The sequence below is a fragment of the Eurosta solidaginis genome, chromosome 2 (assembly GCF_040869045.1).
Source record: "Eurosta solidaginis isolate ZX-2024a chromosome 2, ASM4086904v1, whole genome shotgun sequence".
Taxonomy (NCBI): Eukaryota; Metazoa; Arthropoda; class Insecta; order Diptera; family Tephritidae; genus Eurosta; species Eurosta solidaginis.
In genome coordinates this window covers 38,312,992-38,421,509 of record NC_090320.1, presented here as the reverse complement: position 1 = coordinate 38,421,509, position 108,518 = coordinate 38,312,992, and the positions used below count along the sequence as shown (strand labels likewise).

The 108,518-nt window shown below is 38.5% G+C and overlaps 4 protein-coding genes and 1 pseudogene across 7 annotated transcripts; 1 reads left to right on the top strand and 4 right to left on the bottom strand.

The window, feature by feature from the left end:
* Positions 1 to 9,281: 9,281 nt before the first annotated feature.
* On the top strand, positions 9,282 to 69,290 carry lt (vacuolar protein sorting-associated protein light). 3 transcript variants are annotated; one of them, XM_067765040.1, is made up of 17 exons: positions 9,282 to 9,346; positions 10,505 to 10,629; positions 32,365 to 32,399; positions 32,461 to 32,583; positions 32,640 to 32,816; positions 32,889 to 33,009; positions 33,290 to 33,488; positions 33,559 to 33,713; positions 33,770 to 33,956; positions 34,825 to 34,965; positions 58,060 to 58,128; positions 58,194 to 58,595; positions 59,857 to 60,043; positions 60,101 to 60,334; positions 60,396 to 60,522; positions 65,590 to 65,693; positions 65,754 to 69,290. In XM_067765040.1, exons 3-17 carry the CDS (start codon positions 32,367 to 32,369, stop codon positions 66,060 to 66,062), a joined length of 2,568 nt encoding a protein of 855 aa, XP_067621141.1. In that variant the 5' UTR covers positions 9,282 to 9,346; positions 10,505 to 10,629; positions 32,365 to 32,366; the 3' UTR covers positions 66,063 to 69,290. The 3 variants fall into 3 exon arrangements, with proteins under 3 accessions (XP_067621141.1, XP_067621140.1, XP_067621142.1); XM_067765039.1 differs by lacking the exons at positions 9,282 to 9,346; positions 10,505 to 10,629 and having other exon boundaries at positions 32,201 to 32,399; XM_067765041.1 differs by lacking the exons at positions 9,282 to 9,346; positions 10,505 to 10,629; positions 32,365 to 32,399; positions 32,461 to 32,583; positions 32,640 to 32,816 and having other exon boundaries at positions 32,899 to 33,005; positions 33,357 to 33,488.
* LOC137241494 (beta-1,3-galactosyltransferase 6-like) lies at positions 11,651 to 13,262 on the bottom strand (annotated as a pseudogene).
* Positions 34,958 to 38,008, bottom strand: beta3GalTII (beta-1,3-galactosyltransferase 6). 2 transcript variants are annotated; one of them, XM_067765042.1, is made up of 2 exons: positions 37,873 to 38,008; positions 34,958 to 37,813 (listed from the first exon to the last, which is right to left on the bottom strand). In XM_067765042.1, exon 2 carries the CDS (start codon positions 37,595 to 37,597, stop codon positions 36,437 to 36,439), a length of 1,161 nt encoding a protein of 386 aa, XP_067621143.1. In that variant the 5' UTR covers positions 37,598 to 37,813; positions 37,873 to 38,008; the 3' UTR covers positions 34,958 to 36,436. The 2 variants fall into 2 exon arrangements, with proteins under 2 accessions (XP_067621143.1, XP_067621144.1); XM_067765043.1 differs by having other exon boundaries at positions 37,869 to 37,990.
* A 5,618-nt stretch (positions 69,291 to 74,908) lies between the features above and the next one.
* Positions 74,909 to 77,530, bottom strand: RpL5 (ribosomal protein L5). The gene is made up of 4 exons (XM_067769444.1): positions 77,392 to 77,530; positions 76,943 to 77,206; positions 76,410 to 76,847; positions 74,909 to 75,208 (listed from the first exon to the last, which is right to left on the bottom strand). Exons 1-4 carry the CDS (start codon positions 77,392 to 77,394, stop codon positions 75,017 to 75,019), a joined length of 897 nt encoding a protein of 298 aa, XP_067625545.1. The 5' UTR covers positions 77,395 to 77,530; the 3' UTR covers positions 74,909 to 75,016.
* A 9,654-nt stretch (positions 77,531 to 87,184) lies between these two features.
* Positions 87,185 to 99,193, bottom strand: KFase (kynurenine formamidase). The gene is made up of 4 exons (XM_067765038.1): positions 98,975 to 99,193; positions 92,334 to 92,462; positions 91,544 to 91,757; positions 87,185 to 87,662 (listed from the first exon to the last, which is right to left on the bottom strand). The coding sequence occupies exons 1-4, from the start codon at positions 99,108 to 99,110 to the stop codon at positions 87,200 to 87,202; spliced, it is 942 nt and encodes a 313-aa protein (XP_067621139.1). The 5' UTR covers positions 99,111 to 99,193; the 3' UTR covers positions 87,185 to 87,199.
* Between the last annotated feature and the right edge of the window lie 9,325 nt (positions 99,194 to 108,518).

The window sequence follows — 108,518 nt, the reverse complement described above, 5'->3', positions numbered from 1 at the left end:
GCAGCAGTGAACAACTGGAATGTGGAAGATAAAGTTGCAGCTCTGTTCGTGGCATTGAAAGGGCCAGCAGCCGAAATCCTACAGACGATTCCCGAAGGAGAGCGGAACAACTATGAAGCATTGATGGCTGCTGTAGAACGACGTTATGGAAGCGAGCATAGAAAACAGATATTCCAAATTGAGTTGCAAAACCGCTACCAAAAAGCAAATGAGACATTGCAGGAGTTTGCTTCAGATGTTGAAAGGTTGGCTCATCTCGCAAATGCGGACGCACCCGTGGAATACACCGAGAGGGTAAAAATCCAGAGTTTTATAAATGGCATACGAGACGTGGAAACGAAGCGAGCTACATACGCGAATCCAAAACTGACATTTGCTGAAACGGTATCACATGCATTGACTCAGGAAACTGCCGCCCTATTGAGTAAACCAGCATATAAGGCTCATCGTGTAGAAGTAGAAAGGCCAGAATGGGTAGACACAATTTTGGAAGCACTGAAGGGATCACAAGGAGGGTGGGGCCGTGTGTAGAAGTCCACGAAAGTGGGGAAAGCTTCTGACCGCCATTCACCTGGGAATGGCCAGAGCGATTCTTTTGCATGCGGTTCAAGCAGCTCACTACTGCCGGTCGCTTGCGGCCAAGTATCCTCTGGGTAGCCGCTAAACACCCGTTTAGCGGTGAGCTAATGTGAGAAGGCGACAACCTGGCTAGGCCACTCTGACATAATCGGTTTAAGGGCTAGCCGGGGGAGATTTCATCGGCAGCGTCTGTACACCTCTAGGTGCGGCTGCAAGCGGGCGTCTGTCTTGGAGCAAGCGGCTCGCTATATAAACGTGCCAAGTAATATTTTCACCCCCGTTGAGCGGGTTGTGCGCTGGGCTTGGGACCCGCCACGTAAAACCATACTCCAATGAAATATAACAACAAGCCTCGGATAAATACACTCTCTATTGATGACGACCATGGCAAACGTTTGAAGGACAATGAATTGAGGGCATGCACCTGGAACGTCCGCTCCCTGAATGGGATTGGTGCAGATGCCCGGCTGGTTGATGTCCTCGTCAAAGCAAAATCTGACATCACCGCCATCCAAGAAATGCGTTGGACGAAGCAAGGAAGAAAGAAGATCAAAAATTGTGACATATATTGGAGTGGCCATGCGAATAAGCGCAGTTTCGGCGTCGGATTCGTGGTGGGAGAGAGACTTTGTCGCCAAGTGCTGGCGTTCACGCCTGTGGACGAGCGTCTCGCCGCTATTCGAATAAAAGCAAAATTTTTTAATATATCATTCATCTGCGCCCATGCGCCGACAGAGGAGAAAGACGATGAGGTGAAAGACACTTTTTATGAACAATTAGAACGCACATACGAGCGCTGCCCCCGTCATGATATAAAAGTCGTGCTTGGCGACTTTAACGCCAGGGTGGGCAAAGAAGGTGTTTTTGGCCCTACAGTCGGAAAGTTCAGCCTACACAATGAAACTTCTCCTAACGGACTGAGGCTGATTGACTTTGCCGGTGCTCGAAACATGGTCATATCAAGCACGAGGTTCATGCATAAAAAGATACATCAAGCTACATGGCTGTCTCCTGATCGAAATACTCGCAATCAGATCGATCACGTTGTGATAGACGGACGGCATGCCTCCAGTGTTTTAGATGTGCGAACGATCCGAGGACCTAACATCGATTCGGACCATTATCTCGTTGCAGCCAAAATACGCACCCGCCTCAACGCGGCTAAAAACAAGGAACAAAAAACACAAGGAAAGCTAGACGTCGAAAAGCTTCAATCACAACAGACTGCCAATGATTTCGCAACTCGACTCTCACACCTGCTCTCTGAGGGCACAACTCATCCTGAAGGGATACAGGAGCAGTGGGAGCATATCTCCAAAGCACTTCATACTGCCGCCGAGGAAAAAATTGGTTACCGGCGGCCACGAAAAAACAGCTGGTATGATGAAGAATGCCGCGTTGCAACCGAAAGAAAAGACGCTGCCTACAGGGCTACGTTAAAAGCGAGCGCGACAAGAGGAGTGTGTGAACGCTATCGTGAGTTGAAAAGGGAAGCGAGACGCCTTTTCAGGAAGAAAAAAGCAGAAGCAGAAAGGCGTGAGTGCGAGGAGCTTGAGCTGCTAGCCACCAGGAATAACGCCCGAAAATTCTACCAAAAATACGGCGACAGACGGAAGGTTTTAAGACCGGGGCAAACTCCTGTAGGAATGAAATCGGCGACCTCGTAACTGATGTCCAGAGAGTGCTTAGATTATGGAGGGAACACTTCTCTGCTCTCCTAAATGGAGGCAGCAATTCACCGCGCAGAGATGAAGAACCCGATCCCGCAATCGATGATGATGGAATATATGTCCGCCCGCCCGGTTATGACGAAGTTAGAATAGCAATAACCAGATTGAAAAACAACAAGGCCGTGGGCGCTGATGGATTGCCTGCGGAGCTATTCAAGTTCGGCGGCGAGGAGTTGGTAAGGCGCATGCAGCAGCTTCTTAGCAAAATATGGGCGAACGAAAGCATGCCCGACGGTTGGAATCTAAGTGTTCTTTGCCCAGTCCACAAGAAGGGGGATACTGCAAAATGCACCAACTATCGTGGAATCAGCCTTCTTAATATCGCATATAAGGTCCTTTCAAGTGTATTGTGCGAAAGATTGAAGCCCACCGTGAACCGGCTGATTGGACCTTATCAGTGCGGCTTCAGACCTGGTAAATCTACCATCGACCAGATTTTCACAATGCGCCAAGTCTTGGAAAAAACCCGTGAAAAGAGAATCGACACACATCACCTCTTCGTCGACTTTAAAGCCGCCTTCGACAGCACGAAAAGGAGCTGCCTATATGCCGCTATGTCTGAATTTGGTTTCCCCGCAAAACTTATACGGATGTGCAAAATGACGTTGAGCAACACCATCAGCTCAGTCAGAATTGGGAAGGACCTCTCCGAGCCGTTCGAAACTAAACGAGGTTTCAGACAGGGTGACCCCCTATCGTGCGATTTCTTTAATTTGATGCTGGAGAAAATTATACTAGCTGCAGAACTTAACCGCACTGGAACAATATACTATAAAAGCGTGCAATTACTGGCATATGCTGATGACATTGATATCATCGGCCTAAACACCCGCGCTGTTAGTTCTGCTTACTCCAAGCTGGAAAAAGAAGCGGTAAAGATGGGTTTGATGGTGAATGAGGACAAAACGAAGTACCTGCTGTCATCGAGCAAAGAGTCAGCGCATATGCGCCTTGGCAACCACGCTACTGTTGGCAGCCATAATTTCGAAATAGTAAAAGACTTCGTTTATTTGGGAACCAGCATCAACATTAGCAACAACATCAGCACTGAAATCCAGCGAAGAATCAATCTTGCCAATAAATGCTACTTTGGACTAGGTAGGCAATTGAAAAGTAAAGTCCTCTCTCGGCGAACGAAAATCATACTCTACAAGTCACTTATCGTACCCGTCCTCCTATATGCGGCAGAAGCATGGACCATGACAACAGCAGATGAAGCGGCTTTGGGAGTGTTCGAGAGAAAAGTTCTTCGAAAGATTTATGGACCTCTACGCGTTGGCGATGGCGAGTACCGAAGAAGATTTAATGATGAGCTGTACGAGCTATACGCAGACATCAACATAGTCCAGCGAATTAAAACGCAGCGGCTGCGCTGGCTAGGCCATGTTATGCGAATGAAAGATGATGCTCCGGCCAAGAAAGTGTTTCTATCGGAACCCGCCTATGGAAGCAGAGGTAGAGGGCGGCCCCCACTCCGTTGGAAGGACCAGGTGGAAAACGATTTAAACTCCCTTGGTGTGACCAATTGGCGCCGGTTGGCGGAGCGAAGGAGCGACTGGCGCGCCTTGTTGGACGGCCATAACCGTTTAGACGGTTAAGCGCCAATTAAGTAAGTAAGTAAGAAGGGATCACAACAGAAAAATGCCGGAGTTATTAAATGTTTCAAGTGCGGCAACCCAGGTCATATTGCACGACATTGCAGCACCGGTCCCAATAGCTCCAACAATGTGGGTGGCCGTAAACGCAGAGCTGAAGGAGATGAGCAAATCTCCAAGTCAACTCAATCGTTAAACTAAAGCGAGTCAGCCGCAAGGGGCGACAACTGGCTCCCTCAATTGAATGCCCCATAATCTCTATCTCACAAATTGGAAGAAGGTCAAACAATCTTACTGTCGGAGGACATGTGGATGGAAAGAAACGTTTTCTGACTGTAGATACGGGTGCATCTCATTCCATCATTCGAGCGGATTTAGTCAACAAGAAGATAACACCATTGCATGGAGCAAGATTGCGTACAGCCACTGGAGAAGACAGCACGGTTCTAGGAAAAGTATCATGTGAAGTCGCAATTGGGTACGTCACGGTAGTACACAATTTTATAGTGGCAGAGATTGTTGATGAAATCATAATTGGAGTGGACTTCTTAATCGACCAAGGCATCAAGATCGACATGCAAAGCAAGACGATGCGATATAAGAACATGGATGTACCACTTAATTTCGGCTACGAGAAAGGCTACAGCAGTAAACGAGTGCTGGTGGAAGAGAGTCAGCGAATACCACCAAAATCCGAAGCAGTCATCTGGGCAAAGGTTGATGGAGATTGTGGGACAAACAAATTGTGGGTTGTCGAAGCAGCAAACAAATCAGCACTGAACATACTTGTAGGAAAAACCCTGGCTATGACAAAACAAGATGGACGTATTCCGGTAAGAGTACTCAATGAGTTCAATTCACCACTCAAACTGACTAAAGGAGCTATTTTGGGAAGATGCCAAGAGGCTGAAGTAGTTATTAACTGTGAACAGCTCCAGGAACACGTTTCAGCTAGTAATACTAATCTTTCAAATGACATCACGGCATGGACGCAGGGGCTAGGGGAAGCATATCAGAGTAAGGCAAAGCAACTGCTCCTAAAGTACGCGAACATATTTGACCAGGATGGTTCTAAACCAGGCCGCACCAACGTTGTGAAACATCAAATTGACACTGGAGATGCGAGGCCGATCCGTCAAGCTCCACGTAGTGTTCCACTGGCGAAGCGGGAAGCTGTGAGTCAAATTATACAAGAATTGAGCGACAGCGGCGTCATCGAACCATCAGCTAGTCCCTGGAGCTCACCGGTAGTACTTGTAAAGAAGAAGGATGGAAAAATGAGGTTTTGCGTGGACTACCGGAAGTTGAATGACGTTACGAAAAAGGATAGCTACCCATTGCCAAGAATTGACGACACTCTGGACTCGCTCTCTGGTACGAAATGGTTTTCCACACTGGACTTGAAAAGCGGCTACTGGCAAGTGGAGGTAAAGGAGGAAGACAAAGAGAAAACAGCCTTCAGCGTCGGAGATGGTCTTTGGCAATTTACAGTAATGCCCTTTGGACTATGTAATGCACCAGCTACTTTCGAGAGACTCATGGATCAGGTATTGAAAGGACTACATTGGAAAACATGCTTGGTGTACCTGGACGACATCATCGTATTGGGCAAGAATTTCGATGAACATCTTAAGAACTTGGAGAAAGTTTTCCAAAGAATAGCTGGCGCTGGTCTGAAGTTAAGTCCCAAAAAGTGTGCGCTGTTTAAAAAGGAAGTAAATTATTTGGGTCACAAGGTAACGACAGAGGGCATCTGCACTGCGAACGAAAAGATAGAGGCTGTAAAGGATTGGCCAAGACCACAGAACCTACATGAATTAAGAAGTTTCCTTGGGCTGTGCACATATTACCGCCGATTTGTACCAAATTTTTCCAGCGTAGCCCATAGCCTCCATGAGCTTACAAGAAAAAATAAAGCTTTTGAATGGAAGAAGGAGCAAGAAGTGGCTTTCCAAACATTGAAGGAGCGTTTGTGCACTGCCCCAATGTTAGCATATCCGATTCCAGGAGCAACATTTATTCTAGATACAGATGCGAGTGGATATGCTATAGGAGGCGTTTTATCACAACTGGTCGATGGACAGGAGAAGGTAGTTGCATATTACAGCCGTTCGATTGGAAAACCAGAGAGGAACTACTGCGTTACGCGGAGAGAGCTGTTGGCATTGGTAGAGTGCGTTAAACATTTTCACAAATACCTCTACGACCAGCGATTCCGTGTCAGGACAGATCACGCAGCTTTAAAATGGCTACTGCAGTTCCGTAATCCGGAAGGACAATTGGCACGGCGGATCGAGCGACTACAAAGCTATAACTTTTCCATTGAGCATCGAAAAGGTAGTACCCATGGAAATGCCGATGCAATGTCACGAAGACCATGTAGTTTGGAATGCAAGCACTGTTCAAAAGCCGAGGCTAAAGAAGACATTATAGACGTCCGGCTAATGACTATAACATGTACAGATGAATGGGACAAAGAACAGCTAAGAAAGTGCCAGCTAGAAGATGCAGATCTGTCACGTGTTATGCAAGGGCTCGAACGAAATGAAAGACCAAACAGAGAAGAGATGTCAGCAGAGAGTCCCATTGCGAAGTTATATTGGGCACAGTGGAACAGTTTAGAATTGATATCCGGTTGCCTTCATCGAGTATGGGAGAGTGAGGATGGTAAATACAATAATAAACTGATTGTTGTTCCCAGAAAGAGGATTCCTGATGTGCTCAGCGAGCTGCATAATGGTCCAAGCGGAGGTCATCTTGGAATCACGAAGACGCTCGAGAAGATTAAACAGAGATTCTATTGGGTTGGTTGCCGTCAGTCGGTCACTGAGTGGATTGCGAACTGCGAGTTTGCAGCAGAGCGAAAGGGCCCAGAACACGAAGTCATGGCCAGATGAAGCAATATAACTCAGGTGCGCCATTTGAAAGGATCGCTATGGATGTCGCCGGTCCATTTCCTACTAGCAACGGCGGAAACAAATATGTACTGGTAGTTATGGATTATTTCAGCAAATGGCCAGAGGTATACCCAATCCCAAATCAAGAAGCGGAAACGGTAGCAGAAGTGTTTATAAACAATTGGGTTGCAAGGTATGGTGTACCAATGGAGTTACATTCTGACCAAGGTAGGAATTTCGAATCAGCTGTATTCCAGGAAATGTGTAAGTCATTGGGCACTCGAAAAACACGGACAACTGCATTGCATCCTCATTCCGATGGTATGGTAGAACGATTCAATAGAACATTGGAGGAGCACTTAAGGAAAGTAGTGGACAAGTACCATAAAGAATGGGATACCCGCATACCATTATTCTTGATGGCTTACCGATCAGCAGTGCATGAGACAACGGGCCAAACCACTGCAAAAGTAATTTTTGGCAATGACCTTAGACTGCCAGCTGATTTGAAGTTTGGGATAGATGCCAATGCGGAGAGAAATGTCAGGAAATCCACTAGTGATTTGGAAGAAGAGCTAAGAGAAATACATGATCTGATAAGGCAACGAACAAAGATTATGAGTGACAAGATGAAAGCCAGATACGATAAAGCAATTAATTCAGAAGGTTTTCAGGAAGGAGATTTGGTGCTGTTATACAACCCGCAACGAAAAAAAGGTTTGTCCCCGAAATTGCAGTGTAATTGGGAAGGCCCATACAAAGTTGTAAAACGGATCAACGATGTAGTATACCGCATACAAACCATCGGTAAACCACGAACCAAAATGAAAGTGGTCCATTTGGAAAGGCTGGCAACGTTTAGATCGGGAGATTTGTCTGATCGGGACGATCAGACTTAGGTGGAGGGCAGTGTCACGGATATTAACATCACTAAGTTATACCATCACTAAGGCGATGCCAAGGTCACGATAAGCAGTATTTACGTCAATAATCAAATCATGTATACACATATATAAGGCAGCCGAAAGATGTCACACACAGATGCATTTACTTATACGCCTATGTATGCGCGAGAGACTGTAAACTACAAACTTTCACATCAATAATTCAATCATTATGTATCTACATAAACGAATAAATAATTGCGTCTACACATATGTACGTATACGAACATCGGAGCGGCAATGCACAAACACATCTGAGTTGTCACAAGAGAGAGCAATAATTTGTGCACGTAGTTGTGGCTGGCGATTTTGTAGCGAACTAACTAGTAACTTCTGGAAATCGAAGAGCCTAGAAGTATGCAGCGTAAACTATAAAAGCGGGGCAGGCGAGTAAGAAGTAATTCAGTTTGATTTGAGTTGTCAAGCAGTTTGATTAAGACGATATCTAGCGAGCAATAGCAGTGTTATTTTGAATAGTAGAGTTTCATTGAGCTATCAATCAGTGTGGTTATTAAGCAAGCTATTCGTTGCACAGTTTGTTATTGTGAAGTACTTTAATAAAGGCCATTTTGCATTATTACAAATTGGAGTTATTTATTCAACAGTTTAGTGATTCGAACTTAGCAGAGGATTGCAAATAAGAGGATTTGCAAGCAAATTCGTTACAATATATATTTTTTTTTTTAATTTTTTCATAACTTCTGTTTTGTTATCAATTTTTTTATTCAAATTTATTAACTCTTTTCTTTTTAACACGGCTTATATTAGCTTCACTTGTATGTTTGTAACTCTAGGCTAGGTGCGCAAAGAGACCCATCTAGTGGCAATTATTGAAGAAGGCAGTGGTTAAATAACTCGCTACAAAACGAGTTGTGCTTAATAGCCTCTGTGCTACGGTGTGTTTAGTTTTTTTAACTATATTTATTATTAATAAGTTATTTACTGGCAAAATTTTACATGATAGCATTCTTTATATTATTCTTAAGTAGTAGGGGAGCCATCTTCAATTAATGTAGTACCTACATGTTGATAAGGCAAAAATAAACAAAGTTTTGCATAAAAATTTAAATCACAAAAACCACTATTAAATACTAATTAATTTATAAATATAAAATAAAAGTATGCATACATAAATATTTATAAAATCGTTTATTTAAAAATTTTACATAAATGGTAAAAAGTCAAAATATGATGTTGAAAAATTATAAGAAGCGCTAAAACTATTGAAAATCAAAAATAAAGAAATTAATAGAAAAAAATTATTGCTAACTACGTTTTATTGTTCAAAAAGCATATCCCTGCCTGTATAGGACATATACATGCATATAAATGCGTGGAAAGTCAGGAGTAGGCTTGGGGATATATTGAACTAAAGAACGAAAGAACTAGATCTTTTAATTGAACTAGTTCGCTAGTCCGTTCAGTAAAATGAAATAAACTTTTATGTGGCAACTTTGCAAATTAAAATTTCAACATGTATGGCAACTCACTTCTTTGCCAAAATTAAAACAGCTGATCGAATTTCGCGATGTTTACCGCCATATCACAATTTTGTGAAGGTTTACAATTTATTTTAGAAGTTAATTCTTTTAAATATAATAGCAAGTATTTCCATTCACTTCGTTTTCTGACGTCGTCGCGTCAAGTTCGGTTTTCCCCACAACTCAACCGCGTGCTATCAAGGGGCTTTACTCACGCGGTTTGAGAATAAAATGGCGGATAGTGCGGGAGTCGAAAAGACAATATTAATTAAAAATACTTACAAATTGTGCGATTTATTGTAAAAATATGCAAATTGTGCATATAAATAACAAATGAAATTGATAACCTGGCGTGGGCCACATAATACCAACTCGATTTACGTAAAACTGTCGTAACGGGAAAATCATTGAAGACACTTGGCAACAAGCCACTGAAAATTAATGTTTTTACATACATACAAATGGAAATAAAATTCTCGGAAATAAACGGGACAATTTAACGGAGTAACTAAAATGTACAGTCATGTACACATAACCTGAATAAATATAAAATATAATAATGGAAAAGACGAAAATTACCAAAATTGGACAAAAACAACAATGGAATGGACTGGGGAATCTGTATATATTAAATTAAAACTTACAAAATACACAAATTAAATAAACGAAAAATAATTACCAAAATTGGACAAAAACAACAATGGAATGGACTGGTGGAATCGAGATAAAACTTACCGGATTAGACAAATTGGATTTGAATCATACAACCAAAAAGTGATATTTAAACAAAGAAAGTGGACAAAAATACCAACTCAAACTGAAAATTAACAAAAATTGAAACTATTGTGATATGAAGATTTGGAAAATATCAACAAATTAAAGACCTTTACCAAATTAAATTGGACATAAACACAAATTTTATAAATAATCAAACATACATATAACTATAATTTGAAAATAACCTGGCGTGGTGCCATGAAAAAACCAGTTAACAAAGCACATAATTAAATACAAATAGCAAGCTACTACACATGGTTCTGGCCAGTTGGTATTACCATTGTGTATTAGTGGAGCCTAAATTACTTACATACTATGGAAAGTTAATCCAGAAATTAATCATTTTATGCATTGGACAATAACCTGGAACTGGGACTTTCAAATATAAGAAGGTCCTCCTCCATGCAATCAAATCCCAAAAAAAAAAAAAAAAAAGTATTTCCATTTTGCTTTCATAAATTTAACTATAAAAATGTGTGCTTAATACATAATTTGTTTCAGATGCCAAAGCGAAGTGAAATATGGAAGCGCTTTAAAAAAAGTCGTGAAGAAAACAAAATGAAATGCAAGTACTGCCGAATTTCCATAGGTGTTGCTGGCGGCATATATCATGTTTAAATAAGGGAGTGAGTGGATTTGACATCCGAATTGGACAATTGAACTAGTTCAATTGGTTGAACAATAGTTCAATTAGGTGACCGAACTAAGAGCCAAATGAACTAGTTCGATGGACTGAACGAACTAGAAGTGAACTAATATTTTCATTGAACTAAAAAATTAAACTCTAGTATGTACATTAACCTGGGTCAATTTGTATGGACGAAAGTTAACCGCCATCGATTTTTCGATAGGATTTGGGCTCAGGAAAAATATATATATATTTTTTTTTTTTTCAAAAAACTGTTGTAAAAACGTTGGCGATAAAAGTTTTTGGAAAAAAAAAATACTTTTGGGGTTTTGGGGAGTGTTTTGGTCGAAAAATTTACCCTTTCGCCATTTTTTTTTTCGCAGGCTCGAAAACTATTTTTTTTGGGTATGCGTAGTGGAACTTTTTTTCCATGAGCCCAAATCCTATCGAAAAATCGATGGCGCGATATCGGTTAATAAATCGACCATTAGAATGGGTACATATTAAGTATGAACAGTATACATGCACAAAGATAAATTCAAAGGCGCATAGTCACATGCCAACCTAATAAAAACGTACTGCGATTTTTCAGCACACGCACTTAAACGGCTTTTTTACCGAAATAAGCATGCGTTGCGACAATGTAAAACATGTATGCAAACTTCAAGCCGAAATGTAACGCAGAACAAAAATTGGGAATCGAGGTAGCTTAGCTTTTTACGCAGTAATTTCAATTTCGGTTGCTCTCATACAAGTTGTATGTGCATGAGACATTTTTGACAGAAAATGACTTGCGTGCGTTTATATTAGGATGATCTGTCATAGTCAAAATAAAATAGATTTCAAATTTAGGTGCAGCTTTTTTACATTATTTTCTATGAGATATCTATCAAAAAAAGCCGCAACTAAATTTAAAACTTATTTTATTTTGACTATGACTATGCGCCAAACTATTTAACATAAGAATTGTATTTCCATTCTAATAATAATTTGTTTTGCCGACACGTAATTACGTGCGTTTAACAGCAATTACTAGCCGGTTTTGTCCAATCATAAAAGTATTCTGGTAGTGGTTCCTCATCAACAATATCTCTCCTGTTTATGCAAACACTACCGTTATATAGCTGCTGCATACCATCTTCATTCACCTTATGCTTTACTATATGATAGCGTTCCCTTCAAAAAACGCGAGTACTCCATAAATAATGTAAGGAATACTCCTTTGGGAGTATAGGAGTGCTCCAAAACTAATCGGTATTCATACAAAAAATGTGCTCCAATGAACATTGCGATGTCCTAGGAGAGGAGTAGGTGATCCCACTCTCGCTTTGTTTGTGAGTATTCCATAGAGTACATACGTGAGAGTACTTTCCAAAGTACTTTCACTGTTGTACTCCATGGAGCACCCACAGAGAATCATATGCCAAAGTACTAAAGAGGAATTGTGTCGGAAAGAATTATCGAAGTGAATTTAATTTAAAATGAAAGTAAATGAAGAGGGGCATTTGCGTGAATAAAGAAACTAATATTTCTCTATACTATAGTATGTATACATAAAACCAGTGCGCATTTTATCAGAGTTGCCATAGTAAAATTTTATTATCAGTTATTTGTATGCAATATTTTACTTTTGGCAACTCTGTTCGATCGTCACCGTGTCGTGATCACGGTCGTTAAAAAACGAGCAATGATCGGCTGATGGTGGTCCGCAAACCCATTGCAAAGGAGTATTGTAAGAGTACTCCAACATGAAGAAAATGGAATACGTAATCCAACAATTTTTGCAGGATTGGTACTTACGTGGTTTACCCCATGTATCAAAGCGTGGATCATGTCGACGATAAACATAACGTAATGGTGCAATCCATAAACCCAATGAATCATCTTCATTTAAATAATTGGCAAGATTGAGCATTTCCAGCAATATGCTCACAAATTTTGTTGATAAATGATAATTTGGATCATGCCATTTTCCGTCGTGTTGAACTTTAGCTTTACCATAAAAGTAACCCCAATAGAGCTCGGGTAATGTTTGCCCTTTATATTCGTTGCTCATTCGCGTCAGTTTACTATCATAGGAAATCAGTTCATTCAACAAAACATCCAATTTTACATAGCTATCATCATCGACTTTAAGTAAATAACTAAATTCATATTGATTAGTAATGCCTCGATGGAGTGCAAAACTTTTTTTGTTAAATTTAGAAAACTTTCGCTTATGCGTGGCAATAGTAAAATATCTTCATAGAATCGCCGCCCACGTTCCAATTCAGCGCGCAAATCGTCTGGTATTTAGCCAAGTTTGTCGCATTGCTTGTTGCCGCTTAAAGTTTTCTGGATTTGTTAATATTAATATCATAAGGAAGATATCCGGCTCTGGCTCCTTATGATTGACATCACCTCCATGCCTTGTCTACTTTGAGCATTATACTAGAAAAGTAACAGCCGCAGAAGAAAGCAACTACTGCTGTGAAAAGTATTACTAAATGATTTGTGCGTCTCATATCATTAGATTGTATTGGCCTTCTAAAAGTGGGTTTCTTCATTTGCGCCGCTCAGTTTTTCAGTGAAAATGGATAGATATTATCTGAAATAATAAGAATATCAGTTAAGAATTTTACAAAACTGCATCTTTAATCTGACATATTAATGCCTATACTATCTTGCATTCTCCCAACTTATATAGTACAATGACTTTTATTTCTTTGAAATATTGCTAATTTTGCGCTATGCTAGAGAATAATGTAGTACGAAATGTTGTAACGTATGAAATTAAAGGGCCTATTACGGTACACAACTCAACTTGGTTGGGTTGTAATTAAAACAACTCAACTTTCAGACAACTCAACTCCTGTTTGGTATTACGAATTACAACTTATTTCAGTTGAAGTTGAATTGGTGCTGCCAAGCTAAGAAAGTGATGATTTGACAGATAAATGAACAGCTGATCAATTTGTGGCAGAAATTTAAGCATTTTCAAATGTGATTTTTTTATTAATGTTATATGAAATCTATTTTATAATGGCGAAAATGTTGGTTATTGACATGTTGCGAATATGGAAAACATTCGCGTGATCATTCCAATCCCTTGGAACTACCAAGCACCAAGTAAGAAAATGTTTAAGTGGCAAATAATGAGCTTCATATGAAGTTATTTTGCAGATTGGAAAGGAAGCATTTTACTCAGTGCTAAACAAAATTAAGGACCATTTCCGCATACGCGTTCGTATTTTAAAATTATGCGCCACACTCCGATTCCTTGCTGACGGCATCTATCAAATATGCTGTGGAAATGATTTTGGTGTTGGACTGGTTTTAGATATAATTGAGGAGCGTATTCGTGCGAAGTAGATTAAAACCCTAACAGAAAAAACTGTATTTTACTCAAATAGGATTCCCAGGAGTAGGGATTAGTATCAATGGTACTCGCATAATTTCACCTATTTTGGCTGCATCCGAACTGCGACCAGCCTCGTCCAACATGGAATGTCGCTACATAAAGTCAAAAAGTTATTCAATGTAATTCGTTTAAACGTTGGTTTTTCTAGAAATGTGTACAAAATTGTTGATTATTGTTTGATTAACAAAGGTTTAACTACCGGCTTTACATTTTTTGTTTTTTTTTTTGGTAACGTTTTATAAGCCCGTGTACCATCTAACTCTTATCAAAGGTGGTATCAAAAGACGGGTTTCCATCTCCGTTTTTAGGATTCGAAAGCGAAAATTTTATTTCTTTCGAAAGATATTTACAAAGACCCACAAAATGGCCCGAGAGGGTCCGAAATATGAGGCCCGGTCCACAGTTTTTTTGCACAGAACATCTTTCTGCGTTGGCGGCCTTTGGCCGCGATTCGTAAAAATAATCCTGGTTGGGTCCACCACCTTTCTGCATTGCTGTTTACAAAAAATCTGGCAAAACACAACAACCACATGAAATTAGATTTTATTAGAATTAATTTTTGTGGTAATTCTTTACGACAGCATGACACTGCTAATACGTGTCCAAAAATATCGAGAGAGGTATTAAACGACGCGTCTTGACATCAGTATTAATAATCCGAAGGCGGAAAATACAAATTTTAACTCGTTCAAAAGATATTAAACACAAACCGAAAAAAGACAACAACATTACAACAACCACATGAAAATCGCCAACTTCAACTGAAAATATCTCCGGACAGAGATAAAATGTTTATTTTCCGCCTTCGGTTCTCGAGATTAAAACGCGTCTTTTGGAACCTCTCTCGATATTTTTGGACGCGTATTAGCAGTGTCATGCTGTCGTAAAGAATTACAATTTTTGTTTTCGGATTCTTAAATCGGAGGTCGAAACGTGTCTTTTGACCTTGAAAATTTTTGTTAAAAATTAGGTGGTGAACCGTCTTCTAAAACGTAACATTTTTTTCAAAACAACTGCAAAATTGTATGAGACAACTGCTAGTAAGCAGTTGTAAGATTTTGACGTCTTTGACAACTACACCAACACAAGGTTGTAAACGGCAATGCCACAAAAAGTTGTAAGGCTAGACAACTCAACCGAAATTTTTTTTTGACAGGTTGAGTTGTAATCTGTAATACCAAATTGCGAAATTTCAACCCAACCAGAGTTGAGTTGTAAACGGTAATAGGGGCATAAGAGACACGACTACACGGCTTGCTGGTCACATGATACAATGGATTTCCAGACCATATCCGTAGATAACACCATGATAAAAATATTATCATGTATCATGCGTTCATGTTGACTCTGGCATAAGATCATTATCACCAACCGTTAGTCACCAGCTGCTTTAATTCTGTTTATTGTGGTTGTTACGCCTACGTGTGTTTACATTTTTATGTTTGAATTTCAACATGGTCGCTTTGCTTGTTACGGTACCACCAATAGAATGTACATTAGACTGGGTCGATTTATTAACCGATATCGCGCCATCGATTTTTCGATAGGATTTGGGCTCAGGAAAAAAGTTCCACTACGCATACCCCAAAAAAAAAAATGTTCGGGCCTGCGAAAAAAATGTCGAAAGGGTTAATTTTTCGACGAAAACACTCCCCAAAACCCAAAACTGTTGTTTTTTGAAAAAAAAATATTTTTTGGGTTTTGGGGAGTGTTTTGGTCGAAAAATTTACCCTTTCGCTATTTTTTTTTCGCAGGCTAGAAAATTATTTTTTTGGGTATGCGTAGTGGAACTTTTTTTCCTGAGCCCAAATCCTATCGAAAAATCGATGGCGCGATATCGGTCAACTTTCGTCCATACAAATCGACCCAGGTTAATGTACTAACGCCGCCGATAAACGCCACTTCCGCCGCCGATTTAGGTCGTTTTTCGCACGCCGCCGCCGAATGTCAAAAAGATCGGCGCGGCGGCGGCGGCGTCCGGCGCGTTACTATATTTTCTACTCGTTTAAGACTGTTTAGGCCATTTATTGTTCATGTCGGATATGGTCGAAAGTGGTATCAATGGATGCGCATCTCTGCCAGTTATAAGAAACTAATTGCTAATTTGCTAAGACGGCCCATACATGGCACAAGGATACTTGAGCCGTGTAATTGGCGTATAACTCTTTCTAACTGTTCAAAAGTTATTTAAAAAAACAGGCGTTTTCGATTTCAGCTTAACACGGACTTTGCATCACCAAAATTTTAAAATAAAACATTAAAAGAAAAGTTATATAATAAATTTATATGCTCACTTTGCATATTTTTTCGAAAAATTAATAATGAACAATGAATTCAAATAAAATGACCCTGGGCGAACATGTTTTCAAATTGTCCTCAAGTTGTTAAAAAAAAGCCAATACCCAAAAAGGTGTCGATTTAAAAAAAAAAAATTATATTGCGATTGGCTGAAAGAATAAGCGAAATCAGTGATGCAAGAGCCTTTAGTAAGTTCTAGGGGCATAAACACTCCTTTGAAGTGATTCTTACCTCATACTGAGGATATATGTAGTTTGAGAAGCGTTTGAAAAATCACTTGGGCTTCCATTGAAACATCTGTTGTCTATTTGCGAAACTATACAATAGCGCCTGAAACGTAAATTTTGATTTTCATACTTCATCCTTGAACACCTAAGACGCCCGGTTTGACATTTCCTAAAGTTGGCGGCCCTATTCAAAACTATTCCCTTGGAGTTAATCACATTGATTATAGCCTATCAACCAAGTTTAAATATCACCTACACGTTACGGCTCCTTTTACAAATGTGAATACGTAGTCACATATATTTACCAGGTGAGCCTTGTCCTTCGCAAGAACACTCAAAGTGGTGAAGCAAAAGCTTTCCTAAGACAGTCGAACTAATGACCGTGTGTGCTACTACCCTAACGTAGTGTACAGTCGAACTAGTCTAAAAACTGAAGCTACGGGATCATCCATAATGAGCTCTTATATCATAAGGCCGGAAAACAGCAGTTAACATCTTTCAACTTAAAATCGGTCGACTTTCAATCTAAAATATCGTTTTGATGTAACGAAGACTATTGAAATGAATGTTGTGAACCCAAACGTCTGCAAACTTTGGTCTACATTTTAAAAATTTTATCCAGGGTCCTTGTAAAATTTTAATTATGTAGATGCGCCGAGGATTATACGATTTTCACCCATAAGTTACGCAATGACATCCACTTAGAGGGCATCCTTGGCCGAATAGTCACTCCCTAACGTTTGAAGGTGTTTCTCTGGTGTAGCTTGGCAGCATAGCGCGACAAAAGCATCCGTTGGAAAGCCTTCGGAGCTACACCTAGAGCTTCTCGGAAAGTGACGTCGACGAAGGTATGAGTTCGAAGTCGCAGTCCTATAGCTTCTGTGCTGGCATATGGTGTGAGGGTCAGGAGGCGTGGTAGTGACTGGTGGTCGGGATTGCTACTGTTCTCACATCGGGAATTGTAGCTCTTAAAAACATCCGAAAAACTGGAGGCGCCCTGTGCCACGAGAGTCGTGAGTATTAATATACCATTAATAGCAACAGTAGGTCGTCTTTGTGCGTGACCGGCAAGGAGCCACAAATGATTTAAAGGAGTTGTGTTTGCGACGATTATTAGGAGTTATCCCTAGGTGAAACTACGCTTTGCACGAGATATACAGACACAAGTGTGACTATTTTATGTATCTCTATTTCTTTTCAGCAGACGCAGCAGTAACAATTCCAAAGACCGGGGTTAGATTCAAAGCCTCTCTGGAGCATGCGAACGAGGGACAATCCCTGGAGCTACTCCTCAACGCTCTGCGAGATCTTGAGGCAAAAACTCTGGATCTTTCCATAATGGCCAAAACGTTGATTTCCCTAAATACATACAAACAAAACCTTTCCTAAATATTATTTTTTTAAATAGAAAAATCAAGCTTTTTAAAGTAAGAACACCGGCGTACGCCAGCGCGCCGTCCACGCCGCCGCCGCCGATAAAGTGATCGTCGTAAACCTCTGGTACATATATAGGACAAGTGGGATACTTAGAGTCCGACCGATTAATCATCATCGGCCGTATCGGCTCTTAAAATTGGTATCGGCAATGGCCTTTTATGTATTTATGGTATGCTTTAATCAAATTTTATATTGGAAACCATGAAAACAACTCAAATATTAAAATTTTACATGAATACGACACTCTTGTTTTGAATTGCCTAATTATTTGATGTTAATTTTATATTCTTTAAATATTTTTTAACCCGAATTTCTCTTCTTTAGAGTTTGCATAAAAACTCAAAATATAATCATACCAAGTTTTTTCTTCAAATAAAAAAGTGTTTATATTTAGTTGCAACTTTTTTGACAGATAGCTCATAGAAAATTATGTCAAAAACCTTCAACTAAATTTAGAACCTATTTGATTTTGTATATAACTATGCGCCAATGCATTTAATCCTTGTACGTTGTTAGTTTGTAATTGACTGGACTTCAAAAGCGCATGCTCAAAAAATTGTGGAAAATGCTAAAGAATATGTCGCAGTTTTCCTGTAAGGATATAAAAACTCGAATTACAATATTTTTTCAAAACTTTTTTGCACCATGAAAAAGCCAGCATTGGTCAGAAAAAATAGCTGTGTTTTTTTTCACATCTATATACGTTTACGCTTAAACTTTATATGCACTGCTAAGCGACAAACTTAAATACACCTCTGAAATTGCTGGGCATAAAATGGGTACTACTAAATTTCAATACGCATTATTCTCAGATGTAACTGAAATGTGTGTCTATGTTTCACCCTCTGCACTAATTTTATGTATTCTATGCGCGTCCACTATCCCTGCAAAAATTGTTGGATTACGTGTTCAATTTTCTTCATATTGGAGTACTCTAACAATACTCCTTTGCAATGCGTTTGCGGACCACCATCAGCCGATCATTCCTCGTTTTTTAACGACCGTGATCACGACACGATGACGATCGAACAGAGTTGCCAAAAGTAAAATATTGCATACAAATAACTGATAATATAACTTTACTATGGCAACTCTGATAAAATGCAACCGCGCACTGGTTTTATGTATACATACTATAGTATAGAGAAATATTAGTTTCTTTATTCACGCAACTACTAAATAACAAAAGAATATTCGTAGTATAAAATATAAAAGTTGTATTGCACCTCTTCATTTACTTTCATTTTAAATTAAATTCACTTCGATAATTCTTTCCGACGCAATTCCTCTTTAGTACTTTGCATATGATCCTCTGTGGGTGCTCCATGGAGTACTACAGTGAAAGTACTTTGGAAAGTACTCGCACGTATGTTCACTATGGAATACTCACAAACAAAGCGAGAGTGGGATCACCTACTCCTCTCCTAGGACATCTCAATGTTAATTGGAACACATTTTTTTATGAATACAGATTAGTTTTGGAACACTCCTATACTCCTAAAGGAGTATTCCTTACACTATTTATAGAGTACTCGCGTTTTTTTGAAGGGTATTCCATTACAGTATTCCCCACTTTAATATAATACGGCATGACCGCTCACACAGAAAAGGCGGAGGTGCGGCAATTTATTGTAGGTCTAACCTGTCAATTAAAACCTTGGCAGTTTCAAATCCGACTGAAACGGAATTTATTATTGCAGAAATTTCTAACAACGGAACTAAAGTATTAGTATTATGTGTGTATAACCCTCATAAGTGTTGCACGTTAGATTCTTATTTTGCTGTTTAATCTACGTATATAATTGATTATGAGCGTTATGTTATTTATCTATTTTTTATATCGGAGCATGACTTGCTATTTTGTTCACTTGACGTGTCATTTAATTGTCCTAATTGTAGTACTTTCGTGTATCGTGACTTGAAGTCGGTGAACGTCAGTAATTTGTACGCTAGTCTGTCTTATGTTAATTGGTCTGAATGTTGGTTATAGAGACTGTAGACGAAAAACTTGATTTTTAAATACTGTAACGAATTTGCTGCAAATCCTCTTATTTGCAATCCTCTGCTAAGTTCGAATCACTAAACTGTTGAATAAATAACTCCAATTTGTAATAATGCAAAATGGCCTTTATTAAAGTACTTCACAATAACAAACTGTGCAACGAATAGCTTGCTTAATAACCACACTGATTGATAGCTCAATGAAACTCTACTATTCAAAATAACACTGCTATTGCTCGCTAGATATCGTCTTAATCAAACTGCTTGACAACTCAAATCAAACTGAATTACTTCTTACTTGCTTGCCCCGCTTTTATAGTTTACGCTGCATACTTCTAGGCTCTTCGATTTCCAGAACTTACTAGTTGTTTCGGCTACAAAATCGCCAGCCACAACTACGTGCACAAATTATTGCTCTCTCTTGTGACAACTCAGATAAGATATATGCATGTGTTTGTGCATTGCCGCTCCGCTGCTCGTATACGTACATATGTGTAGACGCAATTATTTATTCGTTTATGTAGATACATAAAGATTGAATTATTTATGTGAATGTTTGTAGTTTACAGTCTCCCGCGCGCACATAGGCATATAAGTAAATGCATCTGTGTGTGACATCTCTCTGGGCTGCCTTATATATGTGTATACTTGATTTAATTATTAACGTAAATACTGCTTGTCATGGCCTTAGCATCGCCTTAGTGATGGGATAATTTAGTGATGCTAATATCCGTGACACTGCCCTCCACCTAAGTCTGATCGTCCCGATCAGACAAATCTCTCGATCTAAACGTTGCTAGCCTTTCCAAATGGACCACCTTCATTTTGGTTCGTGGTTTACCGATGGTTTGTATGCGGTACACTACATCGTTGATCCGTTTTACAACTTTGTATGGGCCTTCCCAATTACACTGCAATTTCGGGGACAAACCTTTTTTACGTTGTGGGTTGTATAACAGCACCAAATCTCCTTCCTGAAAACCTTCTGAATTAATTGCTTTATCATATCTGGCTTTCATCTTGTCACTCATAATCTTTGTTCGTTGCCTTATCAGATCATGTATTTCTCTTAGTTCTTCTTCCAAATCACTAGTGGATTTCCTGACATTTCTCTCCGCATTGGCATCTATCCCAAACTTCAAATCAGCTGGCAGTCTAAGGTCATTGCCAAAAATTACTTTTGCAGGGGTTTGGCCCGTTGTCTCATGCACTGCTGATCGGTAAGCCATCAAGAATAATGGTATGCGGGTATCCCATTCTTTATGGTACTTGTCCACTACTTTCCTTAAGTGCTCCTCCAATGTTCTATTGAATCGTTCTACCATACCATCGGATTGAGGATGCAGTGCAGTTGTCCGTGTTTTTCGAATGCCCAATGACTTACACATTTCCTGGAATACAGCTGATTCGAAATTCCTGCCTTGGTCAGAATGTAACTCCATTGGTACACCATACCTTGCAACCCAATTGTTTATAAACACTTCTGCTACCGTTTCCGCTTCTTGATTTGGGATTGGGTATACCTCTGGCCATTTGCTGAAATAATCCATAACTACCAGTACATATTTGTTTCCGCCGTTGCTAGTAGGAAATGGACCGGCGACATCCATAGCGATCCTTTCAAATGGCGCACCTGAGTTATATTGCTTCATCTGGCCATGACTTCGTGTTCTGGGCCCTTTCGCTCTGCTGCAAACCTCGCAGTTCGCAATCCACTCAGTGACCGACTGACGGCAACCAACCCAATAGAATCTCTGTTTAATCTTCTCGAGCGTCTTCGTGATTCCAAGATGACCTCCGCTTGGACCATTATGCAGCTCGCTGAGCACATCAGGAATCCTCTTTCTGGGAACAACTATCAGTTTATTCTTGTATTTACCATCCTTACTCTCCCATACTCGATGAAGGCAACCGGATATCAATTCTAAACTGTTCCACTGTGCCCAATATGACTTCGCAATGGGACTCTCTGCTGACATCTCTTCTCTGTTTGGTCTTTCATTTCGTTCGAGCCCTTGCATAACACGTGACAGATCTGCATCTTCTAGCTGGCACTTTCTTAGCTGTTCCTTGTCCCATTCATCTGTACATGTTATAGTCATTAGCCGGACATCTATAATGTCTTCTTTAGCCTCGGCTTTTGAACAGTGCTTGCATTCCAAACTACATGGTCTTCGTGACATTGCATCGGCATTTCCATGGGTACTACCTTTTCGATGCTCAATGGAAAAGTCATAGCTTTGTAGTCGCTCGATCCACCGTGCCAATTGTCCTTCCGGATTACGGAACTGCAGTAGCCATTTTAAAGCTGCGTGATCTGTCCTGACACGGAATCGCTGGCCGTAGAGGTATTTGTGAAAATGTTTAACGCACTCTACCAATGCCAACAGCTCTCTCCGCGTAACGCAGTAGTTCCTCTCTGGTTTTCCAATCGAACGGCTGTAATATGCAACTACCTTCTCCTGTCCATCGACCAGTTGTGATAAAACGCCTCCTATAGCATATCCACTCGCATCTGTATCTAGAATAAATGTTGCTCCTGGAATCGGATATGCTAACATTTGGGCAGTGCACAAACGCTCCTTCAATGTTTGGAAAGCCACTTCTTGCTCCTTCTTCCATTCAAAAGCTTTATTTTTTCTTGTAAGCTCATGGAGGCTATGGGCTACGCTGGAAAAATTTTGTACAAATCGGCGGTAATATGTGCACAGCCCAAGGAAACTTCTCAATTCATGCAGATTATGTGGTCTTGGCCAATCCTTTACTGCCTCTATCTTTTCATTCGCTGTACAGACACCTTCTGTCGTTACCTTGTGGCCCAAATAATTTACTTCCTTTTTAAACAGCGTACACTTTTTGGGACTTAACTTCAGACCAGCGCCAGCTATTCTCTGGAAAACTTCCTCCAAGTTCTTAAGATGTTCATCAAAACTCTTGCCCAATACGATGATGTCATCCACGTACACCAAGCATGTTTTCCAATGTAGTCCTTTCAGTACCTGGTCCATGAGTCTCTCAAAAGTAGCTGGTGCATTACAAAGTCCAAAAGGCATCACTGTAAATTGCCAAAGACCATCACCGACACTGAAGGCTGTTTTCTCTTTATCTTTCTCCTTCACCTCAACTTGCCAGTAGCCGCTTTTCAAGTCCAGTGTGGAAAACCATTTCGTACCAGATAGCGAGTCCAGAGTGTCGTCAATTCTTGGTAACGGGTAGCTATCCTTTTTCGTAACGTCATTCAACTTCCGGTAGTCCACGCAAAACCTCATTTTTCCATCCTTCTTCTTTACAAGTACTACCGGTGAGCTCCATGGACTAGCTGATGGTTCGATGACGCCGCTGTCACTCATTTCTTGTATGATTTGACTCACAACTTCCCGCTTCGCCAGTGGAACACTACGTGGAGCTTGACGGATCGGCCTCGCATCTCCAGTGTCAATTTGATGTTTCACAACATTGGTGCGACCTGGTTTGGAACCATCCTGGTCAAATATGTTCGCGTATTTTATGAGCAGTTGTTTTGCCTTACTCTGATAGGCTTCCTCTAGCCCATGCGTCCATGCCGTGATATCATTTGAAAGATCAGTATTTCCAGATGAAACGTGTTCCTGGAGCTGTTCACAGTTAATAACTACTTCGGCCTCTTGGCATCTTCCCAAAATAGCTCCTTTGGTCAAATTGAATGGTGACTTGAACTCATTGAGTACTCTTACCGGAATACGTCCATCTTGTTTTGTCATAGCCAGGGTTTTTCCTACAAGTATGTTCAGTGCTGATTTATTTGCTGCTTCGACAACCCACAATTTGTTTGTCCCACAATCTCCATCAATCTTTGCCCAGATGACTGCTTCTGATTTTGGTGGTATTTGCTGACTCTCTTCCACCAGCACTCGTTTACTGCTGTAGCCTCTCTCGTAGCCGAAATTAAGTGGCACATCCATGTTCTTATATCGCATCGTCTTGCTTTGCATATCGATCTTGATGCCTTGGTTGATTAAGAAGTCCACTCCAATTATGATTTCATCAACAATACCTGCCACTATAAAATTATGTACTACCGTGACGTTCCCAATTGCGACTTCACATTCTACTTCTCCAATTACCTGGGTGTCCTCTCCCGTGGCTGTACGTAATCTTGCTCCAAGCAATGGTCTTATCTTTTTGTTGACTAAATCCGCTCGAATGATGGAATGAGATGCACCCGTATCTACAGTCAGTAACCGTTCCTTTCCGTCCACATGTCCTCCAACAGTAAGATTGCTCGATCTTCTTCCAATCTGCGAGATAGAGATTATGGGGCATTCAATTGCGGGAGCCAGCTGTCGTCCCTTGCGGCTGACCCGATTTAGTTTAACGATTGAGTGGTCTTGGATATTTGCTCATCACCTTCTGCTCTGCGTTTACGACCACCCACATTGTTGGAGCTATTGGGACCGCTGCTGCAATGTCGTGCAATATGACCTGGGTTGCCGCACTTGAAACATTTAATAACTCCGGCATTTTTCTGTTGTGATCCCTTCAGTGCTTCCAAAATAGTGTCTACCCAATCTGTTCTTTCCACTTCTACACGATGAGCTTTGTACGCTGGTTTACTCAATAGTGAGGCCGTTTCCTGAGTCAATGCATGTGATACCGTTTCAGCAAATGTCAGCTTTGGGTTTGCGTATGTAGCTCGCTTCGTTTCCACGTCCCGTATGCCATTTATGAAACTCTGGATTTTTACCCTTTCAGTGTATTCCACGGGTGCGTCCGCATTTGCAAGATGAGCCAATCTTTCAATATCTGAAGCAAACTCCTGCAATGTCTCATTTGCTTTTTGGTAGCGGTTTTGCAATTCTATTTGAAATATCTGTTTCCTGTGTTCGCTTCCGTATCGCCGTTCTACAGCAGCCATCAATGAGTCATAACTGTTCCGTTCGTACTCTGGAATAGTCTGCAAGATTTCGGCAGCTGGTCCTTTCAATGCTACGAAGAGTGCGGCAACTTTATCTTCCACATTCCAGTTGTTCACTGCTGCGGTCTTCTCAAACTGTAACTTAAAGACCTGGAAAGGAACAGAACCGTCAAAGGATGGTGTTTTTACCTTTGGATTACTCGCTGAAACTGCTGGACGATTTAATTGTAACTGCTGAATCCGATCTTTCAAAGCATCCATCTCAGCTTCCATTTTATCTTGTCGTTCACTAAAACCCTCCAACTGCGATGATATGCGATCCTCTTGCGCTTTCAACTGCTGAGCCAACTGAGATATCATATATGTCTTCTGTTCTTCCAGTTGCGATGCCATATATGTCTTCTGTTCTTCCAGTTGAGATAACATTTGCGACGACATTTCTGAAATACGCGTTTCTTGTGCTTCAATCTTCGATGTAATCTGTGTCGACATTTCTGAAATACGCGTTTCTTGTGATTCCATTTGTGATGACATATACGTTTTCTGTTCTAGTTGAGATGACAGTTGAGATGTTATATCTGTCTTTTGCGATTCCAGTTGAGAAGCCACTGTCGATGTTTGAGCAGATATTGCAGCCAAAATCATGTTCAAGTCTGTACTGGTAACCGTCTGCGATGTTTCGTTTTTCTCTTCAATTTTTGTTGTCTCCTCGCCATCAAGGTGAAAGACATACTCTTCCACATCAATTCCTTCTGCTTCCATTGCCTCTCGTAGCCGTGCCTGAAGTTCGAGTTTAACGCCGCTTGTATTCAATCCACGGCTCTCCAACTCCTTCTTCAGTTGCTGGATCTTTAATTCACTGAACTTTGCCATATCCTTGTTGTCTTCTGGAATTTATTCAGCAATTCCTCTTCTGACACCAATTGTACGAATTTGCTGCAAATCCTCTTATTTGCAATCCTCTGCTAAGTTCGAATCACTAAACTGTTGAATAAATAACTCCAATTTGTAATAATGCAAAATGGCCTTTATTAAAGTACTTCACAATAACAAACTGTGCAACGAATAGCTTGCTTAATAACCACACTGATTGATAGCTCAATGAAACTCTACTATTCAAAATAACACTGCTATTGCTCGCTAGATATCGTCTTAATCAAACTGCTTGACAACTCAAATCAAACTGAATTATTTCTTACTTGCTTGCCCCGCTTTTATAGTTTACGCTGCGTACTTCTAGGCTCTTCGATTTCCAGAACTTACTAGTTGTTTCGGCTACAAAATCGCCAGCCACAACTACGTGCACAAATTATTGCTCTCTCTTGTGACAACTCAGATAAGATATATGCATGTGTTTGTGCATTGCCGCTCCGCTGCTCGTATACGTACATATGTGTAGACGCAATTATTTATTCGTTTATGTAGATACATAAAGATTGAATTATTGATGTGAATGTTTGTAGTTTACAGTCTCCCGCGCGCACATAGGCATATAAGTAAATGCATCTGTGTGTGACATCTCTCTGGGCTGCCTTATATATGTGTATACTTGATTTAATTATTAACGTAAATACTGCTTGTCATGGCCTTAGCATCGCCTTAGTGATGGGATAATTTAGTGATGCTAATATCCGTGACAATACAAATTTAACCCAATTATTTAATGAGCATGTACCCCTTAGAATTGTTAAAGCCTTAAATACATCTTGCCCCTGGTACAACAATGTAGTTAGGTCAGCAATAAAGACTAAAAATAGATTATATGCCAGATGGAGAAGAACTAGAACAACATATGATTGTGCACAGTATAAGATTGGCCGTAACAAAGCAAACATAATTATAAAAAATGCAAAGAGAGTGTATTGTGATGCCAAACTTAGTCCGTCGTTACCGACAAGGGAACTCTGGAGCAATTTGAAAAGGCTGAATGTTCATGGTGAAGCACAGGAGGAATGTAAAATAGACCCCAATGTATTGAACATTGACTTCCCAAGTGCCAGTAGAGATATGCCCATTCCCCCAGCACAGATATTTGTAGAAAACCTTAGACCAAATGAAAATTTTCAATTTGAAGGAGTAACCGGGTCTGAGGTATTAAAATCCCTCACTATGGTTAAATCAAATGCTATAGACAATGATGGGATATCTCTTAAGTTTGTGAAGCTAGCATTGCCGTTTATTATAGGAACTCTGACTAAGCACACTGCCAGCTTTTTCGAAAGTGTGTGAATCTGGATTTCGGCCTAAACAGTTCTACAGCTATAATAAAAATAATGGACGACATTAGGATGGAGTTCGACAAAGGACATCTTACACTCCTCTGCCTTTTAGACTTTTCGAAAGCATTTGATTTAGTGAATCATGCTATTCTTTGCAAAAAACTCAAGAATTTTTTTGGGTTTTCTGATAGTGCTCTAAAGCTTATGGTTAGCTACCTTGCTGGAAGAACTCAGAAAGTGACCTGCAGCTCTACGTCCTCTATGTCTAGTATCGTTACCTCTGGTGTACCGCAAGGATCTGTTCTTGGTCCCCTTTTATTTAGTCTCTTTGTCAATGATGTATTCTCTGTGTGTCAGCATGTACAGGTTCACGCCTATGCTTACGATATACAACTGTATTTGTCCAGTCGTGTCGGTCTTGTTGAAGATTTGTGCTATACAATTAATTACGATCTGTCATCTATTTCACAATGGGTTACTGTTAATTGTCTTTGCTTGAATGCTGTTAAGTCATATGTGTTGCCTATAATTAGCAGTGTAGTGCATGTAGAAGATATCCCAAAGTTGTATATTGGTAACGCTGATTTAGTATTTACTGAAAAGTTTAAAAATTTGGGATTTGTTGTAAACTCTACGATGACTTGCTCAGACCATATAAACAAAGTTGTAAGCAAAGTGTATATTGTTCTACGTAGATTACGAATGACAGCTTCATTTACGCCTATTGAGACGAGAAAGAAACTGGCAATAATTCTACCCCACATCACCTATTCTGAGCTTGTATATAGCAAGCTAGATTCTGCTTCGTCGCATAAAATTGATATTGCGTTTAACAATGTTACGCGTTACGTCTACGGACTCAAGAGATATGATCACATCACTGCATGGAAGACCAAAATTCTGGGGTGTACTATTTCCAACTATTTTGCTGCTAGAAATTGTACGTTCATGTATAAGCTTTTAGAATATAAAGCTCCGGAATACCTTTACGTTAAATTAATGCTAACAAGATCCAGAAGGCATCAAACTCTGATAATCCCTAAATATAAATACCTGTCCTCTTCACGGCTTTTCTTCGTTAATGCTGCTAGGCTCTGGAATTCAATTCCAGAAGATGTCAAAGCTGTTATGGGTAGATGTAACTACAGAAGGGTAATTCACAATTATTTTATTTCTACAGTGTGAAAGTGATTGCGATCTGACTTGCTCTATGCATATTTCATTCCTTTATTTTTCCTTTTACTACATTTTTCAAATTCTAACTTTAAAATTACAAACATAATAATAATATTAAATCTGTTTTGAAATTAAAAAACCACGTTTATGTTGTAAGTTACTTGCGAATTGTAATAGACCTAAGTTTTAAAATTTTTATTTTTTTTTTGAATTTCCACTTTTGTATTGTACTTTAAAAGACTCAGTCTTACATGTACACCAACACATTCTAAATAAATATTAAATATTTATCACAACTGATTCAGCTATATGTAATACACAGAAATACAACAGAGGGTTGTGTCTCCGCTTTTCGGTACACCCTGTGCTGTAGCTAGTTGTTTAACCACTGCCGGTAGATGGGTCTCCTAAGCATTATCTAAGCGAGGATAGGCGTTTTTTTCACGCGCAAACCAAACGTATACTCGTTTAAAAAAAAACACGGCTAATGTGAAAATAAACAAATACTATCGTAGTCTCATCTTGTGTCTCTTCCAATCACTCGCTGACGTGCCACCATATGAAACACCCTGTCAAGGCGAAAAATCCTGTCGATCGGTATGACGTATGACCAGTGCACGGACTTTACCACTTTATTGGTAGATCTACCAACTTTTTAGCCCCTTTTCATTTTCTACCACTTCTACCACCAAAGCCCAAAAACCTATCAACATTTCAATATATTCGCATTAAAACCAAATACTGCGATTAATAGGTAAACGTATTCAATTGCCGAGCACAACCAAATAACATTAAGAGGTGACAGTAACCAAACTAAGAAAATTTATTTGTTTATGAAATAAATGTAGTAAATGAGCACGCAAATATTTTCCTGCGCTATTTTCATTCGTTTTTTGTGAATAATTTTGAACGAAAAAAAAAGTTTTAAATAAACAATAACATGCCGAAGTCGGTTATTTTGTATCATGATTTTTGGTACTTTGGAAAATTGTTGTTGTAATTAGACGTTACTGTAAATTTTCGTCAGTATTTCAAGCTCGAATCATATAGGCATGAGCTATGTATATACAAATTTACATGTATTTTCTTGTTTTGTTTACATGTTTTTTTAAAGTGTTATTTCCGTGAGATTGTGCTTACTGTTTAGAATAAATTATGAATTGTTTTGTACAAATATAAACTGTATTTTAATTTTTCGCCTAACAACATTCTCTTGTTAAAGGCCGTGCACTGCGTAGGACGGATAAGGCTTTTATGGCTTAAAGAGATACAATACTTCACATACGTTGCAGATAAGGAAGAAACTGACATCTGAGTTGAGGTGTATATTAAGCGCAGTAGGTTAGGTTAGGTTGAAGTGGCTACCTCCGCTGGCCAAGCGGAGACTCACGTAGGCCGTTGTGCTACCACGCGGGGCCCCTATTTCCTATTTCCCTACTTCCGAAGAAGGTTTAGAACCCAGTGAGGCTAAACCAGCGCGTTTGCCTGATGAAACGCAAGATGTCGTTTGTGTATGCAGATTCAAGCTCCGCAAGACCCCAAAGGAGTGTCGGTGGAGGCATCGGTACCTGGTTTTTGACAGTGCGGGACAGTGGCACAGATAGTGCTCTACGCTTTCTATCTCCTCGTCCCTACAGCTGCCCATGGGACAGTGACCTGTAAGATGGCCCACTAGTGGGCTTATAGTGATACGGTTTAACAGTATCACCGATTGTGATCTCTTTTCATCCAACTTAGGCCAGATTTGCTTGGATATTCTACATGTAGGTTCCATGGCCCATCTGGCGTTTGCTTGATCCGTGAGTAGAGATCGCAAGTTGTGCTTGCAGGTGTTTAGAGGAGGGCTGACCCAACCAGCGGAGGTTATTGTTTGCAGGTTGTTGCCTTTCCTAGCTAGCTCATCCTCAGCGCAGTTTGCTGAGATGTCACAGTGGCCAGAAATCCATATAAGCGCAGTAACCTGATCTGGATACCGCGCTTAATAAGCGCCAGATAGGCCACATATGAACATTAAACAACTATGGCGTAGGCGGATTGTATCTGCTGAGGTCTTTAATTACGGATATTTTGTTTCTGATGCCACACGGCCAGTGTTACAGCATATGCCTTTTCCACAACCGGAAACCCTCACAAAAGCTGAATCAACAAAATTTATTTGGGCCAAAATAACCAGTCATGAAATTATCCGAAAGTCGGTGAAGTCTGGTAAATTCCAGTCTAACGAATGACAGTCGACTCGGTAATGGTTAGAGTTATAATGTAAGTTTCATTCATATTACCCCGAGAGTTTGGGATAGTTTTATTGATGTTGATGGTCCTTTTCCGGATGTAGATCCGGTACATTCTGGCAACAAAGCACCATTAAGGTACTAGCCTAACCATCTCGGGAACGATTTATATGACCACATTAAACCTTCTAGCTTCACACAGGATTGGGTTACGGAGGTGTGGATTGCGCTTATTAAAGGGCCAATTAATGGTGATTTACAACCATAACCAGATAAAACAGCTGATCGAACCTACCTTATGGAAATCAATGGTCCCTATTATGAGCATTTATCGATCTTCGCTGGCTATCGAACATCGAAAATCGAATTTGAAATTGGTATTATAACATCTAATCTCTGTCGAAATTTCCGTTGTGTGTCTAATTTTGAAGCGAATAGAAATTTGTTGTCGACGCTGTATCGAATTAAAAGAAAATTGTTTGAAACATAAGTTTTTTGTGTTTATTTTCTACTTTTTTGCTATATCGTATATATTGTAGGATGCTTTATTTTTATTAAAATTAATATTCACACAAAAATTATTTTAAAAAAATGTTATATTTTCATGATGCAAAATTTAATAATAATGAAAATTTTTGAAAATAGAAAAATCAATATTGAAAATTTATATATTGTAAAACATGTTAAGATTACAAAGTTCAAAGTAACATACTAACAAAGTTAAATAAAAATAATTGATTCAATATAATCAGCTCTTTCGACCACTGTCGAAGATCGAATTTGACTCATAATAGTTGCCAATGTAATCGATTAATGGTGCGATACCATAACGCCATAACCATACCATAGCCAACCAATTGGTTTTTGGTTTCTCGCCATATCCATAACCTAAAAATATTTGTGGTGAATTTAATAACTTTTTGTAGATTTTATTCATTGTTTTGGATATGTTATGACTAAGAGACTTATTTTTTGTGGAATATGTTTGTAATTATTTGCGTTTTCTTAATTTTTATGAAATTTTCACGATTTTTAGGTTAAGGCACCATTATTAATCGATCACATTAGAGATGGTTATGGATATGGGTATGGTTACGACTATGGCGTTAGGGTTAAAGGCCAAATTAAACTTCCTTAACCCTAACGCCATAGTCGTAACCATACCCATATCCATATCCATCTCCAATGTGATCGATTAATGGTGCCTTAACCTAAAAATCGTGAAAATTTTATAAAAATGAAGAAAACGCAAAAAATTACAAACATGTTCCACAAAAAATAAGTATCTTAGTTAAAACGTATCCAAAACAATGAATAAAATCAACAAAAAGTTATTAAATTCACCAACTCAAATATTTTTAGATTATGGATATGGCGAAAAACCAAAAACCATGATTAGGTTATGGCGTTAGCGTGGCACCATTAATCGATTAGATTGATTTCCATAAGGTAGGTTCGATCAGCTGTTTTATCTGGTTATGGTTTTATGGTTATAAGTTGCCATTAATTACATCTTTGGGAAGATTAATTAGTCCTTAACCCTTTGAATCCTAACAGAAGATCGCCGTAGTCAGCCTGGCTCAACTTCTATGTCTGTACTTCCATTACTCGATTAAAAGAGCTTGACGAGAACCGTTTGGGGGAAAAATCGATAAAATATTAACAGCAAAGAAATCAGCACTGTTCTTTGTTTTACTAAACAGCTGATCGATTCTGTTATTTTTCCGTAATCAAGTTTTTTGCCTACAAATAAGCAACAGAAATTGTTTTTAGTAGTTCAACTAAAAAAATGCAAAACGTATAAAAATATAACAAACATAAAATACACCAAATCCTTCATTTGCACATTTCAGGTATGGCTGCCGAGCAAGAGCCAATTAATAACAGCGTAAGTGCAACAAAAATGTCCTGCCAACTGCTGTCAGTTATTAATAAAAAATACTTAACAGGATACAGAAACCGAAAGTACTGAAGATGAAATCGAGCCCAAGTTTAAATATCATCGTATTGCCAATGATTTGCGTAAAATGCTTAATACAGATGTGGTTACATGTAGTGCGGCGCATCCAAAGGTTTGTTTATGTGACTTATAAAAAAAAACGACCTAAATGTCCTTGCTTATTTCCAGTTTTTGATGTTTGGCACATTTCTGGGTCGTATTTATTTATTTGACCATCAAGGTAATACAGTGACTTCACATCTCTCGGGGGATAAACCAAACGAATTTTCACACACTGTCGCTGTCAATAATATAGATGTTGACGCAAAGGCCGAGTATATAGCTACTTGTTCTGATGATGGCAAGGTTAGATAGATCAGCACATAATTGTCAACGAAATGATTTGTTAAACTTAATTCTTTAATACACTTCATGCAGGTAAATATAACTGGCATATTCAGCGATGAAAATAATCAAAATTTAAGTTTTGGTAAATCAATAAAAGCCGTCGCTTTGGATCCGGATCCTAAAATAACGGCTGGAAAACGATTTGTTGTAGGTAAGTACATCTTTTTGTAGTTCATGTGTATGCATGTATGTATGTAGCAAAGGAAAGCGTATAAGTTGGAGGTGCTCAGGTCAATTTGAAGGTCGTGGTCAGCGCTCATACACTACTATTTGTTCAACTGTTCTTAGATAAACACTAGTAAAAAATATAAATTTTTGTAGTTCTGCTTATTCAGAATCATATTGTATGAAGCGTTTAAAACCAGTTTCCAGTGTAATTAGTAAATTAAACTAAAATATGTATGTATGTATGTCTATATTTTTCTTTGCAGGTGACGATAAACTAACGCTTTATGAGAAAAATTTCCTTAAAAAACTTAAATCAACTGTTTTATCTAGCGCCGAAGGCTACGTTCTATCAGTATGTTGGAATGGATCCTTTATAGCATGGGCCAGTTATCTAGGCGTACGTGTTTATGATTTAAATGAAAAGTGTTCACTTGGCCTCATGAAATGGGAAGAACCAACTAAGTAGGATTTTCAAACTATATATTCTTTTTCGTGACTATTAAAACGAATTCCTTTTATTATTCACCTTTAGCGCACGCTTGGAGAATTTTCGTTGTAATTTTCGCTGGTCAAATGCAACTACGTTGCTTATAGGTTGGGTCGATACAATACGCATCTGTGTTATACGTAGACGAAATTCAATTGAAGTTGCTTCCAGAGAATTGCCCGGTTATATAGTAGACCCAAGTGCGTGAAGTATTTTAAATACGCAAAAGTTATAACTTAATTTTTCATGCTTTTAGTATCAACTTTTCAAACAAACTTCTATATTTCTGGATTGGCGCCACTTACATCTAACCAATTGGTGGTATTGGGTTGCCCGAAAGAAAAGGATGCAGAGCGTAAGTCATTGAGACCAGTGCTTTGCGTTATGGAACATAAACTGAATTCTAGTGAGGAGATTTGTACTGACAGTCTTTCATTGCGTGGGTAAGTATTAATAAATTTTAAAAGCGAGTTCAGTTTACAAAGGAAAAATGATTCTATGAAACAATGAAATGAAAAAAACTCCATACATTTGAATAAATTTGTTTGACATTTTTTTCATATCACCGTTTCACAGAACAAGAATTGCGGAAACTGTTAAAAATAACTTTGGAAAAATACCATTGTAGTCATGTTGTTGTTGTAGCAGTGATTACACTGAAATTACAGCCCTTGGTCGGGAAAAATACCGAGTCGCTCCGGTACATAGAACCGGTTGCTTTGGGAAGCATGGCACTGTGGTCATAGTATTCGTTGCTATTAAAAATCAATGGGATGCCTTTCGGAGGGAATGGCCTAGAAGGTTCAATATGATCATATTATATCGTTCCCGATATGGTCGGGGTAGTACCTTAATGTTGTTGTTGTTAACAGTGCTTCGCCCCATTCGATGGTTGCGACCACTCACAAATTGCCATTAAAGTCCTCAACCGAGAGTTGAAGACTCTGTTAGAGGCGTAGTGTCATGGTGGTGTCATGTTTGGACAAATCGCACGTAGGACATACATTACGTATGTCGGGATTGATTCTAGAAAAGTAAGAGTTTAAAATGTTACAGTATCCAGAAGGAAGTTGCGATTTGCTTGAAATTTGCTACAGAGTTGTCTCTTTGACTTGCTTTATAATTGCTAAATTTTTTTTTCCGGGCCAAACGAGCGTTTTTTTAATAAATTAAGAGCTGTGTCTTAGATTTAAGGATAATATTTTTGTTTTACTATAAACCAAATAAATAAACGTACAGCTTTCGCAAAATATAACAATGTTCCTTCCCATATCAAAATGTTCAAATTTATTTATTTATTTTGTATTGCAGTTATCAGGAATATACCGTTAATGATTATAGTTTGGGTTGTATCATTGAGGAAAATCGGTACTTCATTGTTGCACCAAAGGATATAGTTGTTGCTAGCCTATATGAAACAGAGGACAGAGTTAAATGGTTGGTCGACCATCGGTAAGTTTTACTTTATTTCTATTGGCATTTATTGTTTAATATTCAAAATTACATATTGTAACGAATTTGCCTGCAAATCCTCTTATTTGCAATCTTCTACTAACGTTCGAATCACTAAACTGTTGAATAAATGACTCCAATTTAATAATGCAAAATGGCCTTTATTCAAGTACTTTCACAATAACACTTCGCAACTAATAGCTTGCCAAAATAATACTGCTATTGCTCGCTAGATAGCGTCTTAAACGAAACTGATTGTAGCGCCTCTATTGTTGAGGCCTTCTTTACTCTTTGATTTCCTCGTTGCAATCTGTTAATTAATCTAGGCGCTTCTGTTCTAGAATCTACTAGTTGGTTATCTGTTATAATTATAACTACAGATCTTTAGTTTAGTGCATGTGTTCGTGCGTTGCTTCTCTGCTGCGTGTATGTACTTATGTGTAGACATAATGATTGAGTTATTGATGTGCATTCACGTCACTGCTTAGCATCGGCTTGGAGATGACAGTACCCCTTAGTGTTGCTAATATTCGTTACAATATGTATTAACTATTGATTTACATATGTGTTGAGTAATGTACTACGAAAATTTAAGAGAAAGCCTTATAAGTTACATATCATCGGAGTGGAAAATTACTCTAGCTTGGCTTTGAGTTCGAAAACGTCCTATTTCCGCAAATAGTAGTCAAGTTTAGAACTAGGCTAAAGAACATTAAAGTGTTTCAAAGCGCCAGTATGCTTTCAAAATAACTAATTTCACTTGTTGTGATATAATATTTTGGAACCTCCAGCCAAGACAAGGTGGTTTTAAACTCAACCAACAATCAAGCGATATGTTCGTATACGTACGTTATATGGATTGTAAATATCAATATAATTTATTTATTTTAATTTTGTTATAAGTTTTTGTATTCACTAAGGATGAAAAATGAGATTTTACTTAAAGGCTAACATATGACTTTAAAACACTATTTCGGGCTGTAATGAGACAAAGTCTAATTTTTTGTTCAGATATAAGAGTTATGGCGCGATTGTTTGTAATGTTTACTACAGTGTTCGCTGTATATGTAGGTCATATAAGTAGTACATGTCATTCGATCATATTCCAAGTTTATTTCCTAAATGTAGCTATCCCCGCTTGCTATCTCTGCTCAAAGGACTTGATCAAAATATACTCAAAATTTTACTGCAGTATGAAGCTAGGAGGTGACAATTATATGCTAACAAATTGCTTCCAGGTCATAACTGAAACATTTTTTTAGGATCACCTTTTAAATCGATGAAATTCCACTTGGCCACATCGCTCCATGTAGCATGATTGAATAATTTTCGTAGATATTTTGAGTTTTGTGAGTTTCGTACAAATATGCAATATAAATGCATTAGGATAAATTTAAATAGTTTTATTTCAGAAAGTAGATCTGCGCAAACATGTTTATTATTACTTTATATTTATGCTATTTTTGTGTTACTAATGCACAAGTACGCCTGTATCACAGCATTTACTAGCGGGTTTCGACCAATCATAAAGATATTCCGTTGGTGTTTCCTTCTCATCAAAATCTCTTCCTTTTATACAAACACTACCATCGTACAACTGTTGCATATCATTTTCGTCCACCTTATGCTTTACTAAATGATAACGTCGACATTTGCGCGGTCTATATGAAGTATCAAAGCGTGGATCATGTCTACGATAAACATAACGTAGTGGCGCAATCCATAAACCCAATGAAACATCTTCATTCACATAAACGGCAAGCGATTGAGCATTTCCAGCAATATGCTCACAAATATGTCTCGATATCAAATATCCGCCGCCTTGTGCATATGTTAAATAATGTGTTGATAAATGATAATTTGGATCACGCCATTTTCCTTTTGTTTGAACATTAGCTTTGCCATTAAAGTAACCCCAATAGAGAGCGGGTAATGTTTGCCCTTTATATTCGTTGCTTTTTCGGGTCAATTTACGATCATACGAAATCAATTCATTCAACAATAAATCCAACTTTACGTAGGTATCATCGTCAACTTTAAGGAAATAACTAAATTTATAATGATTTGTTAATGCTTCTATAGAATGCAAAACTTTTTCTGTTAAATTTTCAAAACTTTCTGTTATGCGTGGCAGTAATAGGATATCTCGATACGATTTCTGTTCACGTTCCACTGAAGCGCGCAAACCCCACGATAGATTTTCTGTGCCGATTGCAAAAAAATATTTTACTTTTATTATACGCCTTGAGTTGCTCGCATTATCCATATTATTTTCTAACCATTGTAGATAAGCTGTTAAACGTGTAGATTGATCCGCTACGCTCTCCAATTGCAAATGTCCATTCGCATGATATTTGGGCAAATATATTAAATTTTCAGGATAATAAGGCAACTCTAACGGCACGCCAAGTCGTAGCCAAGTTTGTCGCATTATTTGTCGCCGATTAACGCTTGCTGGATTTGTTAACATTAAAATCATTAGAAATATATCAGGATGGGGCTCCATATGATTGACGCCACTTTTATGTGTCAAACACCTGTCCACTTTGGTCAACATATTACTAAGAAAACAGCCGAAGAAGAAAGCAACCATTGCTGTGAAAAGTGTTACTAAATTATTTGTGCGCCTCATTTCGTGTGGAAGTATTGGCCTTCTAAAATGTCTTTCTTCATTCGAGCTGCCCACCTTTGTGGTGGCTTGTCGGGAAGTAACTATTGCACGTAGAATCTTGAAGTTCTTGTTCTACTCTTGAACCTTTGTAATTTTCTTCCTTTAATTGAATGCATGTAAGTTTGCTTGTGTACATTTACATGCCGCTGCCATTAATACGCGTGAAATCGATATTATCTGGAATACATTCAAAATATCAATTATATATGTTCCTAATTAGAACTCTACTTACATACATATTTATAGTGGTTTGCAGCACACGTTACACGGCTATAAATGCATTTTTGTCTTATTCAAATTGCATCTTCCTAAAAAGTAATTTTTGTTACTTTTGTTTATGTTTTGTTGTTTTATACACACTGCTATGCTGACACACAATTCCATCATGATGCTGACAGTTGTCAATATTATGGTGCATTCAGATCACAATTCCCACACATAAGATTTGTGCATTCACGAGTTCGAAATTGCTTCGTTCTGCGCATCTACGTCACACTTGACTTCTTCAGCGAATGAAAGAAAGAAAAAAAAAAACAATAGCTAAAGGAAAATTACGTAAAATTTTCATTTAAAATAATGTTTACATGCGCAATGCGCCACCTATAATTCCATCATGCATTCAGATATTGTCAGTACCTTGACATATTGATTGGATAATGTTGTTAGTTAATTGCAATATTTCATCCCTGAAAAATCGTCTTTTCAAATCGTGCCCGTATTACGATGAGGGACTGAATGTCATTTTCCATCAAACAATAACTAAGTATGCAAATGTCAAACTCTTTCTAAAAATTATAATAAGTTATGCATCTGACGAGTACTATTTGTCGCTAGTTCACATATGTCATTAAGGGCCAATTAATGGTGTCATAACCATAACCAGATAAAACAGCTGATCGAACCTACCTTAAGCTGGAGACATTGGTGCTTTATCGGTAACCGTATCGGTAACCCTTTAACAGCTGATTCGACCAACCTTATGAGAATCAATGCAATCGATTATTGGTGCCGCTAAAGTCGTAACCGTATCATAGCCAACCAATTGGGTTTTGGTTTACCGTTGTAACGATAAACAGCTGATTACGTTAGGGATACGGATACAGCGATACGACAAACGGCACCAATGACTCGAGCTTTATGGAAATCTATGTAATCGATTAATGGTGCTATACCATAACGCTAACGCCATAACCATACCATAGCCAACCAATTGATTTTTAGTTTCTCGCAATATCCATAACCTAAAAATATTTGAGTTGGTGAATTTAATACCTTTTTGTAGATTTTATTCATTGTTTTGGATACGTTATGACTAAGGCCCGGTTTTTCAGTACAAGTTCAACTCAGTTTGTCGGTTAAACTACGCTTAAACTTATTCTGCTGCTTTCAGTCTACTTTAACTGAAGTTTAAGCTAAGCTTAAGCGGCCGATCTGCCAGGTTTAAACTCTAGTTAACCTATCAGTTATTTGCGTTCGTACGAAATGGCGTCGAATATAGCCAACAAATATTCGGGCTTGAGTACCATTAGAGCTCATGTTGATAACTAGGCATACTTCTGAAATCTCAAGAGTTGTTTCGAAACAGTGGCTCAACTGGAGAATCATAATGTACTCAGCAAAAGAGGGAACTTTTTATAAAGCAAAACAAGCTATTACTTAAGTTGAAAAAATGTAATTAACAACATGTGGTTCTCTAACTGGTCTCAAATGTAAGATTCAATGATGTTGATGTAGGATCTTCGGTGTAGTAGGCGGAGCCGCTACTATCACACCACGGCGACCGCCTATATAATTTATTCTTAATTACGCTTCATTACTGCTATCAGCCAGGTGTTTATTTCTCACAATAAACAGCTGTTGGTTTTGGTGGTACCTCCTTGGAGATTTTTTTCAACTCCACCTCAACTCGATATATAATTTAGGATATCAAGTGGAGAAATGGGTTGAATATTCATTTGAGAACTGTACATTTCTCAAAATCTCTCGAAATTAGGATAATAATTTGTAAAATTTCTTTTTTTCGCCAAATGCGGGAGATGTAACAAGATAAAGCAAAACCCTTTCAGTCAACTTGATTTTACGAAGAATAATCGCCGGTCGTAAATCGACCATCTTATTTCTTTTTAGACCAGGGTTGTATTTTTTACAGAAATTCGTTCGCTTATTCTATGACATAATACACTATGTTCAGAGTTGTATTTGCTTAATATATTACATATATTTTTTATAACTAAAGCTGTGTTTACACAGTTGTATTAAACGCTGTTTACAAATTGGAAAATATTAATGATAATATAATAATCAACTGGAAAACTTAATTTTCCAAAATTTCTCAAAGGTTGGATAGTGAATGGAGAATGAAGTTGGATATCAACTGGAGAACTATCTGGTTTAAGAAAAATTGGTAATAGTCTAGTTGAGGGGTCGACTGCTAATACGCTGTCAAAAATATCGAGAGAGGTGTCAAACGACGCGTATTGTCATCAGTATTAATAATCCGATGGCGGAAAATAAAAATATTAACTCGTTCAAAAGATATTAACGAAAAACCGAAAAAAGACCCGCGGGTACCTCCGAAACCGGGGGTCGGATCCATAGTATTTTTGCGCAGAACACCTTTCTGCGTTGGCGGCCTTCGGCCGCGCTTGTAAAAAATAACCCTGGGCTACGCCATGCCAAGTCCGGGTGTGTGGTATAACCGTGGCTACCGCCACGGTGATGCACAATTTTTTTTGTGGGACAAACACAACAACAACCACATGCAAATCGCCAACTTCAACTGCAAATATCTCCGGACAGAGATAAAATTTTTATTTTCCGCCTTCGGATTATTAATACTGATGTCAAGACGCGTCGTTTGACACCTCTCTCGATATTTTTGGTAGCGTATTAGCAGTCGACCCCTCAACTAGACTATTACCGAAAAATTTAATAATGATGTTGCATATCACTTCCGGAACTAGATATATATTTCGCCGGAGAATTTTTTTCCATGTTCGTTGGGTGAACAAAATCCAGCTGTTGCCGTATCTACAAATTATCTAGATAATAAAAAAACCAATGTTGCCGCACAAAACAGCATACCCCAAAGGCGGCCTTAAACTTTAACTGAAAAACTGCTCAGTAGTTTAACTGGTGTTTAAATTTGACTAGAGTTTAAGCTTAGTTTGACCAATCACTGATAAACCGGGTCTAGGTGACTAATTTTATGTGGAATATGTTCGTAATTTTTTGCGTTTTCTTAATTTTTATGAAATTTTCACGATTTTTAGGTTAAGGCACCATTAATCGATCACATTGGAGATGGTTATGGATATGGGTATGGTTACGACTATGGCGTTAGGGTTAAGGAAGTTTAATTTACGCTTTTATCCGATTCACCATATCAGTTCTTGGGCGCTTTCAGAGAACACTATTTTTGTTGATACGTTGCAAACATGTTTCCGTCAATTAAGTGAAGAAATTTTTGTTTTATAAACGGCGAGCTCAGCCAACTGTCAAATAAAAGAACTATCGCCAGAGAGGATAGATAGAATAAGAGACGTCATTTCATACTTTTTGCGAAATTTATTTGTAATGTCCCATTTGAGGGGTAATTTTAAATTCGACAGCAACCCCGGTAATTTTGACAATTCGTTCAGTGTCAAACGCATGTTCCACGCAGGTTCCACTGAGTTCCACAATAGTTTGACACTGACCGAAGTGTCAAACGGCAGTGTGTTAGAAAGAGAAAGGAATTGTTTCCTTCGCATCATTGTTTACTATATAGTTTGGCAGCTTAATTCGAGGTTATGTTGCGAATAGAGTGGAAGGCACTCGCAGGCCATGAAAATAGGCACTCGAATGGAGTGGAATGAAGGACAGTAGGAAGAACATAGTTGCATTGGATCAATCATTGCATCAATATTAAAGATAAATTTAGAAAAAATAATTAAATATTTGAGTATAAGCAAACATTTTATTTCAGTTACTGCAATTAAGGTGTCCTAGATGCTATATATTCCAAAATTATAACATTTTATGTCTGTTTAAAAATTTAACTTCAATTTCCCTAAGATTTCCGTAATATGGCCATTAGTGATGTTTGTGTGTGTGTGCAAATTTTGAGCGATCAGCTGTTAGTTGCGCTACTTGGTAAAGTTTACAATGCTTCGCATACATATCATACTTGTAAACCTGTACTATGGTTGAGTGGATCGTAACTACTCAACGGTGCGTTCAGAAAGTTTTCAACGACTGCTTAACATTTATGTTTCCTGAAAGCAGGCATGCTTAACCAACGAAACGATATCATTTCGTTACGATAATCAACGTTAATAAACGAAACGAACTCATTTCGTTTCGTTTATTAACGTTAAGATCGTCAAATTAACGAAATGATTTCGTTTCGTTTTCTGCCATATCAAAACGAAATCAAATCGTTTATGTTGATTATTCATTTCAAACTATGCTGGCAAAGCTGATTGATGGCGGAGTCATTAAAGGTGAAAGCATTAGCCAAGCTGATTGCAACTTTTCTCTTGAATTTTGACAGTACGAACATTTCTCAGAGAATTTTTGACATTACCACCAACGAATTACACAAACAAATTACATAGAGTTTGTGTGTGTATGTGCGCTCGTTGTTGCCACCTTACGGCTTCACCATGGCTGTAGCATTGCCAGCACAATTCAAACATAAAGTATCACGTTTTTGTTAACGTTTTTAACGTTAACGAAAGCTTTTCGTTTCGGTTAAAAACGAGATACAATTTATTTTGATAATTTCTTTATCGATAATATTTCGAAGTGTTTCAACGGAAACGGTGGAAATTTTTTGATAAACGATTAGCTTAACGTTAAGGTGCATCCCTGCCTGAAAGCGCCCATTGTGATTTGAGCATTGTGAATTCATACAAGTAAAAAATCTTTCTATGTTGTTGTTGTTGTTGTTGTTGTAGCAATGCTCGCCCCACCTAATAGCCGCGACCGATCACAAATTGTCATCAATATCCTCTAACGGGAGACCAAGGAAACTTGCCGTTTCAACAGGGGTGGACAATAAGGAAAGGGGTGTTAGAGGCGTTGGTTCCACATTACAATTGAAGAGATGGTGTCATGTGGGGACACATTGCAAGCGGGGCATACATTTTGTATGTCGGGGTTGATTCTGGATAGGTAAGAGTTTAACCTGTTACAGTATCCAGAACGAAGTTGAGCAGGAGTGGCATACATTTTGTATGTCGGGGTTGATTTTGGATAGGTAAGAGTTTAACCTGTTACAGTATCCAGAACGAAGTTGAGCAAGAGTGACACGCGTTTCCCTTGGGAGTATGCGTTCCTCTTCCGCAAGTTTTTGATAATTTTCGTTAAGTACTGGATTCACCGGGCAATTCTCGGCATAAAGGTCCGACGCCGATGGAGTTCACCAAGGACCTGCTTGTGTTTTTTCACTTCATACGGCTGGGTTCTCAGGTGCCGTATTTCCTCAAAATTCTTACGGAGATGACTCTTTAATCCCCTAGGCGGTGCTGGTTCATCAATCAGATGTCTGTTGGGATGCCCAGGTTTCTGGGTATTCAACAGGAACTGTTTGGTCAGCATCTCATTTCTCTCCCTGATGGGGAATATTCTCGCCTCATTATGCAGATGGTGTTCTGGGGACATAAGAAGACAGCCCGTGGCGATTCTGAGAGCAGTATTTTGGCAGGCCTGTAGTTTCTTCCAGTGGGTGATTTTTAGGCTTGGCGACCATATGGGTGACGCGTAGCACGTAATCGGCTGGCTAATTGCTTTGTATGTAGTCATGAGCGTTTCTTTATCTTTTCCCCAAGTACTGCCAGCGAGGGATTTGAGGATTTTGTTACGGCTCTGAATTCTCGGAACAATTGCGGCTGCGTGCTCACCAAAATGTAGATCCTGATCAAACGTCACACCCAAGATTTTGGGGTGTCGGACAGTCGGTAGCGTAGTGCCATCGACGTGGATGTTCAAAATGGTCGACATTTGGGGCGTCCATGTTGTAAATAAGGTCGCGGAAGATTTAGTCGGTGATAATGACAGGTTTCGCGAGGCGAAAAAACTGGAGAGATCAGGGAGGTAGCCGTTTATTTTATTGCATAGCGCATCGATCTTTGGGCCTGGGCCTGTGACCATTATTGTGCAGTCATCGGCGTAGGAAACGATTGTGACTCCTTCCGGTGGTGAAGGTAGCTTGGATATGTAGAAATTAAACAAAAGTGGGGATAGGACACCACCCTGTGGCACCCCCTATTTAATTCTCCTTGGTTTTGATGTTTCGTTTCTAAATTGCACCGATGCCTGCCGACCACCCACATAATTTGCGGTCCACCTTTTAAGACATGGGGGAAGGGTAGACCCTTCCAGGCCCTGCAGTAACGAGCCATGGTTGACCGTATCAAAAGCTTTTGATAGGTCTAGCGCTACGAGTACTGTTCTATGGTGGGGGTATTGATTTAAACCGCAATTTATCTGGGTGATAATGGCATTTAGCGCGGTGGTAGTACTATGAAGTTTTCTGAAGCCATGCTGATGAGGGGCTAGCTGCAAATTTGCTTGGAAATAAGGGAGCAAAATGGCTTCAAGCGTCTTTGCCACTGGCGATAGGAGAGATATCGAACGATACGACTCACCTATGTTAGCTGGTTTCCCAGGCTTTAGTAGCGGGACCACCTTGGCCATTTTCCATTTCTCAGGTATGACAAAGGTGGAAAGAGACAGATTGAAGACATGCGCTAAATATTTGAACCCCTCTTTCCCTAGGTTTTTAAGCATCGGCATGGCTATGCCGTCTGGGCCCACTGCTTTGGATGGTTTAGCACGACCAATGGCGTCCTCAACCTCTTTAGCGGTGATGGTGATTGGTGACGCGCTGAATTTGTGTTTATGTGCGCTTCTATTGGCTCTCCGTCTATCTTTGTCGACCGTAGGATGCATTATATATTGTCGGCAGAAAGCGCTCGCGCATTTTTCGCGTCCGACAGCACTTTGTTGCCAAAGGCGATGGAAACTTTGTCTTTGTGCTTAGTCGGATTCGATAGGGACTTTACGGTGGACCAAAGTTTACCCACACCGGTAGAGAGGTTACAACCTCTTAGGTGCTCCTCCCATTTCGCCCGCTTGTGTTCATCTACAAGCAATCTAATGCGTTGGTTTATATCCCTTATTTGGGGGTCGCCTGGGTCAAGCTGTCTTATAAGGTCAGGTTCTCTCGCTAAGTTTGCGGCCTCCGCCGGGAAGTGGGGCCGGATTTCGGGAATTCTCCCAGCGGGAATGAAATGTGCCGAGGCGGATTTAATGACCTTACGGAAGGCACGCTCCCCTTGGCGGGCATCAGTCGGGATAGGGAGGGCAGCTAGGCGGCTGTCTGTAAAGGATTTATATTCTTACCACTTTCCTTTTTTGAAGTTTATGAAAGTGCGTTTTTCAGTGACGATGAAGTCGGCGTTACGCTCAAGCGAAATAAGTATGGGCAGGTGGTCGGATGCCAATGTTACCATCGGCTGCCAGTTGACGCAGTTTACGAGTTCTGCGCTCACGATTGAGATATCTGGCGAGCTGTGACAGCTTCCTACCATACGTGTGGGGGCGTCTCCGTTTATTGTGCAGAACGTCGTTTCTTCTATTTGATCCGCCAACATCTCACCCCTACTGTCCGCCCGCAAGTTTGAATGCCATAGATCATGATGGCCATTGAAATCGCCTAAGATAATGCGATTGTTGTCAGTGAGTAAGGCCCTGATATTAGGGCGGTGTCCACTGGGGCAACAGGTGGCAGGAGGGATGTAGATGTTGATGATTTCTAGGTTTGCATCGCCTGACCGGACAGATAGGCCTTGACGTTCTAAGACATTGTCCCTGCGGTCGATGCCAGGATCAAATATACAATATTGCACAGAGTGGTGTATGATAAACACGAGACCGCCTCCATTTCCGCTCGCGCGGTCTTTCCTATGGACGTTATACCCAGAGCAGGTCTGCAATGCAGATCTTGCTGTGAGTTTAGTCTCTTGAATCGCAGCAATGCGGATGTTGTGCCGCTTCATGAAATCGACTATCTCCGTAATCTTCCCAGTTAGTCCATTACAGTTTAACTGCAGAATTCTGAAGTGCATAAGGGGAGACGTCGCAACTCTGGGGGTAAGTGACGGGTGACTACGCCTGGGTTGGGGAAGGCCAGGACGCAATTGCTGTTGTGGCCCTAGGACTGGGCGTCCTTGGGTAAGCATTGAGGTACCCGGATGATTTGGGTTTGCGACCTGGCAACATGGTGCGATGAAACCCGTCGGGGGGTTGCCGTCGCGGAGACCAGAACATCTAGGGAAGTGGCACCACCCAAGGCAGGAGCTGCATTGGGCGGATGTCGCAAACATATATATTCTGTGCTGGCAAACTGTGCAAACGGAGGTAGGGACTAAGAGTCTGTTTCCCTGATCTACACGATTGCTGCCGGAAAAGAGGGAGGGAGAAGACGGGGGCAGGGGCTCTTGCTCAGCATTGCTTCCGACTCTACTACGAAGATTGTAGTTATGAGTGGTAGCAGCTGTTTGAGTTGTTGGCGCCGTGGGGCGCGAGCAGCAGCGGCTACTTGTTGTGGCTTGCTGAGGGGGCGCTTAGACGTAGACTACGGGACGCCCTTGGGCGTGAACAGCAAGGAGCCACAAAAGATTTATAAAAGTTACGTGGACGTCGGGTTTTGGGATCAAGCCCAGAACAACCTGTCCGATGCAACCATCCCTTGCACGAGACACACTGAACAGAGTATGACCGTCCTAAAAAGATTCTTTTCCGGCAGATGCAGCAAAACCATTTCTCAGGACCGGGGTCAGGAGACGGACCCGGATTGGATTCGATGCCTTCCCGGAGTAAGAGAATATGGAGCAGTCCTTCTGCAAGGAGCTGCTGGGAGGATGACAATTTGTGGGAGGGACGAAACAAATTAGATGGGGTCACACTGAAATGACAGTCCTTGGTCGGGAAAAATCCCGAGTCGCTCCGGTACATAGAACCGACTTCCTTGGGAAGCGTTTCTATCATTGTGAATGATAACTAAGTGTGATATCTTCTGCATATACGTCAAAATTCCAAAGTGATTGGATCACCTGATTTGTATTTGACTATCGCTGTCTCATTCTGTATCTCTTTTTATCACCCGCTGAAGATAGGCGCCGCCATATTGAACACCCTGTCAAAACGCTAAAAAGTAGCCATGTTGAACATCCTGTCAGGCATTTGGCAGATAAGATATCACACTTAGTTATCATTCGCAATGCTTTCTATTCCTCCATTGCCATACGTACCTGTCACATAATAGCTGGCAGGGAGAACGGCTGTCGCGAATCACAAATCACCTACCCAGATTGCGCATTCACGAGTTCAAAATTGCTACGTTCTGCGCATCTACGTCACAGTTGACTGCTTGAGCGAATGAAAGAAAGAGAAAAAACAAGAGCTAAAGGAAAATAACGTATGAATTGCCCATAAAAAACAGCTGATCTTTTGTTTACATGCGCAATGCGCAATCTTCTGTGTGTGATTTGTGGTCGCGAACATTGTACAGGTTTACAAGATGATATGTATGAGAGGGAAACAATTTCTTTCCCTTTCTAACACACGGCAGTTTGACACTTCGGTCAGTGTCAAACTAGCGTGGAACCCAGTGGAACCTGCGTGGAACATGAGTTTTGACACTGAACGAAGTGTCAAAATTACCGGGGTTGCTTCGTCGAAAGCGACACAGGGAAGCAAAAAAGGGATCGGAATATTAATGGGTTGCTGTGATGGTAAATTTTTTTGAACGAATTTAGTAGGAAATTTTAAGTGCATCCATAGAAAACTATAAAAAAGTCTTCAATTGGGGTATCTGAGGACGCGTAGTTATTCCAGTATTAAGAATACAAGCACGGGAGTTAAGTTTTTCTACCCGTTCAAAAGTTCTCCGCGAAAAACAGTTTGAAACCGAGGTCGACTGCAATAACCCGTCCAAAAAAGCGGAAAAAAATGAAAATACGCGTTTTGTCCTGTTATCAATAGTCCAAAGGCGGAAAAGTATTCGAATTATTGGAAGCGAGGCAAAAACGCGTCTATTAATACCTCCCCCGACGGTTTTGGTCGTGTTTTAGCAATCTTCCCCGGTAATAAAGTATCACAATTTGTTAAATAAAATTGTCCAAAATATACGGATATTAAAGAAAGATGTAATTAAGTGCTCGTTTGAAAGTAAATAAGTATATTTCTTTGTAATATAACAATAAAAATTTTAAGCAGTTTTCGATAGCAACTACTAAATTTTTTTTGTTGCTAAGAAGTACAACAGTGCCAAATAGCATCCACAAAAAAACGAACAAGAACAAGCATTTTATCAGGTGAGCGTGGCTGTGTATGTGCGTCCTTCTACATATCCTACTTGTAGACCTGTACTATGGTCGCGAATGGCCATGGAATGGAAGAAAGGTTTGTTTTTTGCTCGCGGTTATTAAATGGAAGTGCCATGAATTGCACATTTGTGTTTCAAATCAGCTTTTCTTTTAAATGTGTATATAGAGATCAGACTGCATATTAATATTCATTTCTAAAATCAATGGATTAAATTTGAACAGCCAGTTATGCAAACATTTTAAAATATGTAAATAATGCAATATACCAGTCGTCTAAAAAAATATTTGAAAAACACTATTGAGCAAATGATTTAAGTAATCGCACAGCGATTGAACAGGTGATCGAAGCTGTTTACTATTGTGAACGTTTTTATCAAACATTCGCCACTTGTATGAATTCACAATGGATTTGAGTTTCGATCACGAATCGTAAAACATAATACGCGCCCAGAATTGCCACACAGCCAAAATTCGTAAGATCGAATCAATCACTATTTCCGTAGCTCTTTTTTTGCTGTAGGCACATGATTAGTTTCGGTAATTCTATATAACAGCATGGCACTCTTAATACACGTCCAAAACAGAGACGTAAAGCTATTCCCTTACGTCTCTGGTCCAAAAATATCGGGAGGGGTGCCAAATGAAAGCAATTGCGTACACTTTATTGAACAATGAAGGATTGGAGACTAAAGTACTCCAACCTTCCGGTTGGATTAATCTTTGAAAAGTACCGCCTGGTACTGACAGTCGCCATGTTCATAGGAATTCAGTCCCTTCGACAACAATAATAGAATAATTATATACTAAAATAATTTTGCCGCTATTAGAGCTGGAGTGGGAGGATTGGAAACATGTCTCTTCCAACCTCCCAAAAACTAAAAATAGTTTTGCCTCCGAATAATAATATTATTTTTATACTCAGCTGAGCAGAGCTCACAGAGTATATTAATTTTGTTCGCATAACGGTAATCCGTAAGGGCATAAACTAACAGAGATAGATATAGTCTTCTATATATCAAAATGATCTGGGCGAAAAAAGCCATGTCCGTCCGTCCGACCGTAAACACGATAACTTGAGTAAATTTTGAGATATCTTAATGAAATTTGGTGTATATATTCCTGACCACTCATCTCAGATCGCTATTAAAAATGAACGAAATCGGACTAGAACCACGCCCACTTTTTCGATATTGAAAGTTTCGAAAAACCGAAAAAGTGCGTTAATTCATTACCAAAGACGGATAAAGCGACGAAACTTGGTAGGTGACCTTATGACGCAGAATAGAAAATTAGTAAAATTTTGGACAATGGGCATGGCACCGCCCACTTTTAAAAGAAGGTAATTTAAAAGTTTTACAAGCTGTAATATGGCTGTCGTTGAAGATATCATTATGAAATTGGGCAGGCCCTTACTCCTGTTACTATATGTGTGCTAAATAAAAATTAGCAACATCGGATGACGAACACGCACACTTTAAAAAAAAAAAGGACGTGTGGCACTCGGGGACTGCCACGGTAAAGCTATTGCATATTATCAACTTATGCAATTATAATATTTATGCAACATTTTGTTTCCTTTGATATTAATTCAAGTTTTGTCTTTGATATTAATTCAAGTCAAAATTTTTAAGCGTGGTGACCGATAAGAAAACAAATTTTTTACTTTTATTGAATAAATGAGAAGTTAATATTGGTTAAAAATTTTTTATTATTATCTTACAAGATATGTACATACATAGGTTATTCAGTAATATTTATAATGGAAATTATATTTATAATGGAAATCAAAGGGAACAACTATGTACGTAATGACTGTACTAAGTTCAACAGCAACAAAGGCAATTATGTACAACGTGTGTGTGTGTTGGTGTGCATCATCTAGCATGCAGGTCATCTGGCATCTGGTGGTTACCAGTGCCATCTACAGCGCAGTAGTGAAGATAAATATACACCAAAGACAACAACCAATTTTCGCATAAAAAGATCCAATTTTATGTAATCAGCCTGTTGCTAACACCGAAACTTTTTCGAAACTTTTTTGACAATTATCCGTTACGGTTTTTATTGATTTAGTCGCCAAGCCCGCGATAAAATCTATGCAATAGCCTAAAAAAAATTTTTAAGTCAAATTTTAACAAAAAATTTAATATCTTTACAGTATATGTGTAAATTATGTCAACATTCAACTCCAGTAATGATATGGTGCTACAAAATACAAAAATAAAAGAAAATTTCAATATGGGCGTGGCTCCGCCCTTTTTCATTTAATTTGTCTAGAATACTTTTAACGCCAAAAGTCGAACAAAAATTTACCAGTCCTTATGAAATTTGGTAAGGGCATAGCCTCTATGACGATAACTGTTTTCTGTGAAAATGGGCGAAATCGGTTGAAGCTACGCCCAGTTTTTATACACAGTCGACCATCTGTCCTTCCTCTTGTCCGTTAACACGATAACTTGAGTAAAAATCCATATGTCTTTACTAAACTTGGTTCACGTACTTATTTGAACTTACTTTATTTTGGTATTAAAAATGGGCGAAATCCGAACAAGACCACGCCCACTTATTCGATATCGAAAATTTCGAAAAATGAAAAAAATGCCATAATTCTATACCAAATACGAAAAAAGGAATGTATTGTTTTTTTGACGCAAAATATAACTTTGGAAAACACTGTGGGGTGAAATGAGTATGACACCTACCATATTAAGTTGAAGAAAATGAAGAAGTTCTGCAGGGCGAAATCAAAAGCCCTTAGAATCGTGACAGGAATACTGTTCGTGGTATTACATATATTAATAAATTAGCGGTACCCGACAGATGATGTTCTGGGTCACCCTGGTCCACATTTTAGTCGGTATCTCGAAAACGCCCCCACATATACAACTAAGGCCCATTTCCTTTTAAAATACTCATTAACACCTTTCATTTGATACCCATATCGTACAAACACATTCTAGAGTCATCCCTGGTCCACCTTTATGGCGATATCCCGAAATGGCGTCCACCTATAGAACTAAGGCCCACTCCTTTTTAAAATACTCATTAACACCCTTCGTTTGATAGCCATGTCATACAAACACATGTCAGGATTACCCTAGGTTCATTTTCCTACATGCTGATTTTCCCTTATTTTGTCTCCAAAGCTCTCAGCTGAGTATGTAATGTTCGGTTACACCCGAACTTAGCCTTCCTTACGTGTTTAAAAATGTATTTATTCACTGTAATATTTTTAGTTTTAGGCTTAAAAAGCCGTAATACAAACCGAGGTAAAATTTTTTTTTGCGAAGATATATCGTTATTAGTCACTTTTTTGAAAAATTGTATTTTAATGCAGTTTTAAAACTGAATTCAAAATACATCGATCACAAGAAAAAAATATTTCAATTTTGAATCTTTACGTGCTGTTTGCAATAATGTGTAAATGTGCTAAGTCGTCAACTGTTCAAAAAAATGTGCTAAGTCAACCACTCAATCATATAATTTCTTTGAGCGCGCATTTTATTTACTTATTTAATTCATTCAGTCTAAAAGTACATGATTTGTTGTTGTTGTTGTTGTAGTATTAACGATAAAGACACTCCCCGAAGGCTTTGGGCCGATGTTGATGGTCCTTTGCCGCATATAGATCCGGTACGTTCTGGTAACAAAGCACTATTAACGTACTAGTCCGACCTTCTCGGGAACGATTTATATGACCACATTAAACCTTCTAGGCCATCCCGTCCTCTCCATCCCCTAGTTCCATTAGGAACTTGGGGTCGCCAGAGCCTCGGCTGTCAATGAAACAGAATTCGCCACGGGTAGGTGAGTTTGGCAATTGGGTTGGAGAAGCTATATATTGCGCTGGGAACCCCTTGAGAGGGTTGCCTACACAACCCCTTGAAATAGGATTTACCCAATTGAGACATACCTTTGTTTTTTGATAAATGCTTTGCACTGACCATAATCTACTTCAATTCCTACATGTCGATAACTACATGCCATGTTACAGACTAGTTAAAAATAGAAAACAATTCAAGCTTAAACTTATATAAGCTGTTATTAAAATTAAGAACACTACTGAATCGATTTGCTAGATGTATAGTCCTAGTTATAGGTTCATTCATAGCATAATTCGTTTTATGAGTTATTTCGATAAATAATCTGTTATGCCGAAGATCACGCATTGGAATATATGGAATGAACAAATTAGATAAATGAGAGCAATTCGTGCTATAGTTTATTACATTATAGGCAAGCAGAGTGAGATAAAAGTTCTTCTGTTATGCAAAGCCTGAAGACCAAGCAATTTGCACCTGTTGGTATATGATAGGATGCCGTCTGGCCAGTGAAGCATACGTAAAGCAATTTTTGTAAAAAATTTTTGAACTCTCTCAATTTTGTAGGAGTTAGATTCATAGAAAGGATTCCATATTATTGAGCAATATTCAAGACGACTTCTGACCAAGGATATATAAAGTGCCTTCAATGTCATAGGGTCCCTAAAGTCACTGGTGTTACGTCTACTGATCCCAACCATTGCAACAAATGGTACTAGAAAAAGAGAGTTTGGAGTTAAAAATTACACTCAAGTCTTTACTCTCTTAACAACGATTAAGATATTTAATATTTAGTTTGTAGATAAAGTACTATGTGGCAGTTATCTTTTTGGAATAAGACATAACACAGCATTTGTTTGAATTTAAATATAAATTATTGTCTGTGCACCATCCGGCAAAAGAGTCTAGATCAGAACCGTTAGAAATAGTTTGACAAATAAATAGTATTTTTTGTCAAATATATGTGACCCGGTCTATGAAAAGGTGGCTTATGACTCAAAAAAACAGCTGTTTCTCGCAATTTCTTTTTTGAGTCATAAGCCACCTTTTCATAGACCGGGTCACATATAGTTTCAGTGTTATATTTCAATCATTAAAGGTGAGGAGTGATGGGGAAACATATTGAGTAAAAAGTGCTGTCAGGAGAAACATTTTTTATGAGTGCGGAAATTGTGCTAAGTCATAAAATAGATGCTGGGTTGGCATACATGATTTTTATTTATCTTTTTCAAAGCTTCTACACTCAAAAGCATTGCAATTAAACTATCCTCGTTCACAGTTTTGAAAAAAAGTTATTCATTTTTTTTCGTCTCCTGTAAAATTCGTAAAAGTTGACTTAGCACATTTTCACATTAAGCTAACGATATGCATTTGGAAAAAAATTGCATGTGGTTGTTTTAATTTTATTGTACACAAGAAAAAAAAATGTTGACAAAGCGATTTTGCACGGATTTAATTTTGATCCCACACCATTGGTGGACCGGGCAGCGTGATTTTTTAAAAGCGAGTCGAAGATCATCAAAGCAGAAAGGTGTTCTGTGAAACAATACTATGGATCCCACACCCAGTTTCGGAGCGATCCGGGGTAATTTTTTGGGGTTTCGGTAATATTAAGAAAATTTTGGATTCGCGTTCCTTGGTCCAAAACGCGTCTTTCGACATCCCTTTCAATATTTTTTAGCGACTATTAAGAGTGCCATGTTATTGTATAGAATTACCCTAGGTTCAAGTGGTTTTCGATCTCACCACAAAATGCTCTGGGACTATGCAATCCATAGCTAACAGCCTGTTGTTGTTGTTGTAGCGATAAGGACACTCCCCGAAGGTTTTTGAGGAGTGTTGTCGATGTTGATGGTCCTTTGTCGTATGCAGATCCGGTACGTTCCGGTAACAAGCACAATTAAAGTACTAGCCCGACCATCTCGGGAACGATCTAGTATGACCGCATGAAACCTCCTCGCCATACCGCCCTCCCACCCCCCTAGATCCATGAGGAACTGGAGTCGCCTGAGCCTCGGCTGTTAAAGAAACAGAATTCGTCACGGGTAGGTGAGGTTTACAATTGGGTTGAAGAAGCTATAAATTGCGCTGGCAGCCCCTTGAAAGGGTTGCCCTACACAACCCTTTGAATCAATTTGGTATTTTAAATAAATAAAATGTAAGGCGCGATAACCTCCGAAGAGATCTAAGACCGAGCTTGGTATTTTAGTCCCCTCTTAATACAGAGCTTCAAAAACCTCCATCCGCGGGCCGCCTACCAACTATTTAATCTCTGAGCTTAGAACATATGTTTAGCTTCGGCTACTGGTAAAAAAAAGTCATTCCTAAGACTATCGGCATCATTGCACTGTTTTTCCCTCTCCAAAGTCTCCGCCATCTGCTCCTGCGCCTTCATTTTGTGTTGCTGATGTTAGGTTCCCAAGTTGCTTTTCTACCCCCTGCTGCTAGTGAATTATGATTGCCGTCCGTATAAAGTCCTTTCCTGAGGAGCAGATAAATAATTCCCAAGGATAAACATATCCTTCGCATAGTTCGGTATATTCGGGTTCGGAAGTTGCAATAGGTTACGCGTCCTGCCAATTAACTATGCATGGGATCCACACCTTGTCCTTTGGCATCGTTTGGATCAACGCACTTTCCACCCTCAAATCATGCGCCTGTGCCTTACGTTTGGAAGCCTGGAAAATCTCCCTTCAGTCAGTTTAAAATAAATAAATGTAAGCCGTTATAACCTCCGAAGATATTTTAGGCCGGGCTTCTCTTCCAATTTGCGTCGTGCTCCTTTTAGTTTGTCCTACAATTGGCGGGACGCGACCTACGTGCTTTACTCCGACTCCGACCGGCAGCTGCAAGGCAGATGAATTTTCACTGAGAAGCTTTTTATGGAGAAATGCACTCGGAGTGCTTGCCAAACACTGTAGAGGGGCGACCACGATTGGAAAATTTTTCTTTTAATTAAAAAAACTTGTTTCCAAAGTTTTGATGTTGCTTTGCCCGGGGCGTTAATCCAGGATCTCCGGTGTGGTACGCGGAGCACGCTACTATCACATCACGACGGCCGCTAAGGTGGCGTTACTGTTGCACCTTATTAATACGAACTGATGATCGTGACAGTACGCAGTTCTCTTTTTAGAGTTGTTGTTGTTGTAGCTATAAGGTTGCTCCCCGAAGGCTTTGGGGAGTGTTATCGATGTGATGGTCCTTTGCCGGATACAGAGCCGGTACGCTCCGGTAACATAGCACCATTACGGTGCTAGCCCGACCATCTCGGGAACGATTTATATGGCCACATTAAACCTTCAGGCCGTACCTCCCTCTCCACCCCCAACTTACATGAGGAGTTTGGGGTCGCCAGAGCCTCGTCTGTTAGTGAAACAGGATTCGCCGCGGATAGGTGAGGTTGACAATTGGGTAATATATAGCTTGCGCTGGCAACCTGAAAGGATTGCGCTACACAGTAGAGATATACGCCGCCAATAAACGCCGCCGCCGCCGCCGATTTTGGTCGTTTTTCACACGCCGCCGCCGAATGTCAAAAATATCGGCGCGGCGGCGGCGGCGGCGGCGTCCGGCGCGTTACTATATTTTTTACTCGTTTAAGACTGTTTGGGCCATTTATTGCTCATGTCGAAAATTGGTCGGATATGGTCGAAAGTGGTATCAGCGGATGCGCATCACTGCCAGTTATAAGAAACAATGTGCGAAATTAAACTCTTTCTAACTGTTCAAAAGTTATTTAAAAAAACAGGCGCTTTCGATGTCAGCTTAACACGGACTTTGCATCACCCAATTCACCAAGTTGTTAAAACAAAACACTAAAAGAAAAGTTATATAATAATATATGCTCACTTTGCATATCTTTTACAAAAGGTTAAAAATGAACAATGAATTCAAATAAAATGACCCAAGGCGAACATATTTTCTAATTGTCCTCAAGTTGTTAAAAAAAGCAAGTTACCCAAAAAAGGCGCCGATTTTTTAAAGAATTTTATATTGCGATTGGCTGAAAGAATAAGCGAAATCAGTGATGCAAAATCATTTGAAATGATTCTTACCTCATACTTAAGTTGAGGATATATGTACGTATGAGAAGGTTATGAAAAATCACTTGGCTTACATTCAAACATCTTTTGTTTATATGCGAAACTATACAATAGCGTCTGAAATGTTAATTTTGATTTTCACACTTCATCCTTCAACACCCAAATCTCCCGGTTTGACATTTCCTAAAGTTGGCGGCATTGATTATAGCCTATCAACCAAGTTTAAATATCACCTACACGTTACGGCTCCTTTTACAAATGTGAATACGTAGGCACATATATTTACCAGGTGAGGCTTTGTCCTTCGCAAGAACACTCAAAGTGGTGAAGCAACAGCTTTCCCAAAACAGTCGAACTAATGACTGTGTGTCCTACTACCCTAACGTAGTGGACAGTTGAACTAGCCTTAAAACTGCAGCTCCGCGGTCATCCATAATGAGCTCTTATATCATAAGGCCGGAAAACAAGAGTTAACATATTTCAACTTAAAATCGGTCGACTTTCATTCTAAAATATCGTTTTGATTTAACGAAGACTATTGAAATCGAAATCAATATTGTGAACACAAACGTCTGCAAACTTTGGTCTACATTTTAAAAAATTTATCCAGGGTCCTTGTAAAATTTTAATTCTGTAGATGCGCCGAGGATTATACGATTTTCACCCATGAGTTACGCAATGACATCCACTTAGACTGCTTATGATTTCGAGGACGGCATCCTTGGCCGAATAGTTACTCCCTAACGTTTCAAGGTGTTTCTCTGGTGTAGCTCGGCAGCATAGCGCGACAAAAACATCCGTTAGAAAGTCTTCGGAGCTACACCTAGAGCTTCTAGGAAAGTGACGTCGACGAAAGTATGAGTTCGAAGTCACAGTCCTATAGCTTCTGGTGGTTGGGATTGCTACTGTTCGCGCATGATTTAAAGAAATTATGTTCGCGACGAGTGTTAGGAGTTAACCCCAGGTGAAACTACGCTTTGCACGAGCTATACAGACAAAATTGTGACCGTTTTATGTATCTCTATTTCTTTTCAGCAAACGCAGCAGTACCAATTCCAAAGACCGGGGTTAGGTTGGAAGCCTCTCTGAAGTAAGTGAACGAGGTACAATCCCTCCGCAAGGATCTACTCCTGAAAATTTTTAACTGATCTGTGGGATTTTGACGCAAAAACCTCGTATCTTTCCGAAATGGCGAAAACGTTGATTTCCTTAAATACATACAAACAAAACCTGGTAAAAGTTTAGTTGACGGGTCGACTGCTAATACGCTACCAAAAATATCGAGAAAGGTGTCAAACGACGCGTCTTGACATCGGTGTTAATAATCCGAAGGCGGAAAATACAAATTTTAACTCGTTCAAAAGATATTAACGAAAACCCGAAAAATTACCCGCGGGTCCCTCCGAAACCGGCGGTGGGATCCATAGTATTTCTGCGCAGAACACCTTCTTATAGAAAACTACCCTGGGTGGGTCCAGCACCGGTTTGGAGACCAAAACTATATCCGCGCAAAACTCTTCTGCTCGCAATTTTTTTTTGTGGGTACACAACATTACAACAACCACATGAAAATGGCCAACTGCAAATATCTCCGAACAGAGACAACATTTTTCTTTTCCGCATTCGGATTATTGTTGTCGAGGTCAATACGCGTCTTTTGACACCTCTCTCGATATTTATGGTATCGTATTAGCAGTCGACCCCTCAAATAGACTTTTACCCAAAACATTTCCTAAATATTATTTTTTTAAATAGAAAAATCAAGCTTTTTAAAGTCAAAACACCGGCGTATGCCGGCGCGCCGCCCACGCCGCCGCCCCGGGTATATAATAGAGCCTACGCCGCCGCCGCCGATAAAGTGATCGGCGTAAACCTCTACTACACAGCCCCTTGAATCTGGTATTTTAGTCGCCTCTTACGACAGGCATACCTACCGCGGGTATATTCTGACCCCCTAACCCGCTAGAGTTCTCCCCTTTCGGTAGGCGTATGTCAATAGCGACCACTACGATCTATTTGCGCTATTGACACATTCAGTCTATGTCTTAATTGCCTACAACCTTTTGAAATGGCTTCCTAAGATACGGCTTTATTAATGATTTTGTTACGAAAACTTCTCAGTTACGACCTTTCTATTAGGATAGGTCGAAATTTAAAAGAAAATCTATTTATTTTTCTTTCAGTAAATTTGAAGAGGCAATGGAAGTTATATCAACACATGGCGGTAGCACATCATTGCTGTCTGTGGCCAAGTATGCATCCGCTTTTTACCCGATCTTACTTCATTGCAAAATAATATATCTTATTTTTGAAACAGATTGTACATAAATCACCTACTCGCACAGAAGCAGTACGACGAAGCTGCGAAATTATGTCTGCGCGTATTGGGCAATAAAAAATCACTTTGGGAGGAGGAAGTTTTCAAATTTGTTAGGTGCCAACAATTACGTTCAGTTAGCGCTTATCTACCTACCGCCGATGATTGTAAGCTTGATCCACATGTGTACGAGATGGTACTATATGAGTATTTAAAATACGATGCCAAAGGATTTTTGAATCTTATCAAGGAATGGCCATCACATTTATACAATTGCACTGCGGTCATTAATGCAATTCATGACAATTTTCGTAAGCAAAATGCAAATGAATTACTGGAAGCTTTGGCAATACTTTATTTACATCAGCGCGACTATGAAAGTGCATTAAGAATGTACTTAAAGTAAGTATTTTTTTTTAATTTGTTACAAATAGTGTATAGATAGATACTTTTTGAGGATTGCACTCCGATCTTTGGTCTATTGTACCCTCATCTCCCTCACAACACCTCATCCAAGCAGACTTCCCTGATGAAGCCCAGTAGTTTCCTTGGATTGAAGGTTTGGATGTGGGAGTACTCTGGCCATGGCGAGTCCAAAAACTTATCCCTACGTTGTTGTTGTTGTTGTAGCGATAATGTTTCTCCTCGAAGGCTTTGGGGAGTGTTATCGATGTGATGGTCCTTTGCCGGATACAGATCCGGTACGCTCCGGTAACACAGCACCATTAAGGTGCTAGCCCGACCATCTCGGGAACGATTTATATGGCCACATTAAACCTTCAGGCCATCCCTCCCTTCCCACCCCCAAGTTCCATTAGGAACGGTCACAGACCTAGCAGGTGTTACTCGATTTTATGCCCAATTTATGCATGTGGATTTTGAGTTTGCAATGTCCTGTAAGAATAGCTTTTAGAATTCCTTTAAACAGTAGCTTAGATTGTCTTAAACCTATCGCATCGCGCCAGTGTGCTTCTTTCTTTTTCGTCTCTTCTAACAATAAATGTCCCCTAATTTTCTGTGAATCAACTGGCAGAAGCGGAGGCCCAATGGGTCGTGCAGTCGCTGCCTCACGCACGCTTATTACCCTCCTCTTCCTTCTGCCCTGGATCTAAGCCAGCAGTACTACATTGCGCGTTCCTAGTTGGATAAGTTTTTCCACGCTCTCCAAGACCAGTATTGATATTATTTCGAACGCCGAAATTGCTTTGAGTGTGTCGCGCGTAACCGCGTTGGAGGTTCCGCTTGAAATATGTTCGGGTATTCCGCCAAAGGCACTGATATTCTGGCTATGGGTCCAAGGACACTAGCTCCAAAGTCTCGAGTTTTCGAGCAATCTGTGTACCATGTGATCTGTTGTAGGCGGTGGATGCTCTATATTCTGGCTGCATTCCACGTTTTCTTGTCTCCCAATCATCCTCTTGGAAGTTGAGAGAGTGGGATCTTCTCTCTTAGTTACTCCATGTTGCGGGATGAGATTACCTTTCCTTTGCCTGCGATTCAATTTGCAATATTGAGGAGGGTTCGCTTCTTCGCGCTGCTACGACAACAACAACAGGTTTCGCTTCGCTGACTGCCCTATCGCTATGTGTATGCCAATCCAGCCAATAGGAATTGTCCAAATATGGCACTTTTTATAAAAAATTTTATTTTCATTCAACCGCAGGTTACAAAATGCCGACGTATTTGAAATGATACGCCGTTATGATCTTTATGATGCAATACATAAAATGATTATACCACTCATACAGTTAGATCGGGAGCGTGCCTTTAAGATTTTATTTGAAAAAAATAAAATTTCACCAGAAATTGTTGTACAACAATTGGAACAAAATCAAGAGTATTTATATTGGGTGAGTTTGTGTATTATGAAAAAAAAAATGAGTTTTAAATATTTAATTTTCTTTCAGTATTTGGATGAATTGGATAAATTTGATAAAAGTGGCAAATACCATTGGAAATTAGTGAATTTATATGCAAAATACGAACGTGAAAAACTATTACCATTTTTAAAAGAATCAAATCACTATCCAATGCAAGAAGCATTAGACGTATGTAAGCGGGAATTATTCTATCCTGAAATGGTATATTTGTTGGGTCAAATGGGTAATACGATAGAAGCATTAAATATTATTATAGAGAAGGTAAATTGTTTAAATATATATGTGCAGTTACACAAAAAATTCGTAAGCGTAATAATTATAGATAAAAAATATTGAAATGGCTATTGAGTTTTGTAAAGAGCATAACGACTCGGACTTATGGAATATATTGATTGATGAGTCTGTTAAAGATCCGGGAATTGTATTGAAACTGCTGGATGGCATAGTTGGTAAGTAAATAAACGAATAATAAATTGCCACTCATTAACTCATTTTTTGTCTGATTGTGCTCATAGCAACTTTACCAAGTACATTACACTGGAAGAAAAAGACTCGTAAAATCACCCGAAATACGGGTCAATTCAACCGAAATTTCCGTAAATTTTTGTCCATCGCAACAAGATGTTGAATCAACTGCGCACAAATCGTTGATGCGTAATTGACCGTTTTAGTAGTCAAATAAACAAAAAAAGTTGTTTCATTATACTTTACCCATAAAAAAAAAAAACAAAAAAATGTAAGGCGCGATAACTTCCGAAGAGATCTTCGGCCGAGCTTCTCTTCCAATTTGCGTCGTTCTCCTCTTGAAATTGGCCGGATGGGACCTACATGTTTTATGCCGACTCCGAACGGCATCTGCAAGGCAGATGAGTTTTCACTGAGAGCTTTTCATGGCAGAAATACACCCGGTGCGGTTGCCAAACACTGCCGAGGGGCGACCCCGATTAGAAAAATTTTCTTCTAATTGAAAAACCTTATATCTAAAATTTTGATGTGGCTTTTCCCGGGGTGTGAACCCAGGGCATACGGTGTGGTAGACGGAGCACGCTACCATCACACCACGGCGGCCGCCATATAAATACGTAAATATGTGAATACATAAATACGCATGCTTGCTACATATACATACATATGAATATAGAAATGAAAATAGTAGTCACAAAACTGATTCTCAATTCTTTCAGTTGCAGCTGAGCTCATTCTAAATTTCTTCTCTCGCATGGAGAGTTGCCACACTTGATTGTTTCGAACAAAACTTGTAGTATAAATGTTTGACATAACATTTTAAATAGAGAACTTGTAAGTTATAGAAAAGTAAGGAATCAAATCGCGGGAAGGTAATTCACCACTGGATTAACTTTACGTGTAATTCGGCAAGTTTAATTCTCGTAACACTTTATTTTGAAACGATTCCAAAACAACTCAAACTTTTATGCTGTCGTAAACTTACTTACTTAATTGACGCTTAACTGTCTAAACGGTTATGGCCGTCCAGCAAGGCACGCCAGTCGCTCCTTCGCTCCGCCAACCGGCGCCAATTGGTCACACCAAGGGAGTTTAAATCGTTTTCCACCTGGTTCTTCCAACGGAGTGGGGGCCGCCCTCTACCTCTGCTTCCATAGGCGGGTTCCGATAGAAACACTTTCTTGGCCGGAGCATCATCTTTCATTCGCATAACATGGCCTAGCCAGCGCAGCCGCTGCGTTTTAATTCACTGGGCTATGTTGATGTCTGCGTATAGCTCGTACAGCTCATCATTAAATCTTCTTCGGTACATCGCCATCGCCAACGCGTAGAGGTCCATAAATCTTTCGAAGAACTTTTCTCTCGAACACTCCCAAAGCCGCTTCATCTGCTGTTGTCATGGTCCATGCTTCTGCCCCATATAGCAGGACGGGTACGATAAGTGACTTGTAGAGTATGATTTTCGTTCGCCGAGAGAGGACTTTACTTTTCAATTGCCTACCTAGTCCAAAGTAGCATTTATTAGCAAAATTGATTCTTCGCTGTGTTTCAATGCTGATGTTGTTGCTAGTGTTGATGCTGGTTCCCAAATAAACGAAGTCTTTTACTATTTCGAAATTATGGCTGCCAACAGTAGCGTGGTTTCCAAGGCGCGTATGCGCTGACTCTTTGCTGGATGACAGCAGGTACTTCGTTTTGTCCTCATTCACCATCAAACCCATCTTTACCGCTTCGTTTTCCAGTTTGGAGTAAGCAGAACTAACAGCGCGGGTGTTTAGGCCAATGTCATCAGCATATGCCAGTAATTGCACGCTTTTATAGTATATTGTTCCAGTGCGGTTAAGTTCTGCAGCTAGTATAATTTTCTTCAGCATCAAATTAAAGAAATTACACAATAGGGGGTCACCCTGTCTGAAACCTCGTTTAGTTTCGAACGGCTCGGAGAGGTCCTTTCCAATTCTGACTGAGCTGATGGTGTTGCTCAACGTCATTTTGCACAGCCGTTTAAGTTTTGCGGGGAAACCAAATTCAGACATAGCGGCATATAGGCAGTTCCTTTTCGTGCTGTCGAAGGCGGCTTTGTGTGTCGATGTGTGTCGATTCTCTTTTCCGGGTTTTTTCCAAGATTTGGCGCATTGTGAAAATCTGGTCGATGTTAGATTTACCAGGTCTGAAGCCGCACTGATAAGGTCCAATCAGCCGGTTCACGGTGGGCTTCAATCTTTCGCACAATACACTTGAAAGGACCTTATATGCGATATTAAGAAGGCTGATTCCACGATAGTTGGTGCATTTTGCAGTATCCCCCTTCTTGTGGACTGGGCAAAGAACACTTAGATTCCAACCGTCGGGCATGCACTCGTCCGCCCATATTTTACTAAGAAGCTGCTGCGCCTTACCAACTCCTCGCCGCCGTACTTGAATAGCTCCGCAGGCAATCCATCAGCGCCCACGGCCTTGTTGTTTTTCAATCTGGTTATTGCTATTCTAACATCGTCATAATCGGGCGGGGGACATATATTCCATCATCATCGATTGCGGAATCGGGTTCTCCATCTCTGCGCGATGAATGGCTGCCTCCATTTAGGAGAGCTGAGAAGTGTTCCCTCCATAATCTAAGCACTCTCTGGACACCAGTTACAAGGTCGCCGTTTTCGTTCCTACAGGAGTTTGCCCCGGTCTTAAAACCTTCCGTCTGTCGCCGTATTTTTTGGTAAAATTTTCGGGCGTTATTCCTGGTGGCTAGCAGTTCGAGCTCCTCGCACTCACGCCTTTCTGCTTCTGCTTGTTTCTTCCCGAAAAGGCGGCTCGCTTCCCTTTTCAACTCACGATAGCGTTCACACACTCCTCTTATCGCGCTCGCTTTTAACGTAGCCCTGTAGGCAGCGTCTTTTCTTTCGGTTGCAACGCGGCATTCTTCACCCACTAACCAATTTTTTCCTGGGCGGCAGTACGAAGTGCTTTGGAGATATGCTCCCACTGCTCCTGTATTCCTTCAGGATGAGTTGTGCTCTCAGAGAGCAGGTGTGAGAGTCGAGTTGCGAAATCATTGGCAGTCTGTTGTGATTGAAGCTTTTCGAAGTCTAGCTTTCCTTGTGTTTTTTGTTCCTTGCTTTTAGCCGCGTTGAGGCGGGTGCGTATTTTGGCTGCAACGAGATAATGGTCCGAGTCGATGTAAGGTTCTCGGATCGTACGCACATCTAAAACACTGGAGGCATGCCAACCATCTAGCGCAACGTGATCGATCTGATTGCGAGTATTTCGATCAGGAGACAGCCATGTAGCTTGATGTATCTTTTTATGCATGAACCTCGTGCTGGATATGACCATGTTTCGAGCACCGGCAAAGTCAATCAACCTCAGTCCGTTAGGAGAAGTTTCATTGTGTAGGCTGAACTTTCCGACTGTAGGGCCAAAAACACCTTCTTTGCTCACCCTGGCGTTAAAGTCGCCAAGCACGACTTGTATATCATGACGGGGCAGCGCTCATATGTGCGTTCTAATTGTTCATAAAAAGTGTCTTTAACCTCATCGTCTTTCTCCTCTGTCGGCGCATGGGCGCAGATGAATGATATATTAAAAAATTTTGCTTTTATTCGGATAGCGGCGAGACGCTCGTCCACAGGCGTGAACGCCAGCACTTGGCGACAAAGTCTCTCTCCCACCACGAATCCTACGCCGAAACTGCGCTTATTCGTATGGCCACTCCAAAAGATGTCACAATTTTTGATCTTCTTTCTTCCTTGTTTTGTCCAACGCATTTCTTGGCTGGCGGTGATATCAGATTTTGGTTTGACGAGGACATCAACCAGCCGGGCATCTGCACCAATCCCATTCAGGGAGCGGACATTCCAGGTGCATGCCCTCAATTCATTGTCCTTCAAACGTTTGCCATGGTCGTCATCAATAGAGAGTGTATTTATCCGAGGCTTGTTGTTATATTTCATTGGAGTATGGTTTTACGTGGCGGGTCCCAAGCCCAGTGCACAACCTGCTGAGCGGGGGTGAAAATATTACTTACACGTTTATATATTTTTTGTTTGTTTATATAGCGAGTCGCTTGTTCCAAGACAGACGCCCGCTTGCAGCCGCACCTAGTGTACAGACGCTGCCGATGAACACCCCCCCCCCCCCCCCCCTAGCCATAAACCGATTATGTCAGAGTGGCCTAGCCAGGTTGTCGCCTTCTCACATTAGCTCAGAGGATACTTGGCCGCAAGCGACCGGCAGTAGTGAGATGCTTGAACCGCATGCAAAAAAATCGCTCTGGCCATTCCCAGGAGGCTTCTGACCAAGCTTCCCTCACTTTCGTGGACTTCTACACACGGCTCCACCCTCCACCTGTCGTAAACATCAACATTAAAAAAGGATGTTTTTATTATCCTATTAGATTCGTTCGCGTGAGTGAAAATTCGTAAAAGCTTGAACAAAATGTTACTAATTTTGGAAAAATCTTGTTCATTCAAACAAAACTTTGCAACAAGAGGGCTCAATTTTGCATTTCGCTTGGAGGAGAAGTTGTAAAATTGTACCCGATAAATAGGTGTCCCGGTATCGCACCATTTTTTGCAGTGTCATCTACATTAAATTCAAAAAAGGGTTTTTTTTGTTTTGTATTGATAACTGAAAAACTAGTTTTTTGTTGTTTTCCCAATTTGTGTGTTTTTTTCGATTTGGTGGTTTTCTTATTTTGGTGTTTTTTTTAACAAGTTGCACCATCGTCATAAGTACAAAGTAGAGAGCGTTGAAATGACCTGTGAGATCAGTTATGTTAACAGAAAAATCAGTTAGATTGATTTGGAATCTGTCAATTTTACAAAATTTTGTTAACTTAAGAGCGAAAATTTCTCTTCTGTTGAAATAACTGAACCAATTTGTGCGCTCGACAAAGAACTCGGTCGAATTAATCATAATTCGATCAAGTTCACCGAATCTCCGTTAAGTCAAGAACGACAGAACCGATTTGTTGATTTTACTAGCACCATTTCTTTCAGTGTAACAGTAATGCAAATCAATAAATATCGTTTAAACTTTTTTTTGCATTATTCCAGACTATGTGGATCCAGTCGCAGTTGTTGAAAAAATCAAGCTTGGTCAAAGTATACCAGGCTTACGAAATGCTGTAGTAAAGCTTTTGTGGGATTATCGTTTGCAGGTCCGTAAACAAAACAAAATTAAAAATAACAACATCATTTTAATTAATATCTTTATGTAGGTGAAAATTCGTAAAAGCATGCAAAAAGTACAATTTGAATTCTATTATAAGCAACATGAAAAAGTAGTAAATACACAAAATCGTGGCCGTTATGCATCGGCCTCCGAGTATTGTTTGAAATGTCATCGATCGATTATTAGTACGAACGAAAATATAGCACCGCTTAAAGATATTATTATTTTCCTATGCGGACATGCATATCATCATAATTGTGCACCTGGCGCCTTGGATACTGATCACTGCGAATTTTGCAATCCTAGCGATTTTGATAAAAATCAAGGTGACGACTTTTTACTACTGCTGAATTAGATAAAAAAAAAAAAACAAAATCGGAAATTGTTTTAGAAAACCACAATTATACGTTTACTTTGAGCTGGTTTTAAAGTTAAGCAATGTTAAATTCAGTTTTTATTTAGTTGAGTACGGTTGGTTGCAGTTAAGATTTTAAAGAAAAGCAGAATAGTCTTAAGTTTATTGTAATTAGAAACTAAACACGTAAGGAAGGTTATGTTCGGATGTAACCGAACATTACATACTCAGCTGAGAACTTTGGAGACAAAATAAGGGAAAATCACCATATAGGAAAATGAGCCTAGGGTAACCCTGGAATGTGTTTGTATGATATGGATACCAATTGAAAGGTGGTAATGAGTATTTAAAAAGAGAGCGATCCTTAGTTCTATAGGTGGACGCCTTTTCGAAGGCGTTTTCGAGATATCGACCAAAATGTGGACCAGGGTGACCCAGAACATCATCTGTCGGGTACCGCTAATTTATTTATATATGTAATACCACGAACAGTATTCCTGCCAAGATTCCAACGGCTTTTGACTTCGCCCTGCAGAACTTTTTCATTCTCTTCTACTTAATATGGTAGGTGTCACACGCATTTTACAAAGTTTTTTCCAAAGTTATATTTTGCGTCAAAAAATCGAATCCAATCACCATGTTTCATCCCTTTATTCGTATTTGTATAAAATTATAACATTTTTTTTTTCATTTTTCGAAATTTTCGATATCGAGAAAGTGGGCGTGGTCATAGTCGAATTTCGCCCATTTTTAATACCATGATAAAGTGACTTCAGATAAGTACGTTAACTAAGTTTAGTAAAGATATATCGATTTTTGCTCAAGTTATCGTGTTAACGGCCGAGTGGAATGACAGACGGTCGACTGCGTATAAAAACTGGGCGTGGCTTCAACCGATTTCGCACATTTTCACAGAAAACAGTTATCGTTATAGAAGCTATGCCCTTACCAAATTTCACAAGGACTGGCAAATTTTTGTTGGCATTAAAAGTATTCTAGACAAATTAAATGAAAAAGGGTGGGCCACGCCCATTTTGAAATTTTCTTTTATTATTGTATTTTGTTGCACCATATCATTACTGGAGTTGAACGTTGACATAATTTACTTATATACTGTAAACATATTAATTTTTTGTTAAAATTTTACTTAAAATTTTTTTTTTAAAGTGGGCGTGTTCGTCATCCGATATATTTTTATATAGCACACATATAGTAATAGGAGTAACGTTCCTGCCACATTTCATCATGATATCTTCAACGACTGCCAAATTATAGCTTGCAAAACTTTTAAATTACCTTCTTTTAAAAGTGGGCGGTGCCACCCCCATTGTCCAAAATTTTACTAATTTTCTATTCTGCGTCAAAAGATCAACCCACCTACCAATGTTCATCGCTTTATCCGTCTTTGGTAATGAATTATCGCACTTTTTCGGTTTTCCGAAATTTTCGATATCGAAAAGTGGGCGTTGTTGTTGTTGTAACGATAAGGTTGCTCCCCGAAGGCTTTGGGGAGTGTTATCGATGTGGTGGTCCTTTGCCGGATACAAATCCGGTACGCTCCGGTACCATAGCACCATTAAGGTGCTAGCCCGACCATCTCGGGAACGATTTATGTGGCCGCATTAAACCTTCAGGCCATTCCCTCCCTCCCTACCCCCAAGTTCCATGAGGAGCTTGGGGTCGCCAGAGCCTCATCTGTTAGTGAAACAAGATTCGCCGCGGATAGGTGAGGTTGACAATTGGGTTTGGAGAAGCTATATATTGCGCTGGCAACCTGAATGGTTGCGCTACACAGCCCATTGAATCTGGTATTTTAGTCGCCTCTTACGACAGGCATACCTACCGCTGGTATATTCTGATCCCCTAACCAGCTGGGGTAAAAAGTGTGCGTGGTTATAGTCCGATTTCGTTCATTTTAAATAGCGATCTGCGATGAGTGCCAAGGAACTTACATACCAAATTTCATTACCATACCTCAAAATTTACTCAAGTGTTCGTGTTTACGAACGGACGGACATGGCTAAATGAATTTCTTTTTTCGCCCGGATCATTTTGATATAGATATAGAAGTCTAAATCTATCTCGATTAGTTTATGCCGTTACGGATTACCGTTATACGAACAAAGTTAATATACTCTGTGAGCTATGCTCAGCTGAGTATAAAAAAAAATAACTATGTTACGCTGGGTATTTAAATTGAACCGATAAGACTCAAATGACGTTCAATCAAATTTTCTATAAATTAAAATTTTTTTATTATTATTATTTTATTTATTACGGCCAAAAAAGCCTAATTCATTGTATAGTACAATTTAAAAAATTCATAATTGTTTCTTAAAACTATTTCACTAAAAAGAAATGAGTAAATTCATTGTTTAACTAGTATTACATATTTTAATTTTTACAATATAGAAATAGTTTTTCTTTAAACTTAACAACGTTTTCACAGTCTTTTATCTTTGCTGGTAGTTCATTATACATTTTATAGCCTACGTATTCTAAGGTCTTTTTTGCGAACTCGGTTCTTACTTTGGGCAGTCTTAAATTTCTGCTACTCCTAGTTCCATAGTTATGGATCTTATGATTGGACTGTATCCTATGACTCAGATAATTTGGTAACATTCCCTGTGTTATGTAATGTATAAACTTCAAAGAGTAATAACAGATTAATTGTTTAATACTAAGCTAATTTAACATAGGAAGTATAATACTTTTCGATGTTCTATAAGAGCATTTTAGTATCAAACGCATTGCTTTGTTTTACTGTATTTGGAGCTTATTAATTAACGTATCATTTGTTACTAGTAGTATGGATGGGCAGTAAATAAAATGTGGTTCTACAATTGATCTATATACTAATATTTTGTGATGTTGGCTAATATGCTTACATGTTCGATACATAAATCCTATTTTCTGTGCAATTTTCTTCTCTAAATGATTCATATGTTCTGTGAAACTTAGTTTCTCATCAATTATTACACCTAGGTACTTCAATTATAAGACATCCGTAAAATCACAGCTTAAAAACAAAGATGTTTTAAGTAGCAACTCTCTTGGTCATAATAGCGCAAATGACATATATATGTATATATTTATACTCTGTGCAATTAAAATAAAAAAAAAAAAATTATTTTTTATATACCAAATGTATTATATATAAATATAGGCTATATAATTTTGCTATATATTTACCCATTTAAAAGCAACAAATAAAAACACTATAAAGAACTTATATATTCTCATGAATTGCAATACTAAGGATTAAGTGCCGAAAATAAAATAAAAACTCCAATGAACAAAGCTTAGAAACATGAATTTCAATATGATTACTTACTATTAGGGCTGTGAACTACATCCGGATTTTTCAACTATCCCGATAACCAGGATATTCGAATAACCGGATAGCTAAGCAAAAATCCGGCTATCCGGATTCACAAATGCGAAATCCGGATATCCGCTGTTCGGCTATCCGGATACGTAAACGGAAAATTCGGATATCCGTACGTCCGGATACGGGAATATAAAAGTTGAATATCTGCATATCAGAATTGAACGAAGCAAACATCGAAAAATTATTCACAAAATATGTTTGTAGATTATTAAATTAGCGTCAAAAATTAAAAAGCTACAATTTTACAAACAAGTGAAAATAAGAACATTGCCATGTGTTTATATTGTGAAAAAACGCTGTTAATTCATTTAAATGTCCCACGAATTTAGTGTTATTAATGTTAAATAAACATATATGGTACATCAATTTGTTGATTTCACTGGATATCCAAAAATAAGGTTATTAACCGGATTTTCATAAATCCGGATATCCGGATAGTTTCATAAACGAACATTAACCGGATATCCATGCCGTCCGTATTTTATCCCTGTCAACGGATATCCGTATGGATATTCGAATATGCGGATAGTCCCAGCCCTACTTACAAGAGTTGTAACACGTTCCATTTTGGCATTGAGTATTTGGAACCCAGTATCGTATCGAATGCATAATGCGTGTGTTCGAGCTGCAGTTGGCACAGCATTGTAATTTTTTATGAAAGGCATCAATTTCTTCGGCAAAGTTGAAGCAATTGCGCAAAAATTGGAATTTATCGGTACACATATGACCCAGCACCTAAATTGTGGTATATCTCTTAAACCGCGCAGGATTTTCGAAACGCTTGTTCTGTATTACATAGCCACCTACTTGTAGGTTAGTCCACAATTTGTCTGAAGAATCTATCGAAGCACTGCTACAACAACAACAACAAGAATTTATCATTAATGGTTTAATTTCTACGTGCGATTTACCGGTTGATCGATCAGTGCTGACTACTAATTGCTTTTTGTGTATATTTCTTGAGCAAAGCCAAATTCAAAAGTTTTTTTTGCATTCATTTAGCTACCCACTTGTAGATCGCTCCACAATTTGTTTCAAGGTTCTATCATTAACGGTTTAGGTGCTGGGTTTTTCGATAAATACAGTTCCTTTGTGTATATCTCTTGAACCAAGCCGTATGACAATGTTTTTGTTATTGCAATATGTAGGTACCTACTTGTAGATTAGTCCACAGTTTCACATAAACTTCCATCATTAACCCTTCAAGGCGAAAATGGAAATAATCGTTACAAAAAAGACCCAGCAACTAAATTGCCCTATATCTCTTAAAATAAGCAAGTTTGTTTTAACTTTTTTTTTGTATTATATAGATGCCTACTTGCAGATTAATACATAATTTAATAAACATTTCCATCATTAACCTTCCAAGGTAAAAATTTAAATATTTGGTACAGAAATGACCCAACACCACAAATTGCTCTATATCTCTTAAACCATCATCAATTATCATCATACAGCCACCTATTTGTAGATTAATCCACAATTTGATCCATTATTCTATCATGAACGGAACGTAGAAATTGTTCGCTTTATCGGTTGATCGATCAGTGCCGACTCTTAACTGTTTTTTGTGTATATCTCTTGAACTAAGCAAAATATCAAACTTTTTTGTTGCATAATATAGCTCCTACTTGTAGCTTAATCCACAACGTGTTTCAAATTTCTATCATCAACGGTTATAGCGCTAAGTGCATTAATCGGTTTTTAGATTATTACTGTCCATTTCTTGAACCAAGCGAAATAACAAAGTTTTTGTTTTTGCAACATTTATCTGCTCACTATTAGGTTAATCCACAATTTGAATCATGGTTCCATCGTTAACGGTTAAGCCGCTACGTGGGTTAAGCGTTTTATCGATAACTACTGTCAATTCGTGTATATCGCTTGAACCAAGTCTAATACTGGTAGGTACCCATATATTGCAAAAACAAAAACTTTGTAAATTGGCTTGGTTGAAGAAATGGACAGTAATAATCGAAACCCCGATTAATGCACTTAGCGGCTTAACCGTTAATGTAGGAACCTTGAATCAAATTGTGGATTAATCTACTAGTAGGTAGCTTATGAATGAACCAAAAAAAATATTGACATTTTGCTTTGTTCAAGAGATATACACAAAAATCGGTTGAAACTCATGGCGTATTGATCAACCGATAAATCTCACGTAAAAATTGAAACCGCTAATGGGAGAACCGTAAAACAAAGTCTGCATTCATCTATAAATGGGTGGCTATATAATGCAAACAAAGAATTTAAAAAATCTTACTTGGTTCGAGAGTTATAGGGCAATTTAGGCGCTGGGTCATATGTGTACCAATCAGTTCACCTTTTCGCCTTGAAGGGTTAATGATGCAACTTTATATGAAATTTCGGATTAATCTATAAGTAGGTGGCTATAGTGCAGAAAAAGGGTTTCGAAAACTTTGCTTGGTTTGGGAAATATAGAGCAATTTAAGTGCTGGGTCATATGTGTACCGATAAATTCACATTTTTGCCTTGAAGGGTTAATGATAGAATTTTATATTACAATGTGTATAAATCTGCAAGTGGGTACCTATATTTAGCAAAAACAAAAACTTTGTAATTTGGCTTTGTTTACGAAATATACACAAATTGACAGTAGTTATCGAAAAACGGATTAGTCCACTTAGCGCTTTAACCGTTCATCAGAGAACACTGTAACAAATCTTGGATAAATCCACTTATAGGTAGCTACATATATGAGTGCAAACAAAAAATTTTTGAATTTGTTTCAAGATCCTTTTCATTATCGGTTTAAGCGCTACGTGAGATTTCGTTTTATCGACAACTACTGACGATTATTGTGTATATCTCTTGAACCAAGCAAAATTTCAAACTTAGTTTTTTTTTATTATATAGCTTCCTACTTGCAGATTAATCCACAATTTGATAAAAAGTTCCATCATTAACCCTTCAAGGTTAAAATTGAAATTATCTGTGTACAAATGACCCAGCACCTAAATTTCCCTATATGTATCTCTCAAACCAAGCTAGATTTTCGAAAGCCTTTTTCTGAATTTTATACTCACCTACTTGCAGATAAATCCACAATTTAATATAAAGTTCCATCTTTAACCCTTTAAGCCAAAAATGAGAATTTATTGGTACAAAAATGACCCAGCACCTAAATTGCTCCATATCTCTTGAACCCAACCAGATTTTCGTAACTCTTGTTTCACATTACATAACCACCTATTTGTAGATTAATCCACAATTTGATCCATTGTCCTATCGTGAACATTTCAATTTCTACGGGCGATTTATCGGTTGATCGATCAGCGCCGACTCTTAACTGCTTTTTGTGTATATCTCTTGAACTAAGCAAAATTTCAAAATGTTTTTTATTGCATAATATAGCTCCCACTTTTAGCTTTATCCACCACATGTTTCAAGTTTCTATCATCAACGGTTATGGCGCTAAGTACATTAATCGGGTTTTCGATTATTACTGTCCATTTCTTGAACCAAGCCAAATAACAAACTTTTTGTTTTTGCAATATATATCTACTCACAAGTAGTTTAATCCACAATTTGAATCAAGGTTCCATAATTAACGGTTAAGCCGCTACGTGGGTTCAGCGTTTTATCGATAACTGGTCTAAATTCATGTATATCGCTTGATGCAAGTCTAATAAAAGTAGGTAGCTATGTATTGCAAAAACAAAAACTTTGTAAATTAGCTTGGTTCAAGAAATGGACAGTAATAATCGAAAAACCGATTAATGCACTTAGCGGCTTAACCTTTAATGACGGAACCTTGAATCAAATTGTGGATTAATCTACTAGTAGGTAGCTTATGAATGCACAAAAAAAAGGTGACATTTTGCTTTGTTCAAGAGATATACACAAAAATCAGTTGAATCTCAGGCCTTATTGATCAACCGATAAATCTCACGTAAAAATTGAACCGCTAATGGTAGAACCTTGAAAGAGAGTCTGCATTCATCTATAAATGAGTGGCTACACAATGCAAACAAAGAATTTAAAAAATCTTACTTGGTTCAGGAGTTATATGGCAATTTAGGTGCTGGGTCATTTGTGTACCAATCAATTCACCTTTTCGCTTTGAAGGGTTAATGATGCAACCTTATATGATATTGTGAATAAATCTATATGTAGGTGGCTATATAATGGAGAAAAAGGGTTTCGAAAATTTTGCTTGGTTCGAGAAATATAGAGCAATTTAATTGCTGGGTCATTTGTGTACCGCTAAATTCACATTTTGGCCTTGAAGGGATGATAGCAGTTTGTATTACATTGTGTATAAATCTACAAGTGGGTACCTATATATTGCAAAAACAAAAACTTTGTTATTTGGCTTGGTTCAAGAAATAGACAGTAATAATCGAAAACCCCATTAATGCACTTAGCGGCATAACTGTTGACGATAGAAACTTGAAACATGTTGTGCATAAAGCTAAAAGTGGGAGCTATATTATGCAATAAAAAACAGTTTGAAATTTTGCTTAGTTCAAGAGATATACACAAAAAGCAGTTAAGAGTCAGCACTGATCGATCAACCGATAAATCACACGTAGAAATTGAACCGTTCACCATAGAACAATGGATCAAATTGTGGATTAATCTACAAATAGGTGGTTATATAATGCGAAACAAAAGCTACAAAATCTTGCTTGGTTCAAGAGCTATAGGGAAATTTAGGTGTTGGGTCATTTGTGTACTGATAAATTATAATTTTCGCCTGGAAGGGTTAATGATGATGGAACTTCATCCAAATTGTGGATTAATCTACTAGTGGGTACCTACATATTGCAAAATCAAAAACTTTGTCATTTGGTTTGGTTCAATAGATATATACAAATAGGCAGTTGTTATCGATAAACCGATTAAGCCGTGTAGCGCCTTAACCGTTCGGCTTTTAAATTCCCTAACACCTACAACTGTGATCCAGAATACTGAAAGTTTTTGAGTTAAGGCGTTTTAACCAGCTTCAGTTACGCTTACTTTATTTGACAGAAATTGCTCGATGATCTGTCAGGTAGTGTTTCCAGGTTCATTCTTCTATTAAATATTCTCAACCTTCGGTAAAAATATTTCATAATAATTAAACGTGAAACGTTGGATAAACATTTTTTATCGAAAAACTGACGTATACGACCCAATCACTAGGGTAGTATAGTACAACAGCGATCAACGGTATACCCCATTAGCCCAGGGCTCAATTCTAATATCGCAACAGTTTCGTTGGCATTGCGGCTGTATTTTCCAATACGCCTACAGAGGCACTGTGAAAACACGCGCGATGTTGTGCATTTATTTATGTATCCATTTAGATATCCGCTTTAATGACCTTCTAACAACCGAGTTCTTGGGTGGGGGACATATCGAAAACGAACACACAAGACGTATTTCGGGCATGATGGCGGGGGGTTTCTATACAGTAATTATTTGCTCAGCAGAAAATAAAATAGTATTTTTTTTTTGTAAATAAAAGCCTATAATATTATTATTTTTATAATAATAAAGTGTTTACAAAATCATTTTCACTTTTTTCCCACTTGTCCATCAACGAAGCTATAGTTTAAGCTTCAGATTCGGACTTCAGCTTGGCAATGTAAGCCGCCTTGTGTTCGGCAACCTTAACCTTACGCTGTTCATTTGTGAGTTTCTTAGCATTCCACCGTTTCTTCACGCCTCCGCTCTTCTGCTCCTTCTTCTTGTGGGTAGGATCAGCGCGAATTGCTTGGTGGGCTTTTTTGTAAATAGTTTCAAGCTGTAAATAAAATAGAAGGAAATTTTTGAATTATTAAATAAATTTTTCGTTTTGGAAATTTAAAAAAAAAAAGAAATTTGCAAAACATGTTAAGGGTACTCTTTCCATTACGAGCCCAATTTGTTGCTTTATGCATTGGTTTTAGAATGGCACATGATAAGACAACGATAGTTACTAAACCACTATAAACTGCAGGAACAATTTTATTTATCAAATAATTTTCATTTATGAATGGCAATTTGGAAAAAGGTATGAGAATCAGTTTCAGAGCTATTGGCATTTAAAAAATGAGCTTCTATCACGGTTTGTAATACGTAATACGGGCCTTGGTTTTATAACGTAGCACTGAACGAATACTTCCGCTTGAAATGTGTGTCGTAACTGATCCAGAGGAATTACGAGCTGAAACATAATATTCCCGCTTCTATTCTCCTCGCAAAATAAATGAAATTCAACTTGTTTGTATTGAACCTCGAAAATTGAAAAACTTACGAGTATTCTTTTTTGCCATGTGAGAGGCAATGGGATCCCAAATCTCTCCATACATTACTCACGATCCGCTGCGATGAGAGCGTACTCCGCCTACCACACCGTATGCCCTGGGTTCACACCCCGGGCAAAGCAACATCAAAATTCTAGGAATAAGGTGTTTCAATTAGAAGAAAATTTTTCTAAGCGGGGTCGCTTCTCAGCAGTGTCTGGCAAGCGTTCCGAGTGTATTCTGCCATGAAAACCTCTCAGTGAAAACTCATCTGACTTGCAGATGCCGTTCGGAGTCGGCATAAAACATGTAGGTCCCGTCCGGCCAATTTGTAGGGAAAATCAAGAGGAGCACTACTCAATTGGATGAGAAGCTCGGCCTTAGATCTCTTCGGAGGTTATCGCGCCTTACATCTATTTTTTTATTTTTTATCTCAAATCCGCTCACAATGTTTTCCTATCACCTCATGAAACATAAGACACTTTATACCGAATTCCTTAGCACCGCAATGGAAAGTGTGCCCTAAATTAGTTTACGTTGATGTGCAACCATAACAGGAAATGTAGCATATTGAATATAATTGATAGATTTCGAACATAGGTTCCTCAAATATTAATGTGGTCCACTTTTGGCACAGCCAGCGTCATGGGCAACAAGACACAGCGGTAATTTTTAAAATGGACGTTAAGCTAATATATACTTATTTAGAATAGTACTCACATCATCAGCACGTATTCCCAATTTGATGTATCGACTGAATTGCCGTTTGAAGCTTTCATCATCGTTCTCCTCAAGTGTACGCATATAATCAGCAACATGTTGACCAAATATATGAGCACGATGCACATCAGCATTAAAGCTCTTTGCTTCGGCACTATAACCGGGAAAACGCTTGACGGAGTGGGGAATATTCAAACCACCATCCACAGCACCCTTCATGGCACCAAATACACGAGCACCTGTCGTTGTGCGAGCAAGACCAACATCCAAATAGCAACGGAAAGCGCCTGGGCCATCATCGACAGGTTCAACATTGTATTCCTCACCTGTGACTTCAGTGCAACCACCATACAGGGTATCCAGACCCAATTTGTTGAGGATACGACGTGCAACCAATAAACCAGTGCAATAAGCGGCAGCATAGTTGGTCAAACCGACCTTTACCAAAAAGGAAAAAGCTATTACTTTTCTAACATAACCTAAAATTTATCTGTTCAATTGCCGGAGCACTCATTTGTAAAAAAAATACTTACTTTAACTCCATACTTTGGCAACTCATGCGAATAGGCAGCACAAACAACACGATCACCCTCAATTCTGGCATAGGCGATTTGTACAGTGATATCCTTGTTGGACAAACGTACAATCAAACGATATTTGGGTGTGTTGTACTTATTTTTGTCTTGGAAGATCAAACGTTTCCTAGCATAGTAATCCGTTTTACCCTCACGACGCCTGCGGAATTTCACTTGATACCGCTTGAAGTACTGCTTGTTCTTGACTACTTTAACGAAACCCTGTAAAATGAAAAGAAAATAAACCAATTAACGAGTTGCAATATATAAAAGTCTTAGCAACTGGAGCGATTTTTAATCTTCAAATTTCGAATGCATCGTTCCACTGTAACTAAAAATTTAACTTTATTTACTTTTGGAGTTATGTCACGGAGCAATTTCTTTTACCATTCCGATTACGCACTCACCATTTTAATAAAATGTTTAATTTAATTTACACCGACGTGAAATACGCGATGTCTTCACACGTAGGTGAAAGAAAAAGAAAGAGACGGCAGTATTGTACATTCTTTTGATAGAACGGAAACTAAGGGAATCACAGCCAACTTTCTTGTATCTACAGGGTTGTATACGTTTATTTATTACCAATGGCCCGCCACAATCGTATAAGTATCCTATATTGCTGCAAAAAAGCAGATTTTTGCAGATTTTCTTCATTGTTTTGGATACGTTATGACTAAGATACTTAATTTTTTGTGGAATATGTTTGTAATGTTTTGCGTTTTCTTCATTTTTATGAAATTTTCACGATTTTTAGGTTAAGACACCATTAATCGATCACATTGTAGATGGTTATGGATATGGGTATGGTTACGACTATGGCGTTGGGGTTAAGGAAGTTTAATTTGGCCTTAATCCCTAACGCCATAGTCTTAACCATACCCATGTTCATAACCATCTACAATGTGATCGATTAATAGTGTCTTAACCTAAAAATCGTGAAAATTTCATAAAAATGAAGAAAACGCAAAACATTACAAACATATTCCACAAAAAATTAAGTATCTTAGTCATAACGTATCCAAAACAATGAAGAAAATCTGCAAAATGTTATTAAATTCACCATCTCAAATATTTTTAGGTTATGTATATGGCGAGAAAACAAACACCAATTGTTTGGCTATGGTATGGTTATGGTGTTAGCGTTATGTTATTTCAAAATTAATCGATTACATTGATTTCCATAAGGTAGGTTAGATCAGCTGTTTTATCTGGTTATGGTTTTATGGTTATAAGTCATCCCAGTCACATCGTCACATCACCAAAGAGGATAAAATCACCATAATTTTGTGTATTTTGCAAAAAAAAAAAAAAAAAATTAACAAATAATAAAAAAAATTGTCTACGTAGTGCGAGAAGAACAACATTCCTCGCGTTCTAATGACAGTGATCCAGATATCGATAAAAATTTAACATGCAAATGCAACAACAAATTGATTCATATGGATCACATTCATGATGGAATTATAGAAGGTGGCGCATTGCGCATGTAAACATTATTTTATGGGCAATTTTTACGTCATTTTCGTGTAGCTCTTGTCTTTGTCTCTCTTTCTTTCATTCGCTGAAGCAGTCAAGTGTGACGTAGATGCACAGAACGAAACAATTTTGAATTCGTGAATGCACAATCTTCTGTGTGTGATTTGTGGATCACATTGTTGTTGCATTTGCATGTAAAATTTCTATCCGTATCTTCACGCTTCATTGGAACGCAACAATTGTGTTCGCTGAAAGGGCCCAATCGATCTCGATATTTACTGTACATGTAACGCTCGAAAATAGATGTCGCAAATAGCATTTAGTTTTTATTGGCCTTGGCAGCACTTTACCGGAACAGCATAACTACTCGTTATGGAACAGAAAACAGTTCAAATTGCGAGGTGATTTGCCGAAGTGAAAAGTTTATTTGAGTGCGGTTCAATTAGTTAGTTTTTAATAGAAATTTTGATTTATGTTGCGTTTCATTAAAATGTGTTGCTACAAAAGTAAAAGTGATTAATAAGAGTGAAAGCTTTGCATGTAAAATAGTGATATATTGAAAAGTAAGTAGGAGTTATACCGCCACGAAGTCATACATGCACATTACAATTCATGAATACTAGAGTAAGTAAATTAGAACCAAGAACCTAGGTATGTATGTATGTATGTACTCTCCATGAAAGGGAAGCTTGTAATACTTGCGAATAAATGCAAGTTGAAAGTGATATAAGGAAGTGGAATATATCTTCAAAATGTTTTATGTAGGTAGCATGTTATAAAAAAGAAGGTAGTTCCAAAGTCTATATGAGGTTGTCATTTTTGATTAACATACAAATTATGAAGTTTCTCTGATGCCTAAAATTAGCATAGCCTTGCCCAATCCGATTTATATACAAAGGAGAGGGTAATTTTAAAGTAAATATTGGGTATTTTTGTACAAAATGTTTATACTATAATTTCAGTACAATGTTTAAGAGATTCTTATTATACTCAGCTGAGCAGGGCTCACAGAGTATATTAATTTTGTTCGCATAACGGTAATCCGCAACGGCATAAACTAATCGAGATAGATATAGACTTCTTTCTATATATCAAAATGATATGGGCGAAAAAAGAATTAATTTAGCCATGTCCGTCCGTCTGTCCGTCCGTCCGTCTGTCCGTTAACACGATAGCTTAAGTAAATTTTGAGGTATCCTGATGAAATTTGGTATGTAGGTTCCTGGGCACTCATCCCAGATCGCTATTCAAAATGAACGAAATCGGACTATAACCACGCCTACTTTTTCTGTATCGAAAATTTCAAAAAACCGAAATAGTGTGATAATTCATTACCAAAGACGGATAAAGCGATGAAACTTGGTAGGTGGGTTGACCTTATGACGCAAAATAGAAAATTTGCAAAATTTTTGACAATGGGAGTGGCACCGCCCACTTTTAAAAGAAGGTAATTTAAAAGTTTTGCAATCTGTAATTTGGCAGCCGTTGAAGATATCATGGTGAAATTTGGCAGGAACATTACTCCTATTACTATATGTGTCTTAAATAAAAATGGGCAAATTCGGATGACAAACACGCCCACTTAAAAAAAAAAATTTTAAGTCAAATTTTAACAAAAAATTAAATATCTTTACAGTATATAAGTAAATTTTGTCAACATTCAACTCCAGTAAAAATACAAAAATAAAAGAAAATTTCAAAATGGGCGTGACTCTGCCCTTTTTCATTTAATTTGTCTAGCATACTTTTAATAACATAAGTCGAACAAAAATTTACCAATACTTCTGAAATTTGGTAGGGGCATAAATTCTATGACGATAACTGTTTTCTGTAAAAATGGGCGAAATCGGTGGAAGCCATCCTCAGTTTTTAAACACAGTCGACCGCCTGTCCTTCCGCTCGGCCGTTAACACGAAAACTTGAGCAAAAATCGATATTCCTTACTAAACTTAGTTCACATACTTATCTGAACTCACTTTATCTTGGTATAAAAATGGCCGAAATGCGACTATCACCACGCCCACTTTTACGATATCGAAAATTACGAAAAATTAAAAAAATGCCATAATTCTATACCAAATATGAAACAAGGGATGAAACATGGCAATTGGATTGACGCAAAATATAACTTTAGAAAAAACTTTGTAAAATGGGTGTGACACCTACCATATTAAGTAGAAGAAAATGAAGAAGTTCTGCAGGGTAAAATCAAAAGCCCTTGAAATCTTGGCAGGACTACTGTTCGTGGTATTACATATATAAATAAATTAGCGGTACCCGACAGATGATGTTCTGGGTCACCCTGGTCCACATTTTGGTCAATATCTCGAAAACGCCTTCACATATACAACTACCACCACTCCCTTTTAAAACGCTCATTAATACCTTTAATTTGATACTCATATCGTACAACACATTATAGAGTCACCCCTGGTCCACCTTTATGGCGATATCTCGAAAAGGCGTCCATCTATAGAGCTTATGCCCACTCCCTTTTAAAATACTCTTTAATACCTTCCATTTGATACCCATGTCATACAAACACATCCAGGGTTACCCTAGGTTCATTTTCCTACTTGGTGATTTTCCCTTATTTTGTCTCCAAAGCTGTCAGCTGAGTATGTTATGTTCGGTTACACCCGAACTTAGCCTTCCTTACTTGTTGTAAAATGAGAACGTGAAAGATAAAAAGAGGAAATAAAAACCTTGCTGGTTTCTATATATTTATTTTAATTCAAATATATTCATAAAACGTCCAAAAGACGTTAATAGAAACTTAATGCAATTTTGGCAGTTATGAGTACAGTTCTATGTCCATTACTGTATATCGAGAGGAAGGAAAGATTGTAATTTCAAGGCTTTGGAATCGGTTTTCTTGTCGTATCTCAATGCAGAGATTTGTGCCAATGAGACACCCGTTTCACGAAGCGTTAAAACATAACATAACGGAAGGCATCCATATATGTAAATGGGATTTCGTTGGAGGGACAGTGTTGGTAGTCTTGAAGTTGGCAACAACCACATTGGGCCTTCAAGGCCATACCGCCCTCCCACCCCCTAGATCCATGAGGAGTTTGGGGCCACCAGAGCATCGCATGTTAATGAAACAGGATTCGTCACGGATAGGTGAGGTTGACAATTGGGTTGGAGAAGCTATATTTTGCGCTGGCAACACCTTGAAAGGATTGCGCTACACAACCCCTTGAATCTATTTGGTATTTTAGTCGCCTCTTACGACAGGCATACCTGCCGCGAGTATATTCTAAGCCCCCTAACCCGCTGGGTGATTACAACTCCTCGCTGGTAACACTTGTTAAGAATAAAGGGGCGGCGAAAGCAGCCTATAAGGCATTGAACTAGCCAGCTTCAATGTGGTAAAATTTAATCGTTCCCGAGATGGTCGGGCTTGTACCTTAATGGTGCTTGTTACCGGAACGTACCGGATCTACATATATGCGACGAAGGACAATCAACATCGATAAACTCCCCAAAACCGTCGGGGAGTATCAGTATCGCTACAATAACAACAAAAACCCGGAGGCAGTCATCAAAATCACCCCGAAATGACGTCCGAATGACCCCAACAGAAGCGCAAGAGAGTCCTCTAAATCATTCCGTACGGTTCCCCAAAAGACTCCGGAAGCATATCGAGGGAAGGAGGGAGTTGTAATATTTTTTTCCGGCTTTGTAGAAATTGTGAATGTTCGGCAAATTCGCAGAGATATATGCTTGATCTACATTGGACTAAATCTAACATTGACCAGCCATTTGAAATTGGCGGTTTCAAGATGTCAAAGCTGAAGGTTACGATAAGAAAATGGAATACTATCACTGGTGGTTCTTGAATAGGACAACAGGAAAGACGTCGGCAAGCCACCCCGCGTGACTTCCATGTCACGAACAAAATCAGTTTCCCATTTGTAAAAGTAGGATAAGCTTATTTTGTAAGTGTAGTATAAACTTAGTAGAGGAGGGTTACCCTCAATAATAAGAATAGTGTTAGGTTGGTAATACTAAAAATATGTAGTGTTAATATTATATTGGTAAGACTGCAAAATAAAGATGTGGAGGATACTTCCGGTACGAGAGGACATAATAAATGCGCTTACCAAAGCCCAGGTGGAATTTCCATCCTCTGCGAACACGGGACAGCTTCGTAATTTGTTATGCAGCGCTGTAGGCGCGCCGATCCCAGAACATGCTGAAGTGCATGAAATCATGACAAACTCTGCTGCTGCCGCCACCGCCGATGGAAATGCTGATACTGCCGGTGTTGCAAATCTTGACGCTGAAAATGCCGATACTGCCGATGCTGGTGCTGCTGCTGCCGCAACTTTGGGACTGCCGCTACTGTAGCCCAAAAAGGAAACCATTCTGAACCTACCAGCGCCGTTGCCGCATTTAATAAAGCCACAGCTCATTCTTCTGCTGTAAATGCTTCTTCCGCCACTGCCGAATGCTTACCCGTTGTTTTTAAACGGTTTTATTTTAGCTTGACTCTGTCTAGCGGCCGGCCGAACAGAATTTTGCAATTAAAATTTAAGTAAGTTCCCGATAAGCTACAAGCTTGAAACTTCGAATATAGTTCAGAACCCGATGACAATGCAATAATAAGAAAAACACTCCGATAGGTGGCGCAAGGGTCGAGATATTAAAAAAAATCGTATTTGGGTCCGATTTGGCTCATATTTGGAACACATAAATATTACATACAGTCCGATAGAAGTGACTTCAAAATACTTTGGAGTTCGGGGAGGGATAAGCATATGCTGAGTCGAGTAAAGTCTTTGGAAGGATTATGTATTGAAGGCTAAGATTATAACAAATTGTCAGGAAAGATTCCTTGTAATAATGAGTCACTAAATGAACTAAATAGAATGAGAAATAATAGGCAATTAAATAAAGACTAAAAACTTTGAAAATAAAATAATTAAAAAAATTTTTTTAGTTAAACGGTTTTATTGAAAACAGTACTTAAATTAAGTAATAATAATACTAAAAGCGAGAAAATAATTAGGTAGGTCCTAGGTACTAGTCATCACACTCCTCATTAATCTAGGGCGTTGATCAGACAATTAAATAAAAGCCTTGGACGCGTCAAATTTCTATTGATAGTCATAAGTAAGACCAACTGAACCTTAATCAGGTTCACATTTTTAGAAATTTCAGAATTAACACAAACAACGACATCAGCTCTGAAGTCCGGCGAATAACATATGTTACTTTGGACTGGGTAGGCAATTGAAAAGTAAGGTCCCTTCATCTGCAAACTGAAATCATGCGTGACTTGACGCACTTATGAGCTGTACGAGATTTACGCAGACATCAACATAGTCCAGCGAATTAAAACGCAACGGCTACGTCATGTTATGCGAATGAAAGATGATGCTCCTGCTAAGAAAGTATTTGTATCGAAGTCCGCCTATTAAAGCAGATGAAGAGGGCGGCCCCCACTCCGTTGGCAGGACCAGGTGGAAAACGATTTATATTACGTTGGTGTAGCCAACTGGCGCCAGCGACTGGCTCGCCTTGCTGGACGGCCAGAATCGTATACGAGGTAAACGCCAATTAAGTAAATAATTAACGGAAACATGTTCTCTCTGCACAAAGCCATATTTTACAACGAAAACGTACAATTTGGGATGGACTGGCCAACAGTATGATTAAAAAAATACATGGCACGATTTAGCTCCGAGAAGATTTAGGCCGGGATACCTTTTGACGGGAGGGGAGCTACATGTTTTATGCTTACTCCGAACGGCAGATACAATGCGGATAACTTTACTGAGTAGCTTTCCATGGCAGAAATAAACTCAGAGTGTTTATCAAACTAATGCCGAGGGGCGACATCGTTTAGAAAAACTATTTTCAAAATTGTTGATGCCTCTTTGCACGGGACTTACATACACCTGAAGAACTTTGGTGTGGTATGCTGAGCACGTTATCACCACATTTGGCGCGGTATACCTCTTACAAGGCGATGTTCGATAACAAATGGAGTCTTAAGCCAAAGATGCTGCTATGGCTGTAAGAGGCAGTGGTGTGACAAGTGCTGACGTATGGCTCTATAGTGTGGTGAGACTAGTTGTTAGTAAGAACTATAATCTCACCAGCCCAAAGAAAGTTCAGTTCACTGCGTGTTTTGCTGTCACCCAAGCCTGTTGTCGCACCTGCTCCAAACCCCATATTAAACCTGCTTCAGATAGACATGCACATACAATTTACGTCGGCACAAACCGCACTGAGAATCAGGGAATATGAATGCTAGAAGGATACTCAGAAAGGACATAGCGGTATCCTAAATTTACTTCCGCCGAGAACTCTAAGTTCCGAAATAGATTATTATTCCCGCAAACTGCAGCTGCATTGGGATTTTAACACATTATTCCAGGTGGAAATGATTGAAAGAGGGGCACGGTTCCAGCTAATAACGGCATACTAGTCTACACCGCTGATTCCAAAATGGACTCAGGTGCGGGGCATGTAAGTTACTTATAGTTGTGTTAACCGATACTCTGGAAATATCCCTTATTTCGGTTCCGTGACATAGAGGAATCGAAGGAAATGAGTTGAAACGTAGGGGCTCAGCGGGGAAATTCGGAATTTTTCGTGAACAAAGCTCGGTAAAAGTGGAAGAGCACCAAATGCTGTGCAATTTCATGGGTGTAATAGCGGTCTGCAACGATCATTGGGCTTTAGGAACGCATGACGAAAAGATGGATATTCTACATAATGACCACTGTAGAAGTTATAAAGACGTAACTGCAAACAAGACTGTTGAGCATTTTCCGTGTGAATTCTCGGTACTAGCTAGAACACGCCATTGTAGTGCACGCACCAAATCCGCAGAGGATCAATGTTTGCAAAGTTTAGGCGACATAGCGGTAAAAGAAAAGGCGCGTAGTGTCTCGACGTCCTAGCGGGAACAGCGAAATTAAGCCGAGCTAGCAATTCAGAAGAATCAATTTCGCCGATGACCAACTTATGTATGAACAACACCCCAAGTAGTATTCTACGGTTTTCTAGAGTAGGAAGATTGATGAAAAGAAGCCTACTTCTGTAAGGTGGAAGATGAATGCTAGAATCCCAATTAAGACCGCGAAGTGCAAATATTAAAAATTGTTTCTGCACAGATTCAATCCGCGTTATATGATTTTTGTGTCCAGGACACCAGACACACGAGCAATATTCAAGAACTGGTCGGACCTAGGAAGTGTATAGGATCTTCGTGAGATAAGGATCTTTAAACTCTTTGGCCCAAGGTTTAACAAAGCCAAGTATACCCGTTGCTTTATTTACAATGGATGAAATATGCGTATTAAAACATAGTTTTGGGTCGAAAAGTACACCTAAATCACTAACTGTAGATAATCGCTACAGAGGTGTTGCATTTAGAGTATATAGAGTCAAATATGGCTTCACTCGGTGAAAAGTCATAAGCTTACATTTGGAACAGTTGAAAACGAGTAGTTTCGGTGTGCACCACCTCCGAAATGAATCCAAGTCAACCTGAAGGAGGTTCCGACTAACCAAGTCCGAGGGCAAGTATGTATAGCAAAGTTTTACATTATCCGCATACATAAGAGCCCGGGAATGTTTAAGTATTAGCGGTAAGTCATTTATGAAAAGGGTAAAAAGCAATGTGCCCATATGGCTACCCTGAAGTACACCAGAGGTTACATTAATTTCCTTAGATGCAGTATTTTTATAAAAAACGTTTTGAGTCCTGTTTGTAAGGTAGCTTGTGAGCCATAATAATTATTGCTTCGGAAAACCTACTACGTCAAGCTTGTGAATCAGTAGCATATGGTTGACTGAGTCGAAAGCTTTACTAAATTCGGTGTATATGACATCTGTTTGTTGTTTAGACAGGAAGTAAACTCCAGTAAGTTGGTAGTGGTTGACCTTCGGCGCACAAAACCATGTTGACAGGGAGATAATAAAGATTTGCACGTATGTTGAAGCTGGCATGTAACTATTTGCTCGAATGTTTTAGGGATAGCTGATAGCTTAGTAGTTTTCAATATTAGGCCTACTACGTTTCTTATGCAGGGGAATAATAAATGACTATTTCCAAATTGAAGGCAATATCGCAAGATTCATAGATAACTGAAATAATTTCAAAATCGATTCCCATAAACTCACAGCGCAGTGCTTGAGTACACAACCGGGTACACCGTCTGGCCCCGGAGAATTCGTTGGTTTAACTGCTGAAAGGCTTTGAAATACTGTGTTGTAGTCAATTACAGGATTTAAAGTACAATTTGAACTATTTATGTAATACGGATAATGACTTGAATTGATACTATTAGACGAATAGGTTGACCTAAAGAATTCAGCGAATAGTTCCACAGCATCATGGTCAGAGCGGGAAGATCTACCACCGTAGGAGAAGGAAGATGGAAATCCCGAAGTTTTTCTTTTCGAATTAACAAATCCATAAAACTATTTGGGATTACGGAAAAAGTTAATTTTAAAACGGGTTAAGTAGCCTTTATAGGCTTTGTTGATTATGGAAGTGACAGTTTGAACGGGCAACTATTTATTTTGAATAAGCTTCAGATGCCCCAGATCTCTTAAAACGCTTATAAAGTCTACATTTAATGTTTTTCAGTCTCACAAGATTCCCTGAGAACCAGGGGGGACGGTTAGCATCCCCCTACTTTATAACTTACCAGTAAAATATGCTTACTGAGCAAAATTTAAACGCGATTACCACAAAAGACAAATTTTTTACTATAACTTAGACAATAAGTAATTATTTATTAGAGAACTTTTAACAGGTACATTTTCTATAATACTAAAATGATCATAGCCGCTAAATACTTCGTATTCTACTTGTAGGCCAGCCTTACATAATTTATTCGTATAAGCGTGGGATTGTTCTTTAAATGTTTCGCTGTCATTTTCCGCCACAAGAACATAAATGCGTATATTTCGTTTCTTTGCCAACTCGATAAAATCTGGATCCAATTCCCTGCAAATTGGTGATAAAGCTGCTGCACTAGCTTCTGTGTCCAGGTCTAAAATATTTCCAGGATTCACACTTGGCAATTTCCAGCACTCGCGTAAATCAAAAACTCCACTGACTAGAAATATTGACTCTATAAGATTGCCATATGGGAGACGTAGTAATTTTTCATTACATAGAACAGTTAATAAATGGGCACCGGCCGAATGGCCACTAAACGAGATTTTGCTAAAATCAGAGATGAGACAAATTTATTTATTATATTTGTAAAATTTTGTTCTAGCTTATATGCAAAGTAAATCAAAATTTAAGTTATACTGTTTTTTAAAGAGACTAAATCATAGAATTCCAGGTTCGAATTCGAGCTCAAGGCCTATAACAATAATTTGTATGATAATACTTTTTTTAATTTGTCTATAATTGAAATATTATTTTTTAAATTTGGAATATAAAAACGACAATTCTAAAAGAAAAAATTCGAGGTTAATCTGCTAGTTTCAATTTCAGCCACATTCATTGAAAAAAAGGCAGAGTACCAAGTACTCGTGAAGCTCGATGTGTGTACATACTGGTGTACGTCTGGAAACTAGTTTTTTTGCGTTAACTAGAGCTTGCGCGGGGGTTGAAGTTGAACCACAAAGGAGATAACTTTCTCGGAAACAAAGAGTTTCGGGCTTTTTGAGAAGAGTTTCGTAGGCTTCTTATAGACAAGTTATTGTTTTGTTATCGGTTTATTATATCGATTTTTTATCAGCTTGTTACCAAAGGGTTCTACGTGTGTCATCGATTTTATATTGAGACTTTGAAGTATGCTTAGTAACAAACCATTCAGTCGGCGTTTACATATCGAGAACATGTCGTTAACAGCTTGGTAATACTCCGATAAGAAATCTAAAAACTTTTGATAGCAAATCGTTACATTTTTGATAATAAATCGATAATTTTTCGTTCACACGACGATAAATAATGGTTAACGCTTCGATTACAAATCTATTAGCTTTCGAAAAATATAGGCATAATTCCGATCACAAACGTATACTAATAATTAATTTAATTTAGTTAAATTTGCTTGAATTGTGTTTTATTTTACTTAATTTAAATAAATTTAATTAGCTTAAATTAATTTATATTAATTGCATTCATTTAATTTATATTAATTTAATTTAATTTATTTGTTGAGTAGAAGCAACGACTAACTATGCTAGTTGGTTGTTATTGCAAAGCGGGGATGGCCCATTTGCTTTTAAATGCAATCCCACATTTCTTTGGACGCAATTATTTAAATTTTATTTTATTGAATGTTTGCGAAAAGATTGAAACAACTGGACATCAGTACGGACAAGGCGAAAGCTGTTTCGATTATACCTTGTAAATCTCTTTAAAGCTTTTTCTCCCGGTAGAGGGATTTGAACCCACATTCCTACGATGATCGGACTGTTTACAAATGCATCCGACCATCACTACGTCTAGCTGCTTTGCAACTTTTCTCCATTTAATTTAATTTATCTAATTGAATTTAGTTTAGTTTAATTAAATTTAGTTTAATTTAATTTTAATTTATTTCAAATTAGCTAAATTTTATTTAATTTCACTTCATTTTATTTTATTTTATTTTATTCTATTTTATTTTACTTTATTTTATTAAATTTTCTTTAGTTTATTTTGTTATTTTATTTTATTTCATTTCATTTTATTTTATTTTACTTTATTTTATTTTATTTCATTTCATTCTATTTTATTTTTCTATTTTATTCCAATTTATTTTACTTTATTTTATTTTATTTTATTTTATTTTATTTTATTTTATTTTATTTTATTTTATTCTATTTGATTAAGTTTTCTTTAGTTTATTTTATGTTATTTTATTTTATTTCATTTCATTTTATTTTACTTTATTTTATTTTTATTTTTTTATTAAGTTTTTTTAGTTTAAGTTATTTTATGTTATTTTATTTTATTTCATTTCATTTCGTTTAATTTTTTTATTATATTTTATTTCATTTTATTTTACTTTATATTACATTATTTTATATTATTTTATTTTATTTTCTTCTATTTGATTAAGGTTATTCTATGTTATTTTATTTATTTTTTTTTTTAATTTATTTTTTATTATTTCTATGTAATTTAATTTTTTTTTACTTTATTTTATTCTATTTTATTCATTTTATTTTGTTTAATTTTGTTTTTTTAATTTAATTTTGTTTTATTTCAGTTTTTATTATATTTTTCATTTTATTCCATTTGATTAAATTATTTCTAGTTTATTTAATGTTATTTTATTTTATTTCATTTCATTTTATTTTATTTTTTTTTTACTAATTTTTATTTCATTTTATTTTATTCTATTTCATTTAATTTTATTTATCTTATTTGATTTTATTTTTTTTTATCTCTGTTTTATTCTAGTTTTTTATTTTATTTTATTCTATTTGATAACATTTTCTTTATTTTATTTTATGTTATTATATTTTAATTTATTTTACTTTATATAATTTAATTTTATTTTATTTAATTTACTAAATATAATTTTATTTCATTGTACTTTATTTTATTGTTTTATCTTATTTTGACTGAAGTCGAAATATCGAAAACAAAATAAAAATACAAATATAAAATACATATGTATACTGCGTTTTTATTTGGAGAAGGCCTCGAGCTCATAAAATAAGCAATTATTATTTCATATAAATCTAACCAAATTATGTACAAAGATGTTACAACCAACTGCACCTTAAAAAGCAACTAATTTCAACTTAGGCCTGAATACCTTACCACGTGCAGCACTTGAGGTAAAGATAAAAGGACGCTCATTACCGCTTATAAAGCAGCTGGCCGGCCGCTTGCATGCTTCGAGCCTAAATATTACTTACTGGAAGAAACTGCAGGCCTGTCAGGTTGTCTTCTTATGTCCCCAAAACACCATTTAATTTACACATTGAGGCGAGAGTAATCCCCATAAGGAAGAGAAATGAAGTGCTGAACAAACAGTTTCTGCTGAATACCCAGAAATCTGGGCATTCCAACAGGCATCTGATTGACTTAAGACGTCATCTCCGCAAGAATTATGAGAAAATACGGCATCTGAGAACTCAGCGTAAACAAAGCCCAATAAAGTACTAATATATATCCACCAAAATGCATCGGACCCATATGCCATGAATTGCCTAGCGAACTTCGTCCTTAAAGTCTGTTTGGTGGAATTATATTAAAGGGTGCCTCAACACTCCCCTTAGAGGAATTTTATGGCAATTTGTAAGTGACCGCACTCATTGAATGGGGCGAAACACTGTTAACACAACAACAACAACAGCAATCTCAGGTAAGCTTCTCCTCGCCTTGCAATGCCGTAATTCGTAATTCCACTACTAGCAACCGCGTTAATATACGACGGATTTGGGGATTCAAGGGGTTGTGTAGCGCAACCCTATCAAGGGGTTGCCAGCGCAATATATAGCTTCACCAACCCAATTGTCAACCTCACCTACCCGCGGCGAATCCTGTTTATTAACAGACGAGGCTCTGGCGACCCCAAGCTCCTCATGGAACTAGGGGGTAGGGAGGGAGGGATGGCCTTGAAGGTTTAATGTGTTCATATAAATCGTTCCCGTACCTTAATGGTGCTTTGTTACCGGAACGTACCGGATCTATATCCGGCAAAGGACCATCCTCAAAGCCTTCGGGGAGTTCTTTGTCGTTAATACAACAACAACAACAACCGATTTGAGGTATATGTATATGAAACAAATGTATCAGCCGCCGTGGTATGGTGGTAGCGTGCTCCGCCTACCACACCAAAGATCCTGGGTTCAAACCCCGGTCCAAGCAACATCAAAAATTTATAAACAAGTTTTTTCAATTAGAAAATAGTTTTCCATAAGAAAGCTTCTTAGTGAAAACTCATTTGCCTTGCAGATGCTGGTCGGAGTCGGCGTAAAACATTTAGGTCCCGTCCCGGAAATTTGTAGGAAAAATCCTAAGATAAAGCTCGGCCTTCGGAGGTTATCGTGCCTTGCATTTATTTGTGAATTTATTTATAGTACAAATATTTGTTCATTCTAAGGCGACCTTATTTCCCCGCAAACATTTTTACATTTCTACGAACATACCTGGCTTGAGTTTCCATGGCATAGTTAAATAACCACTCATAAAAGTGTTTCATTTGTTCATAAATTTGTTGAAGTGTAACAGTGGGACATAAATTGTAATCCACAATAACAACACGATATCCTTTTTGAATTAAGGGTTCCACAAACGAACCAGATGTGTGTCTGTCCAGCTGTTGCCAATATCCGCCATGAATATAAACAAATATTGGTGTGCCTATGCGAATGAAATATATGTATGAGTAAAACATGTTTATAAAAATATCATGCATAAGTTGAGGATTTCGTGCAAATAGCCTAGCATCATTGCATTGCAAATTCCCGTAGCATTAACAAATACACGGCTATGCATTGGCTATATCAAAAACTGTAGTTTATTTTTTTAATATTGAATAACAAATCATCAACTGTCAAAACAAAACAAAAATGTCTCTAAAGCAAATTTAGAAAACCCCACAAATTTTGAATAGACAATATTATTCTAGGATGTCTTTTTAGAGTGTTTATGTGAGAATGTCGCATTGAATTAGTTTTGTCCACATAGGGGGCCGGTCCAAGCCACTATACATGACCAAAAATATTGAGACAACTAAAAATATTCCTCGTGTTCCAATGGTACATGAACCAGATACGGATAGAGATTTGACATGCAAATGCAACAACAACGTGATCCATATTCACATTGTTGTTGTATTTGCAAGTTAAATCTCTATCCGTATCTGGTTCATGTACCATTGCAACACGAGGATTGTTCCGCTACGGATAGAATTTGTATTACATAGGCCATACTAACCATTTTCTTTATCACCATAGTAAATGTCCAGGACTTGATTATCCAAAATAGTGCCATTAGAATTAGAACCACTATTCCGGTATGTTACGCTCTGGCGAACATTGTATTTACCACGTGCTGTTTGAGTGTCTAAAAATAAAATAAAATTATAAGAATATTGCTGAAATTGGTATGAGGTTACTACAAGCGCATGGAATGGATGAAAATCAGTTGCGATTAAGCTATTATATCTCCAGGATAAGCAAATATGTAGCTTAGTGTGATACCAAGGGGTTATCTGTTAATCCGAATAAATTGGCCTATTGTATCGATGCCAGAAATATCCCTGGGTGGCGTCAAAATCTGATTTCAATAAAACAAAATACTGTAACGAATTTAGGGTACTATTGAGAGTACTTCACAATAACACATATATCGCAACTAATAGCGTGTTTAAATCAAACTAATTACTTGCGCTGCTTTTATACTCTCCGTCGCTTCATTCGCATATTTCTACTAAAGTCTAGACGTTTCGCCTTCTGCGGTATCTCCTGCTTGGTAATTGAGCTACATATATGCGTGTGCATGTGCGAGAACCAACTTCGACTGATGACTACATGTGTTTGTGAGTATCCCTTGGTTGTCTTGTATGTATGTATGTTAAATGATGATTGATTTGATGTGCACAAGAGTGGCAGCTTGCTTTCTTGTTGTTGTGCCTTTATTTACTTAGTATCAGCCTATTGCTGCTAATATGCGTCACAATACCTAGGACAGAACCCTCACATGGAATGCTCATCTAGATGTTATCCTAAACAAAGCAGCAATAGCGTGTTTGGTCTGCAATCGACTCTATGGCAAAACATGGCGAATATCTCCCAAAATGATATACTGGACATTTAATACTATTGTGAAGCCAATAGACACCTATGCTTCCTTAGTTTGGTGACCGAAGCTTCGCTGCATAGGTTATGTTATGCCAATGAGCGAAGACGCTGTGGCCGAAGAAGGAGCGGCCCTCCATTGAGTTGAGAGAAGCAGGTTGTTGTTGAAGCGATGAGAATACTCCCCGAAGATTTTGGCGAATGTTATTGATGTTGATGATGCTTTGCGGTACGTTCCGGTAACTTGGTATTAAAAAATATGACCACATTGAATCTTCTTGCCCCTCCACCCCCTTGTTGACTAACCGACCTAACATCCAAAACAGACTACATCACAGGGGTTTTTGGACTTCCAGGTTCAGAACATACGATATCCTTCAAGGGAGAAATGGGAAGTAGGCCTAGACAACGGCAGGGGCATTACAATATACACCGACGGCTCGAAAATGGAAAAGCGAACTGGAGCTGGGATGTACTCGACACATCTACAGCTAAGCCAATCATTATGACTTCCTGACGCACGCAGAGCGGCAAAGCTGCTCCAAGATAGCGCGGTCTCCAACACCGACGTAACAATCTTTCTTGACAGCCAAGCCGCCTTATGGGCATTACAGTCCAACATGATAAAATCGGACATCGTGCGGAGGTGTAGAGTCTCTCTGGCTTCTATAAGACATCTTAATGTCTCCCTTTGCTGGGTCCCTGGGCACAGCGGCATTGAAGGAAATGAACTCGCGGATGAGATGGCTAGGAAAGGTTCCGACTTAGAAATAAGTGAGATGAACAGCTCCGTACGACCGCCGCTGAGTAGTCTCCTAGGGAGAATCGACGAATATGAGAACAGGGCAACGGACTTGCTATGGAACAATAGAGTTGACTGCGAAGTCTCAAGGTCCTTATGGCCATGTTTGGATAGGAAGGGCACCAGCTTCCTTCTCAAACTGAACAAATCTTCTGTGAGGGAACTTACGGGTGTCATCACAGGTCATTGTGCTATCGCACCAATGCTCCGACGGTGGCGAATACCAACAAGCTCCTTCTGCAGAAGCTGTCAGGATGAGAAGGAAGAGAAGTCGATCTACCACTTTCTCTGCCGATTCCCGGCGCTTCAAAGAAGAAGGCTCAGATTTCTGGGTCCACGCTCTTCGACAGCCTGGCAGAGGTTGGGAAGGTGGACGTCTCGCTTCTTCTTGGGTTCCTCAGGGAAAGCAAGGACAAAAATGTTTCCAAGTGGAAGTGTGGGTGTCACCCACGCACGCCCTCTTAACCTTACCTAAACTGGCGCCAATTGCTAACACCAAACGAATTTAAATCGTTTTCTACTTGGCCCTTCCAGCAGAGTGGGGGCTTTCTTCTTCCTTTTATTCCACAAGCGGGTTTCGATAAAATACTTTATTAGCGGGAGCATCATTTTCCATTCGCATAACCCTACCTGGTCAGCGTAGCCGCTTTCTGATGCCTTCATTCAGCTTTAACTTTCTAATTGGCGCTTAACCGTTTAAGCGATTAGTGCTGTCTTGTCGCTTCTTCTCTGGGTTAACTCGCGCCAATCGGTCACACCAAGGGAACTTAAATCCTTTTCCACGTAGTCCTTTCAGCGGAGTGGGGGCCACCCTGCTTCCATAGGCGGGTTCCCATAAAAATACATTCTTAGCCGGCCGGATCATCTTCATTCGCATAACATGGCCCAGCCAGAGTAGCCGCTGCGTTTTAACAGCTTATCATCAAATCTTGTTTGGTACTTGCCGTCGCCAACGCGTAGAGGTATTTTCTCGCGAACACTCCCAAAGCCGCTTCATCTGATGTTGTCATGGTTCATGCTTCTTTACCATATAGCAGGACGGGTACGATTAATGACTTGTAGAGATTGATTTTCGTTTGCCGAGAGGACTTTACTTTGCCTTCCGAGTTCAACTGGGAAGAGTGATTCTGCGCTGTATTTCAGAGCTGATGTCGTTGTTTGTTGTATTGTTTCGAAATTATTGCTGCCAACAGTGGCGTGGTTGCCAAGGCACAAATGCGCTGACTCTTTGCTCGATGACTGCAGGTACTTCGTTTTGTCCTCATTAACCATCAAACCCATCTTTTCTGCTTCCATCTTCCTTCCTTTGTGTCAACTCTTTTTTCGCTGAGTTTTTCCAAGATTTGGCGCATAGTGAAAATCTGGTCGATAATAAATCTACGAGGTCTAAAGCCACACCTATAAGGTCCAATCAGCCAATTCTAGGTCTTTCGCACAATTCGCTTGACGGGACCTTGTATGCGATACTGAGAAGGCTGATTTCGCGATAGCTGGCGCAGTTTATGGGCAAAGAACACTTAGATTCCAATCGTCAGGCATGCATTTAGATTCCAATCGTCTCACCATATTTTGCAAAGCTGATGCATGCTCCTAACCAACTCCTCTCCACTGTATTTGAACAGCTCCGCAGGCAACCCATCAGCGCTCGCGGTCTTGTTGCTTTCTACTCTGGTTATTGCTATGCTACGGATGATAGTACTTGGCTTCGAAGTCTTTGTCCCACCACAAATCCACCAGCGAAACTGCTCTTATTTGTACGGCCACGTCAGTAAATGTCACAATTTTGAATTGTATCCAGTGTTGCCAGGTTAGCCTTTTCGAGGCTAGATTTAGCCTTTTTTTTTGCCTTTAGCCTCGAAATTTTGGGTTTAGCTTCGTGACTTTTTTCTAGCCTTTTTTACTCCGAATGTATTTTTAATAATTTCCAAAATGAAGTAATTTCAATAGTTCCTGTGAACACCTAATACCTAATAATATGAGTTCTCTACAAGGGTTTAATTCTTTTTCTTTCGTTGAAAGTTTCAAAGCCAGATGTATTTTCTTACTTTGAAAAAGAGAAGTATAGTTATTCTTCAAGTCAAATAGCATTAATAGAGCTGCAGTGGTGAAAACTTATAACTATACAATGGAAAAATGTACACTCCACCATGAAATTTTGGTCGGAAGTCCGGGAACATAAAAATGCATTAAACGAACCTCCTTTTTTAGAACTTGTCGAATTCATATTTAGTTTTTTAGTATTACCACTCAGTAACGCGGAGGTTGAAAGCATTGTTAGTGGCATGAAAATTCTGAAAACTAAATTAAGGAACAAACTAAAAATTAAAATGCTTAATGCGCTGCTTAATATTAGATGCTCGTTAAAACGCTTATCTAAATGTTGTAATGATTTTGAAATTACCGATGATCTCATATCTATGGTAAATAGCCAAACTTTATACGCAGACTTAAGCTCTTCTGATTCTTCAGACGGGGAATATTTCATATAAATAATTAGTTTTTAATATTTTTTTTATGTATATACACATATGCAATCATTTAAAGTAATTCCATGTGCTAGTCAGGGAAAATGTGCCTGATATGTTTTGAAACAAGAAGTTATGTTTATAAGTTTTTATTTACAAATGTGTAAACTAAAATATAAAAAAAATTTAATGAATTAACCAAAAAAATTTCTGGCCTTTTTTTAGCTTCTTTTTTTCTAAATTTCGCTTTTTCTAACCTTTTTTTTTTTTTTGCCAATCTAGCTTCTTTTTTTTCATCACCTGGGAACACTGATTGTATCCTTGCTTCGTCCATCGCATTTCTCGGAAAGCGGTGATGTCGGTTTTTGCTTTTACGAGAACATCAACTAGGGCGTCGGCACCAATCCCAATAAGGCTTTTATTGGCGTATTATCTCGCGGGTTCCGAGCCCAGCGCACAACCGCTCAGCGGCGATGAAAATATTACTTGCACATTAATATAGTGAGCCCCTTCATCGAAGACAGACGCCTGCTTGCAGCAGCACCTTATAGTGATCAGACGCTGCTGATGGAGTCCCCCATCTAGCCCTTAAACCGGTTTTGATGGAGCGGCCTAGCTAGGTTGTCAAGGTTAACCAAGGAAGGTTCATTGCTTGCTCTCATGCTTACTCTTGCGCCTTAAGTTATGACGTCGATTTGTCCCGTTATTTGACCGTCTTTGGTAATGCGGTATCCTCACTTTTTTTGCTAATTCACTTTCATGGCCATAGCTACCCATCACGTGATACACATTTTGGGTGTATTAAAACGCGAAGACCGAATATATATAAATAAAATACAAGGCGCTATAAACCTCCGAAAAGATTTAGGCCGAGCTTCTCCAATTTACGTCGACCTCCTACAAATTGGCGGAACGGGACCTACATATTTTACGCCGACTCCGAACGGCATCTGCAAGACAGATGAGTTTTCACTGAGAAGCTTTTTATGGCAGAAATGCACTCGGAGTGTTTTCTAAAACACTGCCGAGGGGCGACCCCGCTAATTGAATTGAAAAAGCTTGTTATTAAATTTTTGATGTTGCTTTGTCCGAGACTTGAACCCAAGATCTTCGGCGTGGTAGGCGGAACGCTATCACCACACCACGGTGGCCGCATGCATATACACGCATATACCCCACTACAATACGCAAAAATTACATATGTATTTGGATTTTAATAAGTGGTGGCTCAAATATGAAAAAAAACTTCATTAACAACAGAAGGGAAACCAACCGAGATGGCTGATGGCGTCCTCATGGTATCGAACACCATTAATGGCTTAATGAAAAATACCCTTAAGTTAATTCGTCACAATTCACGTATTACAGGTCTTCATACAGAAGAGGCATTTTCTGTGAATCCCATTAATGAAACAAAAAATAGCGACATTAGAATGGTAATTCATTCAACCAGGTCGTATAACTCAGTTTATGAAAATTAGAAAATTTTTAACTAACCATTTTAACTTTAAAAACGCGTATTTTTTGTAGAAAATAAAATTAAAACAATATAATGAAGTTTTTATATAGTAAATAACTTGTTTATCATTAGAAGGCACATGTCCAAAGGCTAAAACGCTCAAAAAGCCACAAAAAAACTAGCGAAATTATTTAAACAAAAAAAAATGTTTCAAAAACTGCTTTCTTCATACCTAAAACCTACTATTTACGGTTACAGAATAAATATAAAGAAAGGTGTTACAGCGTTTTTTGTGTCTGGTGAAAATTTAGAAAATGTGTTGTTCACGTGCCCTTTTAATAATAAACAAATCTATTGTAACGAATTTAGGAAATTTCTCATATTTATGCACCTTCTGCTAACGTTTGAATCGCTAAACTGTTCAATAAATCACTCCAATATTCAATAATGCAAACTGGTATTTATTTAGTTTACTTTGGGATTAGTACTTCAGAATTATATTTCACAACCAATAGCGTGTTTAAATTAAAACTGATTAGTTATTACTCAGCTTGCGCTGCTTTTATACTCTCTGGTGCCTCGTCCGCATATTTCTCCAAAGGTCTAGACGTCTCGCCTTCTAGAACTCTTGTATCTCCTGCTTGGTAAACAGCTATATGCGTGTGTATGTGTGAGTAAGAACTTCGGTTGATTATTACATGTGTGTGTGTGAGATATCTCTTCGTTGCCTTGTATGTATATGTGTAAATGATGACTGATGTATTCATGTACACAAGTGTGGCTACTTCATGTTTTTGTTGTTGCGTGATTATTTACTAACAGCCTAGTGATGTCAACATTCGCCGCACTATTAATGCTAGTAAATATCTCTTTCATAACGAAAACTTTTAAATCAAAAATCGCGCGAACTTAAGTCGATTGACATAAGTTCTCTTGCAAAAGCGAATTAATGTCAATTGACGTTGTTCCATTGACACTATGACACGGCAACCAATAAAACTACAATACTTACTGCAACCAAGATTTTTAGTAACTCAATCAAAATAACTCACGTTCCGTTATAGTTTTCACAAACTCTGCCACAACTGCTTGATCAGGATTTGTTGCTTCTGAAAAGCGTTTGGAGTTTTTTGATGGCGAATATTCTTTATTTAAATCCAGTACAGCACCCACTTTCGAAGTATACATTTTTATTAAAAAAAAAAATCGCACAGCAGCTACTAAGCGTCTCAAAGAAGCCGCATATATATGTCAAATACAAACTCGTTTATGATTGACTAATGACTGTTTACTATACATATGTATGCTTAATTCAAAATCACACAATGATTCAGCACATTCTCTTAGTCTAATCTTCTTTATTCCTACATTTAATCCTACTTCTATACACGCTATTTTCCATTTTTAATATCATAACACTATGCGACAAAATCAATCTTTGTTCTGGGTATTGAAGCCAACCAACTTTTTTGAGGAGATTGAAGCTTAAGTATAAAAAGTACCATCTCCGTTTTTCGAAGTTAGCCTTCAAAAAATAGATATCGGCTTTCGAAGCTCGAAGTTCGAAATTCTACATTTCGAAATTTAATTTTTTTTGTTAACGCGCTCAGCAAATTAAAAAAGTGAAAATGTGGTCTTGGTACGATCTTTTCCCTAATTTGAAGGGTTGAATTCTTTTTTTTGAGAAATTTAGTATATCAGCTATTATACGAGGTGAAAGTCAGATAGTTCTATGATAGTGACTACTACTTTCATGTCTGCACCGGAATTGCTCGTACTGCAATTTTTCAAAAAAAGAATTCAGCCATTTAAATAAAAGAAAAAAGCGGACCACGACCACATTTTTACTTTTTTAATTTGCTGAACGCGTTAACAAAAAAAATTAAATTTCGAAATGTAGAATTTCGAACTTCGAAAGCCGATATCTATTTTTTGGAGCCTAACTTAGAAAATTTGCTGAACGCGTTAACAAAACAAAAAAAGAATAAATTTTCGAAATGTACAATTTCGAACTTCGAAAGCCGACATCTATTTTTTGGGGGCTAACTTCGAAAAACGGAGATAATACTTTGTCTATATAAGCCTCAATCTTTACAAAACTGTGGGTTTGGTCCAATACCCAGCCGGCTGTTGCACAGTGTAATCGTTCTCATTTGCATTAGCTTCTTAACTTACACCCATATAATTATTTTTTTATTTACATTTTTTGTTGTGTTTTGCTTTAATATAATTTTGTATTTGCAATGAGCACTTTTACTCGCGGTTCTCCCTCTCCAAACACAGTTTAATGTTGGTAAACCCAGTTAGCAAAAAAGTACCCAGTGTTGATGACAACCCCAAGATCTTGTTAGATATTTTATGTAAGCAGTCTCGTGGTCTAAATGTAGTACACTTTAAAGCCCGTAGTCTTAGTGGTGATAAACTGGACTACATTAGGAATGTCTTTGAGGGTTAATTAGTTGACGTGGTTTGTGTTTCCGAATCCTGGTTCAGCTCCACTATTTCTGATGCTGTCTACAGCATTCCAAGCTACAGCCTTATTCGCCATGACAGGTGTAACCAACGAGGGGTGGTGTTGCAGTCTACTGCAAGTCGTTCATATCTAGCTAAATCCTTTACCTCGGTTACTGAGTTTATCATAGGTGAAGTTTCTGACGGTACAAAAAGCGTATTAGTGTCGTGTGTATATAACCCCCGTAGGTGTTGTCCATTAGATTATTTTTTTTATGGAAATATCAATGTTAATTATTGACTATGAATTTTATGTAATATGTGGTGATTTTATTGTGAACCTCCTTTCAAATGACTCCTTTTCCCGTAAACTAATCGATCATGTAACTGCAGCAGGTCTTACCGTAGTTAATGAAGTAGCACCTACGAGATTTGCCCATAATGCAAATCCAAGTCACTTAGATTTTTTTATAACTTCAAACCTCGACCATATTTTAAAATTCAACCATATATTCTTTATTTCTGACCATGACCTAATTTTTTGTACTGTAGATATTGTGTTTAATCGCCCTCCATTTCAAAATAGTTTTATGTATCGTGACTTCAAGTCGATAGATGTAAATGCGTTCTCGCAAAGTGTGGCAATTGTGGACTGGAATGATAGTTGGCTCTACAACTCTGTAGATGAAAAACTTTAAAGCATTTAATGAAAAATTTACTGATTTATTGGAGAAGCATGTTCCTTTACGTATGGCTCGAGTAAACCGATCTTGCCTCTGGTTCAATAAAAAAGTCAATACATCTTTAATAATTCGGAATAAATTATATAGGAAATGGAGGAGGAAATTTCAGATTTCGCCTGGTTTCATCATATAAAGCTGCCCGAAATAATGCTACGCTTGTCATAAGGCAAGAAAAAAGAAGATACTGTAATGGTAAATTGGATCCACCGCTTCCTTCTAAGAATCTATGGCGGAACTTAAAAAACTTAAAAGTCCATGGTGGTTTGAAGCCGGAATGTGACATAGACCCGAATATAATGAACGACTTCTTTACGGTAGCAAAAAGCATTAAACCTTCTCCTCATACCTTAAAGACTCTTGTAGCTCGTACTGCCTTTCAACATGAATTTAAGTTTGAATGTGTAAGTGAGGGTGATGTCATACAAGCAATACTGAATATCAAATCTGACGCTGTTGGGTGGTGATGGCATTTCCCTAAAATTTGTTAAGCTTGTGCTGCCATTTATTCTGGGCACTATTACCCACATAATAAACGATTGCTTTACAACATCTTGTTTTCCAGAGGAGTGGGAAAAATCCGTCATACTCCCAGTAGCTAAGAAAAGTATGTCTACTACTCCTAGTGACTATAGGCCCGGCCCATAAGTATATTACCAGCCTTGGCGAAAGTATGTGAGTCGTTAATGGCAGCGAAAATCTCATCACATGATCAGTGCTACAATTTAATATCCCCTCTAATTGATTATATAAGGATACATTTTGATGATGGACCCTTAACACTTCTATGCCTCCTGGACTTTTCTAAAGCATTCGACATGGTTGATCATAATATTTTACACACTAAGCTCAAGCATTATTTTAGATTTTCGAACATGGGCATGCGCCAAGGGTCTGTCATAGGACCTCTTTTGTTTAGTTTATTTGTCAATGATGTATTCTCAGTTTGTAAATATGTTAATGTACACGCATATGCTGATGATATCCAAGTGTACTTGTCTAGTCAGATTGATCTTGCTGAGGATTTATGTTTTAAAGTAAATAGTGATCTGTCAGCTATATCCCAATGGGCAAGTGATAATCATTTATGCCTTAATGCGTCTAAGTCATATGTGTTGCCAATATGTAATAGTGTAGTGCATGTTAAGGATGTTCCGAAGCTGTTTATTGGTAAAAGTGCTCTACAGATTACAAACAAAACTAAAAACTTAGGCTTTGTCGTCAACTCTAGCCTGACCTGCTCTGATCACATTAATAGCACTGTCACTACTTTAAATCGAGTTAATGAGTGCGATTATATATAACTACTTCCTACTGTTGGTCTATACTCTCTGTCTTTTTCTTCTTTTCTTTCTTTTCTCATTGATTTTTCTACTCATATGTATGCAAATTTTCTTCTTAGATATAAGTTCAATTAAATTTAAGTTAAATGCATTTCATTCAATTTAATTTTATTATGTGAATTAATTAAAGTTGATGTACTTTTAAAAGACTGTTGTCTTACATGTACAATTGCTGTTTGTTGTTAAATAAATAAAATAAAAATAAATAAATTTGCATTCTAGTGTTGGGAACTATCGAATGAAAAATATCGCGTTATTCGATAGTTCACTCATTTTCATTCATTCGATAATCATTTGAAATTTGTTCATTACAAATTTTTCGAACAGCTAGTTTTTGGTATGAATGATTCGTTCATTCCTATTTTTATACTCAGCTGAGCAGAGCTCACAGAGTATATTAATTTTGTTCGCATAACGGTACCCCGTAACTGCATAAGCTAATCGAGATAGATATAGACTTCTATATATCAAAATGATCTGGGCGAAAAAAGAAATTCATTTAGCCATGTCCGTCTGTCCGTCCGTAAACACGATGACTTGAGTAAATTTTGAGGTATCTTAATGAAATTTGGAACGTAAGTTCCTGGGCACTCATCTCAGATCGCTATTTAAAATCGGACTATAACCACGGCCACTTTTTCGATATCGAAAATTTCGAAAAACCGAAAAAGTGCGATAATTCATTTCCAAAGACGGATAAAGCGATGAAACTTGGTAGGTTGGTTGACCTTATGACGCAGAAGAGAAAATTATTAAAATTTGGGACAAAAAGAAGGTAATTTAAAAGTTCTGCAAGCTGCAATTTGGCAGTCTTTGAAGATATCATGATGAAATTTTGCGGGAACGTTACTCGGATGACGAACACGCCCACTTTTTAAAAAAAGTTTTGAAAGTCAAATTTTAACAAAAAACAAGTAAGGAAGGCTAAGTTCGGGTGTAACCGAACATTACATACTCAGCTGAGAGCTTTGGGGACAAAATAAGGGAAAATCACCATGTAGGAAAATGAACCTAGGGAAACCCTGGAATGTGTTTGTATGACATGGGTATCAAATGGAAGGTATTAAAGAGTATTTTAAAAGGGAGTGGGTCATAGTTCTATAGGTGGACGCCATTTCGGGATATCGCCATAAAGGTGGACCAGGGGTGACTCTAGAATGTGTTTGTACTAGAGGTTTACGCCGATCACTTTATCGGCGGCGGCGGCGTAAGCTCTATTATATACCGGCGGCGCCGGCGTACGCCGGTGTTCTTACTTTAAAATCTTGATTTTTCTATTTAGATAAATAATATTTAGGAAGGGTTTTGTTTATATGTATTTAAGGACATCAACGTGTTGGCCATTTCGGAAAGATCCGGGGTTTTTGCATCAAAAGACCGTTCAAAAATTTTCAGGAGTAGCTCCTTGCGAAGGGATTGTCCCTCGTTCGCTTGCTCTAGAGAGGCTTTGAACCTTACCCCGGTCTATGGAATTGGTACTGCTGCGTCTGCTGAAAAGAAATAGAGATACATAAAATAGTCACACTTTTGCTTGTATATCTCGTGCAAAGCGTAGTAGTTTCACCTAGGGTTAACTCCTAATAATCGTCGCAAACACAATTTCTTTAAATCATTTGTCGCTCCTTGGCGGTCACGCATAAAGGCGACTTAGGGTTGCTACTAATGGTCTATTAATACTCATGACTCTCGTGGCACAGGGTGCCTCCAGTTTTTTCGGCTGTTTTGAAGAGCTATAATTCCCGATGTGCGAACAGTAGGGATCCCTACCACCAGTCGCTACCACGCCTCCTGAGCATCACACCATATGCCAGCACAGAAGCTATAGCACTGCGGCTTCCAACTCATACCTTCGCCGACGTCACTTTCCTAGAAGCTCTAGGCGTAGCTCCGAAGACTTTCCAACGGATGCTTTTGTCGAGCTATGCTTCCGAGCTACACCACAGAAGGACCTTGAAACGTTAGGGAGTGACTATTCGGCCAAGGATGCCGCCCTCGTCTAAGTGTATCTCATTGCGGAATGGGTGAAAATCGTATAATCGTATTACAAGGACCCTGGATAAAATTTTTAAAATGTAGACCAAAGATTGCAGACGTTTGTGTTCAGAACATTGACTTCAATAGTCTTCTTTAAATCAAATTTAGAATGAAAGTCGACGGATTTTAAGTTGAAAGTTGTTAACTACTGTTTTCCGGCATTACGATATAGGAGCTTATTATGGATGACCGCGTAGCTTCAGTTTTCAGACAAGTTCGACTGTCCACTACGTTAGGGTAGTATCACACACGGTCATTAGTTCCACTGTCTTGGGAAAGCTTTTGCTTCACCACTTTGAGTGTTCTTGCGAAGGACAAAGCCTCACCTGATAGATATATGTGCCTACGTATTGACATTTGTAAAAGGAACCGTAACGTGTAGGTGATATTTAAACTTGGTTGATAGGCTATAATCAATGCGATTCACTCCAAGGGACTAGTTTTGGATAGGGCCGCCAACTTTAGGAAATGTCAAACCGGGAGACTTGGGTGTTGAAGGATGAAGTGTGAAAATCAAAATTAACATTTCAGACGCTATTGTATAGTTTCGCAAATAAACAACAGATGTTTGAATGCAAGACTAATGATTTTTCAAATCCTTCTCATAAGTACATATATCCTCAACTTAAGTATGAGGTAAGAATAATTTCAAAGGAGTGCTTATGCCCCTAGAACTTGCTAAAGGATTTTGTGTCACTGATTTCGCTTATTCTTGAGGACAATTTAAAAACATGTTCGCCTTGGGTCATTTTTTTTGAATTAATTCTTCATTATTAATTTTTTCAAAAATGTAAAGTGAGCATATAAATTTATTATATAACTTTCCTTGTAGTGTTTTGTTTTAATAACTTGCTGAATTGGGTGATGCAAAGTCCGTGTTAAGCTGACATCGAAAGCGCCTGTTATTGTAAATAACTTTTGAATAGTTATAGAGTTAAGTTTCGCAATAAGTATCTCATAACTGGCAGTGATGCGCATCCGTTTATACCACTTTCGACCATATCAGACCAATTTTCGACATGAACAATAAATGGCCTAAACAGTGTTAAACGAGTAGTAAATATAGTAACGCGCCGGACGCCGCGCCGACGCGCCGATATTTTTACATTCGGCGGCGGCGTGCGAAAAACGACCAAAATCGGCGGCGGCGTATATCTCTAGTTTGTACGATATGGGTATCAAATTAAAGGTATTAATGAGGGGTTTAAAAGGGAGTGGCGCTTAGTTGTATATGTGAAGGCGTTTTCAAGATATCGACCAAAATGTGGACCAGGGTGACCCAGAACATCATCTGTCAGGTACCGCTAATTTATTTATATATGTAATACCACGAACAGTATTCCTGCCAAGACTCCAAGGGCTTTTGATTTCGCCCAGCAGAACTTTTTCATTTTATTCTACTTAATATGGAAGGTGTCACCCATTTTACAAAGTTTTTTCTAAAGTTATATTTTGCGTCAATAAACCAAACCAATTACAATGTTTCATCCCTTTTTTCATATTTGATATAGAATTATGGCATTTTTTTTAATTTTTCTTAATTTTCGATATCGAAAAAGTGGGCGTGGTCATAATCGGATTTCGGCAATTTTTTATACCAAGATAAAGTGAGTTCAGATAAGTACGTGAACTAAGTTTAGTAAAGATATATCGATTTTTGCTCAAGTTATCGTGTTAACGGACGAGCGGAAGGACAAACGGTCGACTGTGTATAAAAACTGGACGTGGCTTCAACCGATTTCGCCTATTTTCACAGAAAACAGTTATCGTCATAGAATCTATGCTTCTACCAAATTTCACAAGGATTGGTAACATATTGTTCGACTTATGGCATTAAAAGTATTCTAGACAAATTAAATTAAAAAGGGCGGAGCCACGCCCGTTTTGAAATCTTCTTTTATTTTTGTATTTTGTTGCCACATATTATTACTGGAGTTCAATATTGACATAATTTACTTATATACTGTAAAGATATTAAATTTTTTGTTAAAATTTGACTTAAAAAAAAAAAAATTTTAAAAGGTGGGCGTGTTCGTCATCCGTTTTTGCTAATTTTTATTTAGCTCACATATAGGAATAGAAGTAACGCTATTGCCAAATTTCATCTTGATATCTTCAACGACTGCCAAATTACAGCTTGCAAAACTTTCAAATTACCTTCTTTCAAAATTAGGCGCGCTGCCACGCCCATTGTCCAAAATTTTACTAATTTTCTATTCTACTTCATAAGGTCAACCCACCCACCAAGTCTTTATCCGTCTTTGGTAATGAATTATCGCACTTTTTCGGTTTTTTGAAATATTCGATATCGAAAAAGTGCGCGTGGTTATAGTCCGATTTCGTTCATTTTAAATAGCGATCTGAGATGAGTGCCCAGGAACCTACATACCAAATTTCATCAAGATACCTCAAAATTTACTCAAGTTATCGTGTTTACGGACGGACGGACATGGCTAAATAAATTTCTTTTTTCGCCCAGATCATTTTGATATCTGTCTCGATTAGTTTATGCCATTACGGATTACCGTTATGCGAACAAAGTTAATATACTCTGTGAGCTCTGCTCAGCTGAGTATAATTAAATACCTTTACAGTATATAAGTAAATTTTGTCAACATTCAACTCCAGTAATAATATGGTGCACCAAAATCCAAAAATAAAAGAACATTTCAAAATGGGCGTGGCTTCGCCCTTTTACATTTAATTTGTTTAGAATACTTTTAATGCCATAAGTCGAACAAAAATTTACCAATCCTTGTGAAATTTGGTAAGGCTATCGATTCTATGACGATAACCGTTTTCTGTGAAAATGGGCGAAATCGGTTGAAGCCACGCTCAGTTTTTATACACAGTCGACCGTCTGTCCTTCCGCTCGGCCGTTAACACGATACCTTGAGCAAAAATCGATATCTCTTGGCTGAACTTAGTTCACGTACTTATCTGCACTCACTTTATCTTGGTATTAAAAATGGGCGAAATCCGACTATAACCACGCCCACCTTTTCGAAATCGAAATTTCGAAATATGAAAAGAAAAATGCCATAATCTATTGTATTTTGTGAATCTATATTTCTCAGCTGATGCGTTTCTTTGTAGCTGAGCGGTTTTAGATCTCGGCGCTTAAGAAGCACTGCCTCTCAAAGACTCGGTAACAAAATTATAAATTATAAATTCTGCAGCAAATACGAAAAAGGGATGAAATTTGGTGATTGGATTGATTTTTTGACGCAAAATATAACTTAAAAAAAACTTTGTAAAATTGGTTTGACACCTACCATATTGAGTAGACGGAAATGAAAAAGTTCTGCAGGGCGAAATCAAAAGCCTTGGAATCATGGCAGGAATACTGTTCGTGGTATTACATATATAAATAAATTAGCGGTACACGACAGATGATGTTCTGGGTCACCCTGGTCCACATTTTGGCCGATATCTCGAAAACGCATTTACATATACAACTAAGGTCCACTCCCTTTTAAAACCATCATTAATACCTTTAATTTGATACCCATATCGTACAAACACATTCCAGGGTTACATTAGGTTCATTTTCCTACATGGTGTTTTTCCCTTATTTGACAAAGGATGAAGGAAAATCGTTCCAAAAAACGTTACCCTTGGTCAACAATTTGGTCGATATTTCCCAAACGTAGGTGATATGGAATTAAAAACCACCTATAAACCATCTACGAAACCCTACGAAACCAACGCAACTAAGCTCTCAGCTGAGTATGTAATGTTCGGTTACACCCGAACTTAGCCTTCCTTACGTGTTTTATTTATGGTGACTCACCGTATGCACAAGCACACACACAAATATAATCTACTTAAATGAAAACTCATAAAAGAGTGGTGGCGCTCTCCAGATACGAATCTGACCAGCGCACGGTGGGATATTTGATCAATCTAGCTGGCCAAAAGTCGATTTTTCAAAATATTCCAATTTTGTTTAAATAAACTCCCTGGCGTTCCTAAATGTCTACTGAATTGTATACACACCCATCTCAACGGAGCTAACCGCGCACATC

What these genes read in the sequence shown, in the direction of transcription:
- lt (XM_067765040.1), top strand. Translation starts at nt 32,367, where the DNA reads ATGGCTGCCGAGCAAGAGCCAATTAATAACAGC. An exon ending in GTAGTGCGGCGCATCCAAAG is followed by an intron (nt 32,584 to 32,639) that starts GTTTGTTTATGT and finishes GCTTATTTCCAG; the next exon opens with TTTTTGATGTTTGGCACATT. An exon ending in AAATGGGAAGAACCAACTAA is followed by an intron (nt 33,489 to 33,558) that starts GTAGGATTTTCA and finishes ATTCACCTTTAG; the next exon opens with CGCACGCTTGGAGAATTTTC.
- beta3GalTII (XM_067765042.1), bottom strand. Translation starts at nt 37,597, where the DNA reads ATGAGGCGCACAAATAATTTAGTAACACTTTTCACAGCAATGGTTGCT.
- RpL5 (XM_067769444.1), bottom strand. An exon ending in TGCCAAAGTATGGAGTTAAA is followed by an intron (nt 76,848 to 76,942) that starts GTAAGTATTTTT and finishes TTTTTGGTAAAG; the next exon opens with GTCGGTTTGACCAACTATGC. An exon ending in TGGGAATACGTGCTGATGAT is followed by an intron (nt 75,209 to 76,409) that starts GTGAGTACTATT and finishes TTTTATTTACAG; the next exon opens with CTTGAAACTATTTACAAAAA.
- KFase (XM_067765038.1), bottom strand. Translation starts at nt 99,110, where the DNA reads ATGTATACTTCGAAAGTGGGTGCTGTACTGGATTTAAATAAAGAATAT. An exon ending in CTATGGTGATAAAGAAAATG is followed by an intron (nt 91,758 to 92,333) that starts GTTAGTATGGCC and finishes TCATTCGCATAG; the next exon opens with GCACACCAATATTTGTTTAT. An exon ending in GCCATGGAAACTCAAGCCAG is followed by an intron (nt 87,663 to 91,543) that starts GTATGTTCGTAG and finishes CTCTGATTTTAG; the next exon opens with CAAAATCTCGTTTAGTGGCC.